This window comes from Sinohyriopsis cumingii, chromosome 2 (assembly GCF_028554795.1).
Source record: "Sinohyriopsis cumingii isolate HCF-2022 chromosome 2, ASM2855479v2, whole genome shotgun sequence".
NCBI lineage: Eukaryota > Metazoa > Mollusca > Bivalvia > Unionida > Unionidae > Sinohyriopsis > Sinohyriopsis cumingii.
This window is the reverse complement of record NC_142962.1, coordinates 126,548,186-126,649,960: the sequence shown is the minus strand read 5'-3', so window position 1 is coordinate 126,649,960 and position 101,775 is coordinate 126,548,186. Positions and strand designations below refer to the sequence as shown.

The 101,775-nt window shown below is 36.1% G+C and overlaps 1 protein-coding gene across 2 annotated transcripts; it reads left to right on the top strand.

The window, feature by feature from the left end:
* The first annotated feature begins 7,950 nt into the window (after window positions 1-7,950).
* LOC149805774 (uncharacterized) lies at window positions 7,951-73,006 on the top strand. Of its 2 annotated transcripts, XM_089950460.1 has the most exons (13): window positions 7,953-8,344; window positions 11,154-11,188; window positions 15,049-15,089; window positions 17,544-17,639; window positions 26,949-27,073; window positions 34,700-34,789; window positions 42,955-43,069; window positions 49,684-49,737; window positions 52,169-52,230; window positions 52,802-52,960; window positions 57,410-57,544; window positions 66,651-66,696; window positions 67,477-73,006. In XM_089950460.1, exons 1-13 carry the CDS (start codon window positions 8,249-8,251, stop codon window positions 67,521-67,523), a joined length of 1,101 nt encoding a protein of 366 aa, XP_089806586.1. In that variant the 5' UTR covers window positions 7,953-8,248; the 3' UTR covers window positions 67,524-73,006. The 2 variants fall into 2 exon arrangements, 1 of the variants encoding a protein (XP_089806586.1); XR_016419785.1 differs by lacking the exons at window positions 66,651-66,696; window positions 67,477-73,006 and adding an exon at window positions 55,888-55,999 and having other exon boundaries at window positions 7,951-8,344; window positions 57,410-57,426.
* Window positions 73,007-101,775: the final 28,769 nt, after the last annotated feature.

Here is a 101,775-nt window from a genome sequence, read left to right as displayed (position 1 = left end):
AAGAACGATCGTACTTTAATTGAGAAAAGTGATATTCATCAAGTGTACAAAAATATCCCACATTTCGATTGAAATGCATATGAAAATGTGATTTCTAAATGTCAACATGAATACCCAGTCCATGACCTTCTTGAACCTGTAACCCAGTAAAACCTATTTACTATGTATCTTTTAGAATCATACAAATAAATACATTATTTAAAGATGGAAATGTATACCTTAAAAAAAATTCTGCACCTTAATCCAAGTTTCCAATTTTGCAAGAAGTTGTCCCACACGTACAAAATAGTCTGCTACCCAACGTGTTATCGCCGCTAGAACGGGATTCTCAAGAAATTCCCCGGCGGTAGTCTGTTTCTAAATTCTTTAGGAATTTTCCCCATAAACAAGACTTTGTAAATACATTACATCCTATGCATTGTTGTTTCTCTTCCACATAATAGCTTTTTTAATAAAATGTCGAACTTTACTTTTTGTACAATATCGGTTTAGTTTGCTTAATATCTCTTGCCATTTATTTGGCATTGTTATGTTGAATTTTGTAAAACTAGTTATAAACCTGACCTAATTACTTGACTGAACTGCTGACAGAAACAGTCCAAAGTAGTATATTTCATTTCTTTAGCTCGATGGATAAACGTTACATCTTTTCAAAGCTGTGCGCAGAATAGGCCGACATATCGCGAGTCATGAAAGCACGGGGATGGTATCCCGTGTGTCCACAATTAATATTATTTTGAACATAATAGTCTGGTGACAATTGCCTCTTTTCAAATGGTAAGCATTGCAGTATTTTATATTCGTCAATCGGTCGAATGCGGTATGCGTTTTGCTTCAATATTGGAGACGGAAACCTTATGTGCGCAGAAATGCCCGACAGCATTGTAATCGTAGTTCATCGTTTCCCCCACACAGAACACGCTCACGTTTCACGTTACGTCAAACTGTTCAAAGTGCAGGTTTGGATGATATACATTTCGCCAATACAACATATCATGTGTCGTTACCTGGCCTCAGACCACAATTATGCTGTTATATGGAAAACTCGCCCAATGGAGAACTCATCCTGGCAGAAGTCGCCCCAGAGTGGTTGGAGAAGTCGCTCCAAATGGTTGAAGAAGTCACCCCAAAACTTGTCACCCAGAAAACCTATTTAATATGTATCTTTGATATAAAAAAAAAAAAGTTATTTAAAAGATAGGAATGTGCACCTTAGAACAATGATGTTAGCAACAATGATGTTGCCACATGGTGGTTACCGCATTATTTGATCGCATTTTGAATTGTTCAATTACCTGATTGAGATTCTAGTTCGTCGTGATTAACATTCGCACTGAAATTCAAATATACCAGCCCACACACGTCGCTTTCCATTGCAAGTGTTTACTTAAACCCTGTATATGTCGGACTATTATTACCGATCATTGCGGAATCGCTATTTGCTGTTGTTGATGCTGTTTAGTACTGCCATCATTGTCAGACGTTACTGCAGACTTGTTTGTTTGAAAGTAATCAAACACGAGATGACAGTCGTCTGTGTGGTGTCCAATATGGTAAGAAATTCATGCAGCCCCGATTGTTATATCATATAACAGATTAATTTATAGTTTCCTAATTTCCCTCATAAGTTTTGTCTCCATCCATCAAAGAGCAGACCGTTCATTGTAACTGTTTATTTAACTATTTATTTTTAATGAAAGTCATTATTTTCAATGGAATTTAATATTTGCCTCTTATTTTAGTAATATCTAAACGATGTCAGCGAGTACCCTTTTTAATAGTTACAAACCTTGGTTAGAATAATTTAAATACTTCTTGATTATCTGATGGCTTTATTCAAGATTATATGTTGTACCTGTATCCAAATTTGCTGAGATCTTACATCTACTAAAACAACAGGAATACTTGTTTCAAAATTAGTATTGTTAGTATCAGGGGTTCATTTTCGGAAGCGTTTAGAATTGATTCGATTGCATACAAAAAGCACAAGTTGTAATTGTAACTCTGATAAACACATTTTTGTTCTTAACCCATTTTGACAAAATATATGCAAATCCCGTGCGCAACGTATTTAAATTCATCGATGTTCAAATAAATGTAAATTAATTTTATCAAACGTACTATTAAGTAGTCACAGTCATTTTTGTAGAGGGTTCAGGTTGTCAAATAGATCGTTGAATACCTTTTCCTTGATTGAATATGTTCAGCGCGTATCCGAATACATTTTTTTTTCTTCTTTATCTTAGACTATCCCACGCTTGGTACTGAATAATATGGGAAATATTGCCGTTGTTTTCCATCAGTACTTATCTCTGACAGTTATACGGCAAAACTGTTTCAGTATTGGTAGCAAAAGGTATTCGTTGTGAAATCCTTACTTTATATCGTTGTTAAACTCTGATATTTATATTGTATAATTATATTAACATGGGTAGTGGAACAATCCTCAACTTTTTACTCTTTTTTTTCTCCATCTTTGAAAAGTAAGAAATTATCTACCAATGAAATAATATTAAAGACATGTTTACGCTTTGTCATTCAATGCTTCCAACTCAATTTAGTATGCACCTTTGATATTGTATGTAACTGCATCGGATGAATATACATTTTTCTTTCCCCACTTACGTTCAGTACTGTTTTCCACTCGTTGTAGAATAAACCCTTCCTTCACATTCTGTATTCAGCTTGTTTGTGTAATGTCGATAATTCAAAAATATATCATTTGTAATTGAAAGTCTGTGTGTTCATATAAACTTGTTAGATTTCTTATAACAACACATACCGGAACACTACGAGAACATTTTTTAAACAAATGTTACTGTTAACTTTCTTGATTGATAAACCTATTATACTAACATTATTCATTAATGTGGTAATTACTTCAAACTAGGACCAGGCTGATTCGGTACAAATTACTGACCGATTAGGTCCAGATGTCTGGCTGATTCGGACCATGTGAAATATTATTCAATTTAGTCCAGGATTTAAATGTGACATTTAAATTTTTTTTAAAGATGATCTTCTCATTATGTCCCAAATACGTCGAGCAGTTAAAATATGCATTCAAGGTAACAAAATCCCGCTAGTACGCGCGATCATGTTGTTGTTGTATATAATAAAATAACGTAATCCTGTTTATTTTGCATCGGCAATTTAGTAGTGAAATATTTTTTAAACTTCTCGTTCAACTTTAAATAGTTTGTTTTATTGAAAAATAATAAAATTACTAACACTGACAAAAAAGAAGAAATAAACTAAATGATGGGCGTAGTACATGTGAGCTTTCAGAAACCGTCCAAATTCCGCGCATTAGCCGTGATGTTGAACTCAATAGCTGAGTAGGCGTCTATGATGGTTTTTATCGAGTTCAAGTATCATTCGTCAATGGTTAGCAAATCTCAATGAAAAATCAGATTACATTGTTCATTTAGAGAGATGATACTATAACCCTTTGGCTTATTGACGGTCAGCACCAATTCAGTCGATTTCGGGTTATAGAGATCCATGCCATAAAGTCATCTCAGGATGACTTTGGTTATTAGGTTGGAACCCTTTCATATATAAAACTGCAGACGTCACATCATGCTTACACCGCTCTATTTTTCCAAATAAAATGCATCTAATGATTTGAAGAGCAGAGCAAAAGGTACAGATAACACTTCTTTTTCGTTAAGTACAGAAGCGGAGTTGATCAAATGGAAAAGTTGAAAAATTGCAAATTTTATAGATTTAATAAGTTATTAAGTTGAAGAAAAACAACAATAAATAAAGCCTTAACAACCATGTGGCGACATCTCAGAATTAGTATTTATGATCCTTCGGGCGACTTCTCCAGGCGCAGGGGAGCGACTTCTCTGACCACCATGGGGCGTCTTCTTCTGACACCTGGGATGAGTTCTCCATGGGGCGAGTTTTCCATAATTCACATTATATCACTATCGTCATTGCAGATCTGGCAATTTGAACAATCTGTACAGTTTTGTAAGCCTATCCTAGACTGTAACATTTAAAAACAAGTCAGCCGTGAGATACATCAAACCCAAATTCACCAATCAGGCGCAATTAACGTATAAAAATGGAAGAACAAATGATAAGGAAACAACAACTTTATTCGCCTATTTTACAGAGAAATGTCTGAAATTAAAACTGTAAAAATGTCAACAACACCAATTGACCCATATTTTGTTTATGTTTACTTACAAATATGGTATAAAAATCTAATTCTCAGGCAAAATACGTACGTTACAAGAAATCTTCTCGTAGTTGAAAGTATTATTTTTATGATTTATAAATAAAATTATACCGGGAAAATGGTTAAAAATTGTATAATTAGGTATTTTGCCATAATTTCACATAAATTTATTTCAAAACATTACTGCGTTTTGCTATTACGAGTTATGAAAAAAGACAGATAAATGTGCGTAAAGTAAAATGCATCATTACTAAAAATGTCTCGTATTTTAAATTTCATTTAAATTGATAATAATGAATATTCAAAACATCAAAAATATTTTAAGTTGTCAAATTAATACCATTCTTATCATAACAGTTTCTGATTCAAAATATAAGCACGGAAGTTTAAAATGTGTATGCCATTATAGTCACTCCAAAAATATAACGATTGTATCAGATATATACGACTCCAAAAATATAACGTGTGTATCAGATACACACGACAAGAGACTGTTCATTAAATCTATAATCGTTTTCTCTCAGTTTTCTTGGTTCCCTTTTAGTCATGAAAATATGGCATGAAATTATTACAAATATGTTTTATTAACCCTATTAAACACGTATATTCGTCATTTTAGTATTTTCTCCTGTATGTGACAGTTGAACATCATCATTATTCACATGATCGTTGATCTGATATAATCATTATGACTTATTTTATATTTTATAGGAAGATAAAATGATTAAAATTACTATGCTTAATTAAGTGAATTCAAGAAATTTTAAAAATAAAACAAAATAACTAATGTATTTTATAAAATGTTTTGTAACGTAGAATGATAACGTATGTGTTGCAGTGTAAAACACGGAAAATTTTAAAATTCAAACAACTGTTTTGACGCCTTTATTTCAGACAAAACTGCATTGCATACAGGGAGTTTTCTTCTTACAAGATTATGTCTTCTTGGGGTCAGATATAAATTTTCAACATCTGCAACTGCTCGTTTACTTGGTGTCAATTCCTTAGGTGCTGTCAACAGTCTGAGTTTTTTTACTTAGTCGCTAAATTGTCTTATTTTTTGTCTTTATCTTACGTCTCAGGTTTGAAACGTCAGATTTCAGAATACCTATATTTTTTGTGGGAACGCGCAGAAGCCCTACGCCTGATCATCTGCAAACCTTTTCCTTTGTTAATTTTAGTAATAAATAGTATCCTTACTATCAGGTGATCATTCTGCTCTTCATTTCTTGGTACAATATCACTGTCATATCCACTGGTCTGTTCACTTATTCTTTCGTTGTTATCTTTTCTTTCTTTTTTCTCAGTCGTGAAAGTCTGTTTCTTAATTTATTTTTCATGTTTCTCTCCTCCCTTTTCTTTTTACCTACTTGTAACGATGGCACATACTATTGCCTTTGCCTAGCTCTCTCTTTTCGGAGGAACTCCGGACCTTTAGCCTTCTGGCGTTCCCTGTAGGCCTTTTGTATTTTCTTTCTTGTTTTGTCCATTCTAAAATAAACAAGTGTAATGTAATTTTGTTAATTGGAATTTGGTATTTTCCAAGTTAGTTAGACCTAAATGTTTTGTCGTAAACACCTAAAGCTGACCTAGTTCCCGACCTTGATTCAGAAACCAGTGAGTCAAATAAACAACTTCCATTTTTATCTTATTCTTAGAGTAAAATGATTGGTTTTTGTCAAGGTCGTACGTAACTTTAGATGTAAACAGCTTCTATTTCGAAATTCTGGTTTTGCCTGAATTGTGCAGTAGTCATGTTTAATACCGATGTTTATAGAGAATTTAGTCAGTTGGGCTTGAAAACACTTGATGTCAAGGTGTTCGTTTTTTGTGAACAATTTGGAGTTACATTTTAATTTTTATTCAAATTATTTGGATTGTAAAAGGTTAATTCGTTTTCCTGGAAATATTTTAGTGCTCATACCGAATTTTTGGACAGCGACAATTCATTAAAGTTTATCCGGAATTCAAACACCGGAATATTACTGTTTGTGGAATAACAAAGAACTGTAGACACAACAGTACTTTACTAGCTATAGTATACGTCATCGCCTTCCATTTTGGATTTTCGTCGGGACTCGAACTCAAATTTCTTTAGAACATTATATTATTATGACTTCTAAATTTTAATTCTTGGATTATTCTTTGATTTTTTTGGATTTGATTCTTAAAACCATGAGTTCCATATTTTTTATTTTTTATTTTTACCTTGTTTTTCCAGAGAAATAAATTATTTGTTAAATTTTACAAAGCTTGTTGTCTTCACTTTTTCTAGAAACTGTTTATTAGAGCCTAAACAGGTAACAAAAGACAAGAACGAGTCAGTGCAAACCTAGAGTCCCCCCGTTTTCACCGGTAGGGGTCTAATAACGTAAGTATCGATAATACGTTACGAATTTATCATGTGAAGTATTGAGTATAGCTGAAATGAAGTTTTTTTAATAAATATTAACACTCATGATTTGTTTCTAATTTGCCTTTGCATTTAATTTTTTTCCTAGTTCGTTTATAATTTTCCTTCGCACTAGAGGTTTGTTCTTTTTTATGCTAGTCCTTCAACCATTAGTTAACGAATATACTCGTCATTCATAGTCACTTTTAAAACATTTTAAAAATGTATCCAATATTAATGGTGACTTTAAGAATAATTGTATAGTAGAGCTAAACCGAAGATCTAAATTTTACTCATATTTTACACTGATAATCATTTTTATTCTCGAATAAGTCTTAATACACAAGTTACACTCTGTAACGTATGTATCATTACTTTATACACAGTGATTACATCGCTTGTAAACAAAGAGGTCACTATATTTTAATGTATGATATCTACTCTTTCTTTTTTTATACTGATTCCTGTACAATAAAAACGTAAGTGTTAATCAAAAGTTTTAATTGGAATCGCTTACCTATAGGTGGGCTTTAGTATATAGAGTATAACTAAATTTTACTGCCTTGTCCTTTATTTTTTATTTTTATTATTTTAAACTGAGAATTGAAAGATAGCAGCATGACACTTTTCAGCATGTAAAGTTGGCCGTCTATCATCACGTGTTCCGTTGTTTAGTATATCTTTGTCACGATGTATCGGTAACGTACGTATTATTAAGCATTATTTATGCTAACATTTGTCAAAATATTACTTGACAGATTTATCAAGATTTTATTTTCAGACATATATGAAACATGATTACATTTTCGAAGGCTTTATTCAATCCTTTGATTCTGATTTCATATCATTTGGACCAAGTAATGTATTTTATATTTTAAAACCAATGAACAACACAATATATGGCTCGTAAAAAATGATATGCAGTAACAATAACCATTTATTTGGTGTTTAAAAAAAAAGACAAATAAAACTCCAAAAAACAACAACATACAGGTGAATTTTGAGCGCCTTTTTTACTCCTCAAAACCCTCGTTTTACACAAAAAATACCGTGCATAAAAAGGGTTACGTATGTATCATGACCTTAGCGACTTACATTTTGAAGTCTGGTGAAAGAATGTTCAGGGTATAATTATTCAAAATTTGCTTGTATATTTCTCAAAGAGTTACACGATTGATTCAGATACTTTTTAACTGAATCTTCAGTTTTATTTTTTCATCTTTATCTGACAGAACTGGCTCCTAATTACATTAGCGACAGTAACGTAGGTATTGATATACACCATTTAGGTTACGATATTTTCAGATCCAAGCTTTATTTATTGTTTACATTGACTTTTTGTGTGGAATGATAGACGTATATTGATATAGCAAAAAGGTATGCATTAAGGAAAGAAACGTATATAATGAGTTAACGTTTCAGCGACATCGATTTGTGCCTCATTAGTCAATTTGGGTCATCAATGAAGTTGGTACTATTTTGTTTGCAATGTCTTCCTGATTTTTTTTTTTTTTTTTTTTTTTCTTCAAATACTTGTGGTCTGAAGGCACCTGACACTCACACAATACCAAATGCGTAGGGAACCCGACTCTAAAAGAAAAATCAGTGGTCGGCAGATTGTGTTTGACCTTTGACCTGTGACCCAGTTATATAGGTATTAAGAGATGGCAGAGCGAGCTAAATATTTCGGCCTTAAGTTGTTTAGAAGTTTAAAATATTTGCACAAAACGCAATATTGTAGACGACAAAACTTGTCTCAGGTATTGAAATGGTGTTGACTTGAATGTGACGAGTAAAACTAGCATTCTCCTACTTATCGAATTTATTAGTATTTGGTTGTCTTGAGTCGGTCAAAAATCAGGACATAATGATAAGAGAAGACTATTAAAAAGTAGAGAAGTTGGTGGTCGGGTGTTGGAACCCCCTCCCAGCTTTAAAACTTTATAAACTGTCACAAATAAACTCGTTTATTTTGCAACGGGAATGGAGGAAATAAAGGAAGAAATGTCACATATCAATATAACTCGTATTTAATTTAATTATAGAATTTTATGTTTATCCAATAAAATTATGGCTAAGCTTTTAAGTACTTACTCTACCTAGGGAGAAGAAAAAAAAAAGAAAAGAAATGTGGCATATGATCAATGTACGTCATACATGTATTTAATTTAATTATAGAATTTTATGTTTGTCCAATAAAATTATGGCTAAGCTTTTAAGTATTCCCTACCTAGTGGAAAAAAAAGAAATGTGGCATATGATCAATGTACGTCATACATGTATTTAATTTAATTATAGAATTTTATGTCTATCCAATAAAATTATGGCCAAGCTTTCAAGTACTTACCCTACCAAGGGGAAAAAAAAGAAATGTGGCATATGATCAATGTACGTCATACACGTATTTAATTTAAATATGGAATTTCATGTTTATCCACTAAAATTATGGCTTATCTTTTAAGTAATTCTCAGAATATAATAATAATGGTCAAATACAGTAAACTCAGTACTTATGAAAGCGAGTTGACAATGCACATGTAGTTAATCTTTAGATTAAAACGATCATTAGGTATTTTAATAAGCCCTTACCTGTTTAGATCTAACCCGCACACTATATGTCTTTAATTGACTAACAAGAAGCTGACAAAACTTCAAGGGGCACAAGCCGAAATGTATATTTGTGATGGTTTAAAAAGGGTGAAACAAGTGGTGGGGGAAAAGGGGATTATGTACTATTGTTCATTTTGCTGGGGGGCTGGGGCTAGGGTGGACTTTGTACCATGGGGTGGTGGTACATGGGATCTATCTGTATCAATATATAATGCTGACACAGTCATCACCCTTGACTATTAAATGATGCGTGGTGGTTCAGTTAGGTAATAGGAAATATAGTAGCAGTAGGACAGGTAGAAGAGTGATAATATGAAAGATTGTCATTTGGCAGTTTTGTCCCTTCATTTTCTGACCATTCCAGCTACCATGGCAGTGAAGAACCGAGTATACCCCAATCTGCTTAGCCCAGAGAATCACTCTGTATTACTTGTAAAGATTTTATTACAACAGGATATTTTGTTTTACTTTTATCTAAAGATAATTAATTTTATCAAGTAATATAAAGGACATAATATAGTTGTTTTTCTTTCTTAAAGTCAAACTATAACCCTGTGAATAGCCTCAACCATATTAGCCCTGTGAATAGCCTCAACCATATTAGCCATGTGAATAGCCTCAAACATATTAGCCCTGTGAATAGCCTCAACCATATTAGCCCTGTGAATAGCCTCAACCATATTATCCATGTGAATAGCCTCAAACATATTAACCCTGTGAATAGCCTCAAACATAAGAGCTATGTGAATAGTCTCAACCATAATAGCCATATTAATAGTCTCAACCATATTAACCATGTGAATAGTCTCAACCATATTAGCCATGTGAATAGTCTCAACCATAATAGCCATATCAATAGCCTTGACCTTATTAACTATGTGAATATCCTCAACCATAAGAGCCATATCAATAGCCTTGACCTTATTAACTATTTGAATAGTCTCAACCATATTAGCCATGTGAATAGCCTCAACCATATTAGCCATGTGAATAGTCTCAACCATAATAGCCATATAAATAGCCTTGACCTTATTAACTATGAATAGCCTCAACCATAACAGCCATATCAATAGCCTTGACCTTATTAACTATTTGAATATCCTGAACCATATTAGCCCTGTGAATTGCCTCAACCATAATAGCCCTGTGAATAGCCTCAACCATAATAGCCCTGTGAATAGCCTCATCTATAAGAGCCATGTCAATAGCCTCAACCATAATAGCCATGTCAATAGCCTTGACCCTATTAGCCATGTGAATAGCCTCAACCATAATAGCCATGTGAGTAGCCTCAACCTCAATACCCATGTAAATAGCCCCAACATCAGTAGCACTGTGAATAGCTTCAACTATAATAGCCATGTGAATAGCCTCAATCTCAATAGCCATGTCAATAGCCTCAACCTCAATAGCCATGTCAATAGCCTGAACCTTGTTAACCATGAGAATAGCATGAACCTTAAAAAATGCAGAAGTATTTTCTGATGTTTTCTTAAAAATATTTTATTTTCTCATACATGCAGACTATTTATTTTTCCTCAGCATCATTGCAAATTAAATTGAAGCTATCATAAAGGAAGAACAGTATGTTAATGATTTATTTTTGAAAGTATTAGATGACATACATGTACTGTAGATCAACACTCCTGTTTGGTGTTTCCTCATTAGTTTCATATTGCTAAGTAATGAGTTTAGTATCAGAGGAAATATTTTTACAGTGTAAATATATCCCATGAACAATTAAAACAACAACAAATTTGGTGAATTAATCTAATTATCACTGATTGTAATACATTGAATGCTTGTGCCAAATAAAATTTTATTCATTAAAAAAAATATATAATTTTTTTGTTGTATTTGTAAATGGTGGTTATTAGTTAATGTCATTAGTAGAAACTTGAACTACAAACGATTTACTTTTACATGTGATTAATTCACTGCAATGTTTTCTACTATCAGGACATTCGACATGGAATTGTGGGGATGGTTGGCAGGTATTCTTTACAGTTTTATTCTTGAATTATTTTTCAACTCACAGCTAAGGATGTAAGACCTGTAACAGTTGTTCAGATATTATCAATTTTGATATTTCTTGATGATGTCAGATTGTATAATTACCTGACAATTTCAATAATTGAAGCAAAGCACTTTGTTATGTAGTTTTATGTTTGAGGTGCATTTCTGTATCATCTATATAACATGCAGGTGTATGGAATTTATATCTCCTGAAATGCAAACATCCACCAGAGTGTGTAATGGGCATTGGAACAAAATCTGGTTGAATGTGTCAGCTACCATCAATTGGGACAGAAGTGTATTGACTTCTGCCATGTGAGACGGAAGTTTCTTTATGTGAACTCATTGAAGTAGCTTTTTGATAAAGTACCGTTAGAAAACAATCTTAGACTTTTTAATAGAATATGGTTTATTTTTAATACATTTTGATCTATATTTTAACAATTTTGTATTTTTTTTACTTGTATCATTTATTAAATATGGCTTTTAAGTATTTTTAAACTCATTATCTTGTATATTTTATATTGTGGGATGAAATGTTTTAATATTTTATGTTGTAGGACTAAATGTTTTTATATTATGTGTTGTAGGACTAAATGTTTTTATATTTTATGTTGTAGGACTAAATGTTTTTATATTTTATGATGTAGGACTAAATGTTTTTATATTTTATCTTGTGGGACTAAATGTTTTTATATTTTATCTTGTTGGACTGAATGTTTTTATATTTTATCTTGTAAGACTAAATGTATTTATATTTTATATTGTAGGACTAAATGTTTTTATATTTTATCTTGTTGGGCTAAATGTTTTTATATTTTATCTTGATGGGCTAAATGTCTTTATATTTTAGCTTGTAGGACTAAACGTTTCCATATATTTGGAAGAGTTAAGCTTCCTGAAAATGGTTTAACACCATTTCAACTTAACCTTTTTTAAAAATTAACTTTAATTGGTACTTTATAGCTATTTAGTAAAATATTATTAAATCACACACATGCACACACACACCTGAAAAAATCAATGTATTTGTTGGACCTGTCTAACAAATGAGCTCAAAGCTTCAAAATTACTGTTTGCTAATTGACCTGTTGGACATTGGACATAATGTGCCTGTAAATATCCCATAGATCTGTTTCATCTTTATGTTTTCCCATTTGTTTAAACACTCTTAAGCCATAAAACCAAGACTAAATAGGTCTCCTGGCTTATCCAAAAACCCTTTAATTGAATGATAATGATAACTCCAGGATCAGGACAAAATATGTGTAGTCATGGCTGATACTAGCAACAACAACTAACTTTTTTCAGGGAGCTGCAGAAAAAAACCTTCACCATCTGATTATATAGGAAATACTTGTCAGTTAGGTGTTATAGATTTTTGACATAGTAGGACTACTTTTGGAAATTAATGATTAATTTGTTTAAAAAGTAGGGTGGAATAAAATATGCTTGCTATGTTAAATTCTATTGTATTTTTTTTAAAGGAAATATTTTTGAAAATAAATAATTAGTTTGAGAGAAATTTAGCAAATCAAGAAAATAGGATACTAATAGTAACCTGGAACTAAAAATGACACATTTTCTGTTACATGTAATAATTAGGTATATCGATGTTTTCTTTGAAGGTTTTTGTATTAAAGTTCACAAGGTTAGGGCTGCAGTGCTGATCTTTTGGATAAAATGTCTCATAATTTCCTCCATTAGGATTTAAGAATTCCTCATGCACTGTACATACTGCTACAACTCTAAGCTTGTTCATCTAATTAACAGAAAAGAAAGCAAGAAGTTTTGTAAAAGCCAACAAATAATTTATTTCCTGGAATAAAAAATGTAAATTTAAAGAGAACTTCTGATATTATGAATTAAATCCCAAATAGTCCTATAAGTTCTATCACAAGTCCAAAAGTATAGAATATTCCAAATGAATTCTAGTGGTGTTCTGAATGAATTACAGTATTGAACATGCTGATGTGCCAATAGTCTCGAATATGCTAAATGTGCCAAGAATCTCTGTGTATCAAACTGATATAATCCAAAGTGTCCTTGAATGAATTTACAATAATCCCAATTTACGGGTTTAGTCCAAAAGTATTATTAATTAGCACTTTTTATTATTAATGAGCACATTGTAATTTTATTTAATAATTGAAATAAATAAATTGTTATGTATATCTATATCATGTTTATTATTTTTATAATAATAGTTTTAGTAAGAGTCATTTAATCAATGACATTTTTTAATTCTAAGATCCTATGAATGGGTTTTGTGCTGTTAGAATGAGTCTTGCATTATTTGTACTATTTAATTCATAATTGCAAGGTCAGTGTACAGAAGAGTTTGAAATAAACATGATGTGGTCCAAATAGGCCATGAGTGACATACATGGAGGTCATATTTCTGAAAAGGCTTCTGACCTGCTTTTTGATTAGCTGTTTTAAATCAACTGATTTGTTTACATTTTGAAATGCAGAGTAATTCCTAGACTGCTTGGCATAAGCTGTCTGACAATTAAAAGCATTATCTTTCTATATAACAGACAATAGACACAGAAATCATCATTTTTAAAGTTTGTCTGGACTTCAAGGAGTTGAGGAAATTTATTCATTTACAGTTGATAATTGGAATTACCATGTATAGAACATTCATTTTAAAGGAGATTTGGTTATCTATATAAAATCTATATTACATTATTGTGAGTTTATTCAGATGACATTTAGATATATAAGATAGTATTCAAAGACTATTAAATTACATGTATTTTGGATTTTGTGTGAATTTACTTCAAGACTTCTGGATTTAAAACAGTGATTTCTTCTGTACCATTGACACATTAGTACATTATTTTTGTGATTTTTGGAATACTTTGGGGATGTATTCTGATTACTTTGGATCTAATGGAATTGATAGAACTATTTAGGAAATAGGTATTCTGACCATACTGTAAAGTATTTTTTAATTCTATTGCTTATTTTAGGGAAATAAATTAATATAATGAATTTTACTAAACTTGGTGATTGTTGCTCATTTTTATTATGTAGTTTTAAACCCTTGGGTCATTACAAAATCCACAAATATTAACTGGAACACAACTAATACTGACTCTAAAGACTGATGTTGAAATAGGAATGAGTATGTTTACCTCTCCCTTATATAAAAACCTGAGTCACAGTATAAGGATTAGGATGAGGGTCAAAAGCCCATTTCTAGAGCATTCCAAGTTATCAACAAGATCAGGAATTTTCACGTTGAAAATTAAATTCAGATACAAATAAAATCTTTACCTCCACAAAAAATGATATTAATATATAATCTAAAATCATAGAGAAATATTAGCTATGTAATTTATTGTTTATAGCATCACAAAATTGTTGTCAGGTAGGCCCTAAATGCAATTACTGAACAAGGTCAGTCATGCAATATAGATATTCATTACATATAATCATGGAGAAAAGCCAACACACAATTCAAATTAAACATACATAATGATACATACTGAAGAAAAAAAAATGATGCACTGATATTTGCACATTTTTCAAGTTCATGAATTTAATAAAAAGAAATCACAATTTATATTTTATCTATAAAGTTAAAAATCGTGATACATGCATGTTCCCTTTTAACATACAGTGGCATTAAAATATATGTGTAACAATGGGGAGAGCCAGGGGTGCAGAAATCCATTGTCCATATCAGTATGTTAATGCATTTACTGTCATGTATAAATGTTAAGGCATTTGAAGTCATGTATAAATTGGTATGTTAAGGCATTTACCATCATTGTAATTCATTTACATTTCCAGAACTTAACAGGTGTCTCATTTTATATTATTTCAGAACTCCTCTCGTGAGAATAACCAAACTCAGTGATGAGACAGGTAAAAAAAATTAATTTTTCAGACTTTTTGAGGGACTTTGATTCTGTTCAGACTTTCTGAGGGACTTTGATTCTGTTCAGACTTTTTGAGGGACTTTGATTCTGTTCAGACTTTTTGAGGGACTTTGATTCTGTTCAGACTTTTTGAGGGACTTTGATTCTGTTTAGACATATTTTGCTTCCGATTACATATCTTAAAGTATAATACAGTAAAGATTATTTATGATATTTTAGATGGGGCTGGGAATTTAGAATGCTATAACCGAGAAACAATATATTCAAATTCATTTATTTTTCAAAATGTTTATTTGCTTGTCTATTTAGATGACATTGAACATGCATGTAATAAACAATTTATACTGGTATGATAACTGTCAGAATTTGTATGTAATGGTAATAAAATTAATGAAAAATAACCACAATATACATTTGTATAAATATGTGTTACCATGTAGAAAGGGATAAATCAGTAAGTTTTACTATCTGATGATTGTATCAATATACATACATCTGTATCAGCCAGTGACTCATAAAAATAACATTTATGTGAAACAAATTTGTTCAACAGCTTAAAGACTAGTAAATTATTCCTTCATTTATTTAGATGGAAAGAATGTCAGTAGTCATATGTTTTCTATTAAATTATTCCTTTATTTATTTAGATGGAAAGAATGTCAGTAGTCACATATTTTCTATTAAATTATTCCTTTATTTATTTAGATGGAAAGAATGTCAGTAGTCCTATGTTTTCTGTTAAATTATTCCTTTGTTTTTTTTAGGTGGAATGAATGTCAGTAGTCATATGTTTTCTATTAAATTATTCCTTTATTTATTTAGATGGAAAGAATGTCAGTAGTCAAATGTTTTCTATTAAATTATTCCTTTGTTTTTTTGATGGAAAGAATGTCAGTAATCAAATGTTTTCTATTAAATTATTCCTTTATTTATGTAGATGGAAAGATTGTCAGTAGTCATATGTTTTCTATTAAGTTATTCCTTTATTTATGTAGATGGAAAAATTGTCAGTAGTCATATGTTTTCTATTAAATTATTCCTTTATTTATGTAGATGGAAAGATTGTCAGTAGTCATATGTTTTCTATTAAATTATTCCTTTATTTATGTAGATGGAAAGATTGTCAGTAGTCATATGTTTTCTATTCAATTATTTCTTTATTTATTTTGATGGAAAGAATGTCAGTGTCATATGTTTTCTATTAAACTGACAATAGCTTACTCAGGTTACTTATGTGTTTCTGCAGAAATCTTTTTTTGATCAGACTTTCCTTTTTATCTAACCTCAAACAAAGGACAGCAGGTCTTTAATCAGAGTCAAAAGCCATCATGATCCTTGTATTACTTATAAAATAAACATACTGCATTTGGTAAACTCCAAATTACAACATGTGTAAATTAATTAAGTTAGTATTAATTCCATTACTCAGCCATGCATCATTTCACTGGTTGCAATGACTGCTGGAACAATTCCATTACTCAGCCATGCATCATTGCACTGGTTGCAATGATTTCTGGAACAATTCCAGTACCCAGCAGACTTGTTCTGGCTGGTTTCTATAATCCTTGGATAGAACATGTGCAAGTACCATTTTTTATATTTTAAAAAAATATGTTAATTTTCAAAAACATTGGATTTCAACTTTAAAACAGTATGTTTAGTCAATAGCCATATAAATTTCTTCTTGTCCAACAATAACAGACATGTTGGAGAATCAGTAGGTATAAGCCTGCCTGACTTACAGATCACTTTTAAGTCTACCAATGAACAACATTGTAAGGTATTGTAAGGATGCCATATTGTGCCTCACTTACAGATCACTTTTAAGTCCACCAATAAACAATATTGTAAGGTTTAGTAAGGATGCCATATTGTGCCTCACTTATAGATCACTTTTACATCCACCAATGAACAATATTGTAAGGTTTAGTAAGGATGCCATATTGTGCCTCACTTGCAGATCACATTTAAGGCCTTTGATGAACAACATTGTAAGGTTGAGTAAGGATGCCATATTGTGCCTCACTTACAGATCACTTTTAAGTCCACCAATGAACAACATTGTAAGGTTTAGTAAGGATGCCATATTGTGCCTCACTTGCAGATCACTTTTAAGTCCACCAATGAACAATATTGTAAGGTTTAGTAAGGATGCCATATTGTGCCTCACTTACAGATCACTTTTAAGTCTACCAACGAACAACATTATAAGGTTTAGTAAGGATGCCATATTGTGCCTCACTTACAGATCACTTTTAAGTCCACCAATTAACAACATTGTAAAGTTGAGTAAGGATGCTGTAATATGCAAATTGTCTTCAGATATTTGTAAAACTTACATTAATAGTGCCAAAATTTAGCAACAGGTCATATTGGTATTGGATCATAATAATGTTAGATCATCATTTCAATTACTATACTGATGTTTGGTATGTTGCAGGATGTGAAATATTGGCCAAGGCCGAGTTCTGCAATGGTGGAGGGTCGGTCAAGGATAGAGCAGCCTGTTATCTCATCAAAGATGCCCAGGAGAAAGGTAGATGATTTAGACATTTGAAGCATGATCTGGAATTTCCTGTTCTACTGAATGAAGGCATGTTTTGCTGATATTTAATACAGTCCTACCCACTTATATCAACATCACTTATGTCGACAAGCCGCCTATTTAGACTAAAAAGCAAAGTCGCATTCCCTTGGTCTACTATTACTACCAAAATTGTCATGCTTATGTCGACCTTGAGATAAAAATAAACGTACATGTCAACAGAAGTCCTTGGTCCCAGCTTAAACAAATCCTTTGTTTTCTAATCATTTATGTTGACAAGCTGCCAGTTCTGACCCATACTTTGTTCAACAGTTAGGTAATCTTGCCGACAGGCTTTAATTTTCCTGCCTAATCATTTATGTCGGCAAGCAGCCAGTTCCGACCTGTACTTTATTCAACAATTAGTTGATCTTGTCACCAGGCTTTAATGTCATGGTCGGATAAAAAAATCAAGCTTTTGTTTGGTCCTATAAAGTTGGCCTCTTGCGGCGACTTAAATAAAAGGAATGAAATCTGATTGATTCTTGCATCTTCCAAAGTGATCGGTGATTAAAACAAGTTTATTATGCTGTGACAGTTTCCTTTTTAACTTTATTTAGCATGTGTCAATGTATACAATATTATGCCTTCATTAATCATATCAGTCGCATATCTCTTGTTCGCTTTTATGTACTTTTCACGATGACTTCTGTAACTAAATACATATACTGTTTAAACCAACTTGTTGACAGGTTTTCATTTCTCCCTCAAATACATTCCCCAATCACATTAATGTTAGGGATATAAGCCTGCTACCTCTCGAATCCAGCCCTACTAAAAGACGAAAATTCGTCTTTTCAGTCTATCTCATATAGACCAAAGGGCAATAACTCTTGCCCCTTACCTCCCCTTGCCACCGCCAGATGTCACTAGTTTTTAAGCTTCGCTTGTATGGATAACACGTACATTATACCTCCAAACAATCCAAGCCATCTTAGCGTTAAATTGGACCATCCGAAGTTAAAATTTGGATTTATGGCGTCGGACAATCATTCTTCTACAGGTTGTATACATTATTTTAACAATTTTTTTCAAAATTGAGTGACTTTGTCACCCTTACGGATTTCGTCTACTGAAGACCATGTTACACACGCTATCACTGAACTCGTGTTGTCAATTAAGAGTAAACGCGACACTGACTAATTTCGCTTACTCCGTTAGTAATGGTTGTGGTATTAGCAAATTAATAACATGCTGAATTGCTAATTTGTGCTTTGTTTTCTTTTCTTGTGTCATTTTAGTAGAAATGTCAACCAAATGCATGAAATGCAAAAAGCTGAAAGCAAAAGAAGACAACCATGACTCTTGTATTGTATGTACTAAGTGTACATCATCTATACCATGCAGCATGTGTAATACTTGGACAGAGCAAACGTGGGCTGATGTAGCCCAGAAGGCAGCAAAAGGGAGGGACAGACGGAATAAGTCGAAGAAAGATAGCATTGATGTCCTCAGTATACATCCGAAGACAGCCTCCATTGCAAGCCTTGTGGGGGATGTTGGGGTCCCCCCCTCCACCTAAAGTTCATCGTTTGCAACCGTCAGCAACAGTAACATCAGCGGCAATGGAGGAAAATAATGTTGACAGGGTACAACAGTTCACCTTGGAACAGATGCGTTGTTTGGTCCAGGAAACGACGACGCAGCTATTGACATCAGGCCAGATATTACCCTTATTTCCCTCGCTTGCTTCCACAGCTTTTTCTGACTCTTTGGAGGAATGTTCCCCCAATGTTAGGCTGCCCAGTGGGCGTAAGTACCCCCGCATGTCTGAGCATGGCATTTGGGTCTGTAAGTCAGGACGCATGGGGTTTTTACCGGATCCATCAGATCCCTTTCAATATACAACCTCTACGTCACCAGCCGTCCAGCTGTCCCAGCATGGGGACCCTATTGCTAAAACGGTCCAACCAAATATGACTTATGGGGATTTTAGTGATAAATCCATCTGTCAAGCTGTACCGCTGGCAACATACCAATACTATGGCGGAGATTTTAGTGTGAAATCTGTCTGTCCAGCCAGGCCATTGGAGCAGCCGGTACCGGTGATAGCAGGACCGTCGCCAACATTCAGGTCGACCACAAGCCAGACAAACCAGCCGGCAGGGCCGTCTGTCCATATGTTCACGGCTTATCCACAAGGGAGAGTTAGTGACAGTGTTAAGGATGACGGAATCGCGTCATCTATGCCACCTGATATGCTCTATCCAGAAATGCAAGCTATTCCAGAACACGACTTGGCACACAGTGAGGGTGACGAAACTCCTGCATATCAGCCGTACACAGATCCAACCATGGAACGGACTGAGTTTGGCTTCAAGGCGGCAGTGGAAGAAATTTATAGGGTGTTGGCAACTTCAGAATGCCCTCCACCTCCTACCGCCACTCAAGACTACAAAGTTAAGGCGTCTGTAGATCTTGACGGGGAGGAAGAGACGCCATCCTTCCGGCTCCTTCCCCAGTCGGCCGAAATTAAGGAGATCAGTGATCGTTTATCAGGACGAATAGGTGATCTGGGGAATGCTAAGGCGTTCTTTTCAGAAAGCCAAGTACCAGCAATGTTCTTGGATCGCTGGTACAAAACTCATTCAGACGCCTTCAGTACGGATCTTCCGGCCCTGAACAAAAATATGGCAGCAGTTCACATGTCCGCTCCACTGTTTTACAAAGTGGACAAAAATGTGTTCCATGCCACGTCAAAGCTAGTCCGGAACGTAGTCGCTACATCTTCAATGTTGGACTTGGCTTCATTAGCCGTTTTCCGACTCGCAGAAAACCCACTAGAGTTATTAACAGGGCAGCTCACCATTCCATGGCTAATGCGTTGACTGCTTCTGCCAACTTAGACCTGATATGACGTGACATATGTCTGCGGTCCACGTCGCTCAAGCCCCATCATACTCTGGCTTTACGGATGACTCTGTTTGGGTCGCCTTTACTCTCTGGAGGAAAAATTGAAGAAGTTCGGAAGCAGGCAGTCCAGGAACTGCCTCTCCAACTCGCCGCCCAACCCTCGCAGGCGTTTAGAAAAAATCAGACCCGGCCACAGCGGAGGGATGATTGGCGGACCAGGGACAAGGGATCCTTACAATCAAATGTGCAGTATAGATCCCAACCCAATGCCAGGAGACAACAGTCTAATCAAGCTAGGAGGCAACCATACAGAGGCGGTAAGAAACAAAGTTTCACCGTCTTCAAGCCTCCTAACTCTAAAAATTGACATACCCTCTCCACCACCCATGCACAGCCTACCTGTGGGCGGCCGCCTCCTGCAATTTCAGGACCACTGGACCACCTTTTTTACTCAGAACGATTGGGTGATCCAGGTCATTTCGGAGGGACTGCGGATTTCATTTATCCAACCCCCTCCCCTGTCCTCCTCTCCCCTCTTCACGGACGTACCGTCTGATCGGGAGAAGGATACCTTTCTACAACAGGAGATACAGTCGCTCATAGAAAAACGGGCGGTGGAGATTGTGAAAAAACCACAATCGCCAGGGTTTTATTCCAGGCTGTTTCTTATCCAGAAGGCAAAAGGCAGGTTGAGGCCGATCATCGACCTGAGTCGCCTCAACCAATACATTTTACCACTGAAATTCAAGATGGAAACGGCGAGATCAATCCGTCTTTCCATCCAGCGGGGCAAGTATGCCATCAGTCTAGATATGACCAACGCATATTTTCATGTCCCTATCTACCCCGCATCACGGAAATTTCTCCGATTCGCTTACCACGATGCGGTTTATCAGTTCCAGGTCCTACCCTTTGGCCTCAACATCAGCCCTTGGGCTTTTACCAAGGTTATGGATTGCGTCGTAACCCTGTTCCGCTTGACTTCATCTACAGGGATGGCAGTGTACTTGGACGACATCCTCCAGAAACATATGGTAAATTCTATTCTGCTCAAAGGCAGAAACGATCTTTTAGCACTTTTAGATCATCTAGGCTTTCTCGTGAACTGGAAAAAGTCCGATCTCTGTCCATCCCAGCATTTTGTCCATCTGAGTATGGAGTTTCTCACCGATCTGAATCTGGTATGGCTTCCTCGCGCTTGCGTAATCCGGATCGTCGAACTCGTCGAGTCCGTTTCCAACAGGACGTGGATTTCAGCGAGAGAATTCTTGCAACTCCTCGGATTATTCAATGTGGCGGCAGACTTGATCCCGCTTGGCCATCTTTTTATGCGTCCCTTACAAATGACGTTACTGGCACAATGGCACCCCTTTTCAAGTCACCTCAATCAAACAATAACGATCGTTCCTGCGTCAGTGGCACAACCCCGGTTGGCTGTCCACGGGGATTCCTCTGGAGATGCCCCAAGCGGAGATAACGGTATGTACCGACACCAGTACCTACGGTTGGGGTGCCCACCTGTTGCCAGACTTCGCTACAGTCAGCGGCACGTGGGAGCCAGGGGAGAGGATCTCCACATCAACCTTTTAGAAATGAGGTCTGTCATCAATGCCTTTCATTTCTGGAAGGATCAACTCTCAGGAAAAACTGTCCTCATTATGTCAGACAACTCTGTGGTGGTGACTTACCTCCTCAAACAAGGGGGCACCAAATCACCAGACCTGTGCATTCTGATTTGGCAGTTTCTGTGTTGGTGCGACAACCTCCACATCAACGTACAAATCAGACACATTCCTGGCAGACTCAGTGTCTTGGCCGACACTCTATCCAGGAAAGGTCAAGTCATTCACACGGAATGGTCATTCCATCAATCAGTCTTTCTTCGGATTTGCACACTTTGGGGGCGTCCGATGATCGATCTTTTTGCGACAAGGTGGAATCGCAAGTTGCCCACCTTCGTCTCTCCGGTTCCAGACCCAGAGGCTTGGGCTGTGGACGCTTTGTCAATCAGCTGGGAGGGGTTGTGGGCATTCGCCTACCCTCCCACGGTTTTGATATCGAAAATAATCCAGAGGTTAAAGGGTCAGAACTGTCGGATGATTCTGATTGCCCCTCTCAGATGGAACAAGTCCTGGGTCACTGATCTACTCAATCTAGCGATAGATCTACCCAGGAAGATTCCAACCAGCCCAAATCTTCTCAAACAACCGCGGTCACAGGTGTTCCACCCCTGCCCGGACCGTCTCCTTCTTCACGCTTGGCTCTTGTCCAGGCAGCCTTGCGAGACAAACAATTTAAACCTTCGATTGTGGAGAGAATCTCAAGAGCAAGAAGGCCCTCCACTCTGAAGGCTTATGAGGGAAAGTGGCGTGTTTTCAGGGACTGGTGCCATATCAATAACATCGTCCCTTTAAGTGTCTCAATCCTTCAACTGGCAGACTTTTTTTCTTTGGCTTTTCGAGGAGAAACAGTTGGCCCCAATTACTATCAAAGGCTACCGCTCCATGATATCAGACACATTCCGCCATCATGGTAGATGTGATATTGGGCATAACAAAGATCTATCAGATCTTTTAGACAATTTTGATTTTAATCGACCAAAATCCCTCACCCTGTTTCCAAAATGGAATCTGTCCTGGGTTTTAACATGGCTCAATTCAGACAAATTTGAACCTTTAGCCCACACTTCGTTAAAGTTACTATCATACAAAACATGTTTCTTGATAGCCTTAGCTTCAGCATGCAGGGTGAGCAAGTTACATGCCCTTTCCAGTGACCTGAACTTTCTTCAGTTCAGATCAGATGGTTTGGTGGTCCTCCTGACGCAACCAGGCTTTGTAGCCAAAAATAGGTTACCATCCATTGGCAATCAAAGAATCATCATTCGCTCGCTCTCTCCCATGGATAAGTCAAGAGCAGCAGCCATGCAAGATCCTGTTCGTGCACTCGAGCACTATTTAAAATGCACAGAGGCGTGTTGGGACACACGTAAGCACCCCTTTCTTCCGGTCAAAGCTGGTAAACAGGATATCACCCCTCAAGCTCTTGCTTCATGGCTGAAGTGGGTTATACGCTCAGCGTACTCTGAGGTCTCACAAGATCAGAGTCACCTCATGAAGATTACGGCTCATGAGATTAGAGCAATCTCGGTGAGCCTGGCATTCGAACACAATGCTTCAATCCGAGATATAATAGAAGCTGTTGGCTGGCATGCAGAGTCAACCTTCTCCAGTTTTTATCACAGAGATTTGGCTTCGCAGAGGCAAACCTTGAATCTGGTAGGTCCGGTGTTGGTAGCCCAGATGACCACCAGACCCATTTAAAACAATCAGCACAGCCTATCAGCTTTGCTGGATTTGCCAGTGAAATTTCGATGGTAAGAAGATTTCAATAACTATCTTCTTAACTGTATATAAGGGTCACATATCACGTGACCCTAGGGTGTGTTGCTGATGAGATTAGGAGAACGGGTTATCGTTCAAATGGGGAATCCAGCCATCATTCCCTAGAAGGTACCCGGGGTGGAGGTAGGATGCTCAGCATTCCCTCCTCCTATTACTTATTCTCCTAACGTTAATGTGATCGGGGAACGTATTTGAAGGAGAAAGCAAATTTTTAGTAAATTGTGTTTCTCCGAGAATACTTACCCGATCACATTACTTAAAAACCCTCCCAACCACCCTGCTATGCGAGCATCCTCATATAATATATATCGCTCAGCTTAAAAAACTAGTGACACCTGGCGGTGGCAAGGGGAGGTAAGGGGCAAGAGTTATTGCCCTTTGGTCTATATGAGATAGCCCGAAAAGACGAATTTTCGTCTTTTAGTAGGGCTGGATTCGAGAGGTAGCAGGCTTATATCCTTAATGTTAATGTGATCGGGTAAGTATTCTCAAAGAAACACAATTTACTAAAAATTTGCTTTCCCCATGAATAGCCCTATCCCCTTGGTGGCCTCAGTAAGATGGGAACAGACTGACCAAAATCTAGGACAGTTTAAAAGTACATGTACTTGAAGCATGTAAATAAAAACTATGCAACCATGTGCTAATGCTGACATTGAATATTGACATTGAATATCATAGTGAATGTTTTTCATATCAGGATATGACCGATGCAATATTTTATTGTGGATTTTATTACATAAAGGTAACCAAAATGTAATTTGTCAATATACAAGTGTATTTCACACTGGTTTTGTCTTCATGTTCTCAAAATTTCCATTGTTTGTTTTCTCAGAGTGTAAATGCTACTCACTGACGACAGGTCACCCCTTACTGATGAATTTAACTTTTTTCATAACCCCCCCAGCACTTATCTTGACATCCGCCTATGTTGACAATATTTCCTCAGGCCTGAGGATGTCGACATAAACGGGTAGGACTGTATTTTTGTGGATATATTGGGCTTGACCATGTCCGTCCCAGTGTCTGTTTCTTTGTGCATTGCCAGCTAGTTCTCTATTTAATCTGAAAGCTGTCTACATGGAGATGCTGATTATATTTTGCATGTTTTATATGGTTGAGCAGATGAGAATGAAGATTTGGAGTGGAGGAGGGTAAGAATGTTAGATTTTCGTAGAATTTATCGAATATTGTTATTAATGAGAACTCCATCAGCACAAAGTGACGGAAGATGATTTACAATAAGGACTTGATGGAAACAAAAATGAGCATTTCTTGATGTATCCCTATGGTGTTTGCATCAAAAGTATAAGAAAATACATCTAGAAATGATCAGTGGCCCTTGGGACAAAATAGGAATCTAACATTTATCTTGATTCGCGTCCCCCTTCATCCACTTCTTCCCCTTCCTCTCCAAAGAAAAACATTAAGAGGAAAATAGCTGCCTGGCAGCCTAGGACAAGTTGAAAGTTTGGATTGGCTTTAGTTTGTGTTTTTTGTGTTGATTTAGCAGAATGTCAGTTTAAATGATTTATATGCATCTTCAGAGCATGGAGTCTACCATGACTCTTGTTTTGTTTATTCTATGTAAACACTGTTTCTTATATGCAGTGTCTATAATATATTGTCAGTGGAAATCTGGGCTTACGGTTTAGGTAATTAGTCACATACTAATTTGCCAATTCATGCTAGTAGCTGGTTAGTTACATAATAATTTACTAATGTATCCTTTGTTTTTTCTTGTACTGTTTCATGAGAAATGTTTAGCATACACATGAAATGCACATTTACAACGATCATCCATTCATCCTTTTGGCACTGAAGGGAAGGAAAGACAGAATAAATCAAGGAAGACAACCTACAGTTTGTTCTTGGCAATACTGACTCATTCAGGAGTATTCACCAGTTTTAGGCAGCCCATGAGGTGTAAGTTCGCCTGCCTTTCTGAGCATGATCTTTGGGCCTGTAAGTCTGGATGCATGGGGTTCATGCTGAATCTGTTGGACTCAATACTGCTGTATTATTATTGGCTGTACAGTAGTCACCAGCCATCCCAACAGCTACCAATGCTGAAGCATTGTTTGTGAGTTTTCTAGTTGAACATAACTTGCCTTTCTCTATTTGAGATCAGCAACATTGAAAGTGAAAGAGTATTTTCTATCATGAGGAAAAATAAGACAGTGGTTAGGGCCTCCTTAGGTGCTGAAAATTTGCAAGATCAACCAGCAGGCAAGAAGCCTGAACAGTTTTGAAAACAAATATACCAATGCCCAATTGAGGAAGTTCAAGTCTGCCACAGCATCATATCATGACAAATAGTGTGAAGTTTAAGTATATTAATAAATTTGGCTTCAAATAAATTTGAACATTTAATTAGTTCAAATAATGTGTTTTGGTTTTGTTCTGGGATTTTCATATAATGCAGTACTGACCATCGTAGTGGATGGAGCTAGTGTTGTATAATTGTTCACTAATTGTGTTCAAAATTCACTAATTTTTATCCCTCTTTTCACTAATTGCGAGTCAGGAGGGTTGGCAGCTCTTATTATCTTTCATATGGGGAATTAAGCCACTTATCCCCAGAAGGACACCCGAAGTAGAGGTTGCATACTCAGCATCCCCCCTCCTCTTACTTATTCTCCTAATGTAATGTGATTGGGAAACGTATTCGAAGGAGAAAGCAAATTTTTAAGTAAATTATGTTTCTCTGAGAATACTTACCCAATCACAATACTTAACACTCTCCCAACCACCCAGCCATGCCAGCATCAGCGTTAATGTATCGATCAGCTAAAAATTGGCAAAACCTGATAATATCAAGGGGAGGTAATTCAAGAGATACTGCCCTTTGACTGTCTAAAAATATACAGGATAAGATGTTTTCATCTTTTTGTTGGGCTGGATTCGCAGGTTAGCAGACTAATATTCCTGATGTAATGTGATTGGGTAAGTGATCTTGGAGAAACATAATTTACTTAAAAATCTGCTTTCCAAATGCTTTCAGGTCAACTAAGGCCAGGAGGGACTGTGGTGGAGGGTACAGCAGGGAACACTGGGATAGGACTGGCACATATGTGTCTAGCCCTAGGTTACAAGTGTGTCATCTTCATGCCAAATAACCAGTCACAGGTAAAACCACTGGGATTGAACTGGCACATGTGTCTGGCTGAAATAACAAGTGTTTCTTTTATTATCCCCAATACCATTCATAAGCAACAACACTTGGATAGGACTGGCATATGTGTCTAGACTGGGTTACAAGTGTATCATCTTGCTCTTGGGTTAGGCTTAGTACACATTTTTCGTGGTCTGTGGTTGTAACTATGCCATATTCTTGCTTATTAACCAGTCACACATATCGACATGGGAGAAACCTGACTCAGTTTCCTGGTTTGGATTTGTCATCTTATACTTTGTTACAAGCCAGTCAGCTTTTGCAATCCTGAACAGGCACACATGTCTTGGCTGGGTTTCAAGCTTGTCCTTTCCAAGCTCAATAACATGTCAAAGGTAATAGCAATGGCATATAATTGGCATAGATGTGTCTGACCCAGGGATATATGTGTGTTGTAATTATGCTCAAGACCATTCACCAGTTTCAGCACTTGGATAGCACAGTCAAATGCATCTGGCTGTGAATAATATGTCATCTAATTGTTCAAGAACCAGTCACAAATGTCAAGATTGGGAAAGGACATCCACATGTGTTTCTGGCCCTGAATGACATGTGTGTCATCTTATAGCCCAAAACCATTCACAACTGTCAACACTAGGGTAGGACAGCCACACATAGTGTCTGACCATGAATAATGTCATTTTATTGCTCAAGAAACCAGTCACAAGCATCAGAGTTGGAAAGAACATCCAAATGTGTGTCTGGCCCTGGAATCATATGTGTGTCATCTTCTAGCCCAAAACCATTCACAGCTGAGCCACACAAAGTATTTGACCCTGAATAATGTGTCATCTAAATGCCTCAAAACCATTCACAGGGTAATGGCTTAGTAATAGGACAGGCATCCATACACTGATACACTTATCATTGACAGTTCAATGGTGTAACATCTGTGTAACATCTTATGGACCAAAGGTATTTGTGATCTGCCTTAGCCAAAAGACTTGGTGGATACAGGGTGAAGAAATAGCCAGTATTTGTCTGAACATTTATTATTTGACTAACAGATCTGCCTTAGCCAAAAGACTTGGTGGATACAGGGTGAAGAAATAGCCAGTATTTGTCTGAACATTTATTATTTGACTAACATTCCATTTTGACTTTTTCTTGTATTTAATCCAGTTTCTCTGTCATGTAAGTGTTTAAGCAGTACTGGTATTTTGATGAGATTTAATGCATAGTTCCATTTCACTAGACAGCATGTTGAATTCCATTTTCAGGTCTCCTCCCCAAAGGCCAAGGTCATAGCAATAGGGACGATGTTTGAATATTGATGATATCTTGATGAAACATTTCTTTGGTAAATATTAGATATTTAGTGTATTGCATTCCATAGTGTGGTCCCTAACTCAAAGGTCAAGATCATCATACTGTTTGCCATAATGTTGTTTAATTGTTTACTTCACAAGGAGTTCATAGTTTGTTGAATTATGCAGTAATTTTTATATGCCATCTTAAGATGGGCACATTATGTTGTGGTATTATTTATTCAGATTTGTTTTTCCATTGCATAAATTTGTAATGTTTGTTGTTTTCATGAAACTTTGCCCAAGTAGGCATCATGACTAGAGAGAGTGTCACTTATTATGACTGTGAATCCATCTCAAGGTCAAGGTGACTTGTACCCTTGTCCAAAGTGTGACTTTTAAACCAATGAAACTTTGCCCATCTATGTTTCATACCATAGCTGCAAGGTCAAGGATACAGCAAGGAAAAATCTTCGAGTTCAATCCTTGTCCAAAGCTTTTGAAGATTTTTTTAATGAAACTTTAGGCAATTACATATCAGAGGCAGCATGTTGCATACAAAAGCCACACCTTCTGCCTCAAGGTGAAAATCACAGTGAGGGAAAATGTAACTTAGAACAAATGAAGATATTTTAATAAAACTTTAGCCTGTTAGATATCCTCATGTGACAGTGCTGATTCACAGTCATAAACTCCGCCTCAGTGTCAAGGTCACAACAAGAAATAATGTGAGCTGGTGGTCAGTTTCCATTTTTATTCTATAACTTTTTAACACCTACATATATTTCCATGAAACTTTGCCCAGGTCCACACCTTATTATAAAATAGTGTAGTCCCTAGCTCAAATGTCAATGTAATTTGTAGGGAAAGGGTCATGAGACAGGGATATCATGAGCTATTTGCTCTACTTTTGTATGGATCAATAATTCTTAGTGCAAATTAATTAGTCTGTATGTCATAGATATTAATAGTCGTTAAATAAAAGTGATTCCCATTATCAATAATATGTAACTCATATTTGTATGTATGCCACATACTATATCAAAGTATGTATTCAGTAGGACTATATGCACAGGTTGCTCACATTATTGCATGAATTTCACAATAAGCACTTGGAGTGAGCTAGAAATATGCCCCTTATAAAATCTCATGCTTTTAATAAAAAGCTGATTCTTGAAAGAGATTTCTGTCGTCATGTCTACTAGAATCCATCTGGCAGGTTAGTTTGATTTTTTAAATGTATCTCTATGCATTATTTATTTCATAATAATGTACTGCCCTGTAACTTTTAATTATGAAATGTGTTTTATTTATTTTGTTCTAATTTCCAATTCATATGTGAGTATTTGTTAGCAAATATGTATTTTCAGGTTGTATCTTTAATTCCAATAAGGTACATCAGAAACTATATAATTTATGTAACTTGCATGTAATTCACATTATTCTGGACATGAAAATTTTGATTTGTCGTTTCAGGTCTGCCTCTTTCTTTCCAGAGCCCCATATACCCCAAGAAGGAATCATTCCCGGCATACCCCAGTACACCTCTAATGCTGGCAGGCCACAAAATGTTGAGGAGGTGATGTTAACACTGCATCACTAGGTCTATGAACTTCTATAGGAAAGTCACCGGCTAGGGCGGAAGGTCTCTACAGATCAACGGCCAAGTGTTTGTGATCAGGGCTTACCATATGTATTAGTGGATTGAGGTTGTGACCGACCAGCTATGGTTCGAAATACCAGAGAAGGCAGGTCTCTTCAGCCATTGTTCGCCTAGGAAAGGGAAAAGCTGATATAAAACTTACAGCCTGCAGACCTCGCTGTCACCATCCTGGTTTGCTGGGCCATGGCAGATGAACCCTAGGTTTAAAGGGTGGGGCCAGTTTGTGCAGACTGCACTCCACCAAAAAGCTCCATTGCACAGGCATGAAGGAATTGTCTACTATCTACTGTTTACGTTCGATTCTATCAAGCCCTGCAGCAATGGGAAAGGGGCAAAAATGGTTGGTGAAAGATGTCACTGGAAGCCGCAGTCCCAATCCTGCATGCAGGCCTTTTGCCATCTGTTGCTGATCCAGAGATGACACCATCACACGGCAGTAGCCTGAGTGACCAAGCAGCCTTTTCTAGGGACACCACTGCTTGCTCTGCATAGAGAGGGGCCTAGAAAAGGTGGCCTAACCAAAGTTCGTCTCCTTACCCACCCACCCCCCATGGCCTGATGTATCCAACAGGCATCTTCCAATGCGGTCAAAACATAACAAAAAACAAAAAAAACAAGGCGTGCCCCACCTGCCTCACATCGTGGGAAAGACTAAAATTGGCTTGTTGGAACATCAGAACAATACCAGACTCAACTGACAGCAACGGACCAGAATGATGCTCAGCCTTAATTGCACACAAACTCTCTCGCCTTGCTGTTGACATTGATGAATTTAGCGAAGTCTGCCTTTCAGAGGAGGGAAGTCTGAGAGAACTCTGCACTGGATACACCCTGTACTGGTCAGGAAAACCAAAGACTGAAAAACAGCTTTCAGTAGTCAGTTTCATGGTCAATGACTAAATTGCCACAAAGTTAATAAACCTTCCCACTGGACACACCGACTGCATCATGTCCATGTGTCTCCCATTAGGGAACCAACAACACGCCACACTCTTCTGTGTATATGCTCCAACACTCCAGATCCTTCTGAAAAGGATAAATTCTACGCTGACCTGCACATCCTTGGAGATTTCAGTGCCAGAGTGGGCCAAGAATTGGAAGCCCAGGAAGCTGTTCTTGGGAAACTTGGGTGGCTGCAATGACAATGGGTGCTGCTTCTTGAATTTTGTGCAGAATTACAGCTCACCATCACAGACACTGTATTCCAGCAGAAAGACAGCCTGAAAATGACCTGGATGCATCCTAGGTAAAAACACTGGCATCTAATCGATTACATCATAGTACGCCAGAGGGACATAAAAGATGTTCCTCATACCAGAGTTCACTTCAAGCCCAGGCCCCGACAACAAGGATGTACCCCGAGAAGGAAGCTTCAGATCAAAAACCTGTTGTCTGAAGATGTCAAGGCAGATTTTCAAGAGATTCCGCAGTCTAGATTTGAAAACCTAACTTTTCACCAGATCAGCCTCTGGAAGAGATGTGGAAGCACATCAAGGCTGCCATTCTGCAAACCTCAGAAGAAATCCTTGGATTTACCACTAAGAAAAGCAAAGACTGGTTTGATGAAAACAACCAAGAAATCCAAGAACTGCTTGCCAAAAAGAAATCTGCATACCAAGCCCACCTTGCTCAACATCCTGTCCACAGTAGGAAGCAGCCTTCCACTGTATCTCCAGCTCCCTCCAGTGTAGTCTCGAGACATAAAAAAGAATGGTGGACAAAGCTTGCAGAAAGAACCCAGCTTTACGCTGACACTGGTGACTACAAGAGGTTCTTTGAAGCATTGAAAGCAGTGTATGGTCCTTCCTTCCAAATACGGAGTGCAGATAGCCAAGAGCTACTCACTGACAGGGAATCTATCCTGAACCGGTGGTCAGAGCACTTCCACACCCTCTTCAGCACTAGCCATACAGTCCAGGAGGCAGCTATTGATTGCATCCCACAACAGCCACCAGAGATGGAACTCGATGATGCACCCACACTGCAAGAGACTGTAAAAGCCATAGAGCATCTGAAGACTGGAAAGGCTGCAGGAAAAATTGATATCCTACCAGAGATATGGAAGAGAGGAGGCCCAGCATTGCACACCAAACTCCATTAGTTCTTTGTTTGCTGCTGGGAACATGGGAAACTTCCACAAGACCTCCGAGATGCAGTCATTATCACCTTGAACAAAAACAAGGGGAAAAAGTCTTACTGCTCAAACTACCGTGGGATGACTCTGCTCTCCATTACAGGAAAATTCCTTGCCAGAATGTTGCTGAACAGACTGGTGCCCATCATTGCAGAAGAACATGCTTCAGAGAGTCAGTGTAGCTTCAGAGCCAATAGGGGCACAACTGACATGGTGTTCATCCTGGGAGAGACCCAGGAGAAATGCTGAGAACACAACAAAGGACTGTACATCACATTTGTGGACCTGATGAAGGCATTTGACATGGTGAGCAGAACTGGACTGTGGAAAATTCTTGAAAGGCTTGGCTGTCCTCCAAAATTCCTTACCATCATCCAACTACATGAAGACCAGCTTGGTCAGATCAGAAACAATAACGACCTGTCACGGACCTTGCCCATTGTAAATAGCTTGAAACAGGGCTGCATTTTAGCCCCCATACTGTTCTCAGTCTTCTTCAGCATGATGCTCCGAAAAGAAAAAGATCTTGATGATGAAGATGGCATCTATATCCAATTTCATCTTGATGGCAGCTTCTTCAACGTAAGGTGACTTCAGGCCCACACCAAGACCTTGGAAAAACTGATTAGAGAACTTCTCTTTGCAGACAACGCTGTCCTTGTTGCCCACATGGAAGCCGCCTTACAGCGCATAACATCCTGCTTTGCAGAAGCTTGCCAGCTCTTTGGTCTTGAGGTCAGCCTAAAGAAAACTGAGGTACTTCACCAGCCTGCTCCCAAGGAAGAGTATCGGCCATCAAGCATCTTCACTGACCAGACAGAGCTGAATGTAGTCCAACAGTTCACCTACCTGGGCTGTACAATATCCTCTGATGCCAAGATCGACAAAAAAATAGACAACAGGCTGGCCAAGGCAAACAGCGCCTTTGGCAGACTCTATAAACGAGTGGTACAATGCCAGTCTCAAGTGAGATACAAAGATCAGCATCTACAGAGCTGTCATACTGACCACCCTCCTATATGGTTCTGAATCCTGGGTCATCTACAGCTGCCACCTCTGCCTCCTTGAACACTTCCATCAGGATTGCCTCCGCACCATCTTCAACATCCACTGGAGTGACTTTATTACAAACACTGAAGTCCTCAAACAAGCAGGGATCACCAGCATTGAGGCCATGCTCATGAAGAGACAGCTACACTGAGCAGGGCATGTGTCCAGGATGGTGGATCACCACCTGCCAAAGATTGCACTGTATGGTGAGCTGTCCACTGGCATCTGTGATAGAGGGCCACCTAGAAAGAGATATAAAGACTCCTTGAAAGGACCCACACCACCTGTGGCATCGATCACTGCAAATGGGCATCACAAGCTGCTGACCGTGAAAGCTGGTGACGTACAGTTCTCTGGGCCACTGCCACTATTGAACAAAACAGACGAGTCATCTTTGATGAAAAACAATGGTGAAGAAAGAAACGGGAACCATCGGCAGCACCCACCACAACCCAGACATTCCCCTGCAGCCTCTGTGGATGGACATGCCTGTCACGTATTGGGCTCATCAGCCACCAGCATGCATGCAATAGACATGGACATCCCACGTCCTAAATCTTCGCAAGTGAAGTCAAGCCAACAACAATGTAATCACTTGTAAATCGAGTCCAACTGCAAAGAAACATAGACCCTGATCTGCCACTCAGTATCTGCAGATCAGGGTCTGTGAAGTTTGCAGTTGGATCTGATGTATAAGTGAGTATATACGGTACTTCCCTTATTCAGTTACATGCATAACTTGGATCACATCATCACATTCTTACCCATGACCATGTACCACATTGCTGTTTGGATAATGTATTATCCTTTTTTTATTATAGTTTTTTTTTGTAGCATCCAGTTTGCACCCTGTTTGGAATATTTAACAACGTCATGAAAATGTACTAAGTTTGGTTTGTTGTTAAGTATTATGCTTATGGTCAGAAGGATACCGGTTCGATTCCCAGCTGTAGGGATACTGGTTCGATTCCCAGCTGTAGGGATACTGGTTCTGATCAGCTGCAATTGGCTATTGTGTTGTGCCCTTGGGCAGGATACTTTCTGCCTTCTTTGTTTCTGCACATTATAGCCTTCACGTCTTGAAATGCCATAACCCCCCCCAACTCCAACCCCCCAAACCCTTCCTTCCCATGACATTCCTCCGCTTGGGTCATGTCCCAGGTTGTGGTTTTGGGATTTTGCCATTTGATATATTGCTATCTCATATTCAGGGCATATCACATGTTTCCTGAAATAGTTCTTGTTAACTGTCATTATGTAAATTCTGTTAATGAATGGAGAAATGCATTACACTCATCTTGGATGTGCTTATGAGTATGACCATGTAATACTATGTGTATTTAAAATTTGTAGGTTATGCTTACATATATAAAGAGGCAGCAGTGAAATCCACTGGACTGTTTTAAAGTAGATTCATTTTCTTTTTTTTGGCAAACTTTTGGTAGAAATTATTGTTTCTAAATATAACGTTATTTTATTTTTGAAGGAAAAGATAGATATGCTTAAGACCCTAGGAGCTGATGTCAAACTTGTACCAGTCGTCCCTTTTACAGATCCAAACAACTACAACCACCAGGTATGTAGTACTCATAGTAATTTACAATGTAAAGTTAGTGAGATTTTAGTGTAAATCTTGGAATTAATAGGGGGGCCCCAAGTGGCCGAATGGTCTGAAGTGCTCTCCGTTATGGATCACTGCCATCTCACCTCTGTCTGCGCCGGTTCGAGTCTCGGATTCAGCCAGTGTGGATATGTGAGAAAGCTTACTGGTAGCTTCTCGTGGGTCCGTGGTTCTTTCCAGGGTTTTCCCGGGTTCTTCCTCCACCATTAATACTGGCCACCATGTATAGCCTATCGTGTGCTGAAAAATGACATTAAACCCCATAACAACAACAACAACAGAATTAATAGGTACCAAGATTTTATTTACAAGTAAATAAAAATGTTTGGTTTGATTCATATTTGTCTGGGTATGAATATTGTGTCTTGTGCAGTTGGTGCTTACACTGGTAACTATCTTCATTAAATTCATTACTCAGTCATAATACCTTAGGAGAACTACTACTACCTCACAAATCCAACCCTCCCAGATATAACTTTTAGCTAAAAAGAGCTAGAGGTTATCTGCCCACCTAGGTGGAGGTCAGGCATTGAGCTCCCCTTGATATCCACCTAGATGGAGGTCAGGCAGTGAGCTCCCCTTGATATCCACCTAGGTGGAGGTCAGGCAGTGAGCTCCCCTTGATATAGGGATTAGCAGCAAAATGCCATGAATATCCCAGTTACTACTACTGCTCGTGCCAAGAAGCACTCTCTCACCATGAGCGACCGTGCAAAAGCCAGGATCAACATTGATACAAGTTGGAGGAGTACTCACTTCACAGGGAAAGTTTACTTCATCTATGTTTTTATCTTGTCTTTCTTTCTAACTCGAAAAAGTTCTGCCTTTACAATTTTAGCCACACTTTGTCATCTGTACATATTTAATTGTACTTAGGTACTTGCATGTGTAGCCTATGTGACTTCATCATTAACTTCAGACTGTGCTTTTAATGTATTTTGTTGACATGAGAATATAAAAACAATATATATATATATATATATATATATATATATATATATATATATATATATATATATAATTCCATACAGGTGAGTTTAATCTGCTAATACATTCCATGTCTGGATGCCATGCTTCATTGCATTAATCTGTTTAGGTTGTCCTTGAACCTCTTACAGGTGGTATGGTGAATTGTATTGGTAAATCATCTGCTATTTCTGCTATAAGGCATAGCTCTGCAACATCTTTGTTTTCAATAATAAGAGACAGGTGCAGAGTTGCATCAGGTTTATATGTTCTGCTTTATTACAGGTTAGGCCATGGTCAAATTGCTGAAACACACAGCTAAAGATGAAGACAATATGCATACATGCTGACATGCCCTATGTGTGAGAATATTTGGGTGATGAGGGAGATAAATCAACAAATGGCTCTCCAGTTACAAAATGCTGGAACCCTATACAATCAGAGACAGCTCTGTTGCCACAGAATTCCTCATTGCTAGCAATGCCTTTAAGCCTTGCGTCCTTAGGGTTCTGCTCCACAGCTCCTGATGATAAACAGCAAGCGAATGAATAAAACAAAGTATCCTTTCTCTCCACTGATACACGGACTGGTCACTTGGATCAAACATCCTGTAACCCATCCCAAACATTACAACTCTGATGATGTGCTCCCTCCTAACATGGCCAGTTTCTATTTAAAATGGCCTAGGCTTACTACAATGGATCATTAAAGGGTCCTATCAGCTACAAACATTCCGACTGACCTATTCAAAGCCACCACCTTACAGCAATAACTTAACAACCTTCTTCAAAAAAGGGCAGTTGGTGTTTTTCAAAATAATAACTGCTCTGGTGGCCTAGTGGTTAGAGCATCCACCTCAGAAGTGGGAGGTCGTGGGTTTGAACCCTGGCCAAGTCATACTAAAGACTTACAAAAATGGTACTAACAGATGCCTTGCTAGATGCTCAGCATTAAGAAGTTAGTGTTAGGACTGGAAGACCTGGTGTCAGGATAATGTGACTGGGTGGGGCATCATGCTACATGTCTGCAGCGTGATACCCCAGTGCTAGACATCACTATAAACTGCCACACTGCATCATCGCAGCAATATGACTTAAAAATTGTTAAAGCTACATTAAATATCCTAATCACAAACACACAAAATTATAAATTTCCTGGGATTTTATTCCAGAGGTTTCTTGGTTCCAAAGGCAAATGGCTCTTTGTACCCTGTCATCGACATAAGTGCCCTCGATCTATTCATTCACACTCCTTGGTTCTTGATGGAAACACCATGGCATGTTTCTTATGCCACTCAAGAGTGAGACTTCACAATCAGCTTGGACATAAAAGACCCACATCATCACATCCCTATTCACAAGGATTTCAGGAAGTTACTGTGATTCACCTATAACAACATCATTAAACTATTCTGATCGCTCCCATTTGGACTCAACATCTGTCCCTATGTCTTCACTTATCTGATGACCCCTGTTATGGTTCATGTCTGGACCATCTCCAAGGTGGCAACATCAAGTTACCTGGATGACATCGTGCAAAAACATCAGGTGTGTTACATATTAGAACATAATGTTAAAACCTTTGTTGTACTTCTTACAGCCTGGGTTTCCTTGTCATCTTTGATAAATCTGACCAACGATTTATTCATCTAGGTATAGAATTCAACACATAGGTAAGCAGGATATACTCCTTTCTGGAACGGGCATTGAAAATCAGGACCATGGTGGCTTCGTTACTCTTGAGGGAATGTCTCTCCACCTATGAATTCCTTTACCTTCTTGACTTGCTCAATGTTCACAGTGGACCTCATCATCCTAGGTTGTCTTTATATGCACCTGTTACAAATGATTCCTTTATCCCAGTGAGAGGCCAAAAGTTTGCCCACTGGACCAACATCTTCCCATTTGCACAATGAGGTACCATCTGCAGACTTGGAGAAACCTAACTTGGCTCACAGAAGGTTTACCTCTGCAAGTACAAGCACCAGAAATCACAGGCTGTAATGATGCAAGTACAGAAAGCTAGGGATGGGGGCACACCTACTACCATTTCTTTGGGAAGCCAGTGGAGTTTGGTCTCTGGTGGCAGGAATTTTTAACTGGAAAGGATGTCCTCCTTCTGTCCAACAACTCTACAGTGGTGACTTATCTCAAAAGGCAAGATAGAACTAAGTCCCTAGTCCATTGCTTACTGGTGTGTGACTTTTGAAAGTGGTGTCATCATCAACAAATCCACGTCCAAGTTCATCATATTCAATTACATCTAAATGTAATAGCAGATTCTTTACCCATGACAATCAGCTTACACAGATGGAATGGTTACTCCATCTCTCAGTTTTCATTCAGATGTGCACCATATGCAACCAGCCATTGGTGGACCTGTTGGTGACAAGGTGGAATACCAAGCTCCTTACCTTTGTTGCACCAGTCCCAGATCCCAAAGCCTGGGCAGTCAGTGTACTGTCCATAGAATGAAATGGCCTGGTTGCATATGCCTACCCTCCAACACTTCTGGTTCCAAAGGTGATACATAAGCAAGAGAATCAGAGTGTCACCACATCCTCATTGCACCACTCAGATGTGAGAAGTCGTGTGATCAATGACCTCATCAATCTCGCATAGGAAAAAGAAAATTTCCCTCATCTACTTAAACAACCAAGACTTACTGAACCAGTATGTCTTGATCATATTAAACAGGCCTTAAGAAATAAACAGTTCTCTCAGCCAGTCATGGAGAGAATCACTCAAGCATGATTTCCTTCCACTCTGAAAGCATACAAAGGCAAATGGAAATTATTTTACAGTGGAGTATATAATGCTACTATGCCCGTACAAAATTTTCCACATGGATTGGATATGGAATCCATACATACTTTTACAGAAATATCCATATGGACATTTTTATTCTATAGCTGAAGCACTCTTATGGATTTCAATGTATCCATATGGAAATGTTATGGATTCCTTATGTACTCTATATGAAAAATCTCATGGAATGTGCAAATTAGTCCACGAGATCTGTAGGTTATCCATATGGAATAAAAATAAATTTCCATATGGAATTTGACAATACTCCATATGGACTTTGTGAATAGTCCATATGGAATTGGCAAATATACAATATGAAATTTGTAAATGGTCCATATGGAATTTGTAAATAGTTCAGACGGGTTTTTTAAGCGCTTTCTGTCTAAATCATAAAATAATCTGCTTCAGATTTCTATTAAACTGCCTAATGATTCTTAGATATTATTGGGAATCAATGATAAATTTCACAATAATTTTTAAAATGGATCATAAATTTTATTTTGACAGACATTATCAAATAAGATTTAGGTTTACTTGTTCTCATTTTCTTTCTCGCATACAAAATCTAAACCATGATGGCATCACTTAAGTCTTTTTCATTTCACTGAAAAGTTTGGTGAGATTTCACAAATATTTGACAAAAACTTTTGTGAGATTTCACTAAAATGTTTATCATTATATTGTATTTTACTGAAGTTTCAATATTTTTTGAGACATTTCAGAAGGTTTCAAATTAATAATGAATATGAATTAAACAGGACTTTATTAACCAAGGTGATATTAAGTTTGCATGATTTTTTTTACAGATGTTGTAATTATATGACATCCAAGGCAAGAGATATAGTAATAATAGTAATAATAATAATAATAATAATGACTTTATTTAGAGAAGGTACCTTAATTAGTTACAGAACTAATCTACCTTGAGGCCTTCTGTCTGTTATGTACAATATTTACAGTATATACAACATGATGTGAAGAATCTGACTTGACACTAAATAATTAAGTGATTTTAAAAATCAAAGTATCAAGTCTGGAATATATGAACAGGCATCTGTGAACACATAAACATATATAAAATATAAAATATTAATCTGAATTGAAAAATTCAACTGTGAAAAAAATGCAAAATAACAGAAAAACACCCATTTGAGACATGCCATGTCACTGGTACTGCAGACTTGATTTTTGAATAATGTACAAACTATGATACTGTTGTGGTCTCTTGAATTAGTTCTTGTTCCATAAGCAGCCGTGACCAACGTTTATCATGATATAATTACTCTTATTTTACACTGAATTCCAGCACACCTAGAATATTTTGGTAATATACACAATAACGCCTCACAATATTGAAAGATGATTCTACATGTGGACCAAGAAAATTCTGCAAAGATATGACGATCTTTGATAGACATGGGTATTTGGCAACAATTCCCACCAGTGATCTATACATTGTCCTCCTTAAATTCATTCTGGAAGTTAATCAGTTTTGAGTTATATAACTTTGAAATCATCCTGGTTCAATTCCTTGTCCTATTTAGCACGTTAGCCGCTATTGTGAAGCTCTTTATGGCACAAAAAGCAAAATGCTAGTCCTGGCGTTCAGTTTTCATACAGACTGACCAATTACGTTCCCATCGACTTTGCATTCAAGCTATTCTCATTGCCCCACATTTTTCAAATGGTTATTCAAACTCGCATCCCTTCTCAAATCGCCATGTTTAGCATTCCCATCAGTTTCCGTTACACAATGATTCATTGGGCAAGTACAAAAGTTTGACTAATCAGAAAGCTCTTTACAGTGATCATCCTTTAAATAATAAACGGAACAAATACTTATTAGAAAGCTCGTTGCAGAATGGGACCGGATAGAGCATTATTTTAAAAAAAGTTTCAGAGATGATATTTAAAAAGGGTCCGTATCAAGGAAAATCAGATGCAGGTCAAGAGAAAAGCAAAATTCTGATTTAAAACAGAAAAGAAGAAAACTTGTTGAGGGCAGTTAAATCCAGTTTAAGTTAAACAAAAATACAACAACAACAATAACAAAATTTGATAAAGAAATATAACATGGAAAGATGTGGAAAGAAGTTATTGTGCCCAAAATAAACAATACAATTACAGTTATCAGAAATAGGGAATATAAATGCTGCTGAAAATCATTCAAATTGTACAAGAAACAAAAAATAAATTTTATTATATCTTATGGATATTTTTTACTGAAATGTCACTGATATTACAATCACAAATCACTATATTTTTAGAAATTTTGACAAACTCAGTGAAATTTCAATCACAAATTCCCCCTGATATTTTCAGAAATGTTGGCAGAGTAAAATCTTTGCAAAATCTCCTAAAATACCATAATTTTAGTGAAAAAGAATGTTTGAGTGAATGTCAAGAAATGTTCAGTGATTTTGCTGAAATTTAAGTCACATTTTCACTAGGGTATGATTATTGTAGAGCATATTTTAATAGGAAGCCAAAAAAAATTACTTTTCAGAATAAACATCAGATCAAGCCCAAAATCCACCTTGCACCAATTTTTCTAAGTCCAAAGATTCATCTATGCTTGTACCACCAGATATTAATTAACTGCTCATGTTTACATTGTCTCTACTTTTTTGGTCATGTCTTTGTCTGTTTTTAAACATCTGTGGAAATAAAGAAAACTGACATACATGTGATTCTTCAAATTTATATGAGAGTATATATATATATATATATATATATATATATATATATATATATATATATATATATATATATATATATATATATATATATATATTCATCCTTCCACATCAGCTACACTGACATATACATGTACTCTGACTCCCACCAGTATTTCTATTTGAATCTGATAGTTTAGGTTATTAATTCTTCAGGTTATTAATTCTTCAGAGAATATTTTCCATGATGCTATAACACACAAGCCTGCTTTCCATATGGAAAAAAGTGCTTATGGATTAAAGTTGCAACTTTATTCCATGTGGAATTTTCGCTTGCTGTGAAGTACTTATGGAATTGATATGGAATAAATTGTCTGATTCCATAAGTTTTTCAGTCCATATCTCTTCCTTATGGATTCCTGAAGTATTCCATACGGAATCCATGAGAAATTTCTGTACAGGTGGCATCAATACTTGAAATAGCTAGCTTTTTCCTCTGTCTCTTCTACAAGAAAAAGTTAGCACCAGACACAATCAAAGGTTAATGTTCCATGATTGCTGACACCTTTCATCATCATGGGAGAGAGGATATTGGATAAACCAAAGACTTATATTACCCACGCTTCAACTTTATTATACACAGCCAAAAATGTTGGAATGGTGGTACCTATCATGGGTACAAACCTGGCTGAACAAAACACCATTTAAACAGCTTTCAGGGGCATCTTTGGCTCTTTTTTCATACAGGACTTGCTTGTATACATTTAACTGATTGCAACAATACAATAAATACTTCTGCACATCAGAGACCAATAGACAGTGTTTAGTTAGGTTCTCAGAAACATTCACTTACTTATCTTGGTATCTGGGCACATTCTGTAGAGGGAGATATGTACAATGAAAATAAACATGTGAAGATTTGTATGAGTGGATAAATTTGGCAAAAACAATAATGCACCACCTGAAACAAGGACCTCATTGTTTTGAACCTAGGGAGATAATGTTTTTGCCTCAAGTGAAATTCCTGTTTATATATCAAACCAGCCATGCAGGGTAAATTACTAGAATAGTATTTGACTTATGCTCAAGCTCATGAAACATTCCTACAGCTTTATTTATAATGCTGCAATGTTTACCCATGTAACTTGGCATAGTCTACTGCCTGTAAATTTTTATAACAGTAGTAACCTTTAAAATGAAGATGTATATTATACATCTGACATTAGCTGATGCATTTGTCAAGGCAGTATGTCTGGTTGGATTCTCATTTTCATCATGTACATACATGTCAAGGCAGTATGTCTGGTTGGATTCTCACTTTCATCATGTACATATATGTCAAGGCAGTATGTCTGGTTGGATTCTCATTTTCATCATGTACATATATGTCAAGGCAGTATGTCTGGTTGGATTCTCATTTTCATCACGTACATATATGTCAAGGCAGTATGTCTGGTTGGATTCTCATTTTCATCATGTACATATATGTCAAGGCAGTATGTTTGGTTGAATTCTCATTTTCATCATGTACATACATGTCAAGGCAGTATGTCTGGTTGGATTCTCATTTTCATCATGTACATATATATCAAGGCAGTATGTCTTCATTTATTTGCATATTAATCTTGTTTAGGGTATATTTTGCTGATCATTGAATTTTTTCTTTTCTTAGGCCAGTAGGTATGCAGAGAGCTTACATAATGCTGTATGGACAAACCAGTTTGATAACACTGCTAACAGACTAGCCCACATAGAAACAACAGGGCCAGAAATATGGCAGCAGACAGGTGAAATATAGATCAGTATATAGTCCTAAATTTAGATGACCTGCCATGTACTGTACTTATTATACATAGAATACTAAAATACACCAAATGATATTTTAATGCACTAGAAGTTTGGGGGTATTTCAGTGGAATGATTAGTTTTCATGATGAAAGGTTTTCGGACAGTTATTCTCAACTGAGTTTTTTCATGGACTTGGTTTGTTTTAGTGCAACTAATTAACTAACCCTAGTATGGTACCTAATCCTAAATTAAGGTTGATTAATCAATGCACAGTGTTGATTAAAAGGGTCTACTTGTTGAGCAAACAGCTGGGTTTTCTGCTTAGCTTAAACACACCTTTGACATCATCTGCATAGCAAAACACTACAGCCATACTTCCAGAAGCACTAGCCAACTAATTTGGTCTAAATGTAATTGTGTTTCGTAGTCTTCAAAGAGAAAATATTATGGAAAATGATCTTAGTAACAATAATAGTATATATTTGGTAAAATCAACATGTAATACTTAACAATTTTTAAACAAAACATAAAATATACAGTAAGCAATATAAAAACAGCATAAAGGACACATCTAACATATAAGATGATGCATATATAAAGTAAGACATGCAGACACATTATACAAAAAGTGACACATTACACAAGAAATACAATGTTGATTAAACCTTGGATTACCCATAAAGCCTTTATGGAGCTTATATCCAGTCAGGTCCATGAACATCAGTGCAAGTTGCATGCAGCAGTCTGCTGCACTCTTTTAGCATCCATTACTGTCTTTGCAGAGATTTCCTCACTTTAACTTTTTACACATGAACACCAAATTTTCATCAACAACACAATGTAATAATCTCATACACATCTATGAAAGTGTCAGTTTATTGACATTTGAAACTAAATTTCTACCAGATGGAAAGTATTACAAGGTTTGGCAATTTTTATAATGAATTTTATTAATTGCTACATTTGGGGACAAAAAGAGAAAAGTTTTTTTCCTGTCCCAAGAGATATGTTATTATCTTTTACAATTATATACACTTTTGAATTGAAATACAGCTATAGCCCTCTTAATATTGATGCATGCATCAAAAGTATGATGCATAATGAAAAATGAACCACTCCGGTGGCCTAGTGGTTAGAGTTTCTGTCTCGGATGCGGGACGTCATGGGATCCATCTTCGGCTGAGTCATACCAAAGACTTACAACAATGGTACTAACAGCTGCCTTGCTTGGCGCTCAGCATTAAGAGGTTAGTGTTAGGATTGGTCAGCCTGGTGTCAGGATAATGTGACTAGGTGGGACATGATTCTACATGTCTGCGGCATGATGCCCCAGTGCTAGACACCACTATAAACTGTCAAACTGCAGAAATCATAGCGATATGACTGAAATATTGTTAAAGCTACGTTAAAAAATCCAAATCACATACACACACACACATGCATAACGAAAATGTAGTGAAGCAATTGTTCCTATATAGATTAATTTATTACTAAGGGGATGCATAGACAGAGGCCAAAAACCATCTTAATATTGTTTATTTAACTGCAATAAAAAATATACAGTACATCACCAAATAAAATCAGTTTTCTTTACATTTTAAGGCAATTGATTTGTATGAAAATATTTTTAAGACATTTTATAGAGCTAGTACATACCACACTGTATGTAACAATAGAGACCAGTAGTGGAGATGTGATCTGAATGTTACAAATGCAGACAAAAATACTTGGGTTATGCCATTCTATAGCAGCTTGCAGCATCAGAGATGCTCAGTAGAGATGTGCACATCACTAGTGGCCGGCCGGGCATAGGCATGAGCGACAATGTAAAAATGAATCACAGCCGATTTGTAGTGAAAAAGTGACTTAACCCTTTGCCAATGTAAAAATGAAACAGCATTGAGCAGATTGATGTATTGTAGGGTGTACCTGGATTTTAAACTGTAAATACAAGTCAGATATTTGCCCCAAGTCAAATTTATAGTAATGCAATTTTTTTTGTAACACAATAATGAGAATTTTATGTCTTAACACATTAACCCCTGGAGCTTTTTGTCATTTTCGCCTGAAAATCAAGTAGGAAACACATTTTGAAAGCTATTTCTGAATGACTTGAAAACACCAAATCCCCAGTCATCTTTCAATAACATACTGACTAGTTGTGTTAGAAACATCGTTTTTCATTGGCTATTTGACTTGCTTATGAGCAGATTGGTAAAAGTTGGAGTTCTTTGGGGTTTTTTTTTTGTGTTTTTATTTTGCTAAATGGAGCCATTAATTTTGTATGGAGACCACTCTTTATTCCAAATGCCCATCTTATCCTACTTTTTGCAAAGGCTCATCTGTCTGTTTGCAGTTCATACCAGTTTGCCTTAGATCTGAGACCAAAAAGTCTAAAATCTGAACACAAAATCGGATTCTGAGCACGGGCGAATTTTTGGTAGAAAAAAGTTGGGTCCAAAAATGAGTTTTTTTATCTGTAATTTGTAGTGCAACTAGATATTCCAGATTATTTGGTATCATTGTAGAGCTACATCTGTCTAAATTTCTATAATACCACCCACTTTAGTGTATCATGCATGACCATGACGCTACAGAGCTTGGCAGTAGGCTACTACTTCCTGCCCCAAAAGTCGTCGCTAGGGGTTAATGTGTTAATGGCTTTTGTAACACACGGATCAGAATTTTGTGTCTTAATGGCTTTTGTAACACACTGATCAGAATTTTGTGTCTTACTTGCTTTTGTAACACATGGATCAGAATTTTGTCTTAATGGCTTTTGTAACAAACAGATCAGGCTTTTGTGTCTTAATGGCATTTTTTACACACTGATCAGAGTTTTATGTCTTAATGGCTTTTGTGACACACTGATTAGAATTTTATGTCTTAGTGGGTTTTGTAACACACTGATCTGAATTTTATGTCTTAATGGCTTTCGTAACACATGGATCAGAATTTGATGTCTTAATGGCTTTTGTGACACACTGATCAGAATTTTATGTCTTAATGGCTTTTGTGACACACTGATTAGAATTTTATGTCTTAATGACTTTTGTAACACACTGATCTGACATAATGTTTTGTCTTCATAGCTTTTGTAACACAGATCAGAATTTTGTCCCTTAATGGCTTTGGTAACACATGGATTCAGAATTTTGTGTCTTAATGGCTTTTGTAACACTGATCAGAATTTTATGTCTTAATGGCTTTTGTAACACAGATCACAATATTGTGTCTTAATGGCTTTTGTAACACATGGATCAGAATTTTGTGTCTTAATGGCTTTTGTTAAGCATGATAGGAAACATTTCTTTTTTTTATTGTCTTCTAAAAGAATCCTTATAATACTGAAGTACAAGGTTCCCTCACTATTGGATACCTTTGTATCATCTGACCTCGACAAGTAGACCACAAGTATGGTAATGAGCCTCATTAAATTTGGTACATTTTAGTTCTCTTGTTACTGCTGGATTTATTTATTTGATGGTAGTTCTTTGTTACAGTTCATAGTATACCCTAATCTATGTAGAGCAGTGTACAACATACTTAAATATGGTACAGCCTTGCTTACAACATATGTAAATATAGTACAGCCTTGCTTGTATCATACTTAATTATGGTACAGCAATGCTTACAGCATACATATGTATGGTACAGCCATAACTAAAGTACAACCATATTTACAGCATAGACATAGATATGGTACAGCCCTGCTTTCAGGATAATTAAATATGGTTCAGCCATACTTACAGCATACATGAATATTGTATAGCCTTGCTTACAGTATAGTATTACATCAGTATGGTACAGCCTTGATTACAGTATATTTAAATAAGGTATGGCCTAGCTTACAACATACCTAAATTTGGTAAGCCTTACTTACAACATACCTGAATATGGTACAGCTTTGCTTACTGCCTGCTTAAATGTGGTAGTCTTGCTTATAATACACTTAAGTATGGTACAGCCTAGCTTGCAACATACTTAAATACGGTACCACACTGCTTACAAGATATTTAAATATGGTACAGCCTTGCTTATATCATACTTAAATGTGGTACAGCCTTGCTTATATCATACTTAAATGTGTTAAAGCCTTGCTTACATCATACTTAAATGTGGTATAGCCAGCATACTTAAATATGGTACAGCCTGGCTTGTAACTTACTGGTACTTAAATATGGTACAGCCTTGCTGACATTTCAATTTTACAGCCTACAGTCTTGCTTACAACAAACTTGAATATGGTATAGCCCCGCTTACATTTAAGTATAGTACAGCCTTGCATACATAATATTTAAACATTGTACAGCCTTGCTTGCTGTTGATTTAAATATGTTACAGCCTTGCTTACAGCATGCTTTAGTGTAATGTGATTTTGTTCATAATGCAGTAAACTTGTATGGCTTATATAAATGATGGATCACTTTAGTACTCTCCCATTCAATAAATATTAACAATAGCATGTTGAGCACTTTGTTTAATCTTCCAAATGGCTTATATAAATGATGGATCACTTTAGTACTCCCATTCAATAAATATTAAAAATAGTATGTTGAGCACTTCATTTAATCTTGCAAATATCTGTAGTCAATACATTTGATAAAATATTGCACATTAGCTAGTTTGCTGAAACTTTTGTTGCTAGGAAGTTTTATGTGCATATCTACTTAGACTAGAGGAGTCTGTTGGGACAAATATCTGGAACAACATGTACAAATTTAATATTCTGACTTCTATGTAGACATGAAATCTAAAATTTTGGGAGATAAATGTAAGATCATGATTTTGAAAGGTTAGGGTCATTAATCTTCTAAATTAAAAATGATTGTCCTGTGACTCTTATTGCGATTACTTTATAACAGCCAGAATTCTATGATATTGAAGGGCTAGTGTTCCAGAGTACCCGTCAAGAATGGCCACCACTCTGACATGACCAGTGGCCAGCATTTTAGTGCAATAATTGTCAAATTTATCCCTTGCAAGCGGCCACACATTTGCTGTTTACAGATTGAAATCTCACTAATATTTGTTAATTTCTCAACTCAACACTGACATTTCTTCCAACAAGCTGATAAAGTAACTTTAATCTATACAAAGAGGTACCTAATCCAATTACCCATACTGTTGTCTGTTCCTTAGATGTTGGGTTTTGTCACTTTGATAATTACTGGTTTTTATTACCACTGATAATTATCAAGATTACAGAAGTGAACCAGCGCTGTCCATTACGGATCACTGCCATCTCACCTCTGTCTGCATGGGTTCAAGTCTCGGATTCAGCCAATGTAGGTACATGAGAAAGCTTGCCAGTAGCTTCTTGTGGGTCGGTGGTTCTTTCCGGGGTTTTCCCGTGTTCTTCCTCCACCATTAATACTGGCCGCCATGTATAGCCCATCGTGTGCTGAAAAATGGCGTTAAACCCTACAGCAACAACAACAAAAAGAAGTGAACCACTGAGATGAAAAGTGTTGTTCAGGTCATGTCAGCATGACATCCATTCACCAGATAGTAAAATGGTTTGTTATCCCTTAATGGCTTTCCTCTCATGGATTGCAAAATGTATATTACAATGCACCAGACTGGAAGAAAAAAGTAAATCACATGACACAATGTTGTCAGACATTCCTGGAATGAAAAGAAGTGAAAGCAATTCATTTAAATGAAAAGAGTGAGAGTCTTTTGATCACGACTGAGAATTTTGATGTCAGAAAGATTAAACTGAACATTGTCAAGATACATTTAATTGCAGTTAGTGGGAAGACAGAATCTGTGGTTTAGAGGAATAATTACATCCAAATGTTTATGCCCATATTTTACTGAAGAGGGCACTTTGCACCATGATTGATGGTTATTCATAATTTTATTTTAACATTGATGTTAGTTTGTCACATGCATAATATTCCTGTGATTTTTAATGAAAACAATAAATATATAGAAAATTGGTATGCATTTCATACTTTGTAGTTATTACTCACATCTTTGTGATCCGGACTGCTCCGGTGGCCTAGTGGATAGAACGTCCGTCTCGGATGCGGGAGGTCGTGGGTTCAATCCCTGGCCAAGTCAAACCAAAGACTTAAAAAATTGGCACTAACAGCTGCCTCGCATTGCAATCAGCATTAAGAGGTAAGTGTTAGGACTGGTCAGCCTGGTGTCAGGATAATGTGACTGGGTAGGACATCATGCCACATGTCTGCGGCAGATGCCCCAGTGCTAGACATCACTATAAACTGCCACACTTCAGACATTGTAGCGATATGACTGAAAAATTGTTAAAGCTATATTAAAAATCAAAATCACACACACACACACACTTTGTGATCCTGCTTAAGAATGGACACCCCTCATACAAGGTTACCTTCCTGCAGCTGCAGAAGAGGTGGCCTTATAAGAGTGGGACCACTGTAATTAAAGTTGTATGTTCAATTTAAACTACAGTCCCATCTTATTAACTTGATTACATTATCCTTGTAATAGGATGATGTAAGATTTAGAACAGGTAAATGGATTTTGTTAGAAGTTATACACATTTGTCTGATAGCTAGGATTGTTTACCTTTTTTCAGAAGTCATTTTTGTTTTCATGATTGTACATTGTCTTGTATTTATAGATAAAAAGGTGAATGCAGTTGTATTCGGAACAGGGACAGGAGGTACTCTCTCAGGTAAAAACAGTGTGTATTTATAACTGCTTTATGAGATTAAATAGTGCAGTGTGAAAATGTGTGCTTTGCAGTTTTGGTCCAGGGATTGATTCAATTTCTGACATGCAGTGATACTGGGTTGTTGAATATTTCTGCAAAGCTGTTGATTACTCTGACCTCTTTGTAGTTTCAATGGAAGGTTTCAAAATAATGTGATCTGTGGTTCAAGGTATTGAGTATCAAGGCAAAATCGTTATTTCATAGAAATGCAGTATACCAGAATTCTATCTATTTGTTTGGCACATTAACTATGTTACTGGAGTGCCTTAGAATGCAGGATTAACAGTATTAATCTACTTTATGTTTTTGCATTTGTAAGTCACTCTGCCACATAATCTGTGAAAAGTCAATTGGGTTGGGAGTTGGGTTGTAATTAAATGCTGACAGTGAGTGTTTGATGACTGTATTAAGGCTGATAAATCACAGTCAAAAACACAGAGTTGGGTTGTGATTAAATGATGACAGCAAGTATTTGATGACTGTTTTATAGCTGATAAATCAGTCAAAAACACAGAGTTGGATTTTAATTAAATGCTGACAGTGAGTATTTGATGACTGTATTAAGGCTGATGAATCACAGTAAAAAACACAGAGTTGGATTGTAATTAAATGCTGACAGCAAATAATTGATGACTATTAAGTCTGATAAATCACAGTCAAAAGCACAGAGTTGGATTGTAACTAAATGCTGACAGCAAGTATTTGATGACTCTATTAAGGCTGATAAATCACGGTCAAAAACACAGAGTTGGATTGTAATTAAATGTTAACAACAAGTATTTGATGACTGTATTAAGGCTGATAAATCACAGTCAAAAACGTAGAGTTTGGTTGTAATTAAATGCTAACAGCCAATATTTGATGACTATTAAGTCTGATAAATCAGTCAAAAGCACAGAGTTGGATTGTAATTAAATGCTAACAGCAAGTATTTGATGACTCTATTAAGGCTGATAAATCACAGTCAAAAACACAGAGTTGGATTGTAATTAAATGCTGACAGCAAATAATTGATGACTCTATTAAGGCTGATAAATCACAGTCAAAAGCACAGAGTTGGATTGTAACTAAATGCTGACAGCAAATAATTGATGACTCTATTAAGGCTGATAAATCACAGTCAAAAGCACAGAGTTGGATTGTAATTAAATGCTAACAGCAAGTATTTGATGACTCTATTAAGGCTGATAAATCACAGTCAAAAACACAGAGTTGGATTGTAACTAAATGCTGACAGCAAGTATTTGATGACTCTATTAAGGCTGATAAATCACAGTCAAAAACACAGAGTTGGATTGTAATTAAATGTTAACAACAAGTATTTGATGACTGTATTAAGGCTGATAAATCACAGTCAAAAACGTAGAGTTTGGTTGTAATTAAATGCTAACAGCCAATATTTGATGACTATTAAGTCTGATAAATCACAGTCAAAAGCACAGAGTTGGATTGTAATTAAATGCTAACAGCAAATAATTGATGACTATTAAGTCTGATAAATCAGTCTAAAACACAGAGTTGGATTGTAATTAAATGCTGACAGCAAATATTTGATGACTTTATTAAGGCTGATCAATCAGTCAAAAACACAGAGTTGGATAGTAATTAAATGCTGACAGTGAGTATTTGATGACTCTATTAAGTCTGATAAATCACAGTCAAAAACACAGAATTGGGATGTATTTAAATGCTGACTACAGAGCATTAATGCCATTATTGCATAGATTTTTTAAAATCAAAGTTATCTCTGTTTAAATTTCTGAACTTCATATTTGACATTTGAAGGATTTAGGCAAAATATGCTAGATCTTCCATTTGCACAGCTGAAGTCCTTTTGATCAAAACAATAACCAATGGTGAACACTCACCAGTAGTAATTCTGACATTCACTAATATTAACCTTAATAAATAGAGATATTCGGTATTTCATATTGGTCCAATTTTGACTACAACTTTTTGGATGCAGAGGTGGTGCCAGTATTTTTTTTTCAAAGGCATTTGTTTCCATTTGAAGTAAGGACACAAGATACCGGCAAGATAACTGGTTTTTGTCACAGATTTATTATATTTTGATAATACATTTAAGTACTGGACCAGTCTACACTTGAAAAAAAGAAGCCAGATCTTACACGAAACAGGCTTTTAGCATTGTGACTCATGGATGTTATATGACTGAAAAATGTTAAACATCTAAACATGTCAGATCAGAAAAGGTCAAATCCATAGCACTTTATAAATCCATATAGATTTTGTCCATTTGTGACAAGAATTGTAACCATCTATGAATGCAGGTTAGCAGTAAACATAAATATAATGGAAGTTAGAGACTACTAAATAAATTCTTTGAGGCAAGCTATGTAATTGTTGATCACATTATTCATGTAATTTGCAGGGGTTGGAACGTACCTAAAGGAGAAGAACAAGAACATACAAGTTGTTGTTGCAGATCCTCAGGTTAGTGTGTCATTTCTTCCTGTCATAATTATCTTCCTCACAATTATTAATTTGCATAATTGGAATTTTGTACATAAATTGATAATCTGATTGGATTTCACATTTCTGGTACAAACTTGGATCAAGTTATTAATTCTTTTGTGATTTGTTTCAAGGATGAGTTCACAGCTGGTGTATATGTTTAATATTTAACTGAATTTTGTTTTCTTTGCCTTCGCTGAAAATAAAATAAGGAAAATTAATCATTTAAACACAAACTTATCTGAGAATGAAAGTTCCCTTTTGTTTGAAAACCTAGGTTCCCATTTTACAATATGTCAATGAAAGTTGCCCTCAAAAACATATTCTAACTGTATAAACAAACCTAGAATATTTCTGGATGGAATAATGTAAATATTGTACCCATTATAGGTTATTGATTAGAACTATTTCTAGTTTTTGTACCCATTATAGGTATTTGGTTAGAAAATACTCCACAGTATTTTTTATTCCTTACATTAAAAACAGAATCTTGAAAGACAATCTGTTGAACACTTATAGATGTATTAATTTCTCTTCTTATTCTCTCTAGGGAAGTGTATTATATAACTGGTACAAACATGGAAAGTTGGAAAGGTCTGAGGGCAGCTCAATAACAGAGGGTATAGGTCAAGGTCGTGTCACAGAGAACATGAAAGGGGCCCCTGTCGATGATGCATTTCTCATCAAAGATAAAGATGCTGTAGAAATGGTATGTAAGCTATGCAGTGTCATAACATGTTCATCAGTTATGTTGATCTTTTAACAGCTGCTGGCATGCAGCATTAGCATGGGATTTTTACAAAGACATTAGGGAATCACACAACTTTTAAAACCTGATTGAGACAGATCATGGAAGTTACCTTCATTTATTTATTCAAAATGTTTAGTAATTATAGACATTTTTTACTTTTGTTCAAGATTTTTATGCACTCTTGCTATCAAGGTTTTTACCCTCCAAAAATATTTGTCCAAATCTTTTACATATTTCTGTTGCTTCAAAATCTAATTAGATATTCTGCTAGCAGATTTGCACAAAAAAACACTTGATATATACCAACAAAGTTTGACATGTCTGTATTTATATGTAGATGATCTGATGATAATGTTATATGTATATTTACTACATTGCACATCCAGCCCTCCCAAGATACACTGCCTGATGATAATGCTAGAATTATATTTACTACATTGCATATCCAGTCCCCCCAAGATACACTGCCTTATGATAATGTTATAATTATATATGCTACATTGCATATCCAGCTTTCCCAAGATACACTGCCTGATCATAATGTTAGAAGTGTATTTACTACATTGCATATCCAGCCCTCCCAAGATACACTGCCTGATGATAATGCTAGAATTATATTTACTACATTGCATATCCAGTCCTCCCAAGATACAATGATGATCACCTCAACTTTAGGTTTGTTTTAGCAACAACAGTGCTTAAAGGTTATTCCAAAGCAGAAATCAAACTAGAGTGGTCTCCCCTGTTACAAGAAACAGGCATCAGGTCCCATCAGTTCCAGCAATTTCTTTTGTTTGTGCCTAATCAGTACTTTCTTTCTTGAGGCCTCATTAATTAAGGTCTTCATGTGACAGTCCATGTCTAAATTTTGGTGTCTTGTTCATAGATGGATATTTTGCACTGTAGTTGTCTAATTTTGTCATATTATAAAGTAATCAGTGCTGCCTTAATTGTCTGCCCATCGGTCATTGGGGCTTACAGGTCATCTCAGTACTTTACATTTTTATAAACTCTTTTAACTTATCATTTGATCCTGGTAACATGATCTTTCTGTTGTTTTTGTTGTTGTTGTAGGGTTTAATGCCATTTTACAGCACAAGATAGGCTATAAATGGCGGCCAGTATAACTGGTGGAGGAAGAACCCTGGAAAACCCCGGGAAGAACCACCGACCCAGGAGAAGCTACTGGCAGGCTTTGTCATGTACCAACGTTAGCCGAGCCTGTGATCTTTCTGTAACTTTCTTTCTGAATTTATCTTGATGCATAGTGTCCACTTAATAATAAGACTGGGGCACTATCTGACTGATTTCACCTATATATGATATTATTTTGCTAATTACAGGTATCTTCGTCATTAATATGGTGTGTGCAGGAGGTTTCAACTGGCATAAAATAATCACTTTGTGTGTATAAGCTGTATGGCGTGTCATTTGAACCAATGATACTTACAGTGGTTCACTCTCACTTGTCTGGAGACATATGGGTGACCATGATCGTCACTAAGCAGATGATTTGGGCAAATGAGAAAGAGCTAAGAGGCAGACACACACAAACACAAAGGATGCAGATGCAATCAGTATTACCACAGATGCCTTCTCAGTCACCTATTTCCTCATGACTGATTCACATAAAGGCAGAAAGGTCAACAATTCAGAAAAAGATCTGGCAATATGTACCATTTTGGATTTCATGCACCATCAGTCTTGTCACCCCTCATAGTGCTATAAACGGAGCATAAAAGCACTGGGCATTAACAGCATGGTATGATGGCAAACATGAACCAGTCCTGGACAACCCATCACCACATGCAGACCCCATTGGTATTTTGCTAATCTGCTTGCAGGATTTTTAGCCTTGAAATGTCAAAACTTACCTTGGTGCACATGGACTGGTGATGAATTCTCAGCCTGCAGCAACTGGTTTCCTAAGTCACACTGATTGGCTCCATGCTCATCTTAGTCTCAGGGGCTGTATCTCGTCAATATGAGCCCATTATTGCAAACCCCACTGACAAACATACCCCTTCCATTGTCAAGTTTGCTACAGGTTTTCTCTAGCTGGAAACAAATGCTCTCCTTACAAAAATGGCAGAAGCAATTGTTCACAGCACAAACTCACCAGACTTTTACTGCATACGTTTGCTAGTTCATATGGCCAGAGGCTAGCTTTGACAAGTCATAGATCTAAGCTTTCTCAGTTACCACATTCAGGCACATAGCTTCAGATTGGAGATGCCATTATTGTTTTTTTAGCACTGTTTAGAGGGATTTTTTAAAGGTCTGCCTAGATTTCCAAAATGTGTACCTTCATATTTGCAGCTTTTTATTTATTCATAGCAGTATAAAATACAGATAAGGAAATAAATTCATATTGTTGGAAACAATCTTATTAACCTTTTTCTTTTTCTTTCCTTTTCTTGTCCTCGCTAGTGTATGGGTTAATCTTGTTAAAGGGGCACCAGTGGGGATTAGAAAGGGACTGAGAGCTATTCTTTCAAGTCATATTTTGTTGTTCATCTAACCTGAATATTGCTATCTAATCAAAGAAGTGTTGACATCACTATAAGAAAGATGAATAAAGATCTGATTAGCTTTCAAATAGAATAGAATCCATTATTACATTGTTTTATGCTCAAGTCTCTTCTGCCATTGGAACCATTCACAATTTCTCAAATTAAAACACGAAATCTTGAAGGATAAGATTGAGGTATGTTTAAGAAAGTTTAATCAAGTCAATCGTTCTTCAGATTGATTCAGAATATGCTTATTTGTAAACACAGTATACATGGCTTTCAATGAACCGAATATGCTTATTGTAAACACAGTATACCTGGCTTTCAATAAAACACTGGCTTCAGTAGAATTCAATTTTCCATGTGTTGCAGATTGCAGAAGAATAGTGTGATTAAGCTGCACTGACTGGTGACAGTAGATTGAGTGACCAATGAAAATGAAGTTATGTTTATATTGTGTTTTCGTGCTAAGACTGCAGCGTTGGTAAGATGGTTTTCTGCCTCAAAATGCAGTCAAGTTGCCATGTTGAGAGAATTTTTAAAAAAAAATCATTTGGTTTAATTTGAAACAAATATAATGAATGCTTTAGTTTTACAATTAAACTCATTTTAAAATTAAATCTTGATATAAAGCTTCATGGGATGAAAATGGTAAACATTTATATCATTCTGATTTCATTTGACCCTCTTTGCCATCATTTCATTGTTTCTATATTTGATAATTTTTTAAGTATTCTTGATGAAATGTCTTGCACCCACCATTTCTCTAAATTGTCATTTGAATAAGTCACCTTGAATGAACTTCTTTCTATGCTATATATGTGCATGCAAGCATCTAGTTGATCAGACTGTGCTTACAACCAGGCAGCATAACATCATGCAGGCCATCATGTATAGCTTGTTATCAATATAGGATTTTCAACAACAAAAATTACAATATCTAGCAACCACTCTGCTTGCCAAGTGGTTAGAGCATCTGCCTCAGATATGTGAGGTCACAGGTTCAAACACCAAAGACTTATAAAAATGGTACTAGCAGCTGCCTTGCCTGGTGCTCAGCATTAAGAGGTTAGTGTCAGGATAATGTGACTGGGTGGGAGATGATGCTACATGTCTACGACATGTTGTGCCAGTGTTAGACAACACTATAGACTGCCACATTGTAGACATCATAACAATGACTAAAAACACACACACATACACAAACACACATACACACATATATACACACACATATGCACATGCATACACACACACACACACACACACACACACACACACACACACACACACACACACACACACACACACACACACTTACACACATGATATCTAGCTTATTATAGGTAATCACTACAATTTACTGCCATGAATAAAAATGAACAAAATGTGTAGATAAAATCATGTACCAGGAGTTTTAAAAAATTTACATACAGAACATGGTGTGAATGTCTTTTAGCTTAGGAGGGCTACATTTGTGAGGTATTACAACCATGAAAGTATTCTGAAGAAACATTTTACTCTAAAAAAGTTAATTTCTCCATTTTCTGATAAGTTGGAAAATGTATACATGTTGTTGGTTATGGAATTTTTTTTTTGATAATGAGTGGCTTCAAGCTGTACCTGAAAACTGTTAGTGATACCCTAATTGTATCAAAAATTATGTCCAATTTACTGTCAAGGGACATAGGTGTAGTTATACATGTAGCTTGATGTATACTTCTGGATTTAAAGGCAAATCAGGCTGTATTATACAGTGAATTCATTTGTTTTTGTGGGTTTGTAAAGAATTACATTTTGATGGGTATTTATACTTATGGTGTGGGAATCATGAAATTCACAAAAATGTTATCCCAGGAAAAATAGTGAATTTATAGGATATCCTTTTGTGTAGACTTTCCGCCTTCTTCATGAGGAAGGATTCTTTGTGGGAGCCTCATCAGGGCTGAATGTTTTTGCTGCCTACCAACTTGCCAGATCCATGGGACCAGGTCACACCATTGTCACCTGCTTATGTGATACAGGACAGGTACATTTCATACTTTCTGAAATTTAACTTTATAACAAGTGCTTTATTATCTCCTTGGGGTTTTGTTTCATAAGTAATAGTGTTGAAATGTTTAACCTAATCATTGATTTGTGTTACACAGGGTTCTTATCATTGCAACAAAATGAAAACCCAATTTCAAAATAGAAAATGTATCAATTTCAGTGTTATTATTGGTAAATACACCTTAGGCATTGAAATAAACAATTCATAATTTATAACTAAATGAAAAGTATAAAATAGAAATTTAACAAGTAACTATCTAGGCAAATAAAATAATCTGCTATGAGATTAGTTGGTAAAACTGATGAATCATTATGGTCTTCAGACGTTATTATAATGATGTGAGTGATGATTGGATGAAGAGAACTGATGAATCATTAGTCTTCAGACATTGTTATAATGATGTGAGTGGTGATTGGATGAAGATAACTGATGAATCATTATGGTCTTCAGACATTACTATAATGATGTGAGTGGTGATTGGATGAAGAGAACTGATGAATCTTTAGTCTTCAGACATTGTTATAATGATGTGAGTGGTGATTGGATGAAGAGAACTGGTGAATCATTAGTCTTAAGACATTGTTATAATGATGTGAGTGGCGATTGGATGAAGAGAACTGATGAATCATTACGGTCTTCAGACATTATTATAATGATGTGAGTGGTGATTGGATGAAGATAACTGATGAATCATTATGGTCTTCAGACATTATTATAATGATGTGAGTGGTGATTGGATGAAGAGAACTGATGAATCATTATGGTCTTCAAACATTATTAAAATGATGTGAGTGGTGATTGGATGAAGAGAACTGATGAATCATTAGTCTTCAGACATTGTTATAATGATGTGAGTGGTGATTGGATGAAGAGAACTGATGAATCATTAGTCTTCAGACGTTATTAAAATGATGTGAGTGGTGATTGGATGAAGAGAACTGATGAATCATTAGTCTTCAGACATTGTTATAATGATGTGAGTGGTGATTGGATGAAGAGAACTGATGAATCATTAGTCTTCAGACATTATTATAATGATGTGAGTGGTGATTGGATGAAGAAAACTGATGAATCATTACGGTCTTCAGACATTATTATAATGATGTGAGTGGTGATTGGATGAAGAGAACTGGTGAATCATTAGTCTTCAGACATTATTATAATGACATGAGTGGTGATTGGATGAAGAGAACTGATGAATCATTACGGTCTTCAGACATTATTATAATGATGTGAGTGGTGATTGGATGAAGAGAACTGATGAATCATTACGGTCTTCAGACATTATTATAATGATGTGAGTGGTGATTGGATGAAGAGAACTGATGACTCATTACGGTCTTCAGACATTATTATAATGATGTGAGTGGTGATTGCATGAAGAGAACTGATGAATCATTAGTCTTCAGACGTTATTATAATGATGTGAGTGGTGATTGGATGAAGAGAACTGGTGAATCATTAGTCTTCAGACGTTATTATAATGATGTGAGTGGTGATTGGATGAAGAGAACTGGTGAATCATTAGTCTTCAGACATTATTATAATGATGTGAGTGGTGATTGGATGAAGAAAACTGATGAATCATTATGGTCTTCAGACATTATTATAATGATGTGAGTGGTGATTGGATGAAGAGAACTGGTGAATCATTAGTCTTCAGACATTATTATAATGACATGAGTGGTGATTGGATGAAGATAACTGATGAATCATTACGGTCTTCAGACATTATTATAATGACATGAGTGGTGATTGGATGAAGAGAACTGATGAATCATTATGGTCTTCAGACATTATTATAATGATGTGAGTGGTGATTGGATGAAGAGAACTCATGAATCATTAGTCTTCAGACATTATTAAAATGATGTGAGTGGTGATTGGATGAAGAGAACTGATGAATTATTAGTCTTCAGACGTTATTATAATGATGTGAGTGGTGATTGGATGAAGAGAACTGATGAATCATTAGTCTTCAGACATTGTTATAATGATGTGAGTGGTGATTGGATGAAGAGAACTGATGAATCATTAGTCTTCAGACGTTATTATAATGATGTGAGTGGTGATTGGATGAAGAGAACTGATGAATCATTACGGTCTTCAGACATTATTATAATGATGTGAGTGGTGATTGGATGAAGAGAACTGATGAATCATTATGGTCTTCAGACATTATTATAATGATGTGAGTGGTGATTGCATGAAGAGAACTGATGACTCATTACGGTCTTCAGACATTATTATAATGATGTGAGTGGTGATTGGATGAAGAGAACTGATGAATCATTAGTTTTCAGACATTATTATAATGATGTGAGTGGTGATTGCATGAAGAGAACTGATGAATCATTAGTCTTCAGACATTATTATAATGATGTGAGTGGTGATTGGATGAAGAGAACTGATGAATAAATTACGGTCTTCAGACATTATTATAATGATGTGAGTGGTGATGTGATGAAGAGAACTGATGAATCATTATGGTCTTCAGACATTATTATAATGATGTGAGTGGTGATTGGATGAAGAGAACTGATGAATCATTACGGTCTTCAGACATTATTATAATGATGTGAGTGGTGATTGGATGAAGAGAACTGATGAATCATTATGGTCTTCAGACATTATTATAATGATGTGAGTGGTGATTGGATGAAGAGAACTGATGAATCATTAGTCTTCAGACATTATTATAATGATGTGAGTGGTGATTGGATGAAGAGAACTGATGAATCATTATGGTCTTCAGACATTATTATAATGATGTGAGTGGTGATTGGATGAAGAGAACTGATGAATCATTAGTCTTCAGACATTATTATAATGATGTGAGTGGTGATTGGATGAAGAGAACTGATGAATCATTATGGTCTTCAGACATTATTATAATGATGTGAGTGGTGATTGGATGAAGAGAACTGATGAATCATTAGTCTTCAGACATTATTATAATGATGTGAGTGGTGATTGGATGAAGAGAACTGATGAATCATTATGGTCTTCAGACATTATTATAATGATGTGAGTGGTGATTGGATGAAGAGAACTGATGAATCATTAGTCTTCAGACATTATTATAATGATGTGAGTGGTGATTGGATGAAGAGAACTGATGAATCATTAGTCTTCAGACGTTATTATAAATGATGTGAGTGGTGATTGGATGAAGAGAACTGATGAATCATTACGGTCTTCAGACATTATTATAATGATGTGAGTGGTGATTGGATGAAGAGAACTGATGAATCATTATGGTCTTCAGACATTATTATAATGATGTGAGTGTTGATTGCATGAAGAGAACTGATGAATCATTACAGTCTTCAGATATTATAATGATGTGAGTGGTGATTGGATGAAGAGAACTGATGAATCATTAGTCTTCAGACATTATTATAATGATGTGAGTGGTGATTGGATGAAGAGAACTGATGAATCATTATGGTCTTCAGACATTATTATAATGATGTGAGTGGTGATTGGATGAAGAGAACTGATGAATCATTAGTCTTCAGATATTATTATAATGATGTGAGTGGTGATTGGATGAAGAGAACTGATGAATCATTAGTCTTCAGACGTTATTATAAATGATGTGAGTTGTGATTGGATGAAGAGAACTGATGAATCATTATGGTCTTCAGACATTATTATAATGATGTGAGTGGTGATTTGATGAAGAGAACTGATGAATCATTACGGTCTTCAGACATTATTATAATGATGTGAGTGGTGATTGGATGAAGAGAACTGATGAATCATTATGGTCTTCAGACATTATTATAATGATGTGAGTGGTGATTGGATGAAGAGAACTGATGAATCATTACGGTCTTCAGACATTATTATAATGATGTGAGTGGTGATTGGATGAAGAAAACTGATGAATCATTATGGTCTTCAGACATTATTATAATGACATGAGTGGTGATTGGATGAAGAGAACTGATGAATCATTACGGTCTTCAGACATTATAATGATGTGAGTGGTGATTGGATGAAGAGAACTGATGAATCATTAGTCTTCAGACATTATTATAATGATGTGAGTGGTGATTGGATGAAGAGAACTGATGAATCATTAGTCTTCAGACATTATTATAATGATGTGAGTGGTGATTGGATGAAGAGAACTGATGAATCATTAGGCTTCAGACATTATTATGATGATGTGAGTGGTGATTGGATGAAGAGAACTGATGAATCATTAGTCTTCAGACATTATTATAATGATGTGAGTGGTGATTGGATGAAGAGAACTGATGAATCATTATGGTCTTCAGACATTATTATAATGATGTGAGTGGTGATTGGATGAAGAGAACTGATGAATCATTACGGTCTTCAGACATTATTATAATGATGTGAGTGTTGATTGCATGAAGAGAACTGATGAATCATTACGGTCTTCAGACATTATAATGATGTGAGTGGTGATTGGATGAAGAGAACTGATGAATCATTAGTCTTCAGACATTATTATAATGATGTGAGTGGTGATTGGATGAAGAGAACTGATGAATCAGTATGGTCTTCAGACATTATTATAATGATGTGAGTGGTGATGTGATGAAGAGAACTGATGAATCATTAGTCTTCAGACATTATTATAATGATGTGAGTGGTGATTCGATGAAGAGAACTGATGAATCATTATGGTCTTCAGACATTATTATAATGATGTGAGTGGTGATTGGATGAAGAGAACTGATGAATCATTACGGTCTTCAGACATTATTATAATGATGTGAGTGGTGATTGGATGAAGAGAACTGATGAATCATTATGGTCTTCAGACATTATTATAATGATGTGAGTGGTGATTGGATGAAGAGAACTGATGAATCATTACGGTCTTCAGACATTATTATAATGATGTGAGTGGTGATTGGATGAAGAGAACTGATGAATCATTACGGTCTGCAGACATTGTTATAATGACATGAGTGGTGATTGGATGAAGAGAACTGATGAATCATTACGGTCTTCAGACATTATAATGATGTGAGTGGTGATTGGATGAAGAGAACTGATGAATCATTAGTCTTCAGACATTATTATAATGATGTGAGTGGTGATTGGATGAAGAGAACTGATGAATCATTAGTCTTCAGACATTATTATAATGATGTGAGTGGTGATTGGATGAAGAGAACTGATGAATCATTAGTCTTCAGACATTATTATAATGATGTGAGTGGTGATTGGATGAAGAGAACTGATGAATCATTAGTCTTCAGACATTATTATAATGATGTGAGTGGTGATTGGATGAAGAGAACTTATGAATCATTATGGTCTTCAGACATTATTATAATGATGTGAGTGGTGATTGGATGAAGAGAACTGATGAATCATTACGGTCCTCAGACATTATTATAATGATGTGAGTGGTGATTGGATGAAGAGAACTGATGAATCATTAGTCTTCAGACATTATTATAATGATGTGAGTGGTGATTGGATGAAGAGAACTGATGAATCATTATGGTCTTCAGACATTATTATAATGATGTGAGTGGTGATTGGATGAAGAGAACTGATGAATCATTAGTCTTCAGACATTATTATAATGATGTGAGTGGTGATTGGATGAAGAGAACTGATGAATAAATTACGGTCTTCAGACATTATTATAATGATGTGAGTGGTGATGTGATGAAGAGAACTGATGAATCATTATGGTCTTCAGACATTATTATAATGATGTGAGTGGTGATTGGATGAAGAGAACTGATGAATCATTACGGTCTTCAGACATTATTATAATGATGTGAGTGGTGATTGGATGAAGAGAACTGATGAATCATTATGGTCTTCAGACATTATTATAATGATGTGAGTGGTGATTGGATGAAGAGAACTGATGAATCATTAGTCTTCAGACATTATTATAATGATGTGAGTGGTGATTGGATGAAGAGTACTGATGAATCATTATGGTCTTCAGACATTATTATAATGATGTGAGTGGTGATTGGATGAAGAGAACTGATGAATCATTAGTCTTCAGACATTATTATAATGATGTGCGTGGTGATTGGATGAAGAGAACTGATGAATCATTAGTCTTCAGACGTTATTATAAATGATGTGAGTGGTGATTGGATGAAGAGAACTGATGAATCATTACGGTCTTCAGACATTATTATAATGATGTGAGTGGTGATTGGATGAAGAGAACTGATGAATCATTACGGTCTTCAGACATTATTATAATGATGTGTGTGGTGATTGCATGAAGAGAACTGATGAATCATTACGGTCTTCAGAGATTATAATGATGTGAGTGGTGATTGGATGAAGAGAACTGATGAATCATTAGTCTTCAGACATTATTATAATGATGTGAGTGGTGATTGGATGAAGAGAACTGATGAATCATTAGTCTTCAGACATTATTATAATGATGTGAGTGGTGATTGGATGAAGAGAACTGATGAATCATTAGTCTTCAGACATTATTATAATGATGTGAGTGGTGATTGGATGAAGAGAACTGATGAATCATTATGGTCTTCAGACATTATTATAATGATGTGAGTGGTGATTGGATGAAGAGAACTGATGAATCATTACGGTCTTCAGACATTATTATAATGATGTGAGTGTTGATTGCATGAAGAGAACTGATGAATCATTACGGTCTTCAGACATTATAATGATGTGAGTTGTGATTGGATGAAGAGAACTGATGAATCATTAGTCTTCAGACATTATTATAATGATGTGAGTGGTGCTTGGATGAAGAGAACTGATGAATCATTATGGTCTTCAGACATTATTATAATGATGTGAGTGGTGATTGGATGAAGAGAACTGATGAATCATTAGTCTTCAGACGTTATTATAAATGATGTGAGTGGTGATTGGATGAAGAGAACTGATGAATCATTATGGTCTTCAGACATTATTATAATGATGTGAGTGGTGATTGGATGAAGAGAACTGATGAATCATTATGGTCTTCAGACATTGTTATAATGATGTGAGTGGTGATTGGATGAAGAGAACTGATGAATCATTACGGTCTTCAGACATTATTATAATGATGTGAGTGGTGATTGGATGAAGAGAACTGATGAATCATTATGGTCTTCAGACATTATTATAATGACATGAGTGGTGATTGGATGAAGAGAACCGATGAATCATTACGGTCTTCAGACATTATAATGATGTGAGTGGTGATTGGATGAAGAGAACTGATGAATCATTAGTCTTCAGACATTATTATAATGATGTGAGTGGTGATTGGATGAAGAGAACTGATGAATCATTAGTCTTCAGACATTATTATAATGATGTGAGTGGTGATTGGATGAAGAGAACTGATGAATCATTAGTCTTCAGACATTATTATAATGATGTGAGTGGTGATTGGATGAAGAGAACTGATGAATCATTAGTCTTCAGACGTTATTATAATGATGTGAGTGGTGATTGGATGAAGAGAACTGATTAGATGCATTGTTGGCTAGCATAAACTGTGCAGTTTTGGAATTAAGAATCATAATTTATTTACACAGTAATAGAGATTTGTTTGCATGTAATTATGTTTTTTTTATTTTAAAAAATCTATTGATTTTTCTCCAATAACAGCATATTTCTTATGAAAACATCTGTATTTTCTAATTTATGTGCAGAGAATTATTCCTAAACCATTACCATATTTGAACATTCTTAAATATTTGGAAGTAAATTTTATATATTTGGTGAAAAAGAATTTGCTATTTGCTAATTAAGGCCATGTTCAAGTGGTTTTCATGAATTCATTGGCATGATTCTCAAATTATTTGAAATTTGTATTTTGTACCTTTAGTTTTTAATTTAAAAAATGTGCTCTTCTTCAAAAGCCCTTTAAGATTTAATTACTAAGAGTTAAGGAACCCATGGCCTTACAAAATAAAACACAACTGTTAAGTATAGCTTAAATTCATGTGAAGGCCATGTGACTCTGTACCCCACAATTAATGTGTCATCTTTAAACTTAACCTTTTAAGAACTTGTCATACTTTGATTTTGAGCAAGAGACTATGCATATTAAATATAATTTTTATCAGCCTATATAGGTAAAATTGATGTATGAAGTTTGGAAGATAGTTTACATAGGTTGTGTCCTTACAGTGCTGCATAATCCTGCAGGAGCAGAGTGGTAGCATGCCAGACTCATAGTCAAAAGGGTGTGGGTTCAAATCCTAACTTCAAAGTGACCTGCATCAGCTGCAATGATGTATCCTTTGGCATTGCACTTTATTCCAGTTGCCTTGGCACTAAATAACCTACATGTGTTGTTGTGCCATAAAACACCAAACCAAACCAACCATAACAAAAACTGTAAGGAAATGATCAGCTGGTATGCAAGCCATGTGACCAATATTAGACCCATTTGGGCTTCTTATTGTAAATTTCTCTTCTGCAAACTGTACATCTGTGTTATAATATGCTGTTTTATGAGCCTAGTATAGCAAACTTGAAGCAACCTTTAAAAATTTTATTTTAAGTTGACTCACAAATGTAATTTTTCATTTTTCATAATATTTATTCACTGTTACTGTGACAAGAAACATTCCTTTGTTAATGGTTTTAACAGTATATAGGACTTGTGTGAATTTATTTATTTTGTGGGTATCAGTTTTTGTGGAGAATGACATTTTCATCACTAGATAACTTAGGGGATTGAGTCCTGTTGTTTCCCGAGAAGGATCATTGTACATTTAAAGGTCTTTAAATTGTGGTTTTAGCAAGCACAAAGTTGACAAAAATTTGCAGACCACAAAAAATTGTCAGTTGAGCATATATTTTAGTATGCGGGAAGTTTCAGTGAGCAATTGGAGGGATGGGAGACACCCCTCATCTTGGGAGGAAAACCAGGTTCATGTGTATGGTTGACAGTATGTGTTGTTTACATGAAAAGCATTTAGATTTACATGTTAAAGTGGAAGCATGTTTTAGATGTATCTTTAAATAACAGTGTAAAGCACAAGAGCTGTAGAAAGAAAGCATTTAAATCATTTTTATAAGGGATTAAAAATTCATGTAGCACTTGAAAATCATAACCCATTTACAATTACAGAGATACTATCAAAAGTTATTCAAGAAAGATGTCCTCCAAGAAAAGGGTTTGTATATCCTGTTTACTTGAAGAAGCTTTGTAATTAACTTTACTGAAAAGTATGGCATACTTCCAAACTCATCTTTTCATCATGCAATTTTTAAAAAAAAAGTCCATTCATTTGTTGGTTCAGTTGGAGAGAACAATGTTACATATGCTTGTCTGTATGAGGACTGTTTCTTAAGTTCAAGTGTAAATACTTCATTCTTTTATTCATTTTCTCTCTGCTACTGCCATATTCATATGAAGTTGGTCCATTTACATTGGTCTGTCATACTGGGGAGGAGAAATTCAGTTTAACAGTAGTCTGGGACAAGTAAAACATGTTGGCCAGATTATTATTTATTTTCACTAATGGTCAGAATATTATGAAGAATATAATCAGGAAATTCAGACTTCTTAGAATTTTAGGAAAACTTAATTCTGGGCAAGTGGACCATTTTATGATTTTGTTTGTAGCCATTATACTATAGTATAATGCTCCAAAATCCAATTTCTGTTGCTGGGTAATATTTTAAATAATATTTATTGATAACAATTTATAGTATTATATGACTGACTTATGTAATTTCATTTTGGTGATATTACACTCTGTTTTCAAATTTGTCTACATGGAGATTATTTAAAGAATTTGGCATTTTGCAGGGTTTTTTTCAGAGAATTTGCCTATTTGCAGATTATTTAGAAAATTGACTGTTTGCAGGTTACTTATAGAATTGACTATTTGCAGGATGCATATAAAATTGTCTATTTGCAGGTTAATTAGAGAATTATTTTTTATTTGCAGGTTACTTAGAGAATTTGCCAAAGATCTACTGGAAATATCTACATTAATGACAGCTGACTTGGAAGTTTGCATCAAGACCAAGGGGAAAGTTATTCTTTATATCTTCATGTAGAATCAAACCATTATAACAGAGATCACTTTAATGTGCCAGTAATGAATGTTACAAAAAGCAAGTTGTAGTAGTCACTAGTTGTGTGAAGTCTGAAGTTGTATTGTCATCATTGTTTGTTGACATATACAGGTATCAGTTGTGTGAAGTCTGAGGTTGTATTGTCATCATTGTTTGTTGACATATACAGGTATCAGTTGTGTGAAGTCTGAGGTTGTATTGTCATCATTGTTTGTTGACATATACAGGTATCAGTTGTGTGAAGTCTGAGGTTGTATTGTCATCATTGTTTGTTGACATATACAGGTATCTGTTGTGTGAAGTCTGAGGTTGTATTGTCATCATTGTTTGTTGACATATACAGGTATCAGTTGTGTGAAGTCTGAGGTTGTATTGTCATCATTGTTTGTTGACATATACAGGTATCAGTTGTGTGAAGTCTGAGGTCGTATTGTCATCATTGTTTGTTGACATATACAGGTATCAGCAGTTTGCATTAGTTGTTTATCACTAAATTCTGTTTGATCAATTTAAAAAAAAATATTTTAGAATAAGGATATAGAAAAACATTTTACATGAGAAGGAGACATATAAACTGACACATACAAATTGGCACATACAAATATATAAAAAGAACAGAATCATACAAGTCAAGTATGTTAGGTACATGTACTTTGTTTTACAAGCATAAAGAGATAAATATGTGAAGCTTTGACCAATTAGAGTAATGTAAGCTGTGTATCCAGGTAAATCCAACTGGATCCAATTAATCGCTGATCATATATTAGATGTTTTAGGTGGTTCACAGTGGTTGCAGCAATTGATATTCATTAGAGGTAAAAGAATTTTCATTGTGATGTTATCCACAAAATGTGGCAGATACTGGAAACTAGTTGAAATCCTTAATTCATTTGTGGCCATATTCTTTGAATATTTCTGTATATCTTTACTGTTTATAAGTTATTGCTAAACATAATTTAAAGTCTGCCCACTGAATTAGATAAAGCTTATTAGAAATGACATTGTCAGTCCAGCCATCCATCAACAGCTTGGTTTTTCACAAGATAACTTGACTGGGAGTTGATGGGACCTCAAAAGAGTTTAGTTTCCATCCTTGTCTGTGATTATTTGGATTATTTAAGGCCCTGATTTTCAATCCCCTTAACTTTCATTTCCATCCCTTAACATTCCTAAGGATTTTTGGATTTTAGCCAGATTTGGCTCTCAGCTGTTTATTGACAATACCTTAAATAAGTTAACATCACTGGGAGGGGTTATATCCCCTGATTGTCCATTGGCCAGACTTTGGATTCCACAGCTTACCTTTACTAAAGTTTTTGTTGCATTTCAGCATAATCTGATATGACTATTTATTTTGATGAGAGCTTGACAGTTTAACTTGTCCATTGCGTCATTTACAGGAGTTGTGCCCCATTCTGTTCTGCTGACTAGTTTCCTTGTAATTGTTGGATTTCAATGAAATTTATTCTGACAAGACCATGAAAAAGTTTTGTTTTTAGTGTATATATTATGATTCAGAAGAGTTATGGCCCTGGATTACTCTCCTCTGTTTATGGTTCTACTGAGCAAATTTTAAGTAGTGGAGCCTTTTGCAATGCATCCATTGCTCATAGGTTGGCCTATTGCAAACAAGCCTTTCATAGTGTGGGGCCTTTTGTAATACATCCATTGCTAATAGTAGGGTTTTTTGTAACACAGCCATTGCTGATAGTAGGGCCTTTTATAATGCATCCATTACAAATAGTGGGGCTTCTTGCAATGCATCTGTTGCTAATAGTGGGGCCTTTTGCAACACATCCATTGCTAATAGTAGGGCCTTTTGCAATGCATTCATTACTGATAGTGGGGCCTTTGCAGTGCATACTGCACACATAGCTAATAGTGGGACCTTTTGCAATGCATACATTGCTAATGGTGGGTCCTATTGCAATGCATCCATTACTAATAGTAAGGCCTTTGCAATGCATACATTGCTAATAGTTTGGCCTTTCCACTATATCCATGGCTAATAGTTTGGCTTTTCCAATGCATCCATTGCTAATACCAGTTGCAATGCATACATTGCTAATAGTGGGGCCTTTTGCAGTGTATTCATTGCTAATAGTGGGGCCTGTTGCAATGCATCCATTGCTAATAATGGGGCCTGTTGCAATGCATCCATTACTAATAGTGGGGCCTGTTGCGATGCATCCATTACTAATAGTGGGGCATTTGCAGTGCATACTGCATCCATTACTAATAGTGGGGCATTTGCAATACATACATTGCTAATAGTGGCACCTTTCCAATACATCCATTGCTAATAGTGTAGCCTTTTGCCTTGCGTCCATTGCTAATAACAGGCCTTTTGTAATGCATCCATTGCTAATAGTAGGGCCTTTTGCAATGCATCAATTACTAATAGTCGGGCCTTTGCAATGCATAGATTGCTAATAGTTTGGCCTTTCCAATGCATCCATTGCTAATAGTGTGGCCTGTTACAATGCATCCCTAACTAATACTGGGTCCTTTTGCAATGCATCCATTACTAATAATGGGCCCTTTGCAGTGCATACTGCATCCATAACTAATAGTGGAGCCTTTTGCATTGTACCCATTGCTAATAGCAGGCCTTTTGTAATGCTTCCATTGCTAATAGTGGGGTTTTTGCAATGCATCCATTTCTACTAGTGGTGCATTTTGTAATGCATCCATTGCTAATAGTGGTGCATTTTGTAATGCATCCATTGCTAATAGTGGGACCTTTTGTAATGCATCCATTGCTAATAGCAGGCCTTTTGTAATGCTTCCATTGCTAATAGTGGGGTTTTTGCAATGCATCCATTTCTAATAGTGGTTCATTTTGTAATGCATCCATTGCTAATAGTGGTGTATTTTGTAATGCATTCATTGCTAATAGTGGGACCTTTTGTAATGCATCCATTGCTAATAGTGGGACCTTTTGTAATGCATCCATTGCTAATAGCAGGCCTTTTGTAATGCTTCCATTGCTAATAGTGGTTCATTTTGTAATGCATCCATTGCTAATAGTGGTTCATTTTGTAATGCATCCATTGCTAATAGTGGTGTATTTTGTAATGCATCCATTGCTAATAGTGGTGTATTTTGTAATGCATCCATTGCTAATAGTGGTGTATTTTGTAATGCATCTATTGCTAATAGTGGTGTATTTTGTAATGCATCCATTGCTAATAGTGGGGTTTTTGCAATGCATCCATTGCTAATAGTGGTTCATTTTGTAATGCATCCATTGCTAATAGTGGTGTATTTTGCAATGCATCCATTGCTAATAGTGGTGTATTTTGTAATGCATCCATTGCTAATAGTGGTGTATTTTGTAATGCATCCATTGCTAATAGTGGGACCTTTTGTAATGCATCCATTGCTAATGGTTTTATTGTTTACTAATTGAACTTGTGTGAGAAATGATGAATACAGAACGAATTGTTTAACGGTACTCAGTCTTATACTTGTGAATATATTGAACATTTTTTTGTTAGAATACGTTTTAATAGAATCTAATGTGTCAGCCTTTTATAAATGCAAGAATGAAGCTCTAAAGATGCCGCTTTTGTCACCACTGTGGCAATATCAATGTTTCTTACAGTGATAAATTTCATTATCATGTTATGAAATATATAATTATTACATTTATTTTATTAAAGGACTTTTTTTTACAAATAATTAATAAATTACTTTCATTTTGATACTGAAATGAGGAACAAGTAAAGCAAGATATTTCACATTCTGGAAACAATTTTCATATGTGACAAGTTGCGAGCATGATGTGACACTGATTTGCTTGTAGCTCATAATTCTCTAATAATTACCCTATGTTACTGCACGTAAGTCAGGTCCAACTGCAGATATCTAAGACCCAGATCTGTCATTGTATAATGCAACAGCAGATCAGAGTCTGTGTTGTTTGTTAAGCTGATTATGCCTAACAAACTGCATAGTCCCAGGTGTGCAGGTACATTATGCAGTAGCAGATCTGGGTCTATGAAGTTTGCAGTTGGATTCAACTTAGAAGTGACTATAAAATGTAATGACTTTTGTACTAATCCATAACATTTGAGTGATACAATATAAAAAGAAAAGAAGAAGCTTTTTGATAGGTAGAAGTGACTGTAGGATTATACATTGATAAAGAGTTCAACCATTACCTGTATCAGGATTCAAGAGAGCCTCTTATCGTGAAAACTGGATTAAAGTTTGTTAATCTCTAGATATTTGCCTAAAGGCAACTGGATTGCCATGTATGTTTTAAATGTATTGATTGTAAAGGTATTACAGGTACACCCCACTATATATTGATTCATTCAACATTAATTTTTATGTCATAAAATAATTCAAACCCCTTTGTTGGAACCTATGCCCAGCCACTTACAAAAGATGTGCATGACTCTACTGAGTATATCCACCACTTCTGGAAGCTACAGAATGGCATAACCCTAGTCTTTGTTCTGACTCTACTGAGTATATCCAACGCTTCTAGAAGCTACAGAACAGCATAACCCTAGTCTTTGTTCTGACGCTACTGAGTATATCCAAAACTTCTAGAAGCTACAGAATGGCATAACCCTAGTCTTTGTTCTGACTCTACTAAGTATATCCAACGCTTCTAGAAGCTACAGAATGGCATAACCATAGTCTTTGTTCTGCAATCACAGCATTCAGATCACATCTCCAGGATTGTTATTTTTGTCAGAATATCTGAGTAATCAGTAGCCATCATGTTTCCAATGCTCTGTCCATAGGATGCTGGTAACTCTGCTAATCGCCATATTACAAAGAATGCATGGAAGAGTGACTTTAGAAGTTTAAATGGAGGTAATTCAGCAGATGGAGTCAAACGAGTGAGCTGTTGGTGTTGCAAGTCTGTTCAATCTACCTAGCAGTATGGTGAAGACAGACTTTAAAAATGTTAGAAACTAGTGTTTTTTTATCTACTGTATGTTTTCAGTTGCAATTAAATATATAAATCTTAGCTTTGTTTTTGTTAAGCTTTGTTGATTTTTTTGGCCTATAAGCATGGGAATAATTGCTTCACTATACAGTAAGTATTTTCACTCTATGTCGTACTTTTGATACATGCATCAACAACGTTAAGTGAAGTGTACCTGTATCCATACTTTCATTATGTTTTGCTCTGCAAATGAATTTTACCATACTTTATGTGTGCATGTAAGAAGAAAATATCAGTTTGCATTACCCTTTGGAAATTCTTTCAGTTATCTGAATTACAAGTAGGAATTTTTGTATGCATAACATTGAAATAGAATTGTCTTGTATTTAAACCTTTTATATACATATATAACTGGAAATGAAAACCTGTTTCATACAAAGTTTTTGTAAATGTGCATGACCTGAGAATAAAATAAAAATTTGTATAAATCAGTACATTGGTTGTTTCTGCAAGTTCCACAGATCCTGCATCTACGATTATTTTCTTGAAACATGGAGAGAAAATTCAGACAAAATCAAGATTTGTGTCTGTAAAACACTGCAAACCTATCAAGTCAAGGTAAACAAAAATAGATTTTAAAAAAAATGAAGAAATTCTTTAATTGTATTAAAAAAATCTAATTAGATCATATGGATATGCTTTACAAACGTACATACAGAATTTTTATTTATCTACTGATTTTTTTTCTTAACTGTGCTCTCCAAAAGCAGTCATCACAGGACTTAATACATCAGCCAAGCTATTGTCAGCCAATTTATACATGAAACGGTGGTTGATTACACCTAACCACATTGCTTTTAATTGCCTCTATGACAATTTGCTGTTTAAATTGTGCCAGTGATAGTTTTACATGAGCAGAGCTGCTTACAGTCTGTACATGTTACAAGCATATATTAAGGTGTTTCTTTTTTCTTCTAAAAATGTCAACATTGGTTGGGAGGAAAAGGTCGTGGAATAAAACATCATATTTTATGGCAGGCATGCTTTCAGGAGAGATGCTCTCTGGTGTCATTTTACTGGTAATTTTATAATCTGTATTTATGAATCAGTCTAGTTTTTCTGTGGTGTAGGAATTACAATATATTATAAGCTAGATGCTTGACTCTCAGAAAACTTAAATTTATAAAAACAAGTTTCTTCAAATCTTGCAAAAATACCTTATAAACCTTACAAATAGTACCATCAGACCTCAGACTTTCCTTGCTCTCTCCAACATTTGTTACCACTCTAGAGACCAGGTGTTTGATCCACTTTTGATCAAACGTGGAATTTTTGCTTATATCATCAATATGTCAGACAAGTTCAATAACCAGCAATATCCACACAATAATTAGACTATCTCTAGGAGTCCATATTTCTCATCCATCTCGTTTCTCATCTCATTTTGGTCAGACTTGGAATATGGCCTAATGTCATCGAGCGTTTAGATGAACTCTATGATGAACACGATCCATGTATATTAATAAGGTGATCTTGCATCTGATTGGCTAAGCTTGTAACCACTCTGGAGGATATATCTTCTTTTAACATATTTTGATAACATTTGGAGTATTGGCTGGTACGATCAAGATCTTGCATGAGTTTCATATTAAAACAATATATATTATTGAGTGATCTTGCTTCTGATTGGATGAAAATTTTATCAATCTTGACACTGTATTTTTGATCCAGTTTTCACTAAACTTGGTAAATAGACTTGCGGTGTCAAGATGTCCAATGCGTTTTCTTCTGAGTACGATTTGTGCATATTAATGAAATTCAGTGGCTAGAAAATGTTTCACAAATTATATGCAGTCTTGAAGAATGTTTTTGCTTTTAAAATACCTGTTCTCTTACTTTGTCTCAAAAGTATTTGGCCATAACAAACTATCTTCACTAGTGAGAATCAGGTTTGGGGATTACATACTGCTTCATGCAAAGTTTGTGCAAACTAGATATAACCAAGTAAAATTTAAAATACAATATGTATAATTTCAATAGCACAGTTTGCATAAATTGGCAAAATAATACACCTTATGGGGGGCCCCGAGTGGCCGAGTAGTCTAAAGTGCTCTCCGTGACGGATCACTGCGTGAGTTCGAGTCTAGGATTCGGCTAATGTGGGTATGTGAGAAAGCTTGCCAGTAGCTTCTCGTGGGTCGGTGGTTCTTCCTGGGGTTTTCCCGGGTTCTTCCTCCACCATTAATACTGGCCGCCATGCATAGCCTATCGTGTGCTGAAAAATGGCGTTAAACCCAACAACAACAACAAGAACACCTTATGGGTTAAAATTAATAATTTATCATTTATAACTAAAGAAAAAGTATGAAATATAAATAATGTTGAGAAAAAAATGTATAATTGCAAGCTAGCATACACTATGTGCAGTGTTACATTTATTGTGCAAGTAAATGTTTTTCATTATTGATTATGCTCCCATACGAACATATTTCTTTTAAATAAAATTTCTTTAACTTTGTAAATTTATCTGCAGATAACTATTTCTAAACATTTGCCACATTTAAAATCATTAATATTTGGAAGCAAGATCAATGTGTGTGGTGATAAAAAGCTTAACAGTATAGTATAGTATTACATGTTAAAGTGCCGTAAATATTTTCATTAATATCGTATCAGATGTGTTGTGCATTATTTTATGGCATTTAATATATTCAGTGTTACTGGTCACAAAATGTTTGCAATTTATATTATTTCCAGCTTAATTAAACCCAAAATATCCCAAATATGATTTTCTCCTGGGGGGGAGGGGAAGCAGCCTGTGAATTATAAGTTCAGCGCGTGTAAAGGACATTTAACTCAATATACCACATATTAAATATTCATATATAAACTTAACTTTTAAAGCTGTAGATGACTTTGATCTTGTACAAGAGATTAGGCATAATAATCGTGCGATTATCTTTAGAGAGGATTTTTATCAGAGATTTAACTAACATGTTATAAAGTCTGGGTGATATTTTACATAGGTTGTGTTCTTACAATATTATATAAACCTGTTTAATGAAATGGTCAACTTTTAAGTCATGTACTCAACACTAGCAATATCCGACCCAATTGTGTCTATTGTTTTGGATGCTCATAATCCTCTTTTCATTCAGTAATAAACTTTAACGAGCTTGTTTTCTTTTTCTGGCAGTTTGTTTCATAACTAACTGGGAACAAATCTTGATTTGATGTAGAATTTAACCCATTTTTTTGCATGTTTCGGTAAAACTTCTGCATAGTCTTTCAGAAAAATCGTTTGCACTGATGCTTTTCTCACCATTGATATTCAGTTTGCTAATTTCTTTACTTTCAAATTTTAGTTTTTCAAGATTGGCAAATTATATGAATTTTACTGCCCCCACCCCCTTTGATTTTAACATAATGCCACTAACGTTTTCATTATAGAAGTTTTCTAAATCTTTATCGTCCGTGTCTAACCTTCCCTTAATTTCTTTTTTCTTTGGATTATTCACATGGATATGCCTTTAAATAATTATATCTGTTTCTAAATCATTTTTCCATGGTAGTTTTTTTCCGCAGTGAAAAATTTATGGTTTCATTTCCACTCATGGTTCTTTATATAAAATTATAATTCACGTCAGGATCAACAGCCATATGAATTTCCATGCTATTAATACAGTCTGATTACCTTTTGAGACTCGCTATCAAAAGAAAGACGGTTATTAAGTTCAAAATATCCTAGAACCCCGTTTCTCTATAAAGTTCAAGGTCAGAAGACTGCAGAGTGGTCTGAACCAATGGAGGGTATAATTCCACTCCTAAAATAAGATTTATTAATCTGTCGATATTACAAAAAGCCTTGCCTGCTAAATATGGATGGAAAATGATCAGAATGCCGTTTATGTTGCTTTACCTTTGAGTGAGAATGACCCCAAATACTGATGAGGTGACACCTTTTCATAAATTTTATTCAGTTTTTTAAATTTGGTTTGGGATTTATATTACCACGATATCTGATGTAGGATTGTAACAAGAATCCCCGCCTGTTATTAGCAGTTCTGGATCATCATCAGCCACGTATTCTTCCACCTTGGCTACGCAGTCTGGGTCAGCAGTTTTGCACACACATGCTTAAAAACGCAATATTTATATTTTATAGATTTCCATCCACAAAAACAATTCTACCGACCAAAAGTCCATTAATGCATTTTATCGTCAGCTGAAACGAAGAGTTATTAAACATTCTAACTGTTGTACTGTGTTCAGTATTTTAAACTAAAGCATACTTCTAATCTACACTCAGTTTTAAAAAAAAATATTTTCAATCAGATAGAGGGAGAGGAATTTGAAAGAATTGTTATTATATTTACACTATTTAGATGGATACTTAACACCTAGGTCTCTAACAGAATTCACATGTCTATTATTGTTTTAAATATGTTCATCCACAGAAAAAAAATTTATTCAAAAGAGTCATTATTGACGTCTTTAAGGAGGACTAATAATACTTTTATGTTCTATAGTGGAAGATAACTGGACTCGTATCGATGTACAAGGAATTAACAGATAAGATGATGTATGTGCACTCCAATCCATACTTAAATAAAATGCATAGTAATCGTTTCATAAATTCAATATTAAATCGTTATCCATTTGAGATCTTCTATATATACGACAGAAATCTGTCTTAACTGATTTCTTTCACAGTATGAAAATGGTGGTATATGATGAATTTTTAAATTATTTTCTTTGCTTACTTGGCTATAAGGCCCAGCAAACTTATGGTATGACCCTGTGTCCCTCGTGAGGCATCTGTCATACATAGTTCTTTAATGTGTGTGTCAACAATTCCACGGTACCAATCTTAACCCATATTTCTGATCCGATTTCAATTATGCCTTGAATATGCCCTTATAACATCAACATTCCGGACGAGTTTGACAATGAGAGACATCCTTGCATACAAATTAGGCAACCATGCATCGTATTGGTCGAATTTCTGATCGGAGTTTGATCATACTCGGAATATATGCTCATATCATTAGGATCTCGGACTAATTAAAAAATGAATGTGATCCACTCATTAATTAAATTATCTTGCATCTGTTTAGTTGGCCTTTTTATCCTTTTGGGGGTCATATTTCAAATTTTGATCAAATTTAAACTAAGGGCCTATACCATCAAGATCTTGGATTGGTTTGTTAATAAGAGATCCGTGCATACTAGCGAAGAAATCTTGAATCTGATTGGTTGACCTTGCTAGCACTTGGGAGGCCATATTTCTGCTACAGTTTTAATCAGCTTATATCACGAAGAAGATTATTAACAAAGCTAGACTCCTCGACAGAAGAGTCCTCCTAAAATATAAACCAAGAAATCCAACAAACGCGTTCCTTCCTAGTTACTTTCCACATCCGGTGCTCTAAGCTTCCAAACAGATCATTCAAAAGCGTTTATACCAGATTTAATTTTCTGAACATCTGATGGGCATATTTCAAGAAGTTCCTAAGGGCGAGTACCGTAAACCTAGAAATGTCACGGACCATCTGGTACGTGCCAATGCAAACACTCAAACACAACCACAGATTCGTGCATATATTGCCGCATAGGTAAACGTTGCCTAATTTGACTACATATGCCCGAGACCAAAGCCTTCAGAATTTGGAGGACAGGAGTTGTTGTTGTTGTAGGGTTTAACGCCATTTTTCAGCACACGATAGTCTATACATACCCACATTGGCCGAATCCGAGACTCGAACCCACGCAGACAGAGGTGAGATGGCAGTGATCCGTAACGGAGAGCGCTTTAGACCACTCGGCCACTCGAGGCCCCCGGAAGACAGGAGTTAGTTTCATTATCAATCAGAAGTTAGGAAATCGAAATAAAAAATTAAATTTTTCTTTTAAAATGCAGGATTTGTGCTACTCACTATGTTGGCGCAACCGTTCATTGCTGAAGACCAACGAATAACCACTAAAGAAACATGCGCAACAAAAATCAGCGCAAAACTCGTCCACCACAACCCAACTGAGCATTCAGTCGAGTCCTTCGAGATGCTACCGATTTAATCTAACCTGGTGTGGACCGATGATAAACGCACACGTAAGGAACAATAATGGATAAAATATTTCAAAACTCGTAAGAATTTCTTCCTAAATGAAAAAAAATTATTCTTCCTATTGCAATCATATCAAAACTACAGCCAGGAATCAATTTATCAGAAGTACAAAAGTTTTGCGATATTTACCTAAGGACGATCTCATAACTCTATTATTATTATTATTATTATTATTATTGTTGTTGTTCTTGTTGTTGTTGTTGTGCACTGGCACTTAACATATTTCGTATGTTACTACATGAATAGCTTTACCGGGAGATTATTTGTGTTGTACATTTTGTAGATGGCGTTGATTTTTCGCCACGAATGGTGTCCGTTCTTTGTTCCCTGGCCTGGAATTAGGTCAAAACATTTTGGTCCTCTGCATAATTGGCATGATAATCCTTTCTTTGATCTTTGTTATACAGTTTTGTTGGGATGACAGCAGCATACAATAGGCAAGTAGTTTACCTGTTCTTAGACACCGTTTATAATTATTTTTCTTCCTATTTTCTTTTTATTTAATAAAAATTCTATATTTGTATATTTCACAGTAATTTAAAAGTGTAAGAGTAAGGATTTTTCATGGTTTTTGCGTTTAGTGTTTGCTTGGTGGATGTCAATTAATTCTTTCATGAACAAGAGCTTGTTTCGCTCGAAACGTTCGCAATCTGTATTATATTAGCACCTTTATAAATTTTAGCTTTTATATATATATATATATATATATATATATATATATATATATATATATATATGAGCTGTCTTTTATTTCGGATTGAAATGATAACACTCGCTTGTCGATTATGGGATAAATTACGAGATCAAATGGTACGAAATCAACACGAAACAATACAAAACGCATACTTAGAATACAAGACAAATACAATACAGAATATAACCGACACAAACACAATACACAGTATACAACCCTCCCACCGAGATTTATAATTTTATCACAGAAAAATATAAATGATACCTTACCAGACTCGAAGGGTATAATTTTTCCAAATTATATTCAATCCCCGGTCTTCCACTTGCATGAAAGACAAGTGCTCTTCATCTTCACAACTGGTACTGATCGAGGTGTTGTCCGTCTCAAGAACTACAGTAGGGATGCTGGAAGCTTTTGTTAGTTTGGCGGGGAATTGAAGCACGGGAATCATGTACCGCGATCGATCACTCATTCGCTTACTCACTCATGACAAACACGCACATTGGTACACGACACTAGTCCTGGGTCACACACACACACACACACACACACACACACACACACACACATATATATATATATATATATATATATATATATATATATATATATATATATATATATATATATATATATATTGTTGTTGTTGTAGGGTTTAACGCCATTTTTCAGCACACGATAGGCTATACATGGCGGCCAGTATTAATGGTGGAGGAAGAACCCGGGAAATCCCCAGAAAGAACCACTAACCCTCGAGAAACTAGTGGCAAGCTTTCTCACATACTCGGGGCCCCTATATATATATATATATATATATATATATATATATATATATATATATATATATATATATATATATATATATATCGTCTTAACGTCACTTAGATCTAATCTAAGATGAGTTCGATTATACATTAGATCCATGCATAATAGTTAATCTTGTATCTGATTGGCTGAGCGTATTACAGCTCCAGAGTCCGAATCTCAGTCGGATTTTAGTTTATGTGATGCTTGTCATAGACAGGTTCTATAGCATTATGATTAGCGTATATGAATGCGACACATTTCATTTGATTGGCTGAGCTTGTTACCTCTCCAGATCTGTAGACTATAATTTTCATACAGTTCTATAGATCTAGGTAAATAGGTTTATATCATCAAACTATTGTATGACTTCGAGCTTTAGGTGATTCTTCAATACGTTTTTAATGTAGCTGACGAATTTGTAATGCCCGTGATATTAAAAATATCTTCCGATGTGTATTGAACATCTTCCTCAATTGTCCCTTTCATCAGTCATATCGCTTGCCAAGTCGCAGATAACGGTATACTAGAACGTGGGTTATCTTTAATGGATTCGCGACCATCTTTATAGCGATGAAATAACCCAAAACTTGTAGCATATGACAGAGAATTACATCCGTGAACTTTATGCAAGTCGATCTTATATCAGTCAGAGAGTCTAAGAACGCCCCGATTTTACAGTATGCTATTTGCTTAGCAGCAGATTTGCTTCTCCATTCCCGACATTTGTACGTGAATTATCATATTCGTCACACATATGTCAGCACGTATACAGCTTGCAGCACGTGTACAGCTATCAGCACGTGTACAGCTTGCCGCATTTGAAGCTTAAACTTTTATAGAACGTTATGTTGTTTATCGAACGATTTACCTGTGCAAAGAAACAAAATAGCCGTAACAAAATATTCTTAACTTTTTAAATACCCCACATAACCCTTGATCACGTCGCCTATCGATTTTGAAGATGCTGCATTATTCATTTATTATCTACCTTGCATGTATTTGGCTTATTCAGTATATGATGCGCTCGAATTGTAATTAATCTTTGATATTTACAGTCGCTCTGAATGTCTGATTCATTTACCGAATCAATACAGCTGTTCTTATATCTACAGTTAAATTCACCTGATGCAACTATCTGGTTCCATATACGGCTGGTAGCGGTCAAGGTGTCTGAAAACACGATCTTTACATCAATCCTTTAAACTCCTGATTGCTTTCACCGGGATTTATGGAGCACAATTGGAAGTGATTTATTCTTTTTAGATTAAATATTCTTTATGACAAAGGAGGTAATTTGTTTAGAGAGACTTCTTTGCCATAAATATGAGAATGTTTACTCTTTTGCATGGTAACCGTGGTTACCATTTATATAACATTGTTCAAGACTCTTCATAAAAAACGGCGTTTGTGTGTTTCCTTCCTAACAGCGCAAAAGCAGTATGAGTACACTACACTGAATTTCCAAACGTAAATTAAATGATGGCTTAGCGTTAATAACCTGGAAATTTAATACTTCTAACAGCTTACAAAATGTAATTAAGTTTGACCTGTTTGATGCAGGATAAGGCTACGTTGTTACTCATTAAGCAACGAAGAGTCTATTTGTCATTTTTAAGCTACTTTTGATATCGTAAGCTAGTTGTTGGTCCTCCCCATTTGTGAAGATATCAACATTAAAACGTGCAATGTTTCATGCACCGTAGTATTTTATTTTCTAGTCAAAAACGACGCCCAACTGCGAATATGTTAGACCCTAATCTACAGTCAATGAATGCGCCGATAAATCAGGATCTACGCTGTTTGTTTGCATTTCGATTTCCCCCACTGCGAACAGAGTAGACCCCGAACTATCATCATATAATGCGCCATCCGATAACGGTGTACCAGAATGGTCTCGACTGCCGGTACCGTTGCAACGATAATAAATATCGCTGCAATGGCTTGCAATTATCATATAAATATTGCATTTCTTCGCTGCAACGGTAATTTTTGCCGTTTCAAAGATAAAATTGACCGCAGTGAGGGTATTTTTTTAAAACTGGTGTTCCTGCAGTAATATGTATTATCCTTGCAACGGTATTTTCTCTTTATTGTATATTTTTTAAAGGCAAAATTCATTGAATTGCATGGTTTCATAGCTCGTGACAGTAGAATGTTTCAACTTCACTCGTGAAATATTTCCGTATATCTACTAAAAACACCTGTAGATATCCATTTTATATTTCATCTTTGCTATGGTATAATTTATCTGTGAAAGGGCAATGTTGTTGTTGTAACAGTCATTTTTATCATCGAAATGCAAAAATAATCTGCTTCAGTTGCAATGGTAATGTTATATTTGCAACGATGATTTTTATCGATGGAGCGTGAAATTACCTTTGTCAAGATAATATATACCTCCGCTGCAACAAAAATATACCGAGCCTTTACCGACATACCTGTTTTTGAATATTGTGCAACGTCAGATGATTTTTAAATACTGTTGGAGCGGTAATTTTCCGTCGCAACAACAAAATTACAGTTGCATTAACAAACGTTGGCGTTGCAGAAATAAATGAACATTGTTGCCATGATGTGTGTATACCACTACACCGCCAGTAGAGCTGACCCTTTTGGCACACAGTAACAGCTACAGGTCTACGCTGGTTCTTGCACTGCTGACTTCTAGAAAATAGAATAGAACAAGATCTGCCGGGACACCATGTGATGGAAGACAGTAAATTATACACTAACATGAGATATTCCTCTTTTGCCAAAATATTGGCAAATACCCGTTAAAATTTCATGGTAACGATGATAAATGTACATGTGTGTGTGTGTGTGTGTGTTTTAGCATTTAGTTGATTAACTTTAAACAATATTTCGGCTAATGCTTTCATGACCAATGTCATAAATCTTTTATGAATTATTTGTTTACACATACTATGCATATGTTCTAAGATTACTTTGTTTTTTACACGTGCAACTTTATTATTCGAATCTTTGCATTATCCGTATTCTTAAGTAAGAAAAATCTTTCCTTTCTTTACGGTAATTATTGTGAAATGTTGAGAAAAGAAACCGCCATCAATCCTGCACTAAAGATCTAGATAAAAGAAGGTGAATCAGCAAGCTAGATACCGTGTATTTGGTTTTAATAAACATCTTTAAAAAAAACCATGTTTTCTGACTTAATCGTTAATATTTTAATTGTCATCCTAATTATTTTCCGCGATGTATCTCCTCGATTCGCTGATCATGAATTATTTTCTTAAATTGTCTTTTATACTAAACCATAAATCTTAACACTATCCCATAAACGCACATGCATCACCTGCGTATTTTACAATATCTAATAAAACGACTCGTACCTCAATTATGAAAATTAGGTAACTTTTAAGTCCTCGTCTTCCTTTTTGCGGTCAAGGCAGGAAATACAAAAATGATTGATTTGTTTACCATTTAAAAGTATTTCCAAGTGTTGTATTTTAGTGATGACAAAACACGACTTTAAAAAAAATTACATTTTCGATGTTGGTTTTATTTCCAGTTTATCTCCTTGTCTACATGTAACACTGGTTTGAATCAGAAAATGCAGTACATGTCTAGCAATTAAGAAATTGGAGCTGTATTTTCAGAAAAGGAAACTAGATCATTTTGGGGTGGGGGTGGGTATAGATCATTGGATATTTAAAAATATGTAAACATTTAAGTCCGGTTCTTACCCATGAAGACACATACTAATAGTTGCTGTTTCTTGTTATAAGCAATGAAATACAGTAAACAGACTTTGTTATAGACAAGGAAATACAGTGCACAGACCTTGTTATAGGCAAGGAAATACAGGGCACAGACCTTACTATAAGCAAGGAAATACAGTGCACAGACCTTGCTATAAGCAAGGAAATACAGTGCACAGACCTTGTTATAGGCAAGGAAATACAGTGCAAAGACCTTGCTATAAGCAAGGAAATACAGTAAACAGATCTTATTATAGGCAAGGAAATACAATGCACAGACCTTGCTATAAGCAAGGAAATACAGTAAACAGATCTTATTATAGGCAAGGAAATACAGTGCAAAGACCTTGCTATAAGCAAGGAAATACAGTAAACAGATCTTATTATAGGCAAGGAAATACAATGCACAGACCTTGCTATAAGTAAGGAAATACAGTGCACAGATCTTATTATAGGCAAGGAAATACAGTGCAAAGACCTTGCTATAAGCAAGGAAATACAGTAAACAGATCTTATTATAGGCAAGGAAATACAATGCACAGACCTTGCTATAAGCAAGGAAATACAGTGTACAGACCTTGTTATAGGCAAAGAAATACAGTGCACAGACCTTGCTATAAGCAAGGAAATACAGTAAACAGATCTTATTATAGGCAAGGAAATACAGTGCAAAGACCTTGCTATAAGCAAGGAAATACAGTAAACAGATCTTATTATAGGCAAGGAAATACAATGCACAGACCTTGCTATAAGCAAGGAAATACAGTGCACAGACCTTATTATAGGCAAGGAAATACAGGGCACAGACCTTGCTATAAGCAAGGAAATACAGTAAACAGATCTTATTATAGGTAAGGAAATACAGTGCACAGATCTTATTATAGGCAAGGAAATACAATGCACAGACCTTGCTATAAGCAAGGAAATACAGTGCACAGACCTTGTTATAGGCAAAGAAATACAGTGCAAAGACCTTGCTATAAGCAAGGAAAAACAGTAAACAGATCTTATTATAGGCAAGGAAATACAATGCACAGACCTTGCTATAAGCAAGGAAATACAGTAAACAGATCTTATTATAGGTAAGGAAATACAGTGCACAGATCTTATTATAGGCAAGGAAATACAGTGCACAGAGCTTATTATAGGCAAGGAAATACAGTGCACAGACCTTGTTATAAGCAAGGAAATACAGTAAACAGATCTTATTATAGGCAAGGAAATACAGTACAAAGACCTTGCTATAAGCAAGGAAATACAGTAAACAGATCTTATTATAGGCAAGGAAATACAATGCACAGACCTTGCTATAAGCAAGGAAATACAGTGTACAGACCTTGTTATAGGCAAAGAAATACAGTGCACAGACCTTGCTATAAGCAAGGAAATACAGTAAACAGATCTTATTATAGGCAAGGAAATACAGTGCAAAGACCTTGCTATAAGCAAGGAAATACAGTAAACAGATCTTATTATAGGCAAGGAAATACAATGCACAGACCTTGCTATAAGCAAGGAAATACAGTGCACAGACCTTATTATAGGCAAGGAAATACAGTGCACAGACCTTGCTATAAGCAAGGAAATACAGTAAACAGATCTTATTATAGGCAAGGAAATACAATGCACAGACCTTGCTATAAGCAAGGAAATACAGTGCACAGACCTTGTTATAGGCAAAGAAATACAGTGCAAAGACCTTGCTATAAGCAAGGAAATACAGTAAACAGATCTTATTATAGGCAAGGAAATACAATGCACAGACCTTGCTATAAGCAAGGAAATACAGTGCACAGACATTATAGGCAAGGAAATACAGTGCACAAACCTTGCTATAAGCAAGGAAATACAGTAAACAGATCTTATTATAGGCAAGGAAATACAGTGCAAAGACCTTGCTATAAGCAAGGAAATACAGTAAACAGATCTTATTATAGGCAAGGAAATACAATGCACAGACCTTGCTATAAGCAAGGAAATACAGTGCACAGACCTTATTATAGGCAAGGAAATACAGTGCACAGACCTTGCTATAAGCAAGGAAATACAGTAAACAGATCTTATTATAGGCAAGGAAATACAGTGCACAGACTTTGCTATAAGCAAGGAAATACAGTGCACAGACCTTATTATAGGCAAGGAAATACAGTGCACAGACCTTGCTATAAGCAAGGAAATACAGTGCACAGACCTTGCTATAAGCAAGGAAATACAGTAAACAGATCTTATTATAGGTAAGGAAATACAGTGCACAGATCTTATTATAGGTAAGGAAGTACAGTGCACAGATCTTATTATAGGCAAGGAAATACAGTGCACGTACCTTATTATAGGCGAGAAAATACAGTAAACAGATCTTGTGATAGGCTATGAAATACAGTGCATAGACCTTGCTATAGGCAAGGAAATTCAGCGCACAGACCTTATTATAGGCTAGGAAATACAGTAAACAGATCTCATTATAGGCAAGGAAATACAGTGCACAGACGTTGTTATAGGCAAGGAAATACAGTGCACAAACCTTATTATAGGCAAGGAAAGACAGTAAACATATCGTATTATAGGCAAGGAAATACAGTACACAGATCTTATTTTAGGCAAGGAAATACAGTGCACAGACCTTGTTATAGGCAAGGAAATACAGGGCACAGACCTTGCTATAAGCAAGGAAATACAGTAAACAGATCTTATTATAGGCAAGGAAATACAGTGCACAGATCTTATTATAGGCAAGGAAATACAGTGCACAGACCTTGTTATAGGCAAGGAAATACAGTAAACAGATCTTATTATAGGCAAGGAAATACAGTGCACAGACCTTGTTATAGGCAAGGAAATACAGTAAACAGATCTTATTATAGGCAAGGAAATACAGTAAACAGATCTTATTATAGGCAAGGAAATACAGTAAACAGACCTTGTTATGGGCAAGAAAATACAGTAAACAGACCTTGCTATAAGCAAGGAAATACAGTAAACAGATCTTATTATAGGCAAGGAAATACAGTGCACAGACCTTGTTATAGGCAAGGAAATACAGTGCACAGACCTTGTTATAGGCAAAGAAATACAGTGCACAGACCTTGCTATAAGCAAGGAAATACAGTAAACAGATCTTATGATAGGCAAGGAAATATAGTAAACAGACCTTGTTATGGGCAAGGAAATACAGTAAACAGACCTTGCTATAAGCAAGGAAAAACAGTAAACAGATCTTATTATAGGCAAGGAAATACAGTGCACAGACCTTGTTATAGGCAAGGAAATACAGTGCACAGACCTTGTTATAGGCAAGGAAATACAGTGCACATACCTTGTTATAGGTAAAGAAATACAGTGCACAGACCTTGCTATAAGCAAGGAAATACAGTAAACAGATCTTTATATAGGCAAGGAGATACAGTAAACAGACCTTGTTGTGGGCAAGGAAATACAGTAAACAGACCTTATTATAGGCAAGGAAATGCTGTAAAAAGACCTTATTATAGGCAAGGAAATACAGTGCACATATATACCTTCGTTTCAAGTAATTTAATTTGTTATTATTCTTTGATAGCTATGTCATTCTATTTTCCTGTTATCAATATATTTCGGTGTTTGACATCCTTTAATTGTGGTTTAATTTTTGGATAGTTGTTTTTTTTAGAACAATGAAAGTTACCAAATTCTGCAAATCATGCGCAGAACGCCAAATCTGTTCAATCCCTCATGAGAGAGACATATGAATCTTAGTTGGTATGCCTTGGTCTTTCTATTATTTAAAAGCTAATTTATTTCTGTTATAACTAAATCTGCAGTACGCCACCAACCCCACAACCCCTCCAAAAACAACAAACAAACCCATGATAAAAACCGTTCATTCCAAATCTGAATCCTATGAACGCCTGAATTGTAGTTGAGAAGCCGAAAGAACCTTGCCAGGTATAAAAAAAATTGTTGGACTCCTACTTTATTTTACGGTCTTTACTGGCTTACAAGTCTAGTACAACTGTAAACTGCACAGACCCAGATCGAAAGTCGCATAATGGACCAGCAGATAAGGGTCTATATAGTTTGTTTGGAGTTATCAAAAAAACAACATAGACCCTGATCTGTAGGCTCATTATGCGACGATAGATCAGGGTATATATTGTTTGCAAATATAGACGGTATTTAACATTTTAATACAGAGATCGGAAAGGGTGAAAGACAAAGCGTATACTTCTATGCATATGACACACAATCGTATTGAAAACTTGTGCTAAATTCACATCATAATAACTGCACAACATGATCATAATATTGCAATACTGGCATGTTGTAAACCGTGAAACATAATTTCTTTCAATGAAGTTTTGCACAAATGCAACAATGAAATGGAGAAAAAAGAAAAAAGAGAATATGCCATCAGACCCAATATAGTGTTAAAATATAATAAATGTATTTTCGAGTTATAGGGTTTTGTTGAGAAGCCATGCAGTCATAGCAGCACATTATCCGGTGATTACATTGTGGACGGTTGCGTTATTCATACGGTATTTTACTAGTACATACATCCGTTATATAGCCGATTTTAACAGCACGTGTTCAAACCACGCATGTCCTAATATAGTGCATGTAATTAATATAAGCAGGGCATATTTACAAAAATGAAGACAAAAAAAAAACATACTCTAGGTAGTAACAAATGAGTGACATGCTACTTAGCAATAGCAAATTACTGCAAAATATAATCACATATACATCGTTATAATTTTTGAATTAGTCGTTGTTTAAATCAGACCAAAACTTGATGCTCTTGATTCTTGGTTCTCTAACTTGACTGCCCATAAAAACAATCATGACAACCGTTTCACTAAAACAACCGTGTCAACCGTTCCACAAAAACAATCGTGTCAACCGTTCCTCCAAAAATAATGATGCCCAATGTTCAGGCATACAAAATAGAATGTCCAGAAGGTAGTTATATTTTTCCCTGCTAATTCCCCCTACAAGCCAATTTCAGGCCTGGGACAGATTACACGTAAAATATGCGGTGAGTACTATTGCCTTGGATAACCTGGAAGATTAAATTCGAATTCTTTTGTTTCAAAATCGAACATGATTTCACAGATCTGCTAATAAAAATGTCAACTATGAAATTTTGGGTCTCGTAGTCTCAAACAGCTCCTGTAGACAGAGATCAGTGTCATTGACTATCAGTGTCATTGACTATATAGCAAAATTAATACTTTTACAAACTACTGGTGTCATTAACTATATCATGTTAATACCTGTACAAATTGCTTGTAATTTAATGTTCGAGCTTAATGGATATTATTTATATTTTATGCCTATTACACATTTGTACAGAGTTCGTCGTGACATTTAACAAAAGTATTACGTTGATTATCAGACGGTAAGATCTGTATCCAAAGTAATGATCTTAAAGTATGGATCTTAAAGAATACTGCAAATTTTCAATTATGGAAATACTACTGTCAATAAGATTCAAATATATGTTGTTGTTTTTTTCTTCAAATTGAAAACAATAAAAACCCATCAAAGATTCATATTGTAAATAATGATGATGATGGTGATGACGGCGATAGTGACAATTCGACAACGGCAACAAAGATGGCGATTGTTGTTGTTGTTGTTGTTCTAGGGTCTAACGCCATTTTTCAGCATAAGATAGGCTATACATAGCGGCCAGTATAACTGGTGGAGGAAGAACCCTGGAAAACCCAGGGAAGAACCACCGACCCACGAGAAGCTACTGACAGGCTTTCCCACGTACCCACGCTAGCCGATCCTTGGACTCGAACCCACGCAGACAGAGATGAGATGGCAGTGATCCGGAATGGTAAACGCTTTAGACCACTCGGCCACTCGGGGAAGATGGCGATTAAGCACACACGTTTGTCATGATGCTCTTTATATCTGTAAAACGCCATTAAAGCCCATCTGCTGTAACGCATGATTTATCAATCGCATTGTCCCAAGTTTCTAGTATATTCATTTCCAATTATCCATTTAGTATATTGCAGCCTAACTGATTGTAAGGAAATCTGATAAAAGAACATGATAAGCCGGGAAAATGAACATGAAATGGCCATGATGGATGTAATAACTCAAAACATAACAACTTTGAACAGACTTTGTCTTTGACTGAATTATATCAGTCCTATCATTACAGCTGCCAGTAGCGTGCATCCAGAGCTGTGGACAAGTATTGGTGTTTGTCAAATAAAACTATTACTGCTGTAATTATTATGCCAAGCTGGAAAGTGTTGCTGTTATGTTTGTCACTTTCTCAGAATGAAATGCGAGTGTTTAAGAAGTACTAAGTTGATACAGCATATTTTATGACTTACGTGTTTATCCTTGGTTGGCAATTGCACCTATTCTTTCTAGCCAACTACAGCAAAAATTCAAAACCAGTTCTTTAGAAATGAAAATAATGAACTATAAATGCTGATTTCGAGCATTCTAATAATATTATATTCAAATGCTGATTTCAAGCATTCTAAAAATAGAATACTCAAATGCTGATTTCAAGCATTTTAATAATAGCATACTCAAATGCTGATTTCAAACATTCTAAAAATAGTATACTCAAATGCTGATTTCAAGCATTCTAAAAACTGTATACTCAAATGCTGATTTCAAGCATTCTAATAATAGTATACTCAAATGCTCATTTCAAGCATTCTAATAATAGTATACTCAAATGCTGATTTCAAGCGTTCTAAAAATAGTATACTCAAAGATACACAACTCTTCTTAGGTATGAGAATTAAATTTAAATTTAACTCTACTAATTATTTGTACACGTAAGATCAGACAAGTTAAGAAAAGTCACATTTTTCTCCCATCGTTTACTCGACAACGTCAAGCCTAAATGTTGTTAATCCCAGATGTTAATTTTGGAGACTAATTTGCTGATACTTTCTCAAAGCATTTTATTCCTTCCGCTACATATGGTGAATTAGGATTTTGACAACCGCAATATTGAAATTCAGTCACGTGAATATCATATAAATAATAAACAATAAAAAATGAGATGATTTTTTTTAATATAAAGAATCTGAAATAAATAAATAAGTAAATCCCGTTAGGACCATAGATGAGTTGTTTTTTTTTTTAAACATCATTTGAAGAGCAGCGGGGGGGGGGGGGGACCGACGAGAAACGTGGTGTCGACATTGAGTCTCCCTCCCATGAAGGCCTCATTTTTGCAATCGGGCCTGGAAAACAAATGGCAAAATGATATATACCAATCACTGGTAATTTATGCATGGATATCATTATAAGCTCAATGGAAAATTACTGTCACTGGTTACTATCCATTCTGACCTTAGTAGAAAATTACGAGCAATGGTTACCATCCTTTCTGACCTCAATGGAAAATTACTGTCACGTGTACAATGCGTGATTTTCTCACACTGTGGTCCATTTTGACGACAATGGAAAATTACTGTCGTGTATACATTGCGCAATTTTGAAACAAGCAGTCTATCAGTATCCGCGCACTTGAAACATACACGTGGGACTGTATACATTTCATCTACTTGACGGGAAGTTGTTGTACATGTCATATGTTGAACGTGTTTAGGTGGGAAATTATAACTTATCCACTATTCTGTCCAGCTTTTAAGACTTTAAATCTGGGCTGTTATTGACGAAATTAAGACAAACTACATGTGGACAGATGTCATCTTTTAACTGCATGAACCCAAAACACCAGTATATCTATAACCGTGTGCATTTTTAGCTCAACAATACGTCATGGGAATTCCTAAATTTTGAGTTTTTCCGATAATTAATTGTAGTTGACAATAGGTTATATTACTGTGTATACTAATTTTTTTAATGTCAACTGACTATTGATCTGTATTAAATCGTTGTTGTAATAATATAATGACTGAGAGTGCGCTTACCATGGAATCAAAGCCACACTTTTGCAATCTGGGACATAAAAAATAGTCCCATATATTTATATATAATAAAGACCATAACTAACAAAAGAAGCTTCCATTGTGTAATCTGAGGCGTTGAAAAATAATTTTTTAATAAAACGCCAATACAAGGCATGGTATCAAGGCATGTTACTGAACCATGTAGAAAAATATATTTTCTGATTGAACTTTTTTGAGGTGGCTGAATTAGTAATACCAACTGCTACATATGGTACTGAATCTCGATGGATATCAAAATATTTTCCAGTGGCATATATTGACTGGAATTCTGTTGTTTCTCCGGTCTCTAAATTTATTGTTATATCCGGCCTCGGTGTTTGTTTTTGTGTCTGCCGGATTTATTACGTTTGCTATTCTGTCTGTGTTATTGCTTGCAAGTTTTCCAGATGCTTATCTTGTTTATCTGAGTTGATATTGTCGATAACAATATTTTCATCTATCACACCATTGAATCAGTCGTAAATAAATATGTGCGAATAATAGTTTTTCATCCTTTTACTGCCAGGAATTTCAATAGCGATCATGAGGTTACTTTTCTCTAATAGTACTTTTTTTAACGTATATTTCTAGATAATCTCGTGCGTTCCTTATCTCAACATCGTCGGGGACGTTCGTTATTTCAAAATATCGTTTCAGCCCTCGATATCTTCTGCCGCCGTAATATAATTATCATACTGTTTTTCTCTTAACACCAACTCCACAATTAAGCCATGGTTTTGGTTCAGCACTGCCACACCAGCCAAATGTACCCCACAATAATCACCATGACAATTTTTCCAAATGGTATTATTGATCATACCATCACCCAGCCACAAGTATTCTTTGCTCCTATCATATTATCATATAAATTTGAAAACATCTAATTGGAGACGGTTCAATCAAAGAAAAGTATTTTACTTGCAATGCAATAATGAGCAAGTGAAAGAACAGCTAAACAACTGCGAAAACAGTATTTTAATATCGATAGGAAAAAACCAGAGTTCCCAAGGTAAAAAATTGCACAAGGAAAAATGCGCGATCAGATTAAAACTTTAGGAACCTCAAGGAAATTCGAGAGATTTTCCGCGATCGAACCAGATAAGTCAGATACAAGGTTTTTGAACGAGAATGACAACGAAAAAGAGTAGCAGCGATTGAACAATAATACACCACCAGGTTTGATTTCGATAATTAACCAAAGATAAGAAACAACCATCATTTGAGCTGCAATTATACGAATTTATCAGGATGGCTAAAAATGAATTTAATCAAGATGGTGCGTCTCATGTTTTTCAGCATTCCGGATAGTTCACGATGATATTTTCGTTGATTCCACCTTGAACGACAAACGAGCAGCTACTATTATTATTAATCTTGCAGACGGCAAACGATATATGTTCATGATACAAATTTATTGTAGAACATGATGGTGGCCAGGATGGCTCAACTTGGATTATTCGTGATAAACTCGACCTTGTTCAGGAATCACGGCGACATATTATTGTTCAACACAGAAGACAATAATTTGAAACCAGGTATGTTTAACGGAATAGACAAACCATATTACAGTAACGCGTACCCAGTATCCATTGTTGTTGGTGCACTCTATCGTTTAAACAATCCTGATATTAATGATCTTGCACCGATGCGAACTGGACTACTAAATTGTGTGGCTCAACGTGTCAGAGAACATTTTATTAATTTGAGACGAGGAATCAAACTAAAAGAATCACGAATAAAAAATTAAACGAATGGGAGGAGTGTCTTGTCATCGGAGCTACAAATAGATGATGTCTACGTATAGGAAAAGCGATTGAAGTTTCTGATCTTGGTAAAAACAATAGCCAACGAGGTTTTTGTATAATTCTGGCAAATATTGTAGTAAATGCGCCCCAATAGCGATTATAGATCATAACATTCACGCTTGGACTGAATCAGTAACAAAGTTTCCACTAGAAAGAACAACCAGATTTTATGACGACGATATTTTGGAGAAGATTTACAATATTGGTAAGCACGACACTGTATCTGTCTGACTATTTCACGGTGATGGCGCAGATTTATCTGCAGCAGATGAATCAACATTTGATCAATTTGTGCTACCGTCAGGTGTACTTTATCGGAAGGAATGTCTCTAACGTGCGACGAAACAGATTGCGGTAAAATACAACGGCGACAGTGATGAATTACTAAAAAACTGTTTTATAATATCGTCTGTTGTGGCTCGTATATCACAGCAAAAAAGTTCACAGCGTCCAACTCCAAAGCAATTTTTCGACAATATAACACAATCTTGTGACGAGTTGGGACACAATAGGCTTTGCATCACAAAATATAATTACGCCGATATGATCTCAGTTGACAATGTGGCATTTTATCCGGCTAGTTGTCTTGGATACGGCGAATGTCAACTTTATTTTGAACATTTTGGTCATCCAACACACGAAATAACCAGAGTAGCAATAAACGGACCGCTACCGGTGGTTTTCCATCTGACTGGATTTGACGAGATTGAATCATTCGAATTTTTGACAAATATTCATCCGGTTATACCTATCTGGTTTGGCCAATATTTTAATAAACCCGATACCGGCGTTAATCTCAACTACTGTTGCGCAAAAGTTCAACGTGGTTGGGCTCCAATAGTGCTATTACGATGTATGTTGGGCGCTAACTGTGACATCGGCGATGGTTTCGTACAGGCCGGTGAGGACACTTTGGTTACCGCACGATGCTAAAGATCCATGCAGAAAACCTATCGGTAAATTTGCATTCGTGTGTTCATATGTTAATAAACGCTGCTGTACAAGATTAATTATGAATCCTGCACCGCATATAGATCCGCGTTGATAATGTTGAATACCAGATAGAGACGGCTGTACCACTGATATTCTGTATAAAAAAAAACGTTTGGTAGCGCCAATACATACAAATTGAAATAAACAACACCATGTGGATCAACTACGTATGCAACACAATGAGTACCTGGACCAGAGCTGCCATCGAGATTAATGATACCAGTTTCTACACGGTTTTGGATTTTCCGGTAACTGATCACGCATGAAAACAACTCATAAGTTTTTTTAATCGTCGAGCAGCATCAAGTAAAACAAAATTGGGCATGGTGAGTTTTAGCGAAATACCCCGGGTAATATTAGACCACATCCCTTTGTTTCTGAAGTCTCTAATCCTTGTCCTGCTCATTTGTTTTCAGTGCCAAGCCGGCAGCTGTTCCAGCGACACCAAGTGGGGGATTATTTTTTTTTTTTGCAACAGCTGGAGCTACATTGGCAATCAGTGCTAGTATCGCAGCTAAGTGGAAATATGCCGTTGGTCTTTGCTGTATCGCTCACTGATCGCATTCGCGGAAAGATCAAGTAGCACGCCATTTTTTGATTTCTTGACGTCATTGTAGTGTTTGAGTGATAATTTATTAGGGCCTTGTTACGCTGCTGATTTTAGAGATATTTTTGTCCCAAAATTCTTCTTTGATGCCGATTGCAGCTTTTTAACCTGACCGGGTGTTATAGCAATGTGGACGTGATGATATGACATTATAACATTATGAATGATCTTACATGTTTTCCACTGGTTCATCAGTGAATCTGATTCTTCCGAAAACTCCTTCAAACAACATTGTTTTGTCTGACAGTATGACAGCAATTGCTCTGTAACCACCAGCTGACGTAGGACGAACTGTAGCTCGCACGTGTACGCCAATGACTGACTGTCTAAATAAATCCAATCTTCCAACGGGAAAAATAGATCGAATACAACTTAGAAAAACCCCACTGAGATATCTGCAGGCTGCAGTCGACATTCTGATCACGCCACATGAATTTCATCAAACTATGATACGCCCGTGAAACGTTGTTTTGGTCAAAATTCGGTATTATGTCTTCAGGTGGCTGTCCATTTATCCTCAGCGAAATCGTAGACACTGCTAATTTATCAAACACCATTGGGTTCACTGCCTGATTGCTATACATGGTGGCACGATGAAATGCCACTAATATATGTCGTGGTGCTGAATCTTATTGCTGTGATGTGATCTGCCATGGTTGTGGATTAACAGAGCTAACCTGTATTAGTTATACCATGATATACTGCTTATCGTCAGGATGGGCGGTAATGTCCTTCGCGAACATCATGGACGGACCGACGGACCGTGAATTGTCATCGCTGTATCGGACTAGTCCGATAATTGTCTTAGCAACATCATCGTTATTTAGACATGCTTCGATTTCTCTACCATCATTGATATATCTGGCACTGTTAAACGACGCCATCACACCATTGTTAACAAATCCACATCGTTCATTTGCTTCATATGCTGTATCATCATTTTTCACAAGTCTACCATGAACTTCAATAAATGCCTCGGTGGGTAGAAAATAGCTGGATGTATCTTTTAGTTGTAGTTCGATTCGTCCACGTTGGTTTGGTTCTCGTGCTGCATAAGAATAATATTGACAATAACGCACCGACCCATCCTTGAGTACTGGTGCATGCGGAATCGTCTGATCAGTTTATTTTATAATTTTACTATATTCGTTGTTGTCTAAAACGATGTTCTAACACCGATGAATAAGTGGCTGGTCAGCCACGACGACGGGCCAGACCACTATCCGCTATTAGAATTGCGGTTATATTTTTTCAATCTCGGCTTGTTTTGCCAGAGATGGCCCGCCAGCTAATTCTTTCAACCGCTCATTTGCAGCTTCAGTTATTATTTTACTGACAATTGCTGCCATCCCTTCGGTGCTGGTCAGTTTAACCGGCTGTGGTTTTCGTCGTAATAATCGCGCGAGTCTGTTTTTGATCGCTTATAATGCTTTACCAGCAACATCACCAACAGTTCTAATATCACGAACAACTTCGATGGCTTTCATACCTAGTTGTTTTGCGCTCGGGATAGCTTTTGGGGCTATCCTTATGAATAATTCTTGAATAGCATCACCGAGTTCATCTCCTTAGATCGCTTTATGAATTGGTAATAGTGAATTTATCACCAACGTTTTCAGGTCCACGTTGCGCTTTGTGTATAATAATGTTATTTTGTTATCGCCGATCTAGCTGATCAATCACTGTGGTAATCGTTGATAATTTCATTGATTAGTGTCAGATAAACTCTATTGTCCTTGACGCCAACGGTGAATAAACGTTGCCAAATAAGAGCTGCTTCATTTATGATTTCGTGGGAATTATTGCCGGCTCGTAATCCACCAATCAAAATTTCAAGTCGATTAACATCAGCGATGGTGTTATTCGGACAAAGATTGTTTTGAATCACCGACGATTCAGCGAGCACATTACCACCTTGTTTCTTAGCACGTCGATCTCGAGTTGCAAGGCTTCTTCATCATCAGTATGAGGTATTCTGAATGGTGATTTTTCGGACGATATCATGTCTCCAGGTAATGGTGTTTTTCTACTCTCTTTTACTTGTTTCTCAAATGTTGTAAATTCATCATTATATTTACCGCTGATTTGACTTATGCCATGGTACTTTCGAAACACAAAAATCTAGTTCAGCGGTCTCTGAGCCTAACAAAATACGACGATCTGAATGCCCAGCTGTCTTAATCACTATTGGGATTTCTCGAAGTTTAAATAAATCTTCTTCGGTAACTTTGGCAGGTGTTTTTTTAAAAACAGATTCTGGTCCTGGTGCAACAAGATCCCTTACATCACCGATTTCAGCACGTGCTTGATCAATGTTCTCAATTGCTTGCTGTATTCCTTGCCGTAATTGAGGTTAAGCAGCAGCTATTTCAACTGGAAGGTCTCGGAGAATCTTTTTTTTTTGTTCTTTCGGCTATTTTTCCAATTGCTTTCGCGATTTGTTCCAACGATGGAAGAATTTCTTTAGTAGCTTTTGTGACTGGTATAAATAACTGCTCTGTACCCTTTGCAAATTCCACTTGAGCTTCCTGACGCTGTTGTATTTGCTGATTGATACAATCACGGACTTGAATATAGTTTTTAATTGCATCCAGTCGCTGTCGAGCTAATTTAGCCGAATGATATTACATAGTAAGCGCAGAATCACTCATTATTATTATTACAAAACGAGTTAATTACAGACCAATTGTCAGTTGGAAAAAAGATTTCCGTATACACAGTAATGAAATATATTTATTTCAACTACAATTAACTATTGGAAACACTCTACGTTCAGCTCGCAATTTAGGAATTCCAATGACGTATTGTTGAACAAAATGAAATAAAATAACGAGTTATAGTAAACATGTACACGGCTACAGATCTAATGGTGCCTTGGGTTCATGCAGTTAAAAGCGGTTACCTTACCACGTGTAGTTTTGTTTTAAATCCGTCAATAACAGCACATATTTAAAGTCTTATAAGCTGGACAGGCCAGTGGATAAGGTTATAATTTGCAACAATAGCACGTTCAACATATGACATGTACAACAACTTCTCGTTAAGTGGATGAACTGTGTACAGTCCCACATGTATGTTTCAAGTGCGCGGATACTGATAGACCGCTTGTTTCAAAATTGCGCAATGTATACACGACACGACTGCCCAGTAACTTTCCATTGTCCTCAAAATGGACCAGAATGTGAGAAAATCACGCAATGTACACGTGACAGTAATTTTCCATTGAGGCAAAATGGACAGTAACCAGTGCCATTCATTTTTCATTTTGGTCAAAATGGACAGGAACCAGTGCCAGTAATTTTCCATTGAGGTCAGAATGGATAGTAACCAGTGCTGTAAATTTCCATTGAGGTCAGAATGGACAGTAATCAGTCACATAAATTTTCCATTGAGCTTATAATGGTATCCATGCATAAATTAACGTTGATCGGGGCATATCATTTTGCCACTTTTACAAAATTACAAAATTGGGCCTTGATGGGGAGGGGGGCTAAAGATCAACGCCACTTTTTTCTGCTGCATGTAGAAACGTATTTACCGGTTGTTTGAGTATGTGAAGTTAAGGAGAAACATATGTATGAATGTTATGTGTGTGTGTGTTGGTATGTATGTATGTATGTGCATATATGTATGTATGTATGTATGTATGCATGGGTAGTAATATAGACCACTATTGCAGCTGATAGTCTCTAGGAGAATTTAACATGGGTGATGTCATGACATTTGGGGGGAAATTGTAACAGTGTTACAAGTGGCTGAATTCAATCGGGCGGGAACTTAGTAACAGTTTTCGAGTTGACCTCAATATGTCACGATATAGAAGGTTGAATAATCGTGTGGGTAAGGGGTCTGTCATCTTCGTTAGCCACGGTTCTGATATGTTAACCCTATCTAAACCTTGGCGGAATGAGCAGATATTTTAGCGCTTTTTTTCTTGCGATATCTAATGGATTTCATGAGTTGCCTTCGTTAGTATGTAATGCCAACTAACCAACAGCGAGTAACAGCGGTGCATTGTGTATCGGCCGAAAATGGTGGAGACAATTTACTTCAAAAGGATACTTTAGAAGTTTTACATCAAAGATATGACTGCGTACCAGAGATAAGGCATTACAGATATAGTTGCTTATGTATGAATCCATTCAAGTTCCCCTCGTCTCGATCATATAGGAACAGTGTTCAAATTTGAAGAACTTCATTTTGACTGGATGCGGATTTTTGACGCCGTATCCAGTGAAATTCACAGACCCGAAGCACATGAATGTTTGTTCGATCTGACAAGTTGTAAATAGGGTTAATATATCAGCACTTTGACAGAAGGGGTTTTGGGGTCAAAGGGGAAAGGATAAAGGGTTTTAAGGTTACGTTGAAAACATAAACATACACAAGCACAAAGAAACAGACAAACAACAGAGACAATACACGTACAGCAATAGTGAAATAGTGTATCTTTTTGGCATGGGGTGAGCCCTGATAAGTCAGTCGGGGTTTGTTAACAAAAGCGATTTAGCATACGTTGTATCTCACCGATCTTCTTCTCTTCCTCCAACTTCGTCTTACAAAAGCACCTACAGCAATACTCTCTTCAGACTGACTTTCCTCTCCACATAAATCCTTCACTTCCAAATAGCATTGTCCGTCATCTTGGTGATAGCCCATGATGATTTCACATACATCAGATTGCATCCCATCTTTTAATGTGGATACCTCTTCGATTGCTATTAACAGAGAGACTGCCTGCGGCATACCTGAAATGCACCAGCTTAAAGACTTCCTGGCTACACATTACACGTTAAAAGTGTATGAACAAGCGGTTTGCGGACCTTTGGCGTTTCGAGGACCTGATTTCCCAGACGGAAAATACGTTCATGTCGGTCATGATCACGATCATTTCGATACCATTACCAGAATCACTGGATTTGTCGAATATAAATATTACTGTGAGAAATGTGAGAAAAGATTTAAAAAGTCGATAGCAACACATTCATTGTGGAGTAAGTTATCAGTGCTGTTTAGCTTATAAACCCTGCATTCTTTTTGCCAGTGAACCTTTGACAGTCCTATTTGTCACGAACAACATCGGATGACATAACGTTGACCACAGAAAAATGATTGCCAATTATTGCGATTTTGCACTATCTGTATACGATTCGTGTGCACCAACTACCTCAGAGCTCACGTTTGTCAAGGAAATAAACGATGTCCTTTTTGTGGCCAAAAAGTCGACTTTGAACATGAATGTTTCATCCCCCCACCAAATTCTGAACAGGTAGATGGAAGGAAGAAAATGACACAGATGGATTTCATCCTTTGTATTTCGGATGTATGCAAGAGACCGTCATTCGCATTCCTAATTTCTGCATCGCTCATCTAGCTTGCAAGAAGTGCATCTAAGAACCCATATTTTTCATTGTCCCAACTGAAGCAAGATTCCTAGAGGATTTCAAAAAACCTTCTGAGGATCCAACACTCTTCCCGATTTTGCTTGATGGATCGTAGACCCTATCGACGACAGTTGGAACCAAGAGCACATTGAAAGTTACGGAGGCTGCCTTTGATATGCCACAGAGATGGTTTACTGATATGCCACGGAGATGGTTTACAATTTCTCGGCATACGATGGACTATTTCTGCTGAAATGCTCTTCAGAACAAAGCGCCGAATGTCCTAAAGTCACCATGAAGGTAGCCAAATTCATTCATATGTAAGTTCGACAAGTACAGTTTAAAGATTCCATGAGTTATTTGGCCATGCCATTGAATGGAATGACTAAAACATTTGGAATGACAGAAATGGCCAAAGAGTATCTTCCACACATTATAAAGACAGAAAATAATCAACTCGCGTAATTGCCTTCCTCGACAATATGCACAACCAATAACAAGTTGCCTTCCACGCATGGTAACACTCACGCTACTACGCCCTGCGACATTCAGGAAGAAATATTAAAGTATTGTCGAGTCGATGTGGATATTTTACGCCGCTGCTGTGGAAAATTTAGACAATTGTTTATCGAAGAGGGAGAAATCGATCCTTTAAAGGACTTTTGCCTCTACCAAAACGTGCTTCTTAGTGTACAACTACCAATTCATGTCCGAGAGCACACTAGCCACCACACGCCCTCAAATTACTCAGTCTATCAAGCGTCGATACTCGGTCAAAGCTGTGTGTGGTTACATTACTTGTGCGTAAAAGAAGACAAATGGATCCACATGGCAGAAAAGGAGGAGACAAAACGACAGTTGGATAGCTGGGATTTAGAAGACTCAAACATCGTCAACGAATTACATGGGTGCTTATTTCACGGATGTCCTACCTGTTACCCTCAACTAGACGTAAAAAACCAATTCGCAAATGACACCTACGAACAACTGTACGAGAAAATCCACCAACGTCGCCGGAGCTTAGAACAACAAGGATACCTATATATAGAAATATGGTAGAACGAATACAATCGATGTTTCAAAGTCGATCCCTAGTTTAGGCAAATTCGCAAAAGTTATGACGTGGTGGCCATATAAACTCTGAATCCCTGTGACAATTTAACTATAGTACGACAAAATTCCATACGCTTGCTGGAGGACGCGAACG

What these genes read in the sequence shown, in the direction of transcription:
- LOC149805774 (XM_089950460.1), top strand. Translation starts at nt 8,249, where the DNA reads ATGGCAGAGCGAGCTAAATATTTCGGCCTTAAGTTGTTTAGAAGTTTA. An exon ending in ATAAAGATGCTGTAGAAATG is followed by an intron (nt 52,961 to 57,409) that starts GTATGTAAGCTA and finishes CCTTTTGTGTAG; the next exon opens with ACTTTCCGCCTTCTTCATGA. An exon ending in AGATGTCCTCCAAGAAAAGG is followed by an intron (nt 66,697 to 67,476) that starts GTTTGTATATCC and finishes TTTTATTTGCAG; the next exon opens with GTTACTTAGAGAATTTGCCA.